At 42.8% G+C, this 144179-nt stretch overlaps 1 long non-coding RNA gene across 1 annotated transcript; it reads right to left on the bottom strand.

Moving 5' to 3' along the window:
* Window positions 1-61132: 61132 nt before the first annotated feature.
* On the bottom strand, window positions 61133-119872 carry LOC130272916 (uncharacterized). The gene is made up of 3 exons (XR_008843789.1): window positions 119735-119872; window positions 90393-90549; window positions 61133-61270 (listed from the first exon to the last, which is right to left on the bottom strand). It is a non-coding gene; the product is annotated as an uncharacterized LOC130272916 (long non-coding RNA).
* Between the last annotated feature and the right edge of the window lie 24307 nt (window positions 119873-144179).

Below are 144179 nucleotides of genomic sequence, written 5' to 3'. Positions count from 1 at the left end.
ACTGCTCCTATATACAAGAATATAACTACTATAATACTGCCTCCTATGTACAAGAATATAACTACTATAATACTGCTCCTATATACAAGACTATAACTACTATAATACTGCCTCCTATATATACACAAGAATATAACTACTATAATACTGCTTCTATATCCAAGAATATAACTACTATAATACTGCTCCTATGTACAAGAATATAACTACTAAAATACTGCTCCTATATACAAGAATATAACTACTATAATACTGCTCCTATATACAAGAATATAACTACTATAATACTGCTCCCTATATACAAGAATATAACTACTATAATACTGCTCCTATATACAAGAATATAACTACTATAATACTGCTCCTATATACAAGAATATAACTACTATAATACTGCTCCTATATACAAGAATATAACTACTATAATACTGCTCCTATAAACAAGAATATAACTACTATAATACTGCCTCCTATATACAAGAATGTTACTACTATAATACTGCTCCTATATACAAGAATATAACTACTATAATACTGTTTCCTATATACAAGAATATAACTACTATAATACTGCCTCCTATATACAAGAATATAACTACTATAATACTGCTCCTATATACAAGAATATAACTACTATAATACTGCCTCCTATATACAAGAATATAACTACTATAATACTTCTCCTATATACAAGACTATAACTACTATAATACTGCCTCCTATATACAAGAATATAACTACTATAATACTGCTCCTATATACAAGAATATAACTACTATAATACTGCCTCCTATATACAAGAATATAACTACTATAATACTGCTCCTATATACAAGAATATAACTACTATAATACTGCTCTTATATACAAGAATATAACTACTATAATACTGCCTCCTATATACAAGAATATAACTACTATAATACTGCTCCTATATACAAGAATATAACTACTATAATACTGCCTCCTATATACAAGAATATAACTACTATAATACTGCTCCTATATACAGGTATATAACTACTATAATACTGCCTCCTATATACAAGAATATAACTACTATAATACTGCTCCTATATACAAGAATATAACTACTATAATACTGCCTCCTATATACAAGAATATAACTACTATAATACTGCTCCTATATACAAGAATATAACTACTATAATACTGCTCCTATATACAAGAATATAACTACTATAATACTGCTCCTATGCACAAGAATGATATCGTCATTAGAAGGATAAGCTTTAGAATTATAAAATATATATTTTTTTTTATTAGCCCTATTTTAACATACTGATAGATCTTTGCTGATGTAGGACTTTTCTCATTAGCAGATCTTTTGTTTTTGTTTTTTTTTTTATTATCTTGGCAGACGATATCTTCGCAGCCAGATTGTAGAGACCTGGTGTAACACCTCCCCCCCCTCTAGTTTTACACTGATTCTCTTCACCGTGACATAATTTGCATCATATAAGCAGATTAACTTTACAAGCTCAGCTATTAATGGCGGTGACTTTCTATATTGACCTACGATAGAGAATAATTTAGTTAACGTAATTAAGTTAATTAATTGTCACACTCTGATGAATGGAGTATTAAGAGGAAATTAAAAGCAAATAGAAAATCAACATCTGTTTGGTTTCCTATCATATTGTGGTGGATTTTCTTAAGATAGAGCAAATTAGAACAGAGGAGGAGCGTGCGGTGTTCATAGAGGAAGGTATTAAAAATGTTTCTGCTAATTATTCCCCCGGTGGTCACCTTTCTTTACCGGCCTGATTTCATTTTGATAACTCTTTTTGGTGTTGCTAGGAGCATTGCCGCCTCCTTGTTGTCATCTTTGGCTCAGGCCTGCCGAGAACATGGGAGTATATCATCTACGTGTAAGGAAAATGAGGTCTCACATGGAGCTAAAAAGCAGTGGGACTCTATAAAGTCACAGGCAGATGAGAAAAAACTTAAAGGGGTACTCCAAAGGATAGGGGATAAGATGTCTGATCGCGGGGATCCCGCCGCTGGGGGCTCCCTGCTGCAACCAGCGTTCGTTTAGAGCACCAGAGGCTCGTGACGTCACAGTCATGCCCCGCTCGTGATGTCACAACCACGCCCCCTCAATACAAGTCTATGGGAGGGGGCGTCACGCCCCCTCCCATAGACTCGCATTGAGGGGGCGTGGCCATGACATAACGAGCAGGGGGTGACTGTGACATCATGAGCCTCCGCCTCACATCGCCAGTCATCAGGCAAGGAGCAAACTTCGCTCCGTGCACCGCATGTCTGGGGTGCCGCAGCTGAGATCGCGGAGGTCCTCATCGGCGGGACACCCCCCCCCCACAATCAGACATCTTGTCCCCTATCCTTTGGATAGGGGATAAGATGTCTCGGGGAGCAGTACACTCCTGTCCTATCAGACTGCAGCATAAAGAGAAGAAGGGGGTTACAGAGCAGCCTGCAGTGATTGGATGGAAAGACCCAGCACAGCAGACTCAGGGAGGAAGTGAATGCATGGGGCTCAGTGCTTGACTCGGACATGCCCGTTCTTGAGCAGTGGATGTCATAATGAGTGAGCAGCAGAACAGAGGGATTTGTGAGCCAAATACAGAAGCTAGACACATAAAAAAAGACATGTAAAGAATCTGCACAACCCAGCGAGTAACATATAGAAGCATTCTTTTTTTTCTCTGTGCTATGACAGGTACACTTTGTTTTTATTATTATTTTTTTATTTCCTTTTCCATCTTTCATTTTGAGTAATCTACAAAATGTTGCCTTCTTGCACACTATACTAGCGTCTTTACTATCAGGATGGCCAGCGGGAAGGATACAGTTAGGGTACGTTCACACGTAATCTAAGAAAGCTACTGTAATTAGGCACTGCTGCACGTCTAATGTAACATGCACTACTGCTCATATGGACACAGGTCTCATGGGGGTGCAAAACTGTTAATAGCCTTAACATTGTTCAATGGAAATCAAGTAGGGAAAGAAAAGTCACACTTACCCATATGTAGAAATCTTGGCTTCTTTATAAAAGTGCATAGGGGAAACATACAAACAGGATTGATACCTAACGGCAACAGCCGTTTCCTGCGTCACCACGCATTTCTTCATGCCGACGGACTAAAGAAGTGCATGGTGACGCAGCAAACATCTGTTAACGGGGAGACATACAAATGTACAACGAAATGGATACCTAACAGTAACAGCCGTTTCCTGTGTCACCAGATCTGTCTTTAGTGGCAACACAGGAAACGGTGGTTGCTGTTAGGTATCAATCCCGTAGTTCTTTTGTAGGTCTTCCCATTGCACTCTTTGTATCTCCATTGACGTATAAGAAGCTAAGATTTCTACATATGGGTGAGTGCCACTGTTCTTTTCCTACTTGATGACCATATTAGTGAATGTGACTGATGGACCCTTGAGTAGAACTTTACAGATTTGGTGATTTAAAGGGGTACTCTGCCCCTAGACATCTTATCCTCTATCCAAAGATGTCTGATCGCGGGGGTCCCATTGCTTGATAAAGGCTTTGGCCGAAACGCGTCATATTGTGTTTGCACCGTGTTTTTCAATAAACACATTTCACTTGGCAGAAGATTACAGTGAGTGCCGGGATTGTTCTTTCTACCAATGCTTGAGACCCACTCGATCTCAGCTGCGGCACCCCAGACATCCGATGCACGGAGCGAACTTCGCGCCGTGCCGGATGACTGGTGATGCGGGGTGGAGGCTCATGACTTCACGGCCGTGCCCCGCTCGTGACATCACGGCCACGCCCCCTCAATGCAAGACTATGGAAGGGGGCGTGACGTCCGTCACGCCCCCTCCCATAGACTTGCATTGAGGGGGTGTGGGTGTGACGTCACAAACGGGGCGTGGTCGTGACATCACTAGCCTCAGGCGCTGCAACCAACACTCTAAACGAACGCCAGGTGCAGCAGGCAGATCGCGGGGGTCCCTATCCTCAAGACCCCCGCCATCAGTCATCTTATTCCCTGTCCTTTGATGATGATGATGAGCAGTCCACATCTATCCAAGAGCGTGTGATGTTCTAAGTCCATTAGATGCTAAATTCAGCTAAAAGCTGTTTGAACTACATTCTCTTTTTTTATTATGTAGAAATTGATAAAATAATTGCTCGTCCTTAGAAAACCCCATGTATTTCTTTAAAGACTCTTGCGCTTATCGATGCGCTCAGGAGATACAGGCCATATGTTGTAAATCCTAATTGCTATGTATAGATAGATTTAATAATCCGTACAGAATATTCCATTTTCCCCACTCCGGCCTTTTTTTTTTTTTTGCAGCACCTTTACTCCTTTACTGCAAGGTCATCTCGAGAACATCCAGTTACACACTTAATTTCCTCAATATCTTGGATTTAAATTGAATTAACCTCATTTTGCTTGTATCTCGGATGCTCTTATGTTATCAGTTAAGGAGACCTTTTAACTCGCAATAGAAGCTTCGAGTCCATCCAAGGATGGAGGATTCTGGCTTGCAATACTAATAAATGAGGCTGGTTTAAGATCCTGTCATTATGATCACGAATGATCGCAAACAATTCGCTTATGACACTGATCGAAGTCGGACGTTAGGTTAGCTGGCTTATCCTATTGTGATAACAGAGATGGGTTCCCGTTGAGGTGCAGTGATCAGCCACAGTTTGGATTGCCTTAAAGAACAAGGGGATTGATACCTAATTGCAACAGCCCGAAGAAGTGCGTGGTGACGCGGGAAACTGCTGTTAGCCGGGAGACATACAAACGAACAACAGGATTCATACCTATTGGCAACAGATACCTAGCAGCAACAGCCGTATCTATCTCATATCTATCTCATCTATCTATCTATCTCATATCTATCTCATATCTATCTATCTATCTCATATCCATCTATCTCATATCTATCTATCTCATATCTATCTCATATCTATATATCTCATATCTATCTATCTCATATCTATATATCTCATATCTATCTATCTATCTCATATCAATCTATCTATCTAGCGGCAATGGTAGAAACAGCACAACCAAAGCAGTAATCAAAGTGCAGGGTGCAAACGGACCACAAAGTAGATCCAAAGCCACAAAAAGGTCCAACAGCACTCCAAAATTGTGTAAGCAAATGTGATTTATTAACCCATGTTCTGCTGGATGCAACATTTCGACAGCATCACGCATGCTTGAGAAAGACAGCGTGATGCTGTTGAAACGTTGCATCCACCAGAAAATGGGTTAATAAATCACGTTTGCTTGCACAATTTTGGAGTGCTGTTGGACCTTTTTGTGGCTTTGGATCACTCTATCTATCTCATATCTATATCTATCTATCTCATATCTATCTATCTCATATCTATCTATTTATCTAGACAAAGAATAAGTCAGCCAGCACTTTAGTTGATACCAAACTATTATATGGACCTGGCCTACAGGTGCACGCTACTAGGCTAGATATACAGGTACAGAAGAATACAGCAGCACACTGCCAGCACAAGGATATAGGTGAAACATGAACATGCAGATAAAACATGGAGAGCTATACAGCTATGGTGTAATAGATGCAAATGTGAGACTATGAGATAGTGAGGCACTTAGCTCGCAAATTTGTCTCCGCCGGCGGTCAAATAGCTTGGAGGCACAGAGGCATATACACAGTGTAGGGTCCGTCCCAATGAGGCCACCTTATCGCGGTGGGACGGTCCAAGCTATTTTACCGCCGGCGGAGACAAATTTGCGAGCTAAGTGCCTCACTATTTCATAGTTTCACATTTGCATCTATTACCCCATAGCTGTATAGCTCTCCATGTTTTATCTGCATGTTCATGTTTCACCTATATCCTTGTGCTGGCAGTGCGCTGCTGTATTCTTCTGTTGCTGTATATCTATTTATTTATCTATCTATCTCATATCTATCTCATATCTATCTCATCTATCTATTTCTCCTATCTATCTATCTATCTATCTCATATCTATCCATCATATCTATATATCTCCGATCTATCAATCTATCTCATATCTATCTATCTATCTCATATCTATTTATCTCATATCTATCTATCTATCTCATATCTATCTATCTATCTATCTATCTCATATCTATTTATCTCATATCTATCTGATATCTATCTATCTCATATCTATCTATCTCATATCTATCTCCTATCTATCTATCTCATATCTATCTCACATCTATCTATCTATCTCATATCTATCTATCTCATATCTATCTATCTATCTCATATCTATGTATCTCTTTTTTCGGCAGTGAAATAATGCAGCAATATTCCTTCACATCTCCCATCACTTGGTGTCTCCGGTTATATCTGAAGCTCATCTCTCCATCCTGCACTTATTATTTAGTCGGACATCATTAAGACTTCACATTTAGTCAGCGGCCCCTTCACTGTGTACTCGGGGATCAGCAGAGCGCCCCTTTGATTTCTCCTCCGGTGTATGGTACCTTTCGATTTTTCCCCTCGGGGTAGCCGGCAGCCATAGTCCTTATGTAAGCAGAATCCACCAGCCCGATGGACTAATAGGCATGTAAAATATACATGAGAGAATAGATTTTCCTTGTGTGGACAAAAAATGCACAGAGCCGTATTGTTTGTTTATACGTAATATCGAGTTCTACTCCGCTTCCTTTTTATTTATTTATTTTGGTACCTACAATAAAAGTAAAAATCAGAGCTTAAAACACAGTTAACAGTATTCTTTATTTAAGTTGCAATGCACTTTTTGCAGTCTCCTAAGTCAGTGTTTCCCAACCAGGGTGCTTCCAGCTGTGGCAAAACTACAACTCCCAGCATGCCCGGACAGCCTGTGGCTGTCCGGGCATGCTGGGAGTTGTAGTTTTGCAACAGCTGGAGGCACCCTAGTTGGGAACACTGTTTTAAAAGATGTGATCTTTGCCCCGATGTTCATTTTTAGCAGCATACAAAATGAGTGTTGTCTCAGCTTTTCCCAGGTTGCAGTGCGACCTGAGACATTACATCACTAGTCAGGTGTTGAAAGGGAGCCTGTCTGTGCTTCAATGGTGGGTGGAGCGACCGCTGGGTAGGTGGAAGTTTATACTCCACAGGGCTGCAGCTGTTCTGCAATGGGTGGGGTGACTGATGTGTGGGAGGGAGAAAAGCCTCCCCTTCACAAACAAGAGATCCTGGGACTTTTAGTTGGAGGGAAAGAACTCCAACAGGAATTAGCCATTTTACAAAAAGAAAGCAGCAGCGTTGAGTGGACTCGCAACCGCTTTTCCTCTAGAGCGGTGCATCACGAATCCCAACGAAGCGGGGGCCGCCACGCCTCCTCCATATAGCTCTATGGAGAAGCCGTTCGGCTATCCTATGCTCTCCCACAGAGCTGTATCGAGGGGGCGGGTGTTGTGATGCGCCACTCTGGGGGAGAGGCAGGGATCCGTACAGGGGATCCCGCCACGACGCCCCCCCCCGATTTAAAACTTATTCCCTAGCAGTTAGGGGATGTGTTTTTTAACACGTGACTTCTCCTTTAAGGTTGACAAAATAAAAAATTTAAGAAAATTAAAATTTATTTGTGAATCTGAATATCATAATTTAAACAAAAATAATCCAAACTATTGAAATAGTGTTAATGAATGAAACCACACGGTGAATAAAAAATGGTCACTTTCAACAGTCATTAGATTACATTAGTACAAAGTCAATATATATATATATATATATATATATATATATATATATATATATATATGTATGGGATGAGTATTTAACTCAGGGAGAGTTCACCACTCCTGGTGTGACAGAGCTTTCAAGGGCCACTAAGCACTCTGCAGGCATTCTGGGTAGGGGAATATGCAAATCAGCTCATTACATCACCTTTTCAGGTGATGTTCCCTGGTATCAGCTTAGCTCCAGTTACGGAATATTAAAAGCTAATCGGGATTAATGCCAAGCCAGAACACTCTCTCCAGAAGGAAAGAGCACCCATGGGTTCTCTTTCCTTCTGGAGAGAGTTCTGGCTTGGCATTAATCCTGATTAGCTTTTTATATTCCTTAACTGGAGCTAAGCTGATACCAGGGAACATCGCCTGAAAAGGTGATGTAATGAGCTGATTTGCATATTCCCCTATATATATATATATATATATATATATATATATATATATATAATATTTTTTTTTTTTTTTTTAAACGGGCAACTTTTTGAAACCTTTCTGTAAAAGTATATTATAGCCAAAAGTAACAAGTTGTAATATATTTCCTGTAGATTTTCCTTCTTTGAATTAAGTTTTTCTTTCATTATAGCCAAAAAAAAGAAAAAAAAAAACAGTTTCTTTCTGGTTTCCGAAAGGCTTCAATAGGCCTGATGCGGAATCGTTACGGCGCACGTGTCCAACACGAAAGTAGAAACTTTATTGAAAAATTCAATGTCACCTTTAAGTTGGTAGAGATAAGGAGAGGTCACCCGACAGTCATTAATAATGCAGCTGTATAGATTTTCTTTTCCTTGTTTCTGGGTTATCTCAACATTGCAACAGACCGAATGTCACATAGTCACAGACTCTCATTAGTATACTCTCCCATATGTTAACGAAATAGATTAGATAATAAGGAAATGCAAACGCACTTGTCCCTATTCTAAATGTTAAGCATCGAAAAGGCAACTTGGGATACAAGGCAGTGTGGGGGGGCTGAATAAACTCCATCTTGATATTAGCTTTTTGTAATATCTGCTCTTAAAGGGGTACTCCACTGCTCAGCGTTTGGAACAAACTGTTCCGAACGCTGGAGCCGGGAGCTCATGACATCATGCCCCGCCCCCTCAATGCAATTCTATGGTAGTGGGCGTGGTATCTCGAGGGGGCGTGGCTATGACGTCACAAGCTCACGGCTCCCAGCGTTCGGAACAGTTTGTGCCAAACGCTGAGCAGCGGAGTGCCCCTTTAAATATCTGGTCCCAAAACGACCTGTTAATCCCACCTTATTTAGTGACCTATTTCAAGAATCGGAATCTAAAGTTTTAAAAAGTCCATGTGGTTACATAGTTTGCAAGGTTGAACCTAGAACCCTAAGGATCTATTCAACATGGCAGAATTTCCGCTTGCGGAATTCCGCCTCAGATTAAAGCCCATAGACTTTTATGGGATTCCGCACTCCCATTCACACTTCTGAATTTCCGCAAGCGGAAATTCAGAAGTGTGAATGGGAGTGCGGAATCCCATAGAAGTCTATAAGCTTTAATTTGAGGTGGAATTCCGCAAACGGAAATTCAGAAGTGTGAATGGGAGTGCGGAATCCCATAAAAGTCTATGGGCTTTAATTTGAGGTGGAATTCCGCAAACGGAAATTCAGAAGTGTGAATGGGCGTGCGGAATCCCATTGAAGTCTATGGGCTTTAATTTGAGGTGGAATTCCGCAAGCGGAAATTCTGCCGTGTGAATAGACTCGAAGGCTGATGCCAATTGCGCCATGACAGAGCAAAAATTCCTTCCGGACTCCAATATGGCATCAGGATAAATCTCTGACGTTCTATCCCCAAAGATCTAGTATCCATAACCTGTAATATTATAGTTTTTTCAGAAAAACATCCAGGTACCCCTTGAGTCAGACATCCCAACATCATGGGGCAGAGAGCTCCATAGTCTCACTGCTCTTACAGTAAAGAATCTCTGTCTGTGATGATGGTGAATCCTTCTTTCCTCTAGACGTAGAGGATGGTTGTCATGGTTACCGGCCTAAGTATAAAAAGATCCCCAGAAAGATCTCTGTACTGTCCATTCGTATATTTGCACATTGTGATCAGATCCCCCTAAGACGTCTTTTCTCCAAACCTAATAACCCCAAGCTTGATACCCTGTCTTGGTTCTGTAATCCCCCCCCCCCCCCCCCCCAATACCATTACCGTATTTTTCGCCGTATAAGACGCACTTTTTCTTCCCCAAAACCGGGGGGGGGGGGGAAAGTTGGTGCGTCTTATAAGGCGAATATACCCCTATCGGGTCGGTCCCTGCGGCCATCAACGGCCGGGACCCGCGGCTAATACAGGACATCACCGATCGCGGTGATGCCCTGTTTTAACCCTTCAGATGCGGCGATCAAAGCTGAACGCCGCGTCTGAAGCGAAAATAGCACTAACCCGGCTGTTCAGTCGGGCTGTTCGGGACCGCCGCGGTGTCCCAAACAGCTTACAGGACACCGGGAGGGACCTTACCTGCCTCCTCAGGGTCTGCTCTATGCCAGGATTCTCTGCATGGCCGGCGCTCTCCTTCGTCGTCATCACGTCGTCGCGCACGCCGTCCCATCATCCAATAGGAGCGGCGTGCGTAGCGACGTCATGGCAGTGACGGAGAGCGAGGATACCCGGCAGCAGAGACGTTCCGGAGCGACGGGGACACCCCGGGGACGCTGCGACAGCGATGGAGGGCGACATCCAGGTCAGCGGTGACGGGTCCGAAGTGGCGGGGACATGTGGGTACTAACTCCTATACCAGTGGTCTTCAACCTGCAGACCTCCAGATGTTGCAAAACTACAACTCCCAGCATGCCCGGACAGCCAACGGCTGTCCGGGCATGCTGGGAGTTGTAGTTTTGCAATATCTGGAGGTCTGCAGGTTGAAGATCACTGTCCTATACTTTACATTGTATTTGGTTCAGAATCTTTATTTTCTAGATTTTTATCCTATAAAATTAGGTGCGTCTTATATGACGAAAAATACGGTAATTATCTTGGTTGTGGTCTTGTGGTTCACCGATGACCAACTGTTAAAGGGGTACTCCGGTGGAAATTATTATTTTTTTTTTCTTAATCAACTGGTGCTATAAAGGTTAACAGATTTGTAAATGACTTCTATTAAAAAAAGAATCTTAATCCTTCCAGTACTTTTTAGCTGCTGAATACTACAGAGGAAATTATTTTCTTTTTGGAACACAGAGCTCTCTGCTGACATCATGACCACAGTGCTCTCTGCTGACATCTCTGTCCATGTCAGGAACTGTCCAGAGCAGGAGAAAATCCCCATAGAAAACATATGCTGCTCTGGACAGTTCCTAAAATGGACAGAGGTGTCAGCAGAGAGCACTGTAGACAGACAGAAAAGAAATCCAAAAAGAAAAGAATTTCCTCTGTAGTATTCAGCAGCTAATTGGATTAAGATTTTTTAATAGAAATAATTTCCAAATCTGTTTAACTTTTTGGCACCAGTTGATTTAAAAACTTGGTGGAAAACTTTTATTTATTTATTTTTTCTTAAATCAACTGGTGCCAGAAAGTTAAACAGATTTGTAAATTACTTCTAGTAAAAAAAAATCTTAATCCTTCCAGTACTTATGAGCTGCTGAATACTACAGAGGAAATGGTTTTCTTTTGGAACACAGAGCTCTCTGCTGACCTCACGAGCACAGTGCTCTCTGCTGACAGCTGCTGTCCATTTTAAGAACTGTCCAGAGTAGGAGAAAATCCCCATAGCAAACATGCTGCTCTGGACAGTTCCTAAAATGGACAGAGATGTCAGCAGAGAGCACTGCGCTCATAATGTCAGCAGAGAGCACTGTGCTCGTGATGTCAGCAGAGAGCTTTGTGTTCCAAAAAGAAAATGATTTCCTCTGTAGTATTCAGCAGCTAATAAGTACTGGAAGGATAAAAAAATGTTTTAATAGAAATAATTTACAAATCTGCTTAGCTTTCTGGCACCTGTTGATTTAAAAATAAATGAATACGGTAAATAAAAGTTTTCCACCGGAGTACCCCTTTAATCAGACAACACGCTTATATTTGTTCTATGAGGAGACATATTGAAGTAATAAAATATTCTACCTGGTGGGGACCATGCAAATAGATGCTCTTGCTTTTCATTTCAATGGACAACCGTGTAATGCTTCACCCTACCTGTGAATTATTGCTGCACGAAAGGCAAGTATTTACAGAGCAGTGGTACCAACAGAGTGATGTACTTACAATCGTTCAATCTCCATGACACCTGTATTACAGGGTTGGCCTTATAAATTGGTACTGTTGGGTGGTTGAGGTCAACAACTATGAACAGTGTTATTTACTTGCCACAGATTACTATGATTATTACTCATGTTGGTTGTTTTCGCATTCATAGGTTGTCGCTGCCATTCATATCTAAACAAAGCAGATTGGAGCCAAAAGGGGCACAATATTTGGAAAAGCAACAGAGCCGCCATCATTTTAGTGAGCATGAGGATCTTGGTACCTGTACCCCCCCCCCCCCCCCCCCCTCCTAATTATTTTTTCGATGATATATCCGTAGAAATTAGACACAGTTCGCCCTATAGGACGCACCGGCGTATAAGACGCACCCAATTTATAGGTGCAAAATCTATAAAAAAAAAATAAAGATTTTGAACCCAATAGTGGTCTTCAACCTGCGGACCTCCAGTTGTTGCAAAACTACAACTCCCAGCATGCCCGGACAGCCGTTGGCTGTCCGGGCATGCTGGGAGTTGTAGTTTTGCAACATCTGGAGGTCCGCAGGTTGAAGACCACTGCATAGGAGGTAATACTCGCGTGTCCCCGCCGCTCCGGACCCGTCAACGCTGCCCTGGATGTCGCTCCATCGCTGTCGTCGTGTCCCCGTCGCTCCGGAACGTCTCTGCTGCCGGCCGAGTATCCTCGCTCTCCGTCGCCGCCATCACGTCGTTACGCACGCCGACGCACGTACGTGATGACGAGGAAGGAGAGCGCCGGCCATACAGGGGATCCCTGAACGGAGAAGACACCGAGGAGGCAGGTAAGGTCCCTCCCGGTGTCCTGTAAGCACTAACCCGGCTATTCAGTCGGGCTGTTCGGGACCGGCGCGGTGAAATCGTGGTGGTCCCGAACAGCCCGACTGAACAGCCGGGTTAGTGTCACTTTCGCTTCAGACGCGGCGTTCAGCTTTGATCGCCGCTTCTGAAGGGTTAATACAGGGCATCACCGCGATCGGTGATGTCCTGTATTAGCCGCAGGTCCCGGCCGTTGATGGCCTCAGGGACCGCCGTGATAGGGGTGTATTCGCCGTATAAGACGCACCGACTTTTTCCCCCCCAGTTTTGGGGAAGAAAAAGTGAGTCTTATACGGCGAAAAATACGATAGTTTTCTTTGTTCTGAACCCTCATGTATCAGCCAGGGAGAGTGACTACATAGAGCATCTACCACGTTGGGTGACCTATCATATCTATGCAAAAGAAAAAAATAAATAGAAATGGTTCCAGCTCTCGGCAAAAATGTACAGTTAAAAATTAAGACTTTAATATAACATTAAAAATAGTACCCCCCCCCCCCCCCCCCGACATGTCAGTAAAAATGAAATTCCAATGCATTCCAAGCTATTCAAGCTCTTAATCATGGCATATCTGTGCGTTACAGCCCAGTCATTTCTATAGGTATTGTGTAATGCTTTGTCTCTCCTGCGGGAGTGCTGTAGTCAAATTAAACTTGAGCTCCCTCACAATACAGCTGATCACTAGGATTTTCTGCACTGGGATTCTCTGGGATCTGCTTATAGTCTTGGGGTCCCTTGTAACAAGATGTGGTTGTCCAGAGTAGACGACCCCTTTTAAAGAAAATCTTTCATCAGTGTCACCTGCACTAACCTGTCGGTACAAACAGGTAGTGCAGGTGACACTGATGACAACAGTACTTACCTTGTCCTGTTCCGTGCTGTTGTTCTCCTGCAATCTTCTTCAATATCTTCAGCTCCGGGCCCGACTTGGAGCATGGACGGAGCTTGGTGACATCACCGCTGCTGTTCTCTGCTGGATCCCGCTGCTAGCAAACAGCAGCGGTGACGACACTAAGCTTCGCCCATGCTCCAAGTCGGGCCCGGAGCTGAAGATACCAAAGAGGATTGCCGGAGAACAACAGCACGGAATGGGACAAGGTAAGTACTGTTGTCATCACTGTCTCCTGCACTACCTGTTTGTACCGACAGGTTAGTGTAGGCGACACTGATGACCGATTTCCTTTAAGAGATAGACACGGGTCCTGACCACAATAAAAAGCCCATTGTTTGCCAGCAGTTTCTTTGTCTTCCTTTCCATAATGAGTGAGTAAAATAGTCACCGCCATGGCTATAATTTAATGAATGCTTTATAAACCACTTTTCTGTCTCGCTCCCATTTTTGAAGTTATTCCCTTCGATACCTTGGAGTCATTTAATGTAGTAAAATCTTGTTTTATGTTCTGTAACCTGCGGTGAACCTTGGCAAACTTTCCATTAGTTTGTGGCATTCTGCTTTCTACATAGAGAATGCTTGACCTTGACAACGAAACCCACTACATAAAGCGACGTTCCGCTAGATTAATGTGCCTTCCGGAGACTTTCAAGGTTAGAAACAGCATTTTTTTTTTTTCCAAAATCATGTATAAATTCATGGAAGCAAATCTTGTCACATCAGGCAAAAAAAAAAAATGGAGCCCAAGATTTATGGTATCAGGAATACCTTCAGAAGTTCTGTGATACTCGCTCTGAAGAGGAAGCATTTAGACGCTAACGTGGGGGGAGGAGTTGTAATCGTAGTAAAAACATAATACTTGAAAAATTATAAATTACAGTTAAAAGAAGCAATTTTTTATACATTTTTTTCATTCCAGCTTGTTTTGAAAAATAGCGAATTCCAGTTTATTTGCATAGTTTCCTATATACAATATGAACAGATAGCTATATTAACATATAAGTCCCACAATGAGAAAAGTTCCTCGGCACTGCTGCAGATTTAATCCACACATGGACATTGTAGACAGCTCAGTTAACAGGTGGTGCTCACTAGTTTGCGCAAAACTGGTCCGTAACAATAACACCTTGTAGAAGAATGAAAACCAGGGTACTCACCGGTCTCTTTCTTGCTTCGTACTCTTTATTAACATAAGTAGAAATTACATTAGTGCTAGCGGAATGGACAGCATGAAGCCGGGGGTGTTTCTCTGGGCCACAGTGCCGTTTCGCGTTCGATCAGTGCTTCGACTGGCCCTTTGGGCCAGTCGAAGCACTGATCGAGCACGAAACAGCACTGTGGCCCAGGGAAACACCGGAGACCGTTGAGTGCCTTAGCCTTAGTGGTCGCTATGGACAGCTCCTACCCCTCAGTTAACAGGTGGTGCTCACTAGTTTACACAGAACTGGTCTGTAACAATAACACCTTATAGAAGAATGAAAAACCAGGGTACTCACCGGTTTCTTTCTTGCTTTGTATTCTTTATTAACATAATTAGAAATTACTTTAGTGCTAGTGGGACGGGATGGACAGTATGTAGCCAGGGGTGTTTCTCTGGGCCACAGTGCCGTTTCGCCTTCGATCAGTGCTTCGACTGGCCCTTTGGGATCGAGCGCGAAACATCATTGTTGCCCAGAGAAACACCGGAGACCGGTGAATGCCTTAAAGGGGTTATCCACCATAAGGTGATTTTAGTATGTACCTGGCAGGCAGTAATGGACATGCTTAGGAAGGATCTGCTCTTGTCTTGGGGCTAAATGGCTATGTTGTGAGATTACCATAACACTGGACGCTATAGACACTATAGTGGACACTATAGACAACTCCTACCCCTCAGTTAACAGGTGGTTCTCACTAGTTTGTGCAGAACTGGTCTGTAACAATAACACCTTGTAGAAGAATGAAAAACCAGGCTACTCACCGGTCTCTTTCTTGCTTTATATTCTTTATTAACATATGTAGAAATTACATTAGTGCTAGCAGGACGAGACGGATAGCATGTAGCCAGGAGTGTTTGGGCCACAGTGCCATGTCGCGTTCGATCATCGCTTCGTCAGTCGAAGCACTGAACGAGCGCGAAACGGCACTGGGACCCAGAGAAACAAACACCAGAGACCGATGAGTGCCTTTGTTAGACTGCCTTAGCCTTAGTGAACACTATAGACAGCTCCTACCGCTCAGTTAACAGGTGGTGCTCACTAGTTTGCGCAAAACCGGTCCGTAACAATAACACCTTATAGAAGAATGAAAAACCAGGGTACTCACCGGTCTCTTTCTTGCTTCGTAGTCTTTATTAACATAAGTAGAAATTACATCAGTGCTAGTGGGACGAGACGGACCACATGTAGCAGGGGTGTTTCTCTGGGCCACAGTGCCGACACTTTGGCCCAGAGAAACACCGGAGACTGGTGAGTGCCTTAAATGGGTTATCCACCATAAGGTGATTTTAGTATGTACCTGGCAGACAGTAATGGACATGCTTAGGAAGGATCTGCGCTTGTCTTGGGGCTAAATGGCTATGTTGTGAGATTACCATAACACTGTGACTAGCTTTTTGTGAACTGGTATTTCCTGTTTGACTTTTTTCTTTTTTTTTTTTACTACAAATCCCTCAATTCTATTTTCCTCCCTCCCACACATCAGCCACCCCACCCATTGAAACATTAGTGAGCTGCATCCATTCAAAAAAACTGTGGTTTTCAATCAGGGTGCCTCTAGCTGTTGCATTAGTTGCAGATTGATCTCTCTCCCACCAAGCGATCGCTCCACCCATTGAAGCAGACAGGCTCCCTGTCATCAGCTGACTAGTGATGTCAGGTCTCGGCCGCATTGCAACCTGGGAAAGATCTAAGACAACAGTAATTTTGTACGCTGTTAAAAATAAATATTGTAGTGAAAATCACATAAGAATTGTGAGAAAACCATCACACACAGGTACAGACACTATATTATGAACTACACTAACTTTAGCCCCTGTAGCATAGTCAAATAAAAAAAAATCCTGGAATACCCCTTTAACCTTAGTGGACACTGTAGACAGCTCCTACCGCTCAGTTAACAGGTGGTGCTCACTAGTTTGCGCAGAACCGGTCCGTAACAATAACACCTTATGGAAGAATGAAAAACCAGGGTACTCACCGGTCTCTTTCTTGCTTTGTAGAAATTACATTAGTGCTAGCAGGACACGATGGACAGCATGTAGCAGGGGGTGTTTCTCTGGGCCACAGTGCCATTTTGCGTTTGATCACTGCTTCCCAGAGAATCACTGGAGACTGGTGAGTGCCTTACTTATTCATTCTTCTGTAACATGTTATTACTATACTAACATACTGTATATACTTTTATCTATTGAAACTCTCAATGCTGTAAAACCACACGGTGCTTGTCTGGGGCCAGTGAAAACACTGATCGAGCGTGAAACAGCACCGTGGCCCAGAGAAAGACCGGTGAGTGCCCTAGTTATTTAGACCGGTGAGTGCCCTCGTTATTTATTCTTCTATAACGTGTTATTGGTAACATACTATATATACTTTAATTCACTGAAATGTTTGATGCTGTAAAACCACATGGTGCTGGTCGAAAGAAGAGGTTTACCTTTTGATTCGAGTATAGCTTCATTCTTGCTCCCAGATAAGAATAAAATGCCTGTTACGTATCCTGGAGGTCACATATCATGCTTTCACCATGCCGAGATTTATTCTTCCTTTAGGAAATTATACATTTTCCTTTACTAACCTTGTAGGAGAGGACAGAAGCCCAGTTGACAGTATTGCGAGTAAAGTAATTCCATTTGTGGTCACTTTTCAGCTTCTATAGGGTTAGACACAGGCAAGCTGACCTTCCCAAAGGCTGAAAAAAAGCAGCTGCTTGTACTTGGATAACACAGTACAGTGGTGCTTGAAAGTTTGTGGACCCTTCAATTTTATTTTTTATATTTCTGCATATATTTTATCTAGAAGCAGATAAATAGAAGTAAATCAAACAAAACATTAGACTTTAGTGATTTATTTATAGAGGGAAATGTTCCACTATCACATATCTGAGTGACAAAAGTATGTGGACCTTTAGGATTAGCAGATAATTTAAGAGTAAAACTAAAGTCAGGTGTTTTCAATCAATGGAATGACAATAAGCAGGTGACCTGTTTTATTTAAAGAATAACAATATATCAAAAGTCCGATCTTCAAAACACGTTTGTAAAGGTGTATCAAGGCAGAAACAGGAGAACCTCAGAAGAAAAGTTGATGATGCCCATGAGGCTGGAAAAAGTTACTAAAACATCTCAAAAAAGAGTGTGGACTCCACCAGCATACAGTCAGACAGAATGTATAAAAATTTCTGAAATTCGAGACCATTATTAACGCCAAGAGCAAAACATATAATAGTCTGTAAGGTCAGAAAGGATCCCCAGGTAACCTCTAAGCAACTTAGTGCCTGTCTAATGTAAGACAGTCCACCATGAATAGGACAATGGTATGCATTGCAAGATTGGAAGGAAAAAGCCAACGCTCTACAAAAAGAACATTGCTGCCTGTCTGCAGTTTGCAAATCACAGGATAAGCCAGAAGATCACTTGGCCCAAGCCACAAAGTTTTGAGGACAGGTGAAACCAAAATACAGCTATTTGGTTTAAATGAGAAACATTCTATACGGAGAAGAGAATATAATGCATTCCAGCATAAAAACCTCATGCTCCCTGTAAAAAAAAAAATAATGGTGGTAGTATCCTAGTTTGGGTCTGTTTTTGCTGTACCTGGGTCAGGAGGACTCGCGGTCATGGATGGAAAAATGAATTCTGAATGAAAACTGCTTTCAGACAGACTTGATCCAGCATGCCTGACCCTTCTCGCTGAAGACATATGCCATCATGGAGGCCCCCATATGCAATGAATGTTGTGCCAATCCTGCCATAGATGGTGGGTCTCCGCCGTGATCCTCTTCCTGGTTGCTGGTGGTCGGCGAGTCATACTGCGCTCAGCCAATCACCGGCCGCAGTGAAGTCCAGACTCGGCCATAGGCTGAGCGGCAGTGTGAGAACGCTTCAGGACACAAAATTCTTCACTACACCGGCACCTGCTGCCGGGGCCGAAAACGTCACACTGCCGCTCAGCCCATCGCCGGCCTAGTTGGGACTTCACTGCGGCCGGTGATTGGCTGAGTGCAGTATGACTCGCCGACCACCGGCAACCAGGAAGAGGATCGTGGCGGAGAACGGAGCCGGTTACCGGAGGCACTGGGGGAGCGGAGGAAGATATGTACATCTTTATTTTTTTTACTGCCGGCAGTATGGAGGACAATTTTTATATTCTGGAGTTCTCCTTTAATTTATAGAAATGTTAATGGCGTGCCTATAAAAGAAAAACACTTGTCTTGTTGCAGCGGCTCAACTCTGCAGAATAAGGCTAAATTCACACTGCCGGTTGTCTCCGGCAGTGGGAAGCCCGTTATTTTAGGATTGAGAATAGTGAAAAATAGTGCTTGTGCCGTCTTTTTCTCTGGCTATTCTCTCTGAAAATAACGGCGCCTGATGGACCCCATTGACTATAATGGGGCCCATCGGGACCCGTTATTGGCCGTTATGACTGCCGTATTTGAGTTTGAAGGCCATATTTGATGGGGCATACTGGCAGTGTGAAAGGGGCCTAACAGGTAAAGTCTCTGTTCACTTGAGTGAATCAAAGCCGAAAGTCAATGCTTTGGTTTCATCTCAGTCGCACCAGTAATATGAGTAACAAGGATTTATCTTCCCGCCGTGAATCATTTTTTATCAGGTATTTTTTTTTCCTCTCCAGTTTGTGTAAAATAAATATTTTGTTTTCCTCATTTTTCTGACCTAGAAGATACAGATAAAATGGGCTCCAAGTGTCAAATATAATGCATTGCCTGCATTGAGAGGCCGTATAGTTCTATTGGGTAGAGAGAAAATCTAAATCATTTAGGTGGCAAGCTTATAAGTAAGATAACATCAGCAGTTTCCTCCTAGAAAATATATCTGCGGTAAATTAAAAGAAGTTGTATTTTATGAAAATGCGAGTGCTAGGGTTTAACTCTGCTGGCGTGTCACATCGGCCGCTGCAATCTCATCCATTATGGAGTTTATAGAGCTTGTAGCTTAATAGAAACTTGTTTTTAAAGTGATCCAGATGCTGTGGAGGAGGACAAAGTGAACACTTAGACAGTAGCTGAAGTTTATGGACTCTTTTACATGTAACTGAGCTTTAAATATATGTAATCGTGTTGCTTGCTAGAAATGTAGTCTAGAGGGGAGTTTCCCTTATAACAGCAGTTTGTTGTGTAGTCTGAATTGCCCTAAAATAGCAGTCTGTTGTGTTATCTGGAGTGCTCCCTATAAGGCTAGGCTAGATTTTTGCCCTGCGATTTTTGTGGCATAAAAACGCCAGAAAAAACATCAGAAAAACTGCCACAGTTTTTCCCTGCGTTTTTGCGTTTTTTCTGGCGTTTTTACCTTTGTGTGGAATTTGCAGTTTTTGGCCCCTTTGGCGTTTTTTTTTTTTTTCCAAAATAGTTTGGTACCAAAAAAAAATAAATAGGATGCAGTAGGGATGTAAAAATGTATTTAACTGAATGTTTATTTTTTTATAACAACATTTTTATAAAAATGTTTTATAAAGTGTGTGTGTTTTAACTTTTTTTTATTTTTTTCATTTTTTATGTAGTACTACAACTCCCAGCATGGAACACACTGTTCCATGCTGGGAGTAGTAGTACCTGTACTATAGACATATCGCCCCGGGTGTCAGTCTGACACCCAATGCGATCGTCCATTATATAGCAGAGAAGCGGAGCGGCTCTATACAGTGCTCCCATCTCTGCTCTATTCACATCACTGACCGTTCATATTTTCCGCCCAGAGCTGTGATTGGCTGGATGGTTGCAGCCAATCACAGCTCTGAGGAAAAGATGAATGAATGAGCGGCCGGAGTATAGTGCAGAGCAGGGATGCGAGCGATGTATACAGCCGCTCCATCTCTGCTATAGACAGGACGATCACAGCGGGTGTCAGTAGTGACACCCGCAGTGATGTGTCCTTAACTGCAGGTACTACTACTCCCAACATGGAGCACACTCTGCTCCATGCTGGGAGCTGTAGTAACTGCATTAATAGACAGATTGCAGCGAGTGTAACTTCTGACACCTGCTGCGATCTGTCTATTAATGCAGGTACTACAGCTCCCAGCATGGAGCAGAGTGTACTCCATGTTGGGAGTAGTAGCAGGAAAGATCACAGCGGTATAATGTATAATATCCTGTATAATGTATGGATGCAGTGGCCGGCGCTCTCCTATGGTCCCCTGCACGGCCGTATATATACACATTCCGATTTCTCACAGAGCTGTGATAGGCTGGAACCATCTGACCAATCACAGCTCTCTGCGGGAAATATGAATATGTGTATATATACGTCAGTGCAGGGACCATAGAAGAGCGGCCGCAGCATCTATACATTATACAGGAGGATCGCAACAGGCGATCTGTCTATTAGTACAGGTACTACTACTCCCATCATGGAACAGTGTGTTCCATGCTGGGAGTAGTAGTACTACCTAAAAAATGTAACGCACTACATTTTTATTATTGTCGGCTACATTTTTATTGCCCTGCCCGCACACATAAATTGATCCCTGTTTAAAAATTAATAAACATTTCGTAATAAAAAAGATAAATTTCGTTAGGTACAATTTTTTCCATCACTACTGTATCTTTTTTATTATTATTTTTTAATGGTACCCTACGAAATTTTAATAAAAAAGGTATCTCCATCACTTTTTTGGATCGCTAAAGTCCAAAAAAGAATAAAAACGCCACAATTTCAGGGAAAAAACTGCCAAACTAGGTTTTGTCGGGCGTTTTGAAAATCCAGCCTCTGAGCCCGAAATTGCTGAAAAACGCCAAAATGATAAAAAAATAAAAAATGCCAAACTGAAAAACGCCAAGTGAATCTGGCATTTTGCAGTTTACTATTGACTTGCAGCTAACATCTGGACACGGGAAAATTGGCGTTTTTGACTGCGTTTTTGCAAAAAAAAAAACTCTGTGGATTTCCAGCCTAACAGCAGTCTGTTGTGTAGTCTGGAGCACCCCCTATAACAGCAGTCTGTTGTGTAGTCTGGAGTGCCCTAAAATAGCAGTCTGGCTGTGTAGTCTGGAGCGCCCACTATAACAGCAGTCTGTTGTGTAGTCTGGAGTGCCCTAAAATAGCAGTCTGGCTGTGTAGTCTGGAGCGCCCACTATAACAGCAGTCTGTTGTGTAGTTTGGAGTGCGCCCTATAACAGCAGTCTGGTGTGTAGTCTGGAGCACCCCCCATAACAGCAGTCTGTTGTGTAGTTTGGAGTGCCCCCTATAACAGCAGTCTGGTGTGTAGTCTGGAGCACCTCCTATAACAGCAGTCTGGTGTGTAGTCTGGAGCACCTCCTATAACAGCAGTCTGTTGTGTAGTTTGGAGTGCCCCCTATAACAGCAGTCTGATGTGTAGTCTGGAGCACCTCCTATAACAGCAGTCTGGTTGTGTAGTCTGGAGCGCCCCCTATAACAACAGTCTGGTTGTGTAGTCTGGAGCACCTCCTATAACAGCAGTCTGGTGTGTAGTCTGGAGCACCTCCTATAACAGCAGTCTGGTGTGTAGTCTGGAGCACCTCCTATAACAGCAGTCTGGTGTGTAGTCTGGAGCACCTCCTATAACAGCAGTCTGGTGTGTAGTCTGGAGCACCTCCTATAACAGCAGTCTGGTGTGTAGTCTGGAGCACATCCTATAACAGCAGTCTGTTGTGTAGTCTGGAGCGCCCCCTATAACAGCAGTCTGTTGTGTAGTCTGGAGCGCCCCCTATAAAAGCAGTCTGGTTGTGTAGTCTGGAGCACCTCCTATAACAGCAGTCTGGTGTGTAGTCTGGAGCACCTCCTATAACAGCAGTCTGTTGTGTAGTCTGGAGCGCCCCCTATAACAGCAGTCTGGTTGTGTAGTCTGGACCATCCCCTATAACAGCAGTCTGGTGTGTAGTCTGGAGCACCTCCTATAACAGCAGTCTGGTTGTGTAGTCTGAAGCACATCCTGTAACAGCAGTCTGGTGTGTAGTCTTAAGCTCTCCCATAACAGCAATCTGGCTGTGTGGTCAGCAGTGCCCACTGTAACAGCAGGCTGTCTGTGTAGTCTGGAGCGCCCCCTATAACAGCAGTCTGGTTGTATAGTCTGGACTGCCCCTGTAACAGCCGTCTGGCTGTGTAGTCTGGAGCGCCCCCTAGAACAACAGTCTGGTTGTGTAGTCTGGAGTGCCCCCTATAACAGCAGTCTGGTGTGTAGTCTGGAGCACCTCCTATAACAGCAGTCTGGTGTGTAGTCTGGCGTGCCCCCTATAACAGCAGTCTGGTTGTGTAGTCTGGAGTTCCCCCCTATAACAGCAGTCTGGTTGTGTAGTCTGGAGTGCCCTATAACAACAGTCTGGTGTGTAGTCTGGAGCACCTCCTATAACAGCAGTCTGGTGTGTAGTCTGGAGCACCTCCTATAACAAGAGCCTGGTTGTTTAATCTCTAGTGCCCCCTAATACAGCAGGTTGGTTGTGTAGTCTTAAAGGAAATCTGTCATCAGAATCACCCGCACTAAACCTGTTACACAGGCTTGTAGTGCGGGTGATCCTGATTAAAACGCTTCTTACCTGGTTAAAAATGGTTAAGCGGTTCTTAAGATATGTATATTTTTAGTTTTCTGTTATTCCGTGGCTTGGGACTCAGTGGGAGGTCTTATCATCTCGGACTCGGCCACACGTCATTCTAGCTGGGCGGAGCTGCCGCCCGGATCATGAATATTCATGAACTTATCCTCCTGGTCTAATTCTTCTTTCTCGGTCTAAGTTCATGAATATTCATGATCCGGGCGGCAGCTCCGCCCAGCTATAATGACGTGTGTCCGCGTCCGAGATGATAAGACCTCCCACTGAGTCCCAAGCCAGGGAATAACAGAAAACTAAAAATATAGATATCTTAAGAACCGCTGAACCATTTTTAACCAGGTAAGGAGCGTTTTAATCAGGATCACCCGCACTACAAGCCTGTGTAACAGGTTTAGTGCGGGTGATTCTGATGACAGATTTCCTTTAAGCTCCCCCATAACAGCTGTGTGATCAGCAGTGCTCTCTGTAACAGCACTCTGGAACGCCCCCTATAACAGCAGTCTGGTTGTGTAGTCTGGAGTGCCCCCTATAACAGCAGTCTGGTGTGGAATCTCGAGTGCCCCCTAAAACAGCAGTCAAGCGGTGTAGTCTGGACCATCCCCTATAACAGCAGTCTGGTTGTGTAGTCTGGATCACCCCCTATAACAGCAGTCTGGTTGTGTAGTCTGGAGTGCCCCCTATAACAGCAGTCTGGTTGTGTAGTCTGGAACGCCCCCTATAACAGCAGTCTGGTTGTGTAGTCTGGACCGCCCCCTATAACAGCAGTCTGGTGTGGAATCTCGAGTGCCCCCTAAAACAGCAGTCAAGCGGTGTAGTCTGGACCATCCCCTATAACAGCAGTCTGGTTGTGTAGTCTGGATCACCCCCTATAACAGCAGTCTGGTTGTGTAGTCTGGAGTGCCCCCTATAACAGCAGTCTGGTTGTGTAGTCTGGAACGCCCCCTATAACAGCAGTCAAGCGGTGTAGTCTGGACCATCCCCTATAACAGCAGTCTGGTTGTGTAGTCTGGAGTGCCCCCTATAACAGCAGTCTGGTGTGGAATCTCGAGTGCCCCCTAAAACAGCAGTCAAGCGGTGTAGTCTGGACCATCCCCTATAACAGCAGTCTGGTTGTGTAGTCTGGATCACCCCCTATAACAGCAGTCTGGTTGTGTAGTCTGGAGTGCCCCCTATAACAGCAGTCTGGTTGTGTAGTCTGGAACGCCCCCTATAACAGCAGTCTGGTTGTGTAGTCTGGACCGCCCCCTATAACAGCAGTCTGGTGTGGAATCTCGAGTGCCCCCTAAAACAGCAGTCAAGCGGTGTAGTCTGGACCATCCCCTATAACAGCAGTCTGGTTGTGTAGTCTGGATCACCCCCTATAACAGCAGTCTGGTTGTGTAGTCTGGAGTGCCCCCTATAACAGCAGTCTGGTTGTGTAGTCTGGAGTGCCCCCTATAACAGCAGTCTGGTTGTGTAGTCTGGAGTGCCCCCTATAACAGCAGTCTGGTTGTGTAGTCTGGACCATCCCCTATAACAGCAGTCTGGTTGTGTAGTCTGGATCACCCCCTATAACAGCAGTCTGGTTGTGTAGTCTGGAGTGCCCCCTATAACAGCAGTCTGGTTGTGTAGTCTGGAGTGCCCCCTATAACAGCAGTCTGGTTGTGTAGTCTGGAGTGCCCCCTATAACAGCAGTCTGGTTGTGTAGTCTGGAGTGCCCCCTATAACAGCAGTCTGGTTGTGTAGTCTGGAGTGCCCCCTATAACAGCAGTCTGGTTGTGTAGTCTGGAGTGCCCCCTATAACAGCAGTCTGGTTGTGTAGTCTGGAACGCCCCCTATAACAGCAGTCTGTTGTGTAGTCTGGAGTGCCCCCTATAACAGCAGTCTGGTGTGGAATCTCGAGTGCCCCCTAAAACAGCAGTCAAGCGGTGTAGTCTGGACCATCCCCTATAACAGCAGTCTGGTTGTGTAGTCTGGAGTGCCCCCTATAACAGCAGTCTGGTTGTGTAGTCTGGAGTGCCCCCTATAACAGCAGTCTGGTTGTGTAGTCTGGAGCACCTCCTATAACAGCAGTCTGGTTGTGTAGTCTGGAGTGCCCCCTATAACAGCAGTCTGGTTGTGTAGTCTGGAGTGCCCCCTATAACAGCAGTCTGGTTGTGTAGTCTGGAGTGCCCCTATAACATCAATCCAGATGTGTAATCTCGAGTGCCCTGTATAGCAGCCATCTGGAGCGCCCCCTATAATAGCAGACTGGTTGTGTAAATCAGGATTGTTAATAAGAACTAAGAAATCCCAAGGATGAGGCAGGACATTGTAGAGAAACAATACGGTTGTGGTGGCATAATATGTTACAATAAACTTGACAGCACTTCAGTTCATATATAGAGTATTTTTTATTTAAAAAAATCGGCCATACAGTTGAGGCTTCCAATAGCCTCATAGGAATGATTGTAGCCAAAAAGAGACAGCTGCCTCCTAAAGCCTGAAGTCTACGTGACCCGAACTCACAAGAGAAGAAGACTGTCCAGATAAAATCATCTTTGATATTATTAACAGACAGAAGTTTCTGTACATTTTCTTGTGCCGTACACCATCTTGGCGGTGAATATTTCTGTAGAACTGTGATATTTTTATAGTGGAATGAAGTCGACTCTACATGGATAATGATATGTTGTGGAATGCCTCAAATAGAACTAACTAGTGACTATTACTGCATGGGGAGATGGACAGAAGAGGCCAAATCCTGTAGGTCAGGGGGGAGGCAGCTTATACTGGAGGACTTGGTGCGTGAGTGAACAGAGGATGCCTAAAATAGTTATGAGGCTTGGCAACTACAGCGCTACCCCTTAGGGCAGGGTCACATGGGGTGCATTTGCAGAATATTTGACTCTGCGGGTGCGCCAGTGGCAGTCACAGAGGGACTGCAGAGCAAGCTCCCAGCCACGGCCGGCAGCTCGCTCTGCAGTTCCTCTGTTACTGCCGTCGGCACATCCACAGCGTCAAATACGCTGCAAAGGCACCCCGTTTGACCCTGCCCTAACAGTGTCCTTTTTTTAATAAAGTCACATGTCATCAGGAGCTCACTCTGCAAGTCCCTCTTTGACTGCCGTCGGCACATCCGCAGCATCAAATACGCTGCGGATGCGCCCACTGTGACCCTGTCCTAACAGCGCCCTTTGTTGGCAGCACATCATCGTAATAAGTTGCACGTCATCGTAAAGTTGCACGTCATTGGGAGCTGGCTCTGCAGTCCCTCTGTGACTGCCGTCAGCGCCTCCCCAACATCAAATACACTGCGGGTGCCCCCCCATGACCCTGCCCTAACATTGCCCTTTGTAGAATAAAGTTGCACGTCATCTCAATAGTCTTTGTGGTTGTAGTTTCCATTTCCAGCTATGCAGCATAATACATTGAGATCCGTTCCCTCTGCACCGTACTGTAGGACCCGAGGCGAGAAGCAGACCGATATACTTCCATAAACTTCCTCTGTCAGGTTCTCACTTGTTAGGTGGGTGTTACTCTGCTGACAGTAACGCACGGTGACAAGTAACAATTTCCGTACACTGTATCTTCTCGTACTGTAAATAATAGGCTGTCTGCGCTGAGCTCCTCACAGCTGTCACCTTGTGTTTTCGGCTTGTTACTGACTTTAATGTGAGGTTGTTCTTTTCCATCACGTGAATCACAAAGCGGGAGGGGGACTGAACTTAGACATGTACTAGGTCATTGTCGCTAAAAATGCTTACAATGGCGGAGTTTTATTCTTACATTTTCTATTCTTACATTTATAATCAGGTAGTATATTATTGCTTAAGCTGTCCTGTATCGATTGCCTAGTAGGGATCGACCGATTATCGGTATGGCCGATATTATCGGCCGATAATCACGATTTTGGGCATTATCGGTATCGGCAATTATCTTGCCGATAAGCTGATAATGCCCCGCCCCCCGCACCGCCCCCACCGCACCGCGACCGCCACCCCCCTGACCCGCCGCACCGCACCCCTGACCCACCGCACCGCGTCGCACCCCCCACCTGGGCGGTAAACCGGTATTGATTTTTGCCCATACCGCTATACCGGTCGGGCCCCTCCCCCACCCTCCGAGTCAATAAAAAAATTAAACTTACCCGTAATGGGGGTGGTCCGGGCCATCCATCCTTCCTGTAGTGTCCGGGGGCGTTCCGGGTGAAGAGTGAACCGGTCCGGGCTGTCCTTCTTCTCCCACGGTCTTCTTCTCCACTCCGGGCAGGCTCCGGCCTAGTACGCTGCATAGACGCCGCTACGCCGTAACGTCAGGTGCGTCGCTGCGCACGGGCGTCACTGCGCAGCGGCGTCTATGCAGTGTACTAGGCCGGAGCCTGCCCGGAGTGGAGAAGATGACCGCCGGAGAAGAAGGACAGCCCGGACCGGACCACCCTCCACCCGGAACGCCCCCGGACACTACATGAACGATGGATGGATGGCCCGGACCACCCTGACAGGTAGGGGAGAGAAGCGGGTGGTGGCGGCGGCCTATGGCCCCGCAAAAGCCACTGCAGATCATTGATTTAAAGCGCCCGCTTTAAATCAATGATCTGCAGCGGTGTCGCAGGGGGTTAAATAGCCGATAACTTATACCGGAATATCGGTATAAGTTATCGGCTATCGGCCCTAACCTGCACCGATTATCGGTATCGGCCCTAAAAAAATATCGGTCGATCCCTATTGCCTAGTATAACACCAAATACCTTTAATGGACTTTCACAATTTTCCTTTTTTAGCCTATGCCGATAAACCTACCAAAGTAGGATTATATCCTAGTTTAGGTTCTTAAAGGGATTATCCAGTTTAGAAAAATGTACCCCCTATCCAAGTATAGCGGATAAGTGTCAAATCGTGGGGGACGGGTTCAGACGGCTGGGACTCGCCACGATCTCTTGTAAGGTGTTCCAGTTTTCCTTGTGCACACCCCCTCCATGCATCTTAATGGGAAAGCTGAAGCGCTGTACTCGTGTATCTCCAGCTCTCCCATAGAGATGCATGGAGACAGTGTGTCGACCACAGCTCCACGATCTGACACTTATCCTCTATCTTGTTGATAGGGGATACATATCCTTTTGTGGAAGTTGTGTAGTTCTTTCCTGTCTGACCACAGTGCTCTCCGCTGCCACCTCTGTCTGTGTCAGAAACTGTCCAGAACAGGAGCAGATCCCATAGCAAACCTATGCTGCTCTGGACAGTTCCTGACATGGACAGAGGTGGCAGCAGAGAGCACTGTGGTCAGACTGGAAAGAACTACACAACTTCCTCTGGAGCATACAGCAGCTGATATGTACTGGAAGGATTAAGGGTTTTAAATAGAAGTAATTTTCTAATCTGTATAACTTTTTGTCACCAGTTAATTTGAAAACATTTTATATTCCTCCGGAGTATCCCTTTAAATATTGTGAAATGCCGAACCTCCAGGTTGCAGCGTTTCACACCTCACTGCAATCCCTATTAGTTTAGTGCCTGTACGGATCATGGTTCACACTCCATGCTAGCACAAGGTTTAGAGTATCAACCAAACACTGCACAGAAATCTGCCGAAGAGAAGATAACACCCGGTTATGTGGTTGATTTCAGATTCAAGCATGTGCTTGTCCTCAAACACTGTGCAGTGAGTGTCTAACCAGGAGCAGCCCGTCCCGCTGGGATAAGAGAAGGCAAATATAGAGATAGCTAAACACAGCATGCAGATACTGAGGCAGTGTCCATGAATGTCATCTCCAAGGAGGCAAATTCAACGGAGATTTAACTGAACGAAGGACGGAAGCCACAATTTAATTTACTGAAAATGCGTTTATATGTCAAAGCTCAAGATTTAAAGAACACATTAATAATTAAGAGAAATGATCAAGAACAAGGGAACAAGAATATAACTACTATAATACTGCCACCTATATACAAGAATATAACTACTATAATACTGCTCCTATATACAAGAATATATCTACTATAATAATGCTCCTATATACAAGAATATAACTACCATAATACTGCTCCTATATACAAGAATATAACTACTATAATACTGCTCCTATATACAAGAATATAACTACTATAATACTGCTCCTATTTACAAGAATATAACTACTATAATACTGCTCCTATATACAAGAATATATCTACTATAATACTGCTCCTATACGCAAGAATATAACTACAATAATACTGCCCCTATGTACAAGAATATAACTACTATAATACTGCTCCTATATACAAGAATATAACTACTATAATGCTGCCTCCTATATACAAGAATATAACTACTATAATACTGCTCCTATATACAAGAATATAACTACTATAATACTGCTCCTATATACAAGAATATAACTACTATAATACTGCCTCCTATATACAAGAATATAACTACTATAATACTGCTTCTATATACAAGAATATAACTACTATAATACTGCTCCTATATACAAGAATATAACTACTATAATACTGCCTCCTATGTACAAGAATATAACTACTATAATACTGCCTCCTATGTACAAGAATATAACTACTATAATACTGCTCCTATATACAAGAATATAACTACTATAATACTGCCCCTATATACAAGAATATAACTACTATGCTACTGCTCCTATACACAAGAATATAACTACTATAATACTGCCTCATATATGCAAAAATATAACTACTATAATACTGCTCCTATACACAAGAATATAACTACTATAATTCTGCCTCCTATATACAAGAATATAACTACTATAATACTGCTCCTATATACAAGAATATAACTACTATAATACTGCTCCTATATACAAGAATATAACTACTATAATACTGCTCCTATATACAAGAATATAACTACTTTAATACTGCTCCTATATACAAGAATATAACTACTATAATACTACTCCTATATACAAGAATATAACTACTATAATACTGCTCCTATATACAAGAATATAACTACTATAATACTGCTGCTATATACAAGAATATAATTACTATAATACTGTCTCCTATATACAAGAATATAACTACTATAATACTGCTCCTATATACAAGAATATAACTACTATAATACTGCTCCTATATACAAGAATATAACTACTATAATACTGCCTCCTATATACAAGAATATCATTACTATAATACTGTCTCCTATATACAAGAATATAACTACTATAATACTGCTCCTATATACAAGAATATAACTACTATAATACTGCTCCTATATACAAGAATATAACTACTATAATACTGCTCCTATACACAAGAATATAACTACTATAATACTGCCTCCTATATACAAGAATATCATTACTATAATACTGTCTCCTATATACAAGAATATAACTACTATAATATTGCTCCTATATACAAGAATATAACTACTATAATACTGCTCCTATATACAAGAATATAACTACTATAATACTGCTCCTATATACAGGAATATAACTACTATAATACAGTCTTTTGGTCAGTCAGGTTTGATTCTTTCTAGCTGCTCCTATTGTTTCGCTCAGATAGTGATCACTAGAGGTTTTGCACGTGTCATAATTGTGTAAATGATAAATGTTTCATGTTTGTTAGAATACTGTAATGGATTAGATAACCATCTAGTGGAACATCCATTGTGAATGTAGTAAAATTAGGAGTAACATCCAGTAGTCTAATTAGGACTCTTGTTAGTTTATACACCAGTGTTTCCCAACCAGGGTGCCTCCAGCTGTTGCAAAACTACAACTCCCAGCAGCCTTTGGCTGTCCGGGCATGCTGGGAGTTGTAGTTTTTCAACTGCCGGAGGCACCCTGGTTAGGAAAAACTGTTCTACATACACAACATCATAGTGACTAATATATATATCTCCCTCTTACAAGAAGTAGTTCTAGATGTTGTGTATTAATGTTCTTGCCGTCCTCTTTCTGTCTGTATCCTCAGTAGTTGTAGATCAGAGCCTCCTCGCTTTCCTCCGGACCTGGCCAGTGTGGGTCACCTGACAATTATTATGCTATTTAGAAATGTTTTGTTGCTTACACACATTAAAGGGGTACTCCCCTGGAAAACATTTTTTATTAAATGAACTGGTGTCAGAAAGTTAAACAGATTTGTAAATCACTTCTATTTTAAAATCTTAATCCTTCCATTACTTATCAGCTGCTGTGTGCTCCACAGAAAGTTGTGTAGTTCTTTCCAGTCTGACCACAGTGCTCTCTGCTGACACCTCTGTCAATTTTAGGAACTGTCTGGAGCAGGAGAGGTTTACTATGGGGATTTGCTCCTACTCTGGACAGTTCCTAAAATGGACAGAGCTGTCAGCAGAGAGTGCTGTGGTCAGGCAGAAAGGAAATTCAAAAAGAAAAGAAGAACTTCCTCTTGAACATACAGCAGCTGCTAAGCACTGGAAGGATTAAGATTTTTAAATAGAAGTAATTTACAAATCTGTTTAAAGGGGTACTCCGCTCAGCGTTTGGAATAAACTGTTCCGAACGCTGGAGCCGGAGTCGGGAGCTCGTGACATCATAGCTCCGCCCCCTCATTATGTCACACCCCGCCCCCTCAATGCAAGGGGGCGGGGCAGCTGTCACGCCCCCTCCCATAGACTTGCATCGAGGGGGCGGGGCTATGACGTCACGAGCTCCCGGCTCCAGCGTTCGGAACAGTTTGTTCCAAACGCTGAGCAGCAGATTACCCCTTTAACTTTTTGGCACCAGTTGATTTAAAAAAAATGTAAATGTTTTCCAGTGGAGTACCCCTTTAAGAATCTCCCAGACATAGAGGTCGCCGTCATGATTCTGCCGTATTTTGGCCACATGCTGTATTATGTACGTAGCACAGCACCCTGGCTATCCTGGAGCAGGGAGCAGAAATAATACAGTATATTTTGGCCTTTTTGGGATATCTGCCAACTTAAAAATATCAAAATAAAAAAATAAATAAATCAGTATTAAGCGATAGCAATGACAGCAGTTTTTTTTATTTCTATCTGAAAACATAGGAATCTCCTCGCCCTCAGTCTATGTTCTAGACTGTGCTGTGACTTCCCGCTGAGGTGGAGGCAGAGAGATGATTTTATTTTTCTTCTCTGACCCATTTACAAAGTTGCTGCTAAAACCATTCATTGTGAAATAAGAAAATAAAACCTACGTAGGGAAGGAATCTTATACATTATGGCCCTTATTTACTAAGAGTGTTGTGTAGGTTTCTTTGTGGGTTTTAATTCCCTACAATTTAAATTCCACAGTATTTACTAAGGTTTCTCTACATTTTCCACTTTTGTGAAAATGTCGGGAACACTCCCCCTTTCCCCGGTGGCCACGCCCCTTTTCGGGTTTCCTTAGCAAAAAGGGAGAGTTAGTCGGGTTTTTTCCAATTCTGGCGCAAAATCTGGTGCAGACAGAATGTCTGGCGCACAACCCGACAAAACATGTCGGGTTTGCAATAGTAAATGAGGGCCTATATGTATATGCATAATGGGTATTTAGTTTTTGTATTTTTGAAACTTATTTTTGGCTATGATGATTATGTTTTCCCCCCTTATTTTTCACGTTATTTTTGAAGAGCTATTATATTTTATGGCTCGTAGATGAGGAAAATCACTGTGTGTAGGGGAGAGCCGGGAATATAGGGGTGCACATTAAAGGGGTTATCCAGAAAAAAACTTATATATATATCAACTGGTTCCAGAAAGTTAAACAGATTTGTAAATTACTTATATAAAAAAATCTTAATCCTTTTAGTACTTATGAGCTGCTTAAAGGGGTACTCCGCCCCTAGACATCTTATCCCCTATCCAAAGGATAGGGGATAAGATGTCAGTTCGCCGGGGTCCCGCTGCTCTGGAGCCCAGGGATCGCCACTGCGGCACCCCGCTACCATTACAGCACAGAGCTAGATCGCTCTGCACGTAATGACGGGCAATACAGGGGCCGGAGCATTGTTACATCACGGCTCCGCCCCTCGTGACGTCACGGCCCGCCCCCGTCAATACAAGTCTATGGGAGGGGACATGGCGGTTGTCCCGCCCCCTGCCATAGACTTGCATTAAGGGGACGGGCCGTGATGTCATGAGGGGCGGAGCCATGACGTCACGCTGCTCCGGCCCCTGTATCGCCCGTCATTACGCACAGAGCAAACTCGCTCTGTGCAGTAATGATAGCGCGGTAGCGCAGTGGCAATCCCCGGGGTCCCCATCAGCGGGACCGCGGCGATCTGACATCTTATCCCCTATCCTTTGGATAGGGGATAAGATGCCAGGGGCGGAGTACCCCTTTAAGTTGAGTTGTTCTTTTCTGTCTAAGTGCTCTCGGATGACACCTGTCTCGGGAACTGTCCAGAGTAGAAGCAAATCCCCATAGCAAATCTCTTCTACTCTGTGCAGTTCCCGAGACAAGCAGAGATGTCAGCAGAGAGCACTGTTGCCAGACAGAAAAGAACAACTCAACTTCAGCAGCTGATAATTATTGGAAGGATTAAGATTTCTAATAGAAGTAATTTACAAATCTGTTTAACTTTCTGGAGCCACCTGATATATAAAAAAAAAATTTTTTTTTCCTGGAATACCCCTTTAAAAAACAAACAAAAAAAAAAACAATTAGTGCATGAATAGTGCTGCTACCCACTCCTAGGGGGCCATACATCGAACACAGTTGCCTTATATAGGAGTGCCAGTTCCCATCTTCTCCTTTTTGGAATAAAAAAAAAAGAAAAGCATTCCATGAAAAGAAAGAAAGATAGAAATTCAATGTCACTCACCTATAAAAATATAAGCTTTATTGGTCCATTTAAATCTCGCTGGCTCACAGCTGGATGGCAATCACCCCGCGCAGCTTCGGCTGTGGCGGTTTTCTGTTCCCTATCCAGCTGTGAGCCAGCAAGTTTTAAATGGACCAATAAAGTTTGTTTTTTAAGTGAGTGCCATTGAATTGAATTTTTCCTCAAACATAACCATGTGAGATCACATGAACTATAAACAAATTCATTCTATTGGGAGAGCTCAGCTGCCAAAATTTTGCAGCGTGCACTGCGCAGCAGACTTACATTGACAGCAATGAAGTCTTATACGTCAATTAGATCTTTTTTATGTTTTGCTTTTATGTTTTACTACTTCTATACAAACCTAAAAAAATTTTGTCTGTGAATTCCGAAACCTGTAACATTGTTTTTTCTTCTGTGGGGCTTGTAAGGGCGTAGTTTTTGCTAGATGTTTTATAGTAGGACTTCCCATAGACTTTCATTAATGGGGCAGGCCGTGATGGCACGAGGGGGCGGGCCTGAACATGGAAGCCCACACACAGCGTCCAGGAACTCGATGTTCCGGTGTGAGGTGGAATTTTGCGGACGCTGGGGAGCGGAGTACACCTTTATCTGTCCATAGCAGTAGAGAGCAGTAAAGCAGGTTGTATACAATGATGGGTCTAGAAGGCGAATATAAAATCGGCTAATACAATAGTTGCAGAAGTGTATTTAGAACAACAGGGCGGTGATAAGGAGACCAGTAGAAAAGCTCTTCCCTGTCCGAAAACAGGTTGAAAGTGACCGGTAAACTTGAGCCTTTTTGGACTCTGTGCACACAAAGTGTTATGGACAGCATTTGTATCCAAAACCAAGTGTGGGTTCATCTTTCGTGTTGATGCGTAAGATTTGCCATAGTCATTTGTTTCTAAATTTTGTGGAGTTTTTTTTAATAAAAAGTTCTCATTATACATTTCGGTACAAGTCCTTTTTCGGAGATGGGGATCTAATCAGCAGACGCCTGGATCCGGAGAGCGTGTGTTTGACTACACAACAGGCTCTTGCGCTTTGTTTAATTACAGCTGAGCCAAACATAAAAAAGCGCCGAGGCCTCGCACAACCGCATTTCAAAGCTGCGGAGCGCCAGCCAAAATGCCTGCTGTGAACTTTACATTCGGTTCTCTTTTGTTAATCTCTTTCATGTTGTTATGGTACATGATGTAAAAGTAAAGATCACATTATGCCACTAGGAAATGAAGTAGCTCATTTTATTTTGGGAATATTCACTTTTTTTATTTTTTTTTTATTGGCCTGCACACACAATATTCCCCAGTTTTATTCTGTCAAGTCGTTCGTTTGAATGTTCTTTATTCCCATCTGATAAAGTGATAGCATGTTGCTGGGATATCCCAACATTTTATGATTGGTGGTGGTCTGTCCTCTGAGATCCCCTCCAATCCAGGAAATCCCTTTTCTCTTTCTTCTTCTTGTTCTTCATCAGAGCTTGTGAAGTGATAAGTCCAGGTACAGTTATTGATCCCCTGTGCGGTTTACATACAGTAGCAATGTTTTGGGCCGATGCCCTTTATCAGCCTGATGGTAAAATGTTGTATTCATGGAAGAGTACCATGCCACTTGTAGGGGTGCTGCCCACATGGATCACACACTACTGTTCCATGTCTAGTACTGTTAACCATCATTCTGGTAAAAGGGCATCTACCCAAAAGCTGGCTAATGTAAACAGGACAGTTGTTTATCTTTGTGATATTAACAATCCAAAAGACAGTGTGTTGACTGAACCACCCCCTGCGTTGCTGAGCCACATTACGGGAGTTGTTCTGCCTGACCACATAATTAGTCAGTGTTCCTCTTCTATCCTTGCTTGCTTTCTTCCCTCTTTCACCTTTTCATCTTTTCTTCCCTTTTTTCCATGTCATCCTCCTCTTCCAGCTCTTCTTCCTCCTCCTTTTTTTTTACCTCTGCTTCTTTTTCACTTTACTCTCTTGTTTTCTCTTCTTTATTCTCCTGTTGGTCTCCATTCTCCTCTTTTACTCTCTTGTATTCAGTTTTCTACTCTTCATCATTCCCATTGTTGTTTTTCCATTCTCCTCTTTTTTCGTCCCTTCCTCTACGTCCTCCCCTTCCTCTACGTCCTCCCCTTCCTCTACGTCCTCCCCTTCCTCTACGTCCTCCCCTTCCTCTACGTCCTCCCCTTCCTCTACGTCCTCCCCTTCCTCTACGTCCTCCCCTTCCTCTACGTCCTCCCCTTCCTCTACGTCCTCCCCTTCCTCTACGTCCTCCCCTTCCTCTACGTCCTCCCCTTCCTCTACGTCCTCCCCTTCCTCTACGTCCTCCCCTTCCTCTACGTCCTCCCCTTCCTCTACGTCCTCCCCTTCCTCTACGTCCTCCCCTTCCTCTACGTCCTCCCCTTCCTCTACGTCCTCTACGTCCTCCCCTTCCTCTACCGCCTCCCCTTCCTCTACCGCCTCCCCTTCCTCTACCGCCTCCCCTTCCTCTACCGCCTCCCCTTCCTCTACGTCCTCCCCTTCCTCTACGTCCTCCCCTTCCTCTACGTCCTCCCCTTCCTCTACGTCCTCCCTTTCCTCTACGTCCTCCCTTTCCTCTACTTCCTCTACGTCCTCCCCTTCCTCTACCGCCTCCCCTTCCTCTACCGCCTCCCCTTCCTCTACCGCCTCCCCTTCCTCTACGTCCTCCCCTTCCTCTACGTCCTCCCCTTCCTCTACGTCCTCCCCTTCCTCTACGTCCTCCCCTTCCTCTACGTCCTCCCCTTTCTCTACGTTCTCCGCTTCTTCTACGTCCTCCGCTTCCTCTACGTCCTCCCCTTCCTCTACGTCCTCCCCTTCCTCTACGTCCTCCCCTTCCTCTACGTCCTCCCCTTCCTCTACGTCCTCCCCTTCCTCTACGTCCTCCCCTTCCTCTACGTCCTCCCCTTCCTCTACGTCCTCCCCTTCCTCTACGTCCTCCCCTTCCTCTACGTCCTCCCCTTCCTCTACGTCCTCCCCTTCCTCTACGTCCTCCCCTTCCTCTACGTCCTCCCCTTCCTCTACGTCCTCCCCTTCCTCTACGTCCTCCCCTTCCTCTACGTCCTCCCCTTCCTCTACGTCCTCCCCTTCCTCTACGTCCTCCCCTTCCTCTACGTCCTCCCCTTCCTCTACGTCCTCCCCTTCCTCTACGTCCTCCCCTTCCTCTACGTCCTCCCCTTCCTCTACGTCCTCCCCTTCCTCTACGTCCTCCCCTTCCTCTACGTCCTCCCCTTCCTCTACGTCCTCCCCTTCCTCTACGTCCTCCCCTTCCTCTACGTCCTCCCCTTCCTCTACGTCCTCTCCGTCCTCCCCTTCCTCTCCGTCCTCCCCTTCCTCTCCGTCCTCCCCTTCCTCCGCGTTCTCATTTTACTCTATCCTCCTCCTCCTCTTGTAAGTCCTCCCTTTCCTCTACGTCCTGCCTTTCCTCTACATCCTCCCTTTCCTCTACGTCCTCCCCTTCCTCAGCGTTCTCCTCTTCCTCTACATTCTCCCCTCCCTCTACATTCTCCTCGTCTTCCTTGTTCTACTCTTTGTTCACACCTTTTGTCTTTGGTCTCCTCTTTGTTCTCCATTTCTTCTCTTCTTTCTTTTCTTCCTCTTCCTACTACTCTTCCTTCTTGTTCTCTTCTTATTTCTTGTGTTCCTCTTCTTCCTTGTTTTCCTCTTCATCCTCTGCCTCTTTTGTTCTCCCAGTTCCACTTCTTCCCCTAATTTCACTTGGACTTTTTCCTCTTGGATCTCTGGATTCCCTCATTTACCACTGAGGCAGCAGCATTAGGTTCAAAGGGTTCTTTTTGGTGCTACCATATGAGACACTCATGGTGATATTACATTTTTTGTACATTTTCTTTTCTGTTATCTTTTTGATTAAATGAAGCTGGATCCTATATAGTTTCCAGGAAACTTATTATTTTTTTTTTTTTTTAAGTAATCCTGTTATGCTTAGAGTGTAACACGCTGTTATAAATACTGTTAACAACACTGTTTTGATTTCTAAAATATATTTAGGCTTTTTTTTTTAAATTTTTTAGTCTTTTCTCTGTTGGTTGATTCGTCTATTAATTTTCCACTTTAATTCCTCTGTATCTTAGTTTGCGGAAGATTTTGTGTTTTGCTGGTGAGACTAATTTATCGGTGAGTGGGTTTAGTAAATTAGCTCACTTTGCATACCTGTATGGAGATTGCATTTAGAAATATGAATCCTATTTCCTAAGAAGCATCTGATTAGAAGGCTCGGAGTCGTATCAGCAAAACTGAAATGAAGGTCGGAGATGCTTTTAGTGAACTGCGCTTTATAAATTACATTAGTTTAATGCAACCGAATACGCTTAACATCTGGGTTTTTCTTAAAGGATTGATTATGGGTTTTATGGAGTTGGTGGATGTGCATCTAAAGACTCGAGAGGAACTCTATGTAAGATTAGTCATGGAGAAGTAAGGTGAAGGCTAAGCTAGAAGTTTCTGGAGTGTTTTTATACTACAGACTAGCTGAGTTCCCGGCGATGCCCGGTTTTTCCTACCTAATCCTTGTGGGGAAGAAAAAGCAACAAAGGAGGAAGTTTTTTTCCCCTCATATTCCAACACCGTATCCCGTCCTCATATCTCGTTCTCGTATCCTGTCCTCAGGTGGGGCTGAGTTGTGATGAACATATTGTAAACTGAAAATTGAAGGGGGCGTGGCTTTGTGGGAGAGACATGATTTGCAAGCCAGACTGATGCACAAAAAGAGTAGAAAACAAAAGGGGTGTGGCTTAAAGGGTAAGAGTGGTTTTGGAAGGATTTGGGGCATGGCATGTGGGGAGGGTATGGCTTGCAAGCCGGACTGATGCTGGAAGAATTAAGATTTTTAAGAATTAATTTATAAATCTGTTTAATTTTCTGGCACCAGTTGATTTAAAAGAAAAAAATTAAAAAAAAGTTTACCAGTGGAGTACCCTTTTAATTTAAGTAACATATGACCAAGTATTATCAGAATATCTCCAGCTATTTGGAAGTTATGCAGTGACCTATATTTCCCATAGACTTGCATGGGACGTGGGAACAAAAACCCCGAACCTCACAAATGGGGGTGGGTAAGGGTTAATTAACCTATCCTATAGTCTTAGTTGGCATATAAGTAACGTGTGTACCAAGTTTTATGAAGATATCTTTGAAGTGACCATACACACACATTAAGTTTTATATATATATATATATATATATATATATATATATATATATATAGGTTAATGTTTTTCAATGAGTGTGCCTCCAGCTGTTGCAATACTACAACTCCCAGCATGCCCGGACTGCCGTTTGTTCAAGTCGTTTTTATGTCATGGCATACCGGAATCCTCGCCATCACTTGATGCCTTGTTGAGCGCTGAGGTTATAATATGGATCACTGACTGACAGGAATGTGCGCACTGTATGTGATTAATGAACCATACAGGGAAATCGTGTAATATTCACGGTCTGGCTGGTTCTTTGGTCTATATGTATCAGTATATTTTTTTGGGGGTGTGGGAGGAAAATGATGCCAACACAGGATAAACGTTTTGGGGGGTTGGAGGATTTATCATTTGCGTAAAAATTAGTAAAATATTCCTTTTCATTTGTAATTTTTCTGATGGTGGGGGGGGGGGGGAATTGCACACATAACATTTAATAAATTGTGTGGATTTTTAAAAGGATGCACAACGGAAGAAAAGACAACATCCTTGGGAGTGGGGTATATTTGCACAATTTCTAAGCACAAAAAATTATCTATCTGCACACACTTCCTAAGCTACTTCTGCTCCAAGGGCAAAAAAACTAATTAATTAAAAAAATATATATATTTTTTTGGTGAGCGCAAACTACAATAAAAAAAAAAAAAAAAAACACAAAAATCATTCATAAATTAGATGCACGGCCTCCTCCTCCCTAATAGCACATAAATTAGATGCACGGCCTCCTCCTCCCTAATAGCACACCAACAAAGCCTATCCACCCCTACTGACTTAGTTTATATGGAATGTGTCGCCAAGATAATTAGGGCAGTGTTTCCCAATCAGGGTACCTCCATCTGTTGCAAAACTAGGACTCCCAGTCAGATACTGAAATGTGTTCTTTTTTCTAATTTAGTTTATATTTTCTGATTAATTATATACATTTTTTTTTTTTTAAGACAACAATAGACAAGAGCTGTCCCATTCATATGAGTGACCTGTGTATTCTACAGGGAAGGGGAGGCTGAGCTCTGAGCTTCATCTATTGTCTTTTCTATGTACTGCTGTCACCTCTCCTTAATATTCCGTACAGATCACTTTCCAGCAACCTTCTCCTTATCACAGAACGCAAAGTCTCCGCTTAGTTTTAGGCCTAGTGGCAACAATGAAAACTGCAAGATTTCGGGATTATTAAAAAAAAATTGAGATAAAAAAACACAAATCACCGAAGTTACTTAAAAATTATGTTTAACAATAATAACATTCTGATGACACATTCCCTCTAAGTGGTTATCCTAAGATTAAAAGTGATCTATACACCTGAGCTGAGAAATCTAGCTGATTGTTGGGGACCTGACCAGTGGGACCCCCACGGATCACGGTAATAAAAGTCAATCAGCCCCCCAAATGAATAGAGCAGCAGCATGCATGCTCGCCCACCTTTATGGTTATACTCTGTGGAACATTTGAACATTGCGGAAGTCCCATTGAAAGTGATTGGACTGGTGGCCACTCTGTTTACGTGGGGGAGTAATTAGCTCCAGTCTTGCAATCGGTGGGGGTCCCAGTGGCCATGGCCCCACCGATCATTTAGTTATCTATCTAGGGGATAGGGAATAATGTTTAAAGGGGTATTCCGGGTTTATAAATCTTATCCTCTATCCAAAGGATAGGGGATAAGATGTATGATCGCAGGGGTCTCGCCGCTGGGAACCCCTGCGATCTCAGTGCAGCCCCCGGTATTCAGCCGTCACGCCCCCTCCCATAGACATGAATGGAGGGGGCGGGACGAGACGAGACATGATGTGTCCGTCTTGGGTGCAGCGCCTGGCACAGAATGCCGCGGACTGCACAGAGATCACGGGGGTACCCAGCGGCAGGACCCCTGCAATCATAAATCTTATCCTTTGAATAGGGGATAAGACGTATAAACCCGGGATTCCCCTTTAATTTTGAAATAACCCCTTTTAAAAAAAACAAATTCCAGTCATTGTGTGGGCCATAGGGGGTCACCGGATCCACTGGATGCTCCAAAGAGGGCACCGGACACAACAGTCACCCTCCTATCCCCCCCATCGAAGTCCTCTCTACTACAATGTGTGTTGCTTCTTTTTCCCCCGTTTTCCAATCCATGGAATACGGAGTTAATTCTTTTCACCTGCAGACGCAGGAATAGTTGGCGTCAGGCGGGGACGAGCGCCTATAATAATCACCTGTGTAAACCTCACAGTTAATTACAGTGTTTGCGGAGAGGGGAATCTATTTCTCCGGAGACGCACTCTGACTAATGACTCGCCATTGGATCAGCAGGTCAAACTAATTCCTTCTGACTCGTAGCAGCCAGTAATCTGACAGGAGCGCCTGTCCCTCGGTGGCAGAAAAGCCTCATGTATTCCAGCCAGTGCTAATCAGATTTTATCTCCATACCCAAGGCCATTCCTCATGGCGTTCACTTTATCGCTTCATAAAGTATTTTGGACTCTTGCAGAAAGAAGCGAACAGTTGCTAATTGCGAGCTATGGCGGAACGGTTTACTCATTATGCCATTTGCTCGTGGGCATCAATAAGCAGGCTGTAGTTTTAAGTGGCCTCCATTACCTTAATAGGGGTTGTCACCCAGCTTTTCGCAGACCGTGCTTTGCCAGGTATACAGATATGTAGTGCTCCATTTTGCTTTCTTTCTTTGCCACACCTATTTGTCAGTCTGCTCTTTAAAGAAGCACCTGAGGGTTTTTTTAATTTTTTTCCCATATCATGAGCACTCATCATCACTTGTCCTACAACGCCATCTGTTTTATTGCAGCACAGCCACTTCTTTCAGTTTCATTACTGCAACTAGGTCATGTGATTACAAGTCTGACCCACAGAAATTGCAGTGTTTAATGTGTTAGAGGAAGTAGTCAGTCCTGTGTCAGCTGACTTCCTGTATACTACATGATGACATTATTACTTCAAATCATCAGATCACTTCTGCTAGCTCCCAGACCCCTCCCAGCCCTATCTGTATACTGATAATGATGATAAATCTGTGGGATCAGGATATATAGTAGTTATACACCTCCCCTCCAGCTCTATCTGTATACTGCTGCTGCTATCTCTATGGGATCAGGATATATAGTAGTTATACACCTCCCCTCCAGCTCTATCTGTATACTACTGCTACTATCTCTATGGTATCAGGTTATATAGTAGTTATACACCTCCCCTCCAGCTATAAATATATATATATATATATATATATATATATATATATATATATATATATATTGCAGCTACTGTCTCTATGGGATCAGGATATATAGTAGTTATACACCTCCCCTCCAGCTATATATGTATACTGCTGCTATCTCTATGGGATCAGGATATATATATACTAGTTACACTTCCTCTTCCAGCTCTATATGTATACTGCTGCTACTGTCTATATGGGATCAGTATGTATATTAGTTATACACCTCCCCTCCAGCTCTATCTGTATACTGCTGCTGCTATCTCTATGGGATCAGGTTATATAGTAGTTATACACCTCCTCTCCCAGCTGTATCTTTATACTGCTGCTATCTCTATGGGATCTGGATATATATACTAGTTATACACCTCCCTTCCTGCTCTATCTGTATACTGCTGCTGCTTTCTTTATGGGATCAGGATATAGAGGTTATACACCTCCTCTCCCAGCTCTCTCTGTATACTGCTGCTGCTATCTCTATGGGATCAGGATAAATAGTAGTTATACACCTCCCCTCCAGCTATATATGTATACTGCTGCTATCTCTATGGGATCAGGATATATATATATATATATATATATATATACTAGTTATACACCTCCTCTCCCAGCTCTATCTGTATACTGCTGCTGCTAGATCTATGGGCTCAGGATATATAGTGGATATACACCTCCCCTCCATCTCTATCTGTAAATTGCTGCTGCTGCTATCTCTATGGGTTCATAATATATAGTAGTTATCTACTTCCTGTAAGACTGTGTTCACAAGTTGAATTTGTGCTTTGATTTAACCCAAAATCACTGCAAAAATTGTGCTATCTACTGCAACTGCGCAAAACATTGTAAAAACTAAATTTTTACGACGACCTTGGAAAATCACAGCAAAAACAACCAAAATGCGATCATACAGCCTAAAGGCTCAATTGTGAAATCACTTTCTCCTTGTGACCACACTGAATAAGAAAATGCATCAAAACTGCACATAATGTGAACTGACTTAAACCCTCTTATTCTGATTCTCAGCAGTTCAGGCTCTTCGGTTGATGAAGCCTAACCAGGTGATTAGGTTGGTCTCATTATATGAATTGCAGTGATAAGACTCCACCCCCTCTCTCTGCAAAGGCAGAGGATTCATGGAAAATGCGGGCAGCATGATTTCTGTTCTGAAATAAGAACCAATAAAACAGGTAGACACGAGACCTACACAAGAACCTTGACATTATTCTCTAATAATAGCCTATGTCGCACTATATAAGCAAGAAAAATTAATAAATTCCCAGAGTGGTCCTTTAATTTTGGCATTCTATGTTCAGAATCCTATCGATCTGTGATATAATCTGGCAGCCAATGCGCAAGTCCTCTACAGCGCCACCATGGATAAAATTTAGCATTTACACGTTGCCCATTAAAATCCATGCAATGCTCTATGTAGGCAGCCTCCACTCGTTAAAGGGGTACTCCAGTGAACTACTTCCAGAAAGTTAATCAGATATGTAAATTACTTCTATTTAAAAATCTTAATCCTTCCAGTACTTGTGAGCTGCTGTATGCTCCACAGGAAGTTATTTTCTGTCTGACCACGGTGCTCTCTGCTGACACCTCTGTCCATGTCAGGAACTGTCCAGAGCAGGAGAGGTTTGCTATGGGGATTTGTTCCTACTCTGGACAGTTCCTGACATGGACAGCGGTGTCAGCAGAGAGCACTGTGGTCAGACAGGAAAGAAAAGAACTTCCTGTGGAGCATACAGCAGCTGATACGTACTGGAAGGATTAAGATTTTTTCAATAGAAGTAATTTACAAATGTTTTTAACTTTTTGGCACCAGTTGATTTTAAAAAATAGTTTTCACCCCTTTAATACAATGTTTTTCCAAACAACACATTGCCAGCTGTTGCGATACTACAACTCCCAGCATGCCCGGACAGCCTTTGGCTGTCCGGGCATGCTGGGAGTTGTAGTATCGCAACAGCTGGAGGCACCCTGGAAAACACTTCCTCAGCATAAGGATGTCCGCTATGTATTAACTCTTTTAGGGAATCGGGTTTCGACTACAGGTTTGAAAACCCCTTTAAAGACGTTTTACAGCATCAGTGCGTCAGATGTGATGATTTCTGGAAAGTTGGGTGATTTCAGATGATCAGTTATTTCTCCCCTGGTAATAAGTGATGACCCACTAAAAAGTGGTAATTCTAGAAGTGCCTGTGAATTCCTACAGTCCGTCCGGCAAAGGTTTTCATTCATATTGATGTTTGTACAAGTTCCTCTTCATAGAAATGATATTCCGGCTGACTCCGCGTGCCCTAAATATTCATGCGTTTCGCCATCCTTGGAAAGATGAAAGAATCCTCATTGTTAGATCCCAAAATAAATTGCCCCTAGAGGCCGGACCACTTTAATTATTTCCCCTCCTGTTTTTGTAGGTAGTTTATGTATTTTATGTATTGTTACTAAGTTACAGGGGGAAATCAAACGAACATACAGATTCCACATAGACAGAACATAGACGGATTTATATATACACAAAAAAGATATATATATATACCGTATTTATCGGGGTATACCACGCACCGGCCTATAAGTTCTTTACCCAAATATCCTTGGTAAAATGAGGGTGCGTGTGTGTGCATGTGTATACCCCGATACAGTGTTTCTGACCCCGCAGAAGCCCCCAGGAAAGGCAGGGGGAGAGAGGCCGTCGCTGCCCGCTTCTCTCCCCCTGCCTGTCCTGGGGTCTAAAGCCCTGCTGCTGCCGCTTCTCTCCCCCTGGCTATCTGCACCGCTGCCCGTTCCCTCCCCCTAGCTATCGGTGTCGCTGCCCCATTGCCGGTGCTGAGAGAAGCGGCGCCGGCAATGGGGCAGCGGTGCCGATAGCCAGGGGGGAGAAGCGGCACCGGCAATGGGGCAGCGGCGCCGACAGACGGGGAGAGAAGGGGCAGCGGCACCCATTGCCGACGCCGCTGCCCTGTTGCCTCCCCCATCCCCGGTTGTATAATTACCTGTTGCCGGGGTCGGGTCTGCGCTGCTTCAGGCCTCCGGTGTGCGTCCCCTGCATCGTTGCTATGCACTGCACGGCGCGGCGCAATGACGAGTGACGTCATTGCGTCTCGCAGCGCATAGCAACGACGCAGGGGACACACACCGGAGGCCTGAAGCAGCGCGGACCCGACCCCGGCAACAGGTAATGATACAACCGGGGATGAGGGAGGCAACAGGGCAGCGGCGCCGGCAATGGGTGCCGCTGCCCCTTCTCATCCCCTGTCTGTCGGCGCCGCTGCCCCATTGCCGGCGCCGCTTCTCCCCCCTGGCTATCGGCACCGGCAATGGGGCAGCAACACCGATAGACAGGGGGAGAGAAGGGGCAGCGGTGCAGATAGCCAGCGGGAGAGAAGGGCCGACAGCAGGGCTCTAGACCCCAGGACAGGCAGGGGCAGAGAAGCCGGCAGCACTGGCTGTCTCTGCACCTGCAAAGCCGCTGCAGTTCATTGATTTATAGCGCCCGCTTTAAATCATTGAACTGCAGCGGCTTATCGGCGTATAACACGCAGGTAGACTTTAGGCTAAAAATTTTAGCCTAAAAAGTGCGTGTTATACGCCGATAAATACGGTACATATATATATATATAGTCACACACACACATATATATATATATATATATATATATATATATATATATATTTATTTATTTATAGTTACACACACATATATATTTATATATTTATAGTTACACATACATATATATATATTTATAGTTACACACATATATATACAGTAGTCCCTCAAGTTACGATATTAATCGGTTCAAGGACGACCATTGTATGTTGAAACCATTGTATGTTGAGACCAGAACTCTATGGAAACCTGGGAATTGGTTCTGAAGCCCCAAAATGTCATCCAAAAATAGGGAAAAGTGAGGATTAAAGAAAAATAAGTAGATAACTAATATAGATAAAGCAAATCCTTATATAGAAAAGTAAGAAAGATCTGCTGGGAGCTGTCTATTTCAGTGTTTTCCAACCAGGGTGCCTCCAGCTGTTGCAAAACTACAACTCACAGCATGCCCGGACAGCCTTTGGCTGTCCGGGCATGCTAGGAGTTGTAGTTTTGCAATAGCTGGAGGTGCTTTCGTTGGGAAACACTGGTCTATGTAGTGGACAGGAGCTTCTTCGGGGTCCTGTACAGTACATGCAATATCCTAAAAAAGTAATATGGAGCCGTCCTTACTTGGTGTCCAAAGGGGGCAGCTAACCATGGCATGGGTTAAAAGTAGTACAGAACATGTAATACCTCCCTTTACTGTAGGGGACGCTACCAGACACCAGTCAGTGCATGCACTTCAGTAATACAGGGGTTTTATCAGTGAATTCCCATTCTGATTGGTCAGTTCTTTCAGCCACTGATATGTTTTGCACATTCCATAGCATTGTATGTTGTCTGGTTTCAAGTTACAATGGTCCAAAAAAGACCATTGTATGTTGAAAATATTGTATGTTGAGGCCATTGTAAGTTGAGGGATCACTGTATATATTGTTTGTATATATACCGTATTGATCAGCGTATAACACGCATCTTAAATTCAGGGCAAAAAGCCTGCCTGCGTGTTATATCCCGATAAATGTTCTGGTCACTGATTTAAAGTGGCAGCTGCGTCGGTTGCTTGTTAAAAAATCAGTGGCCTTTAAAACAGTGACCAGCGGGGGCTCCTGCGGGCCCGGACACTTCTCCTGATTTTAATATTTTTTATAATCCCTTACCTGGCCGCATTCTGGCAGGCTCAGGTAATGCGGCGGGTCTTGTGGGCTGTGTGGATAGTATGACGAGTGACGTCCGCTGCTGGCGTCTCTGCTGCTGCGGGTGACTGTTCTAAAATGGCCGCGGCCGGGCTGCTAAACTTAAACAAGCAGCCGGCACTGCGGTCACACTGACCAGCGGCGGCTCCAGAGAATGAAGAGTGACGTCCCTGACGCCGTGCAGAGGAGCCGGCAGGAGACGTCACTCGTCATACTATCCATCCACGAGCGTGGCCAGGTATGGAAATATGACAAATAGAAAAAGCAGCGGGAGAGGGGTGAACAATGAGCAATTGGGGGGGGGGGGGGAATAATGAGCAAGGGGGAGGATGATGAGGCGGGGGGGGGGATTATGAGCATGGGGGGAAATGATATAGCGGGGGAATTATGAGCAAGGGGGGAAATAATATAGCTGGGGGATTATGAGCAGGGGGGAAGAATGATTCGCTGGCGGGGAATCACAGGGCAAAGAAGGCACACAGGGGATCGGGGGGGGGGGGTATATGTGGCATAGGGGCTGATAAAAGGGGAGGAATGATGTGCCACAATTAAGGGGGGGGGGGGAAACTGGGGAATGGGGGGAATCAAAGTTAGGGGGATTATGAGCAGGGGGGAAGAATGATTAGCTGGCAGGGAATCACAGGGCAAAGGAGGCACACGGGATCGGGGGGTAAATGTGGCACAGGGGCTGATAAAGGGGAGGAATGATGTGGCACAGGTAAGGGGGGGGGGGGAACTGAGGAACTGGTAATGATGAGGCATATAGTTCAGAGCTTCCAAGTCATTTATTTTACATTTTTTCCCCTCAAATTTTCCTGTGAAAATAAGGGTGCGTGCTATATGCCGATAAATACGGTATATAGTTACACACATATATATATATATATATATATATATATATATATATATGTGTGTGTGTCTATATAGATATATATTTTTATATGTGTGTGTGTATGTATATATATATATATATATATATATATATATTATATTACTATTTACACTGTTGTCTTTGACTGTTCTTAGATGTGAGCAACAACCAACTCGACTTAATTTACTAATAGTTGCTATGTATATGTGTGTATGTGTGTGTGTATATATATATATATATATATATATATATATATATATATAAATATATAAAAATGTATGTGAATATGCAGGGTGACATTAAACTACAATATTCAAGGCCAGGTTCTCACTGTGTTACAGCATGTGTACGCATCCTTTTCTTAGTGTGATGCAGACAGACAGCTGTGATGTACTGCAATGTGCACCATTCATTTCATTGGCCAGAACCTAGACACCTAGTGACTACATTCAAGCCACTTACAGCTGGTATAAGCTCATTTCATGTGGCACAGTAGCGCAGCAGACCATGCTATTGGTTCCTGTTGAATTAACATATACCAGCGGGAGGCAACCTGAATAAAAATACTAGGTCACTACTTCTGAGCCCAATGGAATGAAAGGGACTTGTTGCAGTATTCGACAGTATATGTACGCATCCCTTTTTTGGCAGAATGCCAACAGATATCTGTGACATACTGCATAAAAGCAATGTGAACCTAGCCAATATGGACACTAATATAACTTTTATAATACTTCTCCTATGCACTGCCTCCTATGTTCAAGAATATAACTACTATAATACTGCTCCTATGTTCAAGAATATAACTACTATAATACTGCCTCCTATATACAAGAATATAACTACTATAATACTGCTCCTATATACAAGAATATAACTACTATAATACTGTCTCCTATATACAAGAATATAACTACTATAATACTGCCTCCTATATACAAGAATATAACTACTATAATACTGCTCCTATATACAAGAATATAACTACTATAATACTGCTCCTATATACAAGAATATAACTACTATAATACTGCCCAATATATACAAGAATATACCGTAACTACTATAATACTGCCTCCTATGTACAAGAATATAACTACTATAATACTGCTCCTATATACAAGAATATAACTACTATAATACTGCCCCTATATACAAGAATATAACTACTATAATACCTCTCCCATATACAAGAATATAACTACTATAATACTGCCCCTATATATAAGAATATAACTACTATAATACCTCTCCCATATACAAGAATATAACTACTATAATACTGCTGCTATATACAAGAATATAACTACTATAATACTGCTTCTATATACAAGAATATAACTACTATAATACTGCCCCTATATACAAGAATATAACTACTATAATACCTCGCCCATATACAAGAATATAACTACTATAATACTGCCCCTATATACAAGAATATAACTACTATAATACTGCTCCTATATACAAGAATATAACTACTATAATACTGCCCCTATATACAAGAATATAACTACTACCTCTCCTATATACAAGAATATAACTACTATAATACTGCCCCTATATACAAGAATATAACTACTATAATACTGCTCCTATATACAAGAATATAACTACTATAATACTGCCTCCTATATACAAGAATATAACTACTATAATACTGCTCCTATATACAAGAATATAACTACTATAATACTGCCCCTATATACAAGAATATAACTACTACCTCTCCTATATACAAGAATATAACTACTATAATACTGCCCCTATATACAAGAATATACCGTAACTACTATAATACTGCCTCCTATGTACAAGAATATACCGTAACTACTATAATACTGCCTCCTATGTACAAGAATATAACTACTATAATACTGCTCCTATATACAAGAATATAACTACTATAATACTGCCCCCCTATATGCAAGAATATAACTACTATAATACTGCCCCCCTATATACAAGAATATAACTACTATAATGCTGCTCCTATATACAAGAATATAACTACTATAATACTGCTCCTATATACAAGAATATAACTACTATAATACTGCTCCTATATACAAGAATATAACTACTATAATACTGCTCCTATATACAAGAATATAACTACTATAATAATGCTCCTATATACAAGAATATAACTACTATAATACTGCTCCTATATACAATAATATAACTACTATAATACTGCTCCTATATACAAGAATATAACTACTATAATACTGCTCCTATATACAAGAATATAACTACTATAATACTGCTCCTATATACAAGAATATAACTACTATAATACTGCTCCTATATACAAGAATATAACTACTATAATACTGCCTCCTATATACAAGAATATAACTACTATAATACTGCTCCTATATACAATAATATAACTACTATAATACTGCTCCTATATATAAGAATATAACTTCTATAATACTGCTCCTATATACAAGAATATAACTACTATAATACTGCTCCTATGTACAAGAATATAACTACTAGAATACTTCTCCTATGTACAAGAATATAACTACTATAATACTGGCTCCTATATACAAGAATATAACTACTATAATACTGCTCCTATATACAAGAATATAACTACTATAATACTGCCTCCTATATACAAGAATATAACTACTATAATACTGCTCCTATATACAAGAATATAACTACTATAATACTGCTCCTATATATAAGAATATAACTTCTATAATACTGCTCCTATATACAAGAATATAACTACTATAATACTGCTCCTATGTACAAGAATATAACTACTATAATACTTCTCCTATATACAAGAATATAACTACTATAATACTGCTCCTATATACAAGAATATAACTACTATAATACTGCTCCTATATACAAGAATATAACTACTATAATACTGCCCAATATATACAAGAATATACCGTAACTACTATAATACTGCCTCCTATGTACAAGAATATAACTACTATAATACTGCTCCTATATACAAGAATATAACTACTATAATACTGCCCCTATATACAAGAATATAACTACTATAATACCTCTCCCATATACAAGAATATAACTACTATAATACTGCCCCTATATATAAGAATATAACTACTATAATACCTCTCCCATATACAAGAATATAACTACTATAATACTGCTGCTATATACAAGAATATAACTACTATAATACTGCTTCTATATACAAGAATATAACTACTATAATACTGCCCCTATATACAAGAATATAACTACTATAATACCTCGCCCATATACAAGAATATAACTACTATAATACTGCCCCTATATACAAGAATATAACTACTATAATACTGCTCCTATATACAAGAATATAACTACTATAATACTGCCCCTATATACAAGAATATAACTACTACCTCTCCTATATACAAGAATATAACTACTATAATACTGCCCCTATATACAAGAATATAACTACTATAATACTGCTCCTATATACAAGAATATAACTACTATAATACTGCCTCCTATATACAAGAATATAACTACTATAATACTGCTCCTATATACAAGAATATAACTACTATAATACTGCCCCTATATACAAGAATATAACTACTACCTCTCCTATATACAAGAATATAACTACTATAATACTGCCCCTATATACAAGAATATACCGTAACTACTATAATACTGCCTCCTATGTACAAGAATATACCGTAACTACTATAATACTGCCTCCTATGTACAAGAATATAACTACTATAATACTGCTCCTATATACAAGAATATAACTACTACAATACTGCCCCCCTATATGCAAGAATATAACTACTATAATACTGCCCCCCTATATACAAGAATATAACTACTATAATGCTGCTCCTATATACAAGAATATAACTACTATAATACTGCTCCTATATACAAGAATATAACTACTATAATACTGCTCCTATATACAAGAATATAACTACTATAATACTGCTCCTATATACAAGAATATAACTACTATAATAATGCTCCTATATACAAGAATATAACTACTATAATACTGCTCCTATATACAATAATATAACTACTATAATACTGCTCCTATATACAAGAATATAACTACTATAATACTGCTCCTATATACAAGAATATAACTACTATAATACTGCTCCTATATACAAGAATATAACTACTATAATACTGCTCCTATATACAAGAATATAACTACTATAATACTGCCTCCTATATACAAGAATATAACTACTATAATACTGCTCCTATATACAATAATATAACTACTATAATACTGCTCCTATATATAAGAATATAACTTCTATAATACTGCTCCTATATACAAGAATATAACTACTATAATACTGCTCCTATGTACAAGAATATAACTACTAGAATACTTCTCCTATATACAAGAATATAACTACTATAATACTGGCTCCTATATACAAGAATATAACTACTATAATACTGCTCCTATATACAAGAATATAACTACTATAATACTGCCTCCTATATACAAGAATATAACTACTATAATACTGCCTCCTATATACAAGAATATAACTACTATAATACTGCTCCTATATACAATAATATAACTACTATAATACTGCTCCTATATATAAGAATATAACTTCTATAATACTGCTCCTATATACAAGAATATAACTACTATAATACTGCTCCTATGTACAAGAATATAACTACTATAATACTTCTCCTATATACAAGAATATAACTACTATAATACTGCTCCTATATACAAGAATATAACTACTATAATACTGCTCCTATATACAAGAATATAACTACTATAATACTGCCTCCTATGTACAATAATGTAATGATTATTTTTTATACTTTTCCCCACTTTCTCGCTCTCTATGGTAATTACAAATACTAACTGACTAATCGGGAGTGTCGCTCCTCCATTCCTGGTATTTGTAGTCGGATTAATAAGGCGTTTCCTGTACGGTCGTCTCCAGACGTATCACTAAGCGATTAGTCCAGAATGATGTTGGGGACGGTATATTAATTGTCCATTGGAAAGGACTAAGAATCCCAAAATAAGTGTCTTTAGGACAGATAATGGCTTCTTCTCAATCGCTTTACTCGCTGCAATGAAAAGTGAAAAGAGAAACAAGGAAGTGAGGGGCCGCGGGGGCTTAATGTAGCGCGTAACACGCATTCTGAACTTTATTTAATGAACCGAATGCTGAAAGCTATAAAGTAAATGCTCCATTTAAAGAATTATGGGGAAACCATAGAACATTAAAATTTTAATTAATTTTGATCAGGAGCAATGAAATTGCCCACTTTACCTAAGACTTTTTTTTTTCATAAAATGCACAAAATTTTGCATAAATCGGAGGCGGCTATTTTGTGAGCTAAAATTGTAACTTTATTTTTAAAGTTTGTGGATACAGTCAATGAATTGGCTTTTTTTGCAATTTAAATTAGTTGTATTATTTTTTTTTTATTTTTACATGGATTTTAAATTTGTTTTCCTTTTTATTTGATTTATAGACGATATTGTAATTGAAATATTAATTTCAAGTTTAATGTTATTAAAATAACAGTATATTGTTAGTTAAATTTAAAAAAATTATTATTGAGATATTTATGTGTTTTTCCTTTATTCTTGAATGGGACTGTAACTGAAAAATCTGCGATGCCTGTCAATCTACTGGATACTATTTTACTGATTTTCCCTGGTTTAAAATGGCATAATGGAAAATAAATTAATAAATAATAAAAAATAAAAAAAATACACGAAAGTATAATTTATTATTTTGTATTTTATAATTTTTTTTTGTTTATTTTTATTCATTTCTTTTTTTCCCTATTTGCTCTTATGCCATTTTAACCAGTTGCTACAAAGAGAAGAGAAGTATTATCATGGAATCAAGTATTGATCTTTTAAGCTCTTTCTATTCCGTACCATCCAAAGTTAATTATACATTTTTTGTATTACTTTACATTTTCTTCTACCCTTTTAATATCATTTTTTTTTTGGATTAAATATTGGGGTATTTTTATTATTTTTTGAAACAGCTATACTTGAATAAGAAAATCTTTAAAATACCGTAGCATTTAATTTTTTTTATTTATGATAATTGTTTGTTTTTGTTTTTTTTTAACTTACGGTATTTAATTTAAAACCTTTTTTAGTAATTTTTTTAAATATATATATATTTTTTTATGGAGCTGTTAAATCGGGACAAAGCAGTAAAACAGCATTGTTCAAAGTTCTCTAAAAATGTGTCCCTGCCGATGTGGAAGGTGAAATGGATGGCGATGCATTAAGAAGTATTATCATGGAAGCGAGTGATGATTTTTGAAGCCCTTTTCTCTCTTCCTATACCAGCCGGCCCAGTGTTGGGAAATGGAATGCAGCTGATAACAAAAATCACACTTAATAGAAATCCTGAGTGTCACACAGCACTGCTCGGAGTAACTAACTGCTTTCTTATTAAAGCATTGCTCTATATATAAAAATAAGAAAATATTACATTGATCCTCTACTGCCACCTACAGGTGCGAGCCAACATTGCAGGCTGCATTTCAATGAGCACTGAACGTGTTTTCATTTTCTCAGCGTCTAAGCCAACACTGGAAATGAAAAATTTTAGTTTATCTAAATATGTACGATTTGTCGTAGGATTTTAGTCTTTAAGTGCAACATTTATAAGCCTATATATATATATATATATATATATATATAAATACACATACGTAGGAGGATTGATGGAAGGGAATTTAGGCTGACATGTACCGGGTGGTCCCAGTGGGGATACTTTCTTGATGGCTGCTTCAGAATTCGTCACGAAGCAAATGTCAAACTTGTCGAGGCTGCCGCTATGAAAATGATCCATGTCGCTCGGTCTATTTTCCTAGGGAAACAAACAGCTGTCTTATTGCTGTGTTCCTCCAGTGACGGGATCTGCCATTTATCATGGGGGATGAATATCTGCCTATTAATAGCCACCACTGGAGAGACTGCGCCGTTCTACCTTTTTAAATATTGCAGACCGCAGCTGTGGACCCGCTGAATATTAGCGTCATGTGATTCTATATAGCACATATTTTATCATCTTGTACCCTGTGGAATTTTCTATAGTATGTAGATTATGCAGTATGAATTCCATCTTTTTTACATATTGCATATATAGTGAGGTTAAGGTGGTACTCCATCGGGTGTAAAAAAAAATAAAATGTTGCAAAAGCTGATAACATTGCTTACCTGTCTGCCCTAGTTCTGAAGCCACCAAAAATCAATTTGTGTCTGTTCCTATGTCAGATAATTACTGTGCTTCCTGGTTGAGCGGTTGCTCTGCACTAAAGTTCCCAGAATGCTTTGATTTTCCTCATCATCACAGCCCTCCCCACCCTGTCTACTCCTCTCCCACAGTACTCCTGCCAGTTCCCTGCCCAGAACTGCAGCAGAACAATGCTCTATATGGCAGCATTTCTTTCCACACAGCAAGTTATCAAAAGCTGCTGTATTCATTTCCTGTCTGCTCCTCTGCCTGCATGCAATAAAGACTCCTCATTATCCCTAAATGTCTGAATAAAGATATATGTGTATATGATGGACATAGTGATTTAGGCTGTAGAGGCTGGTTAGAGGTTATGCCATCGCTCAGAGGACGGGGCATAAGTTTAGAAACAAGATCCAGCTGTGCCTTCTGAGACAGCAGATGCGTCGTTTCAATAGAGAGGGAGGAGCTGTGGAGCTTCTGAGACAACACCACACCGACAATGAGATTAATTCACAACAGGAGATAGGGAGGAGGCAGGGAGATACAGAGATAACACCGCACTGACAACGAGAGGACTACACAACTTCCTGTCTGGAGAGTGGTAAGGGGCCAGGGAGCTGCTGAGACAACACCACATTGGCAGTGAGAGAACTATACAACTTCCTGCCATGAGAGAGGGAGGAGCTGGGAGCTGCTGAGACAGCACCACAGTGAAAACGAAAGGACTACACAACTTCCTGTCAGGGATGAATCATGCAAAAAAATGCTGAAGCCAGTACAATTTTTGATAACACTTTATTAGTAAGTTTTATATATCTTGGGGTGATAGTCTTATTTAAATGCAACTTCCTGAAACCGGAATACCCCTTTAATTTTAGGTCTGTATTTATGGATGTAAAATTAAACTGCGTGCAATTCAATGAGAAAATAGAGCAGACTCTTTGTGTGAACATAGCCCGACGGTTATCTATTGGGGACCCGATGACTATCCTCTTTGTATCTGCATTCTGATTGGTTGCATCGAGCATTGTTGCTTCTCTTCCTCCCGGACAGTCGGGGTTACTGTACACGAGGTCCTTTATGCTCTTAAAAAAAAATAAGAATAAGTAAACCTGAGACTGGCGGCTCCATATTTTAGCTCCTGAGAGCCGGCGTTCATTAAAGTTTTCCTTCTAATTGTCTATGAAGTGCCCCTATAAATCTTCCTTAAATTAGCGGTGAGTACAGAGGGAAGTGTCGGCGGCGCATCCTTGTATGCAATGTGATTTATTGATCCGTCAGACTGATATTAACGTCTGCAACACTCCGTGAGTTGACCACTGACATTAACAGAGTTCCTTGTTCTACATAAAAGTCTTGCTGCTTTTTTTTTTCTTTCATTTTTCCTTCAGTGATTTCAAGATTAACCCTTACTGCTGCCGTCCAAATTGTCAGCATTAGAGATGAGCTGATTTTAATGACATTACTTTGTTGACATTACTTAATGACATTACATTGTTTTACTTCCGATTTTATAGAATGCATCAGATCAGTATTATAGTAGTTATATCAGATCAGGAAAATCGTGTTGTATGACACTGTAAAGCAGTAGTCTCCAAGCTGCGGCCCTCCAGATGTTGCAAAAACTACAACTCCCAACATGCCCGGACAGCCTATGGCTGTCCGGGCATGCTGGGAGTTGTAGTTTTGCAACATCTGGAGGGCCGAAGTTTCAAAACCACTTTTGTAAGGCAGTGTTTCCCAACCAGGGTGCCTCCAGCTGTTGCAAAACTACAATTCCCAGCATGCTGGGAGTTGTAGTTTTGCAACAGCAAGCACCCTGGTTGGGAAACACTGCTGTAAGACCTCTAGAACTGTATCCAACCCTGCTCAGGCTCATTACATTGTATCTGGGATTTGAATGGGCACTCACATTAAAACAAATTTTTGCTATTGCACTCCTTATGGTAAATAAAAAATCTTTCTAATGTACTTCAAAAAAATGAAGTTTTCTATGTTCTATTTGTGTTTAAAAAAGCTGCCACTAGGTGTCTCCCTACTTGTTCAGAGCACATTTCTCCCCATCTCTTGCACAGACTTTGGACTCCTGCTGACGTGGCAGAAGTCCAAAATCAGGAAATCCTGAGGAGGGGGGGTGCAGCCTTAGCCAATCATAACTCATCTCGCACTGAACTGCTCTGGGCTGTGTGTAGCAGAGTGAGGGAGGAAGTTCTCCCCTGTATGGCTTCAGATGATGTCACGCCTGCTGGGGAACGCCCCCTTCCTAGTCTGTGAATCTGACTGAGACTGAGCAGAAAATACAGAGCAATATCAAGGTAGAAAAGTAATAAATAATAAAAATAAAGGCAGGAGGTGGTTTATCATGATGGGGCAGTGAACTGGGAGGATTATATAAAATTTAACAAGATCATGACAGGTACTCTTTATAAAAGAGGAACATTTCACAAGTCGGGGAATGTCAAACATTTTGATCAGCTGAGACCTCCACCGATCAAAAGAATTGTAGCAATCTCCATCCAGCTTCTTTGGAGAGCTCCGAGACATATAATGGGGCCTTCAGACAGAGATCGCATTAAGACGGGGTGGGGGGGGTGCCATCATATGCTTCTCCCTATTCATTCTTCTGAGACCCCAACCAATTAAATCTTTTGACATTTGTCCCAGTGGTTGGACCCCCTGCGATCAGCTACTCATCCTCTATCCTGTGGATAGGAGAGAACTTGATCTTCATCAGACAACCCCTTTAAAAACAAGGATCCAAAGTGACCTGAGCTCAGCGTTCTCAGCCCTTCTCAGTGCTGATTGCTGTTAGGGGTTAGGATTAAGCGTTAAGGTAATGATTAGGGGTAAGGATTAAAGGGGTACTCCAGTGAAAACCTTTTTTCTTCTAAATCAACTGGTGGCAGAAAGTTAAACATATTTGTAAATTACTTCTATTAAAAAATCTTAATCCTTCCAGTACTTATTAGCTGCTGAATGCTACAGAGGAAATTCCTTTCTTTTTGGAACACTGATGACATCACGAGCACAGTGCTCTCTGCTGACATCTCTGTCCATTTTAGCAGATGTATGCTAAGGGCAGCATGGTGGCTCAGTGGTTAGCACTGCTGCCTTACAGTGCTGGGGACTTGGGTTCAAATCCCACTGAGGACAACAATAAATAAAGTGTTATTATTATTATAATAACGTCAGCAGAGAGAACTGTGGTCGTGATGTCATCAGAGAGCATTCCAAAAAAAAAAGAATTTCCTCTGTAGGATTCAGCAGCTAATAAGTACAGGAAGGATTAAGATTTTTTAATAGAAGTAATTTACAAATCTGTTTAACTTTCTGCCACCAGTTGATTTAAAAGAAAAAAGGTTTTCACCGGTGTACCCCTTTAAGGTTAGTGGCTAGGATTAAGGGGGTACTCCGCTGATAGACATCTTATCCCCTATCCAAAGGATAAGGGATAAGATGTCTGATCGCGGGGGCCCATCGCTAAGGACCCCCGCAATCTCCCCTGCAGCAGCCCGTAGCTAAGGTTTCTCTGAGGCTGATGCTGAGCAGTGATGTCACGTCCGCCCGCCTTCAATTCAAGTCTATGCAAGGGCGTGTCACCCGCTCCCATAGACTTGTATTTAGGGGCAGGGCATGACATCCCGAGGGGGCGGGTTGTGAAGTCACAATGCCCCATCCCCTGCACCGCCCAGCATCAGCCTTGGAGAAAACTTAGCTCCGGGCTGCTACAGGGGGGATTGTCCTCAGCAGCAGGCCCCCGTGATCAGACATCTTATCCGCTATCCTTTGGATAGGGGATAAGATGTCTAACAGCGGAGTACCCCTATAAGGTTAGGGGTTTGGTTTAGGGATAGCGGTTTAGATTAGAGGTTAGGGTTAGAGTGTGAGAGGGAGCCGGCTGTAAAGCAGAAAAGTGTGTCCCTGTTCCGAGGGTCACATTCTGCTACAGGGACACAGTTCTCTTCATTACACTATAACCCTAACCTCTAACCTTTGTTCTCACTTCTAAAATGTTTACGACCGATTTGTTTCGAATAAATTCACTCATCTCTTCTTAGATTACAACTATAAAAGAAAAATTTACAGGCAAAAACTTTCAGCTAGTAGGGTGGTGGATTGACTCAGAGGATGACGCCCAAAGTGTTTCGTTTGTTTAGTTCTTTGAAGGGAACCTGACATCAGATTTTACCATATATTATGCATGGCAAAGCGTTAAAATGTTCTTCCTTACCATGCTGGGGAGACGTTACTGCCGGCAGCAATGTTAAAGTTATGAAGTTTGAAAAGTGGCCCTGCCAGCCTGTAAGTAGTTCCCTGGGTAGGAGCTATACTCACCTAGTGTCTCCTGCTCGGGCGGTAATCACGCCCAGTATGATTGACAGCCCACGACAATGCTCTGCTCCCTTAGCAGACAGAGTAGAGCGATGATGTGGGCCATGTCTGTGCTCTCAGTCAGGCTCAATGGAGCGTCATTGCAGCCCAAGCAGGCAGCACTAGAAGTTTCGGCTCCTACTTGAAACTACTTGCAGGTTGGCAGGGACACCTTTCAAACTTCATATCTTCACTATCTCTGCCGGCAAGAACATCTCCCGGAGAAGGAACAAGATTTTACCATATATAATGTGTTGCCACGCCTTAACCCGTTTATGCAAAATCAGGTACATGTACCTGGTGATTAGCGGTGACGTCCCGCAACATCAGGTACATGTACCTGATGGAAAGGCTGTGCTGCACAGTCGAGCCTCCCTGAAGCCAGCAAGGGACCAATCGCAGCGGTCCCCGGCCAGCGATCGCTGCTATTGGTCCGTCATTACATACAGACCAATAGCAGGGATCTGGCGGGGGTCTTCTCCTTCCTCCTCCTCCTCCATCGCTTCACACAGTGAAGCGATCGGTGGTGAGGGGAACCCCGTCGGGGGAGGCCATCCACAGCATGCGCTCCGATCCGGAGTTAACCCTGTAGACATTGTAGTCACTGTGACCGCAGTGTCTATTAGGGTAATTGAGGGAGGGAGCTCCCTCTGTCACCGATCGGCGCTCTGCAAAGTGAAAGCAGAGCGCGGGTGGTTGCCATGGAAACCAGAGGACTGACAGTGGCCTCCGTTTTCATGGCAACATGAGTGATCAGTCCCTACCTAAGGTTCAAAATGAAATTTCTTTTTAACATTGCTGTAGGGTTACACAGTAGTTTTATTATGGGCAGTGTGGTGGCTCGGTGATTTGCACTCTTGCCTTACAGCGCTGGGGTCCTGGGTTCAAATCAAGGACAACATCTGCAATGAGTTTGTATGTTTTCCCCGCATACTCCGGTTTCCTCCCACACTCAAAAAAATTAATTATTGTTGTTATTATTTATTTTATTATTAGGAGTACCAATATGTATCATTAAGATAGCCAAGAGTTTTGACAAAAGTAACAACCTCGGCTTTGTTACTGCTTAAATTTTGGAGGTTCTATGGATTCTGTTGCTTGGATCCAACCTCAGGCCATATGACCCGTCATTCTCACTCTGCCACATCCTTGCTGAATCCTTTGGAGATTCAAGTCTTCTTCTCCGGATGGTCTATTTACTGCCTTAAACTTAACCAATCCTGAGATAACGTATGGCTTTACAGGTAATTGGAAAATTGACAACACTGTCGAGAAAATATGCGCAGCGGGACAAAAATGTGATTGTGTTCCGTATAGGAGGCGTCTGCAGAATGGGATTTATTGTCGTAACAAATGATAAAGCAAAAAGGATCTCGTACAAAAGTAAAATGATGGCTCCACTTCTGTCTCATGATTTACACTCCTAGAAAGAGAACGACAAGATGCAATCAGGACAATGTAGATGTCAGGTGACTGATCCATGTAGATAGCGGCATAGTATTTATGAGCAACTCGTGTCACTAATCATGTTACATATATATATATGGACCATGATCAGTGCCCTGCTATCTGGCATATAACATCTGGCTTATTGGTGTGTTTTCTTATGTGACTGTCATACGGCTCCTTATGTACAAGAATATAACTACTATAATACTGCTCCCATATACAAGAATAGAACTACTATAATACTGCTCCTATATACAACAATATAACTACTATAATATAGCTCCTATATACAAGAATATAACTACTATAATACTGCCCCTATATACAAGAATATAACTACTATAATACTGATCCTATATACAAGAATATAACTAGTATAATACTGATCCTATATACAAGAATATAACTACTATAATACTGTTCCTATGTACAAGAATATAACTACTATAATACTGCCCCTATATACAAGAATATAACTACTACAATACTGCTCCTATATACATGAATATAACTACTATAATACTGCTCCTATATACAAGAATATAACTACTGTAATACTGCCCCTATATACAAGAATATAACTACTAGAATACTGCCTCCTATATATAAGAATATAACTACTATAATACTGACTCCTATATATAAGAATATAACTACTATAATACTGCTTCTATATACAAGAATATAACTACTATAATACTGCTCCTATATACAAGAATATAACTACTATAATACTGCTCCTATATACAAGAATATAACTACTATAATACTGCTATATACAAGAATATAACTACTATAATACTGCTCCTATATACAAGAATATAACCACTATAATACTGTTCCTATGTACAAGAATATAACTACTACAATACTGCTCCTATATACATGAATATAACTACTACAATACTGCTCCTATATACAAGAATATAACTACTGTAATACTGCCCCTATATACAAGAATATAACTACTGTAATACTGCTCCTATATACAAGAATATAACTACTATAATACTGCTCCTATATACAAGAATATAACTACTATAATACTGCTCCTATATACAAGAATATAACTACTATAATACTGCTCCTATATACAAGAATATAACTACTATAATACTGCTCCTATATACAAGAATATAACTACTATAATACTGCTCCTATATACAAGAATATAACTACTATAATACTGCTCCTATATACAAGAATATAACTACTATAATACTGCTTCTATGTATAATAATATATCTACACTGCTCAAAAAAAAATAAAGGGAACACTAAGATAACACATACTAGATCTGAATGAACTAATCGTATGAAATACTTTCCTCTTTACATAGTTGAATGCGCTGACAACAAAATCACACAAAAATGATCAATGGAAATCAAATTTATCAACCCCTGGAGGTCTGGATATGGAGTCACACTCAAAATCACAGTGGAAAACCCCACTACAGGCTGATCCAACTTTATGTAATGTCCTTAAAACAAGTCACAATGAGGCTCAGTAGTGTGTGTGGCCTTCACGTGCCCGTATGACCTCCCTACAACGCCTGGGCATGCTCCTGATGAGGTGGAGGATGGTCTCCTGAGGGATGTCCTCCCAGACCTGGACTAAAGCATCCGCCAACTCCTGGACAGTCTGTGGTGGATGGAGCGAGATGTCCCAGATGTTCTCAATCGGATTCAGGGGAACGGGCGGGCCAGTCCATAGCATCAATGCCTTCCTCTTGCAGGAACTGCTGACACACTCCAGCCACATGAGGTCTGGCATAGTCTTGTATTGGGAGGAACCCTGGGCCAAACGCACCAGTATATTGTCTCACAAAGGATCTCATATCGGTACCTAATGGCAGTCAGGCTACCTCTGGAAAGCACATGGAGGGCTGTGCGGCCCCCCAAAGAAATGCCCCCCCCCACACCATTACTGACCCACCGCCAAACTGGTCATGCTGGAGGATGTTGCAGGCAGCAGAACGTTCTCCGGGGCGTCTCCAGACTCTGTCACATGTGCTCAGTGTGAATCTGCATTCATCTGTGAAGAGCACAGGGTGCCAGTGGAGAATTTGCCAATCTTGGTGTTCTCTGGCAAATGCAAAACGTCCTGCACGGTGTTGGGCTGTAAACACAACCCCCACCTGTGGTTGTCAGGCCCTCATACCACCCTCATGGAGTCTGTTTCTGACCAGTTGAGAGGACACATGCACATTTGTGGCCGGCTGGAGGTCATTTTGTAGGGCTCTGGCAGTGCTCCTCCTGCTCCTCCTTGAACAAAGGCGGAGGTAGCGGTCCTGCTGCTGGGTTGTTGCCCTCCTACGGCCTCGTCCACGTCTCCTGATGTACTGGCCTGTCTCCTGGTAGCGCCTCCATGCTCTGGAAACTATGCTGACAGACACAGCAAACCTTCTTGCCACAGCTTGCATTGATGTGCCATCCTGGATGAGCTGCACTACCTGAGCCACTTGTGTGGGTTGTAGACTCCGTCTCATACTACCACTAGAGTGAAAGCACCGCCAGCATTCAAAAGTGACCAAAACATCAGCCAGGAAGCATAGGAACTGAGAAGTGGTCTGTGTTCACCATCTGCAGAACCACTCCTTTATTGGGGGGTGTCTTGCTAATTGCCTATAATTTCCACCTGTTGTCTGTTCCATGTAAAATTGATTGTCAATCAGTGTTCTTCCTGAGTGGACAGTGGGATCTCACACAAGTGTCAGTGACTTGGAGTTACATTGTGTTGTTTGTGTTTCCTTTATTTTTTCGAGCAGTGTATTATTATACTGCCGATGATCTACAAACCACACATTTGTGTTTGTTAGTAGATGACGTGTGAGGGGCGTTACTATGTAGATATATTACCGTTCATTGATTTTGAGAGTTCACCTACAATATGTAATTTCGTGTGTGTTTTCCTAACGCCTAAACGTGTCTTCATATTTATTTTGTAGGAAGACGAAACAGAAAAGCCCGAGACGGAACTTGAACAGCAAGTCCCAGATATGGTGTGAAAAAAAAAGATAATGGAATCTTGTAAAAATTTTTGAAAAATGTTTTTAAAAACAAAAAGAATACATGTTGCATTAAAGAAAAACTAAGAAAAAAAAGTGTACTTTTTGCAGAAAAATCAGTCCCTGGTTACCCTAAAGCTGTTAAAAAAATGTTTTTATAATTATTATTTTTTTTTTTTTCGAAGTTAAAGGGGTGCGTCGGTGGAAAACCTTTTAATTTTTTAATTTTTATTTTTTTAAATCAACTGGTGCCAGAAAATTAAACAGATTTGTAAATGACTTCTATTAAAATATCTTAATCTTTCCAGTACTTATTAACTGCTGAATACTACAGAGGAAATTATTTTCTTTTTGGAAAACAGAGCTCTCTGCTGACATCACGAACACAGTGCTCTCTGCTGACATCTCTGTCCATTTTAAGAACTGTCCAGAGTAGGAGAAAATCCCCATAGCAAACATAAGCTGCTCTGGACAGTTCCTAAAATGGACAGAGATGTTAGCAGAGAGCACTGTGCTCGTGATGTCAGCAGAGAGCTCTGTGTTCCAAAAAGAAAATAATTTCCTCTGTAGTATTCAGCAGTTAATAAGTACTGGAAGGATTAAGGATTAAGACATTTTTTAATAGAAGTAATTAACAAATCTGTTTAACTTTGTGGCACCAGTTTATATATAAAAAAAAAAAAAAAAAAGTTTTCCACTGGAGTACCCCTTTAAGTTTCATGTAGACTTTTAGGCTGTATTATGGCTCTGTATGATAAGGCTTTTGAGGTATATGGAGATACAATATGGCATCCGTTTCTTATGGGGGCAAAGGGAGGGGGGTTGTAGTATTTTGTATTTAAAGAAAAAAGGTTAAAAAAAAATTATAATAATAAAATTCACACTACATTGGATACTGTATTACCAAGGCCATTTTCTGTCAAATTAAATACATATGTGATCTAGCGCACTACGGAGGTATAGAGAGACATGGAGTGTGTCTCTATACCAGTGTTTAGGACCAGGGTGCCTCCTGCTGTTGCAAAACTACAACATGCTGGGTGTTTTAGTTTTGCAACAGCTGGAGGCACCCTTGTTGGGATACACTGCCCTATGGAAATTCTAGCCGGCCAGGAACAACTGCTATTCCACCGTCTTTTTGCCTGAACATTTTGTGCAAATTAGAGAAACACTCCGAAAAAATAGTTTTTTTTTTTTTTTGCTTAAATAGTGCAGCAGCAGAGAATAATGTAGATGTTCTTGTGTATGCCTTGTGCTTACCCGTTGTGGTGTAGGCGTAGGTTAGGATCTATACTGGGTGCAATTCCATCACTGAAATGATTTCCTAATTTTGCCTACATTTCCCATGAATCCTCTGTGCTTTGCAGAGAGAGGGGGTGGAGTCTGATCACTGCACCTGATCATCTGATAGGCTGCTGGTGCTGGAGATCACCCAGGTGAACTGATTAGACATTCTTATAATATCTCAACAAAAGTTAGATTTTATTTCCATCATTTACACTTTCAAAATAACAGAAAACAAAAAAATGGTGTCTGCAAAAGTTTGGGCACCCTGCAGAGTTAATATCTTGTACTGCCCCCTTTGGCAAGTATCACAGCTTGTAAACGCTTTTTGTAACCAGCCAAGAGTCTTTTAATTCTTGTTTGAGGTATCTTTGCCCATTCTTCCTTACAAAAGTCTTCCAGTTCTTTGAGATTTCTGGGCTGTCTGTCACGCACTGCTCTTTTAAGGTCTATCCATAGATTTTCAATTATGTTGAGGTCAGGAGATTGTGAAGGCCATGGCAAAACCTTCAGTTTACGCCTGTTTAGGATCATTATCCATTTGTAGAAGCCATCCTCTCTTTAACTTCTGCTTTTTCACAGATGGCATCAAGCTAGCATCCAAAATTTGCTGAAATTTTATTGAATCCCTTTTTCCTTCTACTCTTGAGATGTTCTCTGTGCCACTGGCTGCAATACAACCCCAAAGCATGATTGATCCACCCCCCATGCTTAACAGTTGGACAGAGGTTCTTTTCATTAAATTCTGTTCCCCTTCTTCTCCAAACGTACCTTTGCTCATTCCGGCCAAAAAGTTCAATTTTAACGTCATCGGGCCACAGAAATTGTTTCCAAGATGCATCAGGCTTGTCTATATGTTCATTTGCAAAGTTCAAACACTAATTTTTGTGGTGAGGACGTAGAAGAGGTTTTCTTCTGATGACTTTTCCATGAAGACCTTGTTTGTACAAGTATCTCTTTATAGTGGAATACTGTACCACAACTCCAATGTCTGCCAGATCTTTCTGGAGGGATTGTGCAGTCAAACGTGGGTTTTGAATTGTTTTTCTCACAATCCTGCAAGCTGTTCTGTCTGATATTTTTCTTGGTCTTCCAGATCTTGCTTTAACTTCCACTGTTCCTGATGACTGCCATTTCTTAATTACATTCCGAACAGAGGATATTGACATCTGAAAACGTTTTGCTATCTTCTTATAGCCTTCTCCAGCTTTGTGAGCGTCAACTATTTTCAGTTTCAGATTTCTAGACAACTGCTTAGAAGAACCCATGGTGCTGATTGTTGGGGCAAGGTCAGATGAGTCTGGGCATTTAAAACCTTTGAGATTGACATCACCTGGTCTCCCCAAATGATGATTGAGAACAATCCATGACACTGGCAGTTCTCAGCTTTGTAAAGGGGGCAGTGCATGCTATAAATTCTGCTGGGTCCCCAAACTTGTGCAGACGCCATTTTTTTTGTTTTCTGTTATTTTGAAAGTGTAAATGATGGAAATAAAATCTAACTTTTGTTGACATATTATAAGAATGTCTAATCTGTAATTTGATGCCTTTTGGAGATTTTTCCATCTTTCCTTGGCTTCTTTATGCACATTTATAAAAAATTTTACCTGGGGAGCCCAAACTTTTGATCCCCACTGTATATATATATATATATATATATATATATGTATTTATAATATTATATATATATATATGTGTGTGTGTGTGTATAATATTTTATATATATATATATGTGTGTATTTATAATACAACATATACACACATATATATATATATATATTATACATATACATGTATATATAATATATATATATATATATATATATATATATATATATTATAAATATACTATAATAGTAGCAGTATACATGTAGAGCTGGAGAGAAAGGGTCTGAGAGCTGCCTCGAGAGTCTAATAGGTGATGATGTCATCCTGTAGTACACAGAAAGTCAGCTGACCCAGGACTGACTTTCGAGTCATGAAACACATGGATGCTGTACGACTTGGTGAGTCATGGTGAGTGTGCATGATATGGGCCAAAAAAATAAAATAAAAATGGAGTGCTTCTTTAATTTTATTGATTAAAAAAAAAAAACTTTATGACCGTTTGTATTAGATAAATATTAGTTGTTCTAGAAGATGATAGAATGTTGTGGTTATCTGTGACTCCGCCCACGTAACTCAGTATTTTTGGAGTTTATTTTGTATTGTAACGTGATATAGTGTGTTTTATGCATGCTGCTCCTTTTTTTTTTTTTGTCTGCTAATTAGTTTTTTTACTTTTATTTTCTTCTTTTTTAGTCTATGGGTTTGTTATATTGTTCCCGTTATTGTACATTTTATGCCATTTTATGCCCCAAAACAAGAACAATACAATAAACAATATTTTTCTTTAGGGTCGTTTTTTTGCGTGTTGTTTTTTTTTTATACAAACAATATAGATGAATTATTTAGTGATTTGATACACATGGTACGTTGGGGGGCAGGGTTGTTATTGATCCGGTCGATTCCCATAAGGTCCGCAGCAATTCAAATAGTAAATTAAAACAAAGGCTTTGTATATAAATATGTAATCTCGTATAAGAACGAGGAATTGATACAAAAACAAACCAATCAATATATAATTACCGACGTCAAGTATCTGCCTATTGCAACACATGATATAGTATCACGTTGTTGAATGGAAACCTACTGACCCAAAGAGAAGTATAGGCATTGGTGCAGCAAACAACCCTAACATTTTTAAAATTCAATTGCTAAGTCAGTGTTGCCTTACCAGAGTGCCTCCAGCTGTTGCAAAACTGCAACTCTCAGCATGCCCGGACAGCCGTTGGCTGTCCGGGCATGCTGGGAGTTGTAGTTTTGCAATAGGTTTTGGGTAAACATCAAAAACCTGATGCTCACCTAGCCCCGATCCCCAGTAGGTCTGCCGCAGATCCCGTTCTCCTCCGTGCGTTCCCGGTATCTTCTCTGTGCTCCCGACAACCAGCTGATTCCAGGACCTTTCCTGCTCAGTTAGTCAAAGGCCGCAGCAGTATCACATGTCAGACCAGTGATTGGCTGAGCAGGAAGGTCCTGTATGTCCCGTAAGACACTGGACTGCATGCAGGAGAACGGGATCTGCAGCAGACCTACATGGGACCAGGGTGAGGTGAGCATCAGGTTCTTAGACGTTTAGTCCGCTCGGAGGGGGAGATGGGACATTGGGGGATGTGACATGTGGGGGGGATGTGACATTGGGGGATGTGACATGTGGGGGGGATGTGACAAGGGGGACATATGGGGAGATGTGACATTGGGGGATGTGACATTGGGGGGATGGGACATTGGGGGGATGGGACATTGGGGAGATGTGACATTGGGGGATGGGACATTGGGGGGATGTGACAAGGGGGACATGTGACATGTGGGGGAGATGTGACATTGGGGGATGTGACATTGGGGGGATGGGACATTGGGGAGATGTGACATTGGGGGATGGGACATTGGGGGGATGTGACAAGGGGGACATGTGACATGTGGGGGAGATGTGACATTGGGGAATGTGACATTGGGGGGGAATGCTGGGAGTTGTAGTTTTGCAACAGCTGTAGGCACTCTGGTTGGGATCCCCCGTAGGTCTGCTGCAGATCCCGTTCTTCTCTGTGCAGTCACGGTATCTTTTCTCCCGACAAGCAGCTGTTTCCAGGACCTTTCCCATTCAGCCAGTCAAAGGCTGCAGCAGTTTCATGTGTTAGGCCAGTGATTGGCTGAGCAGGAAGGTCCTGTACTTCCCTTAAGACACTGGACTGCATGGAGGAGAACGGGATCTGCAGCAGGGGGAAGATGTGAGGTGGGATGGGGAATGTGACAAGGGGGTGGTTGTGACATTTGAGAGATGTGACATTGGGGGGATTTGATAAGGGGGAGAAGTGACAGGTGGGGTATGACACGGGGGGGGATGTGACATTGAGGGATTGACATGGAGTAGGGGTGTGGGAATGGGAAACAACGTAAAATGGGGGGGATCTAAAATTGGGAGATAGAAATTAAATGGGGGAGATTAGACATGAAATAGGGGGATTTCACAATCTGTTTATTATATCGCATATTGAAATCGTGAAATTTTCCCCAAATTCACACTAAAGTCCCCAACACAAATTCACCACAACATTTAGTGAAATTTAGTATTAGTGGATATGTAGTTAATGGCGGCCATTAAGAAGGATGACTTGGAACTGCTAGAACAGGCTCTTCTTTGGGGGTTTTGGAAAGTAGTCCTTAGCGGCGGGGCCCCCTCTGTGACCCCCTCTAACAGTCATATGCCCTTACAGGGCAGTAAGTGGCAGAAGTAGGATATTGTTCTATAATGCTCACTCACTGGAGCTATATATATATATATATATATATATATATATATATATATATATATATATATATATATAAACAGAACATCTCCAAGCACATAGAGGAAGACGTCCAGCACCCACAATCCTATGCAATAATATGTTAAGACTTTATACCTATCAAGACATGTGCAAGTTCTTACAAAGTGTCCCAATTCCACAGAGAGCATTTCACAAACTGCTGATCCACTGGGATTTTCACACACAATCATCACTAGGGTTTACAGAGAATGTTGTCCGAAAAATAGAAAATATCCTGGTAGTGACAGTTGTGTGGAGAAAAATGCCTTTATGATGTCAGAGGGGAATGGGCAGACTGGTTCAAGGCGACAGGCAACAGTAGCTCAAAGAACCACTGGTCACAACCAAGGCCTGAAGAATACCCTGTCTGAATGCACTACACATCTAACCTTGAAGCAGATGGGCTACAAAAGCAGAAGACCACACCAGGGGCCACTCCTGTCAGCTAAGGACAGGAAACTGAGGCTACAATTCACACAGGCACCAAAACTGGACAAGAAGAACTTCCAAGACCAGAAGAACGTTGTTTGGTCTGATGAGTCTTGGTCTGCGACATTCAGATGGGTCAGAATTTGGTGTAAACATGAAAGCATGGGTCCATCCTGCCTTGTATCAGCGGGTCAGGCTGGTGGTGGTGTAAAGGTGGGGGGGACATTTTCTTGGCACACTTTGGGCCTCTTAGTACCAATTAGTCCTGGTATAAACACCACAGCCTACTTGTGACGTGACATACATAAAGATAACCAGGAGTGTGTGATGAGGGACAGCCATGGGTGCGTCCCTTGTGCTGCAAGACAGAGAAAGGAAGAGGATACCTACTGATCCACCTGGGCCCGGGACACACATTCTCCTGTCATAACAAGCTGCGAACATTCATGACCAGCAATCACCCAGTGGACAGCACAGACCTGCTCAGGAAGAAGAGAAGGAGAGGGAGCCCGCTTATGCAGTCCTGTCCATGAGTCATCTCTTGTCCATGACTCATGGACAAGTGTGATGCTGCTGGACTTTTTAGTGTCCCAGTAGGTATGGGGACCCCTAGTGGTTTTTCAGGGTCCGTTTTCTTTATTGAATAGTCAAAAAAATAATTAAACAACCATATTACTACAGTTACTTAATGTTCATTATTAACAACATGTAAATTCCGGCTGACCCTACCAGTATGAAGAAGGTGCTTAAAACATAACTTTTAATGTTTCTCTAAAAGCTTAAAGGGGCGCTCCACTGGAAAACATATTATTTTAAATCAACTGGTGCCAGCAAGTTAAACAGATTTGTAAATTACTTCTATTAAAAAATCCCAATCCTTCCAGTACTTATCAGTTGCTATATACTACAGATGAAGTCTTTTCTTTTTCAATTTCTTTTCACTCTGCTGACACCTGTCCATTTTAGGAACTGTCCAGAGTAGGAGCAAATCCCCATAGCAAACCTCTCCTGCTCTGGACAGTCCCTGACACGGACAGAGATGTCAGCAGAGAGCACTGTGGTCAGACAGAAAGAAAATTAAAAAAAGAAAATAATTTTCCGCTGTAGTATACAGCAGCTCATAAGTACTGGAAGGATTGTGATTTTTTTTAAGTCATTTACAAATCTGATTAACTTTCTGGCACCAGTGGATTTAAAAAAAAAAAATGTTTTCCAGTGAAGTACCCCTTAAAACAAAAGAGTTCAGTGTTCTTATTAGGTGCTGAAGTACAAATAAAGCAAATCTTATTTAGCTGCTAAAAGTTCAATATTAATCATTTCAATATTAATCAATCTGGAGTGCACTATGTCATGTATGCACATCTATGTCACATATACACATCACAGATCCCCAAACATAAAGTATCAATTACGCATACGGGAGAATGTGTGTGTGTCCCGGGCCCAGGCAGATTGTTACGTATCCTTCTCCTTTCTCTGTCTTGCAGCACAAGGTTCGTACCCATGGCTGTCCCTAACACTCCCGGTTATTTTTATGTATGTCACAGGTAGGCTGTCATGTTTTATATCAGGCTCAATTGGTACTAAGGGGCCCAAAGTGTGCCAAGAAAATGCCCCGCCCCCAGCCATTACACCCCCACCAGCCTGAACTGCTGATACAAGGGATAAGAATTAGACAGTTATATGTCCCACTGCAAGGGGCTTAAATGGAGTAAGGGCCCCACAATGTCTGAGTTAGTTAATTATATATATATCTATATATACACGGTATTTTTTGCCGTATAAGATGCACTTTTTCTTCCCCAAAACTGGGGGGGAAAAGTTGGTGCGTCTTATACGGCGAATACACCCACCTATCGGGTCGGTCCCTGCAGCCATCAAAGGCCGGGACCCGCGGCTAATACAAGACATCACTGATCAGGGTGATGCCCTGTATTAACCCTTCAGACGCAGGGATCAAAGCTGACCGCCGCGTCTGAAGCGAAAGTGACACTAACCCGGCACTAATCTCAGTCGGGCTGTTCGGGACCGCCGCAGTGAAATCGCGGCGTCCCGAACAGCTTACAGGACACCGGGAGGGACCTTACCTGCCTCATCGGTGTCTGCTCCGGGCCGGGATTCCCTGCATGGCCGGCGCTCTCCTTCGTCATCATCACGTCGTCGCGCACGCCGTCCCGTCATCCAATAGGGGCGGCGTGCGTAGCGACGTGATCACGGCGACTGAGAGCGTGGATCCCAGGGAAGAAGACGTCCGGAGTGTCGGGGACACCACGGGGACGTGGTGACAGCGATAGAGGGCGACATCCAGGGCAGCGGTGACGGGTCTGGAGCGGCGGAGACACGTGAGTATTACCTCCTACCAGTGGTCTTCAACCTGCGGACCTGTAGATTTTGCAAAACTACAACTCCCAGCATTCGCTGTCCGGGCATGCGGGGAGTTGTAGTTTTGCAACATCTGGAGGTCCGCAGGTTGAAGATCACTGTTGGGTTCAGAATCTTTTTTTTATAGATTTTGCACCTTTAAAATTGGGTGCGTCTTATATGCCGGTGCGTCCTATAGGGAGAAAAATACGGTAAATATAATATATATATATATATATATATATATATAATTATTTTATTATTATAAAAATAAATTTGAATAATGGGGCAAAAAAATTTGGCATTAACACAATCCGTAACCCGTATCGGAGCCGTCCGCCATCACCGTTCCATACGTTAAGCATTTCTCCTTTTGTCATTATTGCCCCGGTTCTCTCCAAGCTTTCGAGTGACATTTACCTTTAAAAATGTGCAGTCGTCTGCATCCTAGAATTTTCCTTCTCTTATCCCGCGATTGAAAGTTTAGGAGAAAAAAAAAAAAAAGTCTATTGATGCGCAGGTTCATTGCACCAGTGCCTCTAATGTGAGATTGAAAGAAAGCCAAATGATTTTTGTTTAGCCTTCACTAAAGCTATATGCTCAAGTAGATAAGAGAAATCCCAATTAATCGGGGGCGCTTTTTTTTTTTTCCTCCTTCTTCTTCCTCCCCCTCCCCCCCTTCCCCCCCTTTATATTTGTCTGTGTAAAATCTCCGGAGAGACATAGCAGCTCGCTTGTTCATTCTACATCTGCCTGGAAAAAAACTAATTCTCCCTGACATTAGACTGAATAGGTTTCACTCTGTGCAAAGTGAAGGTTGATTACAATCCAACTCAATTGCACATGACCTAAAGAAAACTATTTTTACATAGCAATGAGCGCGAAAGATCCGACGCCTATCAGACTGTTTTGCAATCATAGCAGGTAATAAACATTTCCCACATTGAACACAATGAGGTGGGGGGGGGGGGGGGGGACTTAATGGAAACAAGTGCAATGGAAAAAAAGAAAATTACAAAAAATTTCAACAATAGCCCAATTGCAATTTGTTTTAAAATGGGGCCGTTCATTTTCTAGTTCTTTAAAAAAAAAAAAAAAAAAATTTTTTAAGTTAGAGCAACCTTTTAAACCAGCCAAACAATAAAAAAAAAAAAATTTCCTTAAGGGTTTTAAATTTGGGAATAGCCTTGCGAAATTTATTGTTTTGATGAGATATTCTTTGCCTGCAGTCAAAAACGAGAATCAGATCATTGCTCTCTCTGCGTGACACCTATGGTTTCTTCTGCACATTCGATATCATTAGGCTGGTAATAACACACAGCCCCATCAGCACATTAATATCTGAAAGGCTATTGTATTTTTACAAAAAAAAAAAAGTTTAATTTTTTTTTTCTTTTTTTGCTTATTTATACCTACAGTGTAATAAAAAGCCAAGATCTAATGAATGCAATAAATAATTTAATAAATTAATAATTAAATAAATAATGTCGCAAAATGTCTATTTTATTTTTATTTTTTGCTCATTTACTCCTAAGGTGTAATAAAAAGCCAAGATCTAATGAATGCAATAAATAAATAGTTAAGTAAATAAATAAATTTAATAATTAAATAAAGAAATAAAGTGCCGCAAAATGTATTTTATTTAATTTTTTTGCTCATTTACTCGTAAGGTGTAATAAAAAGCCAAGATCTAATGAATGCAATAAATAAATAAATAATTAATAACTAAATAAATATATACCGTACATAAATAAATAAAGTGTCGCAAAATTTATTTTTTGCTCATTTACTACTGAGGTGTAATAAATAGCCAAGATCTAATGAATGCAATAAATAAATAATTAATAACGAAATAAATATATACATAAATAAAAATAAAAAAGTGTTGCAAAATGTACCGGTATATATATTTTTTTATTTCTTTTTTGCTCATTTACTCCTGAGGTGTAATAAATAGCCAAGATCTAATGAATGCAATAAATAATTAATCAAATAAATAAATTGTCCTAAAATGTATTTTTTTTTTTGCTCATTTACACCTACGGTGTAATACAAAAGTAAAGTGTCACAAAATGTATCAATCTGCTTCCGATGTCTATTAAACAGAAAAGGGATCTCTAGCGCTGATGCAGGAGAACGTGAAAGGGCATTGATTCCAAGCCGCAGCCAAAAAAAATCTTAAAAAAAATAAAATGGAAAAGCTTTTTGTCTCTTAAATGCCAGAGCCAAGAGGAAACACCCCGGCCCCCGTAGTCTATAGAACGCATTTACTTGCTAATTACAACCCTCATTTGCGCTGCGTGAAAGTCGATGCAGGGAATTATAGAAGTGCTGATATCGGTGATGCAGGAAAATGGTAAAATAAAGCGGCTGATGTATGAGCCGTTAAGTAGTTATTTCCTGTTTAATGGAGACTTTGGAAGTAGAAAGAGGAATAGTCGATGGAAGGGAGGAGAGGACTGGAATGTAAAGCGAGGAGTATGTGTAACCTACCTGCAAGACGAAAGCAGCGACACGCATTGGTATCAAAACTGTTGCTGAAAATGGGGTTCTCCTAGAATAAAATGGCCATCATTTCCTGATCAGTGGGGATACCCCCCCCCCCCTCAATACTGAGAATAAAGGGGCTGCAGTGCTTTGGTCTTGTGTTGCTACACAGAGGAGCTCCTCACCACCGGCTGTGCAGGAAACGGCAGCACCGCTCCATTAAAGTCAATGGGACTATGTCGCAGCTCCCTGCCGGCAGACCCCTACCGATCCAAAAGGGATGCCGGGAAGGGAGCACTCGAGACACTCAAGTACAGTTGGCCATACATGTTAGAAATTCAGTTCTCTCAAACTGACGCCCTCCAGGTGTTGCCAAACTTCAACTCCCGGCATGCCCGGACAGCCTACGGCTGTCCGGGCATGCCGGGAGTTGAAGTTTTGCAATACCTGGATGGCCACAGAATGAGACCACTGCATTAGTTGTCAAACAAAACACTTTTAATAGGGGAGTAAGTTGCTACCATTCCTCTGGCCGTAGCTTTTTTTTTCTCCAGACATTAGAAGGTTCGAGCAGCTGAAATCCAACATGGCCCACTGTTCCCTCCGCCAACATCTGCCATTAGGAAAGAGTCGGGGGTTTTCTTACACATTAGATAGCGGTATCAGCTGACATATAGTGTCAGTGTATAGCCATCATTTGTGTAGATATAGGATGGTACAGACTTAAATGGGGCTCTACTGAGGAGGACCAGAGGGGCCCATTAGCGGAGTTGGCATATGGCAATGATTCACACAATGACTCACCGTTGGCTATGCTGGAGTTGCAGTTTTGCAACATCTGGAGGCAGGGCTGGTGCAAGGATTTTTGCAACCCTAGGCAAAAGCTAATTTTGCCACCCCTTGACTCTGCCCATTGGCTCCTCCCTTTGACACCCCCCCCCCCCACCTTACTACTGGGGTGACACACTGTAACAAGCCCCTCCTCATGTAATTAGCTTACTACTGGGGTGACACACTGTAACAAACCTGCTCCTCATGCTGCTGGCTGAGTGAGTGGTTTGAGTAACTTTCTTGCAGCAGGCAGAATGGCGCCCCCCATCAAGAGGGTGCTCTAGGCAGAGCCGGCCCTGTCAGGAGGGACGCTGGTTGGGAAACACCGGCCTTCATGTTTGAAAAATACTACACCACTTCTGCTAGGGCTCAAAAAAAAAAAAGTGGTGACGTGAGAAGATGTGCCCATGCCCACCAACTGTGGCAAGATGGATATGGGGGCGGAATGCCATAATTGGTTGCTGAGGTCACCTGATGTGATACTATTATCAATACAAAAGTGTAGGGGATCGAAACAAAAGACGACTGGGACCCCTCATTTATCTGCAGAGGACATGAAGTGTTCCCTTAAGTTATGATATTATTGGGTTCCAGGACGAACATTGGATGTTGAGACCAATTACTCTAAAGTCTCAAAAATGTCAACTCAAGATGAGAAAACCACGAAGATGAAAGAAAAATTACAAGATACCAATATAAATAAAGCCGGTACTTATATATAGGAGTTAGAAAGACTGTGCATGCTCTTCAAAGATACAGGGGTTTTACCGATGAAGTGCCCACTCCGATTGGTCAGCCATTCACACGAGCCACTAATCCGGGCTGTTTCTGGCATTGTTTGGTGAGTCTGGTTACAAATTACAGTCATCCAGGAAAGACCATTGTATGTAGAAAATATTGTAACTTGAGGAACCACTGTAAGTGCTTTGGATTTGCCCCTTTAGATCAGTGGTCCCCAACCCTGTCCTCTAGCTCCACCAACATTCTGAGCTTTTTCTCTTACTCCATTGGAATAGAACAGGGAAAAATTCTAATCCTCGACTGTAGGTGGCCTTAAGGACTGGGTTGGGGACCTCTGCTTTAGATGGTTAATTTTTGAGTCAGAAAAAAACTAATTTTGCAGTCCGGCTCATCACCTTCTTATTTCCGGTGTGACTTTTCAGCTAGCTTGAACCAATGCACAGTCACTACCTCCAATAATGGACTGATCCAATGAATTGCCCCAGCTGTCTCTTAGCTAACTGTGGACCAACCCAATGCACAGTCACTACCTACAAGAATGGACTGATCCAATTAATTGCCCCAACTGTCTCTTAGCCAACTGTGGACTGAACCAATGCACAGTCATTACCTACAATAATGGACTGATCCAATGAACTGTCCCAGCTGTCTCTTAGCTAACTGTGGACCAGACCAATGCACAGTCACTACCTACAATAATGGACTGAACCAATGCACATTCGCTACCTACAATAATGGACTGATCAAATGAACTGTCCCAGCTGTCTCTTAGCTAACTGTGGACCGAACCAATGCACAGTCAACACCTCCAATGATGGACTGAACCAATGCACAGTCACTACCCCCAATAATGGTCTGAACCAATGCACAGTCACTGCCTACAATAATGGACTGAACCAATGCATAGTCACTACCTACAATAATGGACTGAACCAATGCAGAGTCACTACCTACAATAATGGACTGAACCAATGCACATTCGCTACCTACAATAATGAACTGATCCAATGAACTGTCCCAACTGTCTCTTAGCTAACTGTGGATCGAATCAATGCACAGTCAACACCTACCATAATGGACTGAACCAATGCACAGAAACTGCCTACAATAATGGACTGAACCAATGCACAGTAACTGCCTACAATAATGGACTGAACCAATGCATAGTCACTATCTACAATAAAGGTTCAATCCAACATATTAGCACAAAAGCCGATGCAAAGCACTGAACAGTATTAGCAATCAATAGATTGCTATAATTGTCCCTTATGGTGGCTCAAAAAAATGTAAATTACATAGTAAAAAAAAAGCAGTCCTCAAGCTCCACCAATATTCTGAGCCTACAATAATGGACTGAACTCGGCATTCTTTTAGAGCGTCGGGTGCAGTACCGAAGGCTCGTGACGTCACGGCCATGCCCTCTCAATGCAAGTCTATGGGAGGGGGCGTGACGGCCGTCACGCCCCCTCCCCCCCTCCCATAGACTTGCATGGAGGGAGCATGGCCGTGCACCGGATGTCCGGGGTGCCGCAACAGAGATCGCATGGGTTCCCAGCGATCAGACATCTTATCCTTGTGTAGGGAATAAGATGTCTAGGGGCAGAGTACCTCTTTAAATGGATCAGACTTGGATCAGTCGGAGGTTTTTAATCAGTAACGTTTTGCAGCTTTTATTGTTTTTTGTTTTTTTTCCTTCTTTTTTTGTATTCAGCGTTATTAATCTGCTGCATTACGTACAGCATGTACATTGTGCGAATGGCAGGGAATCGGCGCCTTTCCGTACGGTTAATGGCATTACTACTGGGCGGTAAATGAAAGCTTATGGGATAGATCTGGGAGTCTGAATGTCAGCATACAATTAGAAATGTCAGTGCACTTCATGCATATTAGCCCTCCTCTCCGTACAATCAAATAGTTAATTCCATGTGGGGGAGGATGCGGGCAGCGGAGAGTAGTTGCTGGGATACAAGGAGAGAACATGAACACCTACAGAAGGCTTAACCGCGGAGGAGAGGATCGTCACGTATAGATCTTAATGATTAAGACGTTTATCGTTTTAACAAAAAGAAAACAAACTTTCTCATTTCGGAAATTACATTTTAGATTTATTTTTTGGTTCCAGTTAGATACAGAAGTAAAGAGCCCTCCCCCAACTGATGATCAGGAAAACAATGTTTTTTTAGTATCTGATTATAAAAAATTATACTTGTAAAAATATATTTTTTTTTTTTTACTTTTTGCATTGGCCGATAAGGAAAATTAAAATGTATCTGATTTTGACAACCATTTTCTGTTGGCAGTTAGGCTGGGGGTGGGCATTATCCTGCTGAAAGAGGCCACTGCCATTAGGGGTCCGTTACCATTAAAGGGGTACTCCGCTGCTAGACATGTTATCGCCTATCGAAAGGATAGGGGATAAGATGTCTGATCGCGGGGGTCCCGTTGCTGGGGCCCCCCACGATCTCCCGCAGCACCCGGCGTTCTAAACAAATGCCGGGTTCCTGCGGCAGTGGTTGTGACGTCAAGGTCACGCCCCCTCGCGATGTCACGCCACCTTCATTCATGTCTATGGGAGGGGGCGTGTCAGCTGACATGCCCCTTCCCAAAACATGAATGGAGGGGGCGTGGTGTGACAGAAGAAGGGGGCGTGGCCGTGACGCCACATAACCGTCTCCAGCTCTGAGCGTTCTGAACAAACGCTGGAGCACCGGAGTACCCCTTTAAGGGGGACTTGGTCTGTACTATCGTTAGGTGGGTGGCACTTGTCATAGTAACATCCACAGATGCCAGGACACAACGTCTCCAATAGAACATCACCTCTGCCTTGTCTTCTTCCCATAATGCATTCTGATGCCATCTCTTACTCAGGTAAATGACGCACACGCACCCGGCCGTCCACATGACGGAGAACGTCATCCATTAGACTAGGTGCCTTCTTCCATTGCTCCCTGCTCCAGTTCGGATGCTCACATGGACACTGTAGACACTTTTGTTGGTGGACTGCTCTGCTTGTTCTGTGGGACCAGTCAGCGAGTTGTGTTCACGCCTTCACCATAGCCCTGAGGGACTTTTTCAGCAGTTTTTTCTTTAGTAGCTCTGTGAGTTTGGAGATGGGCTAGCCTTCATCCCCACAAGTCAATAAGCCTTGTTGTCTGTTTTTGGGAATACCACACAAGACAGGATGTTCTAAGGTCCTCTGACCCCTTTATACAGGGTCAGAACTACTACTGTAGCAGCCAAAGCAGTTGCTACGGGTACATGGCATCAGGTAAGTAAGCAGTTAGTAGGTACTATGCACACCAGGCCTGTATTGTCCTGATAAGGGTCAGTGTCGGTGTAGGGACCCTTTTTCAGCTGTATGTGCATTGTTTAGACGCACATACAGGTGAAAGATGTCATTGGGCAAGAAGCCATGGGCCCTACCATGGGAACCAGTGGGACCATTGGTCCCAGGCGACACTTTATAGGGGCACTTTTTTTTTGTGCCCCCTAGGTCCATGGCCGGGCCGGCCCTGCCACTGCACCACTGCTGCTCACTGTTCTAAAGTGGCAACGGCACCAGCGCAGCCCTAGCTGCTCAATAGCGCAGCGGCCACTTTAACACAGTGAGCCTGCGGCCGGCCTGGGTCTGATGAGGGACATCGCGCATGTGACCTTCACAGTGACATCACTCGTCAGGCCGCCCCCGGAGAGGAAAAGCGCTGCGCAGGCCAGAAGTGTATGTCTGTCTGTGTGTGTGTCTCTGTGTGTAGGGGGGGGGGGGGGGGACAATGTTACCTAATGTGGGGAAAGTATGCTACCTAATGTGGGGAAACTATGCTACACAATGTAGGAAAACTGCTACCTAATGTTGGGAAATGTTACGCCGAGCGCTCCGAGTCCCTGCTCCTCCCCGAAGCGCTCGCGGCGTTTCTCTCCTTGCAGCGCCCCGGTCAGACCCGCTGACCGGGAGCGCTGCACTGACATTGCCGGCGGAGATGCGATTCGCACAGCGGGACGCGCCCGCTCGCGAATCGCATCCCAGGTCACTTACCTGTCCCAGTCCCCGGCTGTCATGCTCTGGCGCGCGCAGCTCCGCTCTCTAGGGCGCGCGCGCGTGCCAGCGCTCTGAGATTTAAAGGGCCAGTGCACCAATGATGGTGCCTGGTCCAATCACCCTGATTAGCTTGCACCTGTCCCTTGCCCTACTTATACCTCACTTCCCCTGCACTCCCTTGCCGGATCTTGTTGCCTTGTGCCTTGAGAAAGCTTTACTGTGTTACCCATACTGTGTTCCAGACCTCCTGCTATTCCACCATTGATTACGAACCTTGCTGCCTGTCCCGACCTTCTGCTACGTCTGACCTTGCTCTTGTCTACTCCCTTGTACCGCGCTTATCTCAGCAGTCAGAGAGGTTGAGCCGTTGCCAGTGGATACGACCTGGTTGCTACCGCCGCTGCAAGACCATCCCGCTTTGCGGCGGGCTCTGGTGAATACCAGTAGCAACTTAGAACCGGTCCACTGACACGGTCCACGCCAATCCCTCTCTGGCACAGAGGATCCACCTCCAGCCTGCCGAATCGTGACAGTAGATCCGGCCATGGATCCCGCTGAGGTCCCGCTACCAGTCGTCGCTGACCTCACCATGCTGGTCGACAAGCAATCCCGACAGATCGCCCAACAAGATCACCAGCTGTCGTACTTGACCACCATGACTCAGCAACTTCAGTCACAGCTACAGCAGCTTCAGTCACAGCTACAGCAACTTCAGTCACAGCTACAGCAGCAACAACCATCTTCTCCGCCAGCTCCTGCACCTCTTCCGCAGCGAGTGGCCACTCCTAACCTCTGCTTGTCCCTGCCGGACGAATTTGATGGGGACTCTAGACTCTGCCGAGGTTTCCTGTCACAATGTTCCCTACATTTGGAGATGTTGTCGGACCAATTTCCTACAGAACGGTCGAAGGTGGCTTTCGTGGTTAGTCTCCTGTCTGGGAAGGCTTTGGCTTGGGCCACACCGCTCTGGGACTGCGATGACCCTGTCACCACCACTGTACACTCCTTCTTCTCTGAGGTTCGCAGTGTCTTCGAGGAACCAGCCCGAGCTTCTTCTGCCGAGACTGCCCTGCTGAACCTGGTCCAGGGTAATTCTTCAGTAGGCGAGTACGCTATCCGATTTCGTACTCTCGCTTCCGAATTATCTTGGAACAACGAGGCTCTCTGCGCGACCTTTAAAAAAGGCCTATCCAGTAACATCAAAGATGTGCTGGCCGCACGAGAGATTCCGGCCAACCTGCATGAACTTATCCATTTGGCCACCCGCATTGACATGCGTTTTTCGGAAAGACATCAGGAACTCCGCCAGGAAAAAGACCTTAATCCCTGGGCACCTCTCTCACGGTATCCCTTGCAATCTACCCCTGTGCCTCCCGCCGAGGAGCCTATGCAAGTAGATCGGTCTCGCCTGACTATTGAAGAGAGGTCTCGCCGTAGGGATAAAAATCTATGTCTTTACTGCGCTAGTACCGAACATTTCTTGGTGGATTGCCCTATTCGTCCTCCACGTCTGGAAAATGCACGCACGCAACCTGCTCATGTGGGCCTGGCGTCTCTGGGTACGGAGTCTGCTTCTCCATCTCTCTCTGTGCCCGTACGGATTTCTCCTTCTGCCAACTCTTCCTTCTCTGCTGTGGCCGTCTTGGACTCTGGATCTTCTGGAAATTTTATTCTGGCCTCTTTGCTTGATAGGTACTGCATCCTGGTGACCCGTCTCATCAAGCCGCTCTACATTTCTTCGGTCAACGGGGTCAAGCTGCACTGCACTGTGCGTTATCGCACAGTGCCCCTGCTTATGAACATTGGACCGCATCTCGAGGAAATTGAATTTTTGGTCTTGCCCAGCTGTACCTCTGAAATCCTCCTCGGTCTGCCATGGCTCCAGCACCATTCTCCCACCCTTGACTGGACCACCGGGGAGATCAAGAATTGGGGTCCTGCCTGCCGCAAGGAGTGCCTCACGTCAGCTCCCAGCCCCGTCTGTCGGTCCTCAGTGTCTCCTCCTGTGCCTGCTCTCCCCAGGGCCTGTCAGGACTGTGCCGTGCCTCCTCATAGTCCCCGTCCTGGTGACACTCTGCTCCGTGCCAAGCCTCCCCCTCTGCCCCCCCCCCATTCCCACTCCTTCTGACCGGTCTGCCATTCATGAGTATACCCAGGACTCCACTGTCCCCCAGAAGGAGACTCTACAATCGCTCCCAATGTCCTCGTCCCAGGTGGAGCGATATCCCGACAAAAAGAGGGGGAGACCTAAGGGGGGGGGGGTACTGTTACGCCGAGCGCTCCGGGTCCCTGCTCCTCCCCGAAGCGCTCGTGGCGTTTCTCTCCTTGCAGCGCCCCGGTCAGACCCGCTGACCGGGAGGGCTGCACTGACATTGCCGGCGGAGATGCGATTCGCATAGCGGGACGCGCCCGCTCGTGAATCGCATCCCAGGTCACTTACCTGTCCCGGTCCCCGGCTGTCATGCTCTGGCGCGCGCGGCTCCGCTCTCTAGGGCGCGCGCGCGCCAGCGCTCTGAGATTTAAAGGGCCAGTGCACCAATGATGGTGCCTGTTCCAATCACCCTGATTAGCTTGCACCTGTTCCTTGCCCTACTTATACCTCACTTCCCCTGCACTCCCTTGCCGGATCTTGTTGCCTTGTGCCTTGAGAAAGCTTTACTGTGTCACCCATACTGTGTTCCAGACCTCCTGCTATTCCACCATTGACTACGAACCTTGCCGCCTGTCCCGACCTTCTGCTACGTCTGACCTTGCTCTTGTCTACTCCCTTGTACCGCGCTTATCTCAGCAGTCAGAGAGGTTGAGCCGTTGCCAGTGGATACGACCTGGTTGCTACCGCCGCTGCAAGACCATCCCGCTTTGCGGCGGGCTCTGGTGAATACCAGTAGCAACTTAGAACCGGTCCACTGACACGGTCCACGCCAATCCCTCTCTGGCACAGAGGATCCACCTCCAGCCTGCCGAATCGTGACAGGAAACTTCTACCCAATGTGGGGAAACTATGCTACCTAATGTGGAGAAACTCTTACCTAATATGGGGAAACTATGCTACCTAATGTGGAGAAACTGTTTCCTAATGTAGGGAATCTATGCTACCTAATGTGGGGGAACTGCTGCCTACCTAAAGTTTTATTTTTTTGGGGGGGGGGGGGGAGCAGCATTTCACTCTTGGACTCAGACAGCACAATGTCTTAGGGGGATAAGATGTCTAGATGCGGAGTACCCCTTTAAAATTTCAGTACTTTTTCTGCTTTCTAAGTCTGTGGCGTCCAGTATTAAGCATCAGTCTTAGATCATTTTCAAAATTATATGTTTTTCCTTTAAGAATATGTAAGATATTAGCTGTTTTTATTTTTATGGTTCTTTTTTTTTTTTATCCTCTTGGCTGGAATACATAATTTAGCCATCAGCAAGAGCCGGCATTAGCGTGAGCCCACACACGTACATTACCTCCGTATTTACATAAACGCACCTTTCACCAGGCGCCAACCAAATGGAAGTCAAGTGTGTTTTAAAAGCCTGGCGTATTTTTATGTGTGAATTTTTCCTCTTCTTTGAAACCTATTATGTTACGAGCTATGGAATTAAACCAACGGAATAAGAAGGAAATGGGGGGTTGTAGGCGTCGCTGTAATATACTGCAGGATTCTTAAGACTTTTTACGAATTTTACTTGGTAAAGTTGTGCCCAGCGCTAATGGAGAGAAGTGAGAAGAGGAGAACATTAGCATATTGTACCTGATTAAAAATAAAGATTTAGCTTCTAACATATTCCAGCCATCCCGAGGCGTTCAGTATTGTCGTGGAGGGAACACGAGAGGACGGGGAGATAGTTTCTGCTCTCAGATGCTGATTTAGATTTTTTATATAGGTCACTATTTATTGAATTAGATTTGCATAATGCTAATGAAATCCAATACTTAATGTCGTTGCCTGAAACCTCCCCGATCCACGTCCTTGGTCACCACCCGATGTCAAAGTGAGCTCCAGGACATAGGGGGAGAGTTATCAAATCCTGTCCAGAGGAAAAGTTGCTGAGTTGCCCATAGCAACCAATCAGATCGCTTCTTTCACTTTTCCTAGGCCTTTTCAAAAAGGAAAGAAGCGATCTGATTGGTTGTTATGGGCAACTCAGCAACTTTTCCTCTGGACAAGTTTTGATAAATCTCCCCCATAGAGTAAGCAGCCTTAAAGGGGTAGTCCAGTCCTAAGGATAGGGAATAAGTTTCAGATCACCCCCCGCAATCTCCTGTATGGGGCCCCGGCTCGCTGGTCAGATAGCGGGTGTCGACCACCGCACCCGCTATGGAAGAGCCGGAGATTGCCGAAGGCAGCGCTCTGGCTCTGCCATAGAGTTGTATTGAGGGGACCTGTCAGCCGCCGCTTCGTGCGGTGGTCAACACGCTCCCTTCCCGGTGGCTGCCGGGGCCCCATACAGGAGATCGCGGGGGGCCCCAGCGGTCGCCCCTGCCCTGTGATCTGAAACTTATCCCCTTTCCTTAGCATAGCGGATACGTTTTTCAGCACTGGATATCTCCTTTAAAAGGGGTACTCCAGTGGAAAACATTTTTGTGAGGTTCTGGGTTTTTGTTCTAAGTCCCATGCAAGTCTATGGGAAATATAGGTCACTTCATAACTTCCAAATGGCTGGAGATATTTCGATAATACTTGGTCACATGTTACTTAAAATATAGGATAGTTATATTAAAGGGGTACTCCACTGGAAAACATTTTTTTTTTTTTAATCAACTAGTGCCAGAAAGTTAAACAGATTTGTAAATTACTTCTATTAAAAAATCTTTACCCTTCCAGTACTTATTACCAGCTGCATGCTACAGAGGAAATTATTTTCTTTTTGAATTTCTTTTTTGTCTTGGCCACAGTGCTCTCTGCTGACATCTCTGTCCGTGTCAGGAACTGTCCAGAGTAGGAGAAAATCCCTATAGCAAACCTATGCTGCTCTGGACAGTTCCTGACACGGACAGAGGTGCCAGCAGAGAGCACTGTGGACAGCACAAAAAATTAATTCAAAAAGAAAAGAATTTCCTCTGTAGCATACAGCTGCTAATAAGTACTGAAAGGATTAATATTTTTAAATAGAAGTAATTTACAAATCTGTTTAACTTTCTGGCACCAGTTCATTAAAAAAAAAAAGTTTACTCCGGAGTACCCCTTTAAGTCTTAGTGTGGTGGGGCCCAGAGGAGATGGAGCCCAATAGCAAGGAACATAAGTCGATGGTGTGGTCTGCTATTATTCTGGAGTTTTGTGTGGTAAGTGGAGTGTGATGTATAGTGTGGACAGAGATAGTGGATAGAGAAAGTTTGTGACGCCAGGAGTGTGGTATAAACTGGTGTGTGAAGATGTTGGTGGTAGTAGTCCTGCAGATTAAGTTCACTTGCCACAACTCCAAAGGAAGTATCCCCCGGTATCCAAGCATCTAAATGCAGAGACATTAGATAACCACTTATAACGTTTACTGAATAAAATTTCAGGATCACAATACAGAGAGAACAGTTCTGGAGACAAGGTTACACTGATGCAACGGAACGTAGTGAGAAGCCACAGTCACAGTTTACTGGACATACTGGGACTTGCAGTACTGGTGGAGACAACCTGGACTGACTTGATTCAGGACTTTACACTGACTGGTGGCAGGAGATGACAGACACTAGACAGCTTTTTAACAGGCGGAGTTCCTTTTGGCATGATTACCGCCACAGTCTTCATGGGGGCTGACCATGGAAACTTGGAAAGGTCCCTCTACCCCACCTAAGTATCATCGGGGGAAACCTGGACACCACTCCTGGAGAGTATCAGGTAGAACGGCCCCGGACGGGTGTCCATCACATAGATGGATGTGGCCCAGAGGATTACTCACACCCTTATCCAGTTGACTATTGGGCCCTTCAGATTTATGCTATTGTCCTGAAAGCACCCTTAGATGATGATTTGACTTGATCTTGGCAGCAGGATCCATGTGAAAGGTGGACAACACTTGCGGCCTACTCCCATGAGGCACTAGAGCAGGAGACTGTAGATGGGGATCTCTTATCTCTGGCTGAAGCCAGACAACTCTTATTTAGGGCTCCTCCCTGTCTTATGAGACTAGGGGGGGCTAAACCAGATTGGATGAGGTCTGTTGCTGTGGCTACTCACTAGTTCTTACAGACAAAAAAATCCCTTTAACTCTTACAGAGCTGTTTAAGGCACAGTATCAATAAATGCTGGATAACACAAATAAAGACATTTTTACCTCAGAACACACTTAAACTCAGATAGCTCAGGTAGTAAAGGTGTTCTGCTCTGGCACACCACATTTTGTTTTAGATATGATTTATTTCAGGGATCTGGCCAGGGGTCTCATTTTTTAAGAGCATCTGGTCTGGAGCCTGGTCTTAAAGGGGTAATCCATTGGAAAACATTTTTTTTTTTTTTTTTAAATCAACTTGTTTCAGAAAGTTAAACAGATTTGTAAATGACTTCTTTTTGAAAATCTTAATCCTTCCAGTACTTATCAGCTGCTGTATGCTTTTTGAATTACTTATCAGTCTGACCACAGTGCTCTCTGCTAACACCTCTGTCCATTTTAGGAACTGTCCAAAGCAGGATATGTTTGCTATGGGGATTTGCTCCTACTCCTCTCAGCAGAGAGCACTGTGGTCAGACAGAAAGGAAATTCAAAAAGAAAAGAACTTCCTGTGGAGCATATAGCAGCTGATAAGTACTGGAAGGATTAAGATTTTTTAATAGAAGTAATTTACAAATCTGTTTAACTTTCTGGCACCAGTTGATTTAAAAAAAATAAATAAATAAATGTTTTCCAGTGGAGTACTCCATTAAGTCAGATTCATTTGGTCGGGGATCTGATTTATTTACATAGAGAGGCTGGTCTGGAGCTTCAATGAATTAACATAAGCGTATAACGTCCTCGCAACGGCTGATTTGAAATCATAAGACATCAGCGCTGGGTATCTATCGGACAATGGAGGAGGGTGGCAGCAGAAGGCATCTCACATAGCTGCAGTCTATTTCGCAAGCGGAAATTCAGAAGTGTGAATGGGAGTTGCGGAATCCCATAGAAGTCTATGGGCTTTAATTTGAGATGGAATTCCGCAAGCAAATTCTGCCGTGTGAATAGACCCTAACTATTCTGGGTTTTCCCTTGGACTGCCCATGACCGATCATCCTCAGTGCTTTGGAATAGAATACTAGAAGCACAATGTTAGAACACAGGTGTGACGATTCGGCTGGCTGGAGGTGGATCCTCTGTGCCAGAGAGGGATTGGCGTGGACCGTGCTAGTGGACCGGTTCTAAGTTACTACTGGTATTCACCAGAGCCCGCCGCAAAGCGGGATGGTCTTGCAGCGGCGGTAGCAACCAGGTCGTATCCACCAGCAACGGCTCAACCTCTCTGACTGCTGAAGATAGGCGCGGTACAAGGGAGTAGACAAGAGCAAGGTCGGACGTAGCAGAAGGTCAGGGCAGGCAGCAAGGATCGTAGTCAGGGGCAACGGCAGGAGGTCTGGAACACAGGCTAGGAACACACAAGGAAACGCTTTCACTGGCACAATGGCAACAAGATCCGGCAAGGAAGGGAAGGGGAAGTGAGGTTATATAGGGAAGTGCACAGGTGAAGGTACTGATTAAAACCTCATGCGCCAATCAGTGGCGCACCGGCCCTTTAACCCCTTAAGGACCAAGGACGTACCGGTACGTCCTTGGTCCTGCTCTTCTGATATAACGCGGGGTTACACAGTAACCCCGCGTCATATCATGGCGGGCCCGGCGTCATAGTGAAGCCGGGACCCGCCTCTAATAGCGTGCAGCGCCGATCGCGGCGCCGCGCGCTATTAACCCTTTAGCCGCGCGCTCAGAGCTGAGCCGCGCGGCTAAAAGTGAAAGTGAAAGTTCCCGACTAGCTCAGTCGGGCTGTTCGGGATAGCCGCGGCTAATCGCGGCATCCCGAACAGCTGACAGGACAGCGGGAGGGCCCCTACCTGCCTCCGCGCTGTCCGATCGCCGAATGACTGCTCAGTGCCTGAGATCCAGGCATGAGCAGTCATGTGGCAGAATCGTTGATCACTGGTTTCTTATGAGAAACCAGTGATCAACATAGAAGATCAGTGTGTGCAGTGTTATAGGTCCATATGGGATAACAATGATCAGTGTGTGCAGTGTTATAGGTTCCTATGGGACCTATAACACTGCAAAAAACAAGTGAAAAAAAAAAGTAAATAAAGATCATTTAACCCCTCCCCTATTAAAAGTTTGAATCACCCCCCTTTTCCAATAAAAAAAAAAACACAGTGTAAATAAAAATAAAAATAAACATATGTGGTATCACCGCGTGCATAAATGTCCGAATTATAAAAATATATCATTAATTAAACCGCTCGGTCAATGGCGTGCACACAAAAAAATTCCAAAGTCCAAAATAGTGCATTTTTGGTCACTTTTTATATCATTTAAAAATGAATAAAAAGTGATCAATAAGTCCTATCAATGCAAAAATGGTACCGTTAAAAACTTCAGATCACGGCGCAAAAAATGAGCCCTCATACCGCCCCATACACGGAAAAATAAAAAAGTTATAGGGGTCAGAAGATGACAATTTTAAACGTATTAATTTTCCTGCATGTAGTTATGATTTTTTCCAGAAGTCCAACAAAATCGAACCTATATAAGTAGGGGATCATTTTAATCGTATGGACCTACAGAATACATATCAGGTGTCATTTTTACCGAAAAATGTACTACGTAGAAACGGAAGCCCCCAAAAATTACAAAACAGCGTTTTTTTTCAATTTTGTCGCACAATGATTTTTTTTCCCGCTTCACCATAGATTTTTGGGCAAAATGACTGACGTCATTACAAAGTAGAATTGGTGGCGCAAAAAATAAGCCATCATATGGATTTTTAGGTGTAAATTTGAAAGAGTTATGATTTTTTAAAGGCAAGGAGCAAAAAACGAAAATGCAAAAACGGAAAAATCTCCGGTCCTTAAGGGGTTAAATCGCAAAGACCCGGTACGCGCGCGCCCTAAGGAGCGGGGCCGCGCGCGCCGGGACAGCACAGACGGGGAACGGGTCTGGTAAGCGAGTCGGGATGCGCATCGCGAGCGGGCGCGTCCCACATCGCGAATCGCATCCCGGCTGGGAACATAGGAGAACGCCGTGAGCGCTCCGGGGAGGAGCGAGGACCCGGAGCGCTCAGCGTAACAACAGGAAGGACTGTTGGGTATAACCAGGGCTCAAGTCCTTGCAGGGATGCGTGGAAACTGAGTTCCTGCACTTTTTCCAGAGCAGGAACATTGTTTCCATTAGCAGGACCTGCGATTGAGTGGAAATCTTGGGTGAGTTCCCACACTTTTCCCCCCCAGGACTTCTCCCCTGGGTATAACCACATATAGTAATGCAGAATTACAAGTAAATCGGATGCAGTAGAAGACTGGAGATAATGCCCATGGATACGGTAATGGCCGCCATTAGTAGTTGTCATCCAGCATCTGTTACCTGAGCTAAAGACCACAATAATTCTTAAGTCCTTGTATTCGTCTTTATATCCATTCTATTGCTCATCTTAGCTGAGGTCACGAATACTTGACACAGTCTGTGACTAGTGAAAGGATCTACATCCCGGGGCGCATTGATCCATTGTGTTGTGATAACACTACAGAAAAGGAAAAAACGGAAGAGGTTTTATATAACTGGAGTCAAGCGTGATATCTAAATTATAAACCATATAATGGCTGTCACACATGTATGTTGGCCAAGAATACATTTTTGGAGCCCTTTATTTATTTATTTATTTATTTATTTTTAGCATTTTTCGTGCACACTATGTTATTTTTGATCCGTATCACACACCTTCCTGGATACAGTGTTTAACCCCTTCCCGACCTATGACATACCTGTACGTCATGGGTGGCAAGGTGTTCCCGACCCATGACATACAGGTACGTCATGGACATTACTGCCGCTACTCGCGGCATCCCGCAGCGCCCGGAAAGATGGTGGCTATCACTGATAGCCAGCCATCTTACCGTGCGACCACGGGGGGTTTCGTCCCCCACCCCCCCCAGCGATTGCTGCTATCAGCTGGTCAAATCTGACTGGCTGATAGCAGCGTTTCGCTATCAGAATACTTAGCAGCGCGGTGTGTGAGTCCCGATCACGGGGATCTGTACACACACCGCTCTGCTAAGTGTCCCTGACCCGTCCCCCGGCGTCACTTACCCGTCCGAGCGGTGTCCCGAGCGGTCCCGGCGTCCTCCAGGCGGTCCCGGCGGCGCTGCGTCCCGGAGGTGAGTTTCCGGCAGCAGTGCGGCATCTTCATTGGCAGCAGTGAGATCGCCGTAAAGCGATCTCACTGCTGCCTCTGAGAGTTTCAAAACTGCAACTCCCAGCATGCCCAGACAGCCTTTGGCTTTCTGGGCATGCTGGGAGTTGTAGTTTTGCAACATCTGGAGGTCCACAGTTTGGAGACCACTGTATAATGGTCTCCAATCTGTGCTCTTCCAGATGTTGCAAAACTACAAATCTCAGCATGCTCAGTCTGTCCAGGCATGCTGGGAGTTGTAGTTCTCTAACATCTGAAAGAGCACAGATTGGAGACCATTATACAGTGGTCTCCAAACTGTGGACCTCCAGATGTTGCAAAACTACAACTCCCAGCATGCCCAGAATGCCCAAGCATGCTGGAAGTTGTAGTTCGGCAACATCTGATCCTTCAGATATTGCCGAACTACAACTTCCAGCATGCCTTGGCAGTCTGGGCATGCTGGGAGTTGTAGTTTTGCAACAACTGGAGGCACACTAGTTGGGAAACATTGTCCGTTTCCTACCTCAGTGCCTCCAGCTGTTGCAATTGTTGCAAAACTATAACTCCCAGCATGCACTGACAGACCATGCATGCTGGGAGTTGTAGTTTTGCAACAGCTGGAGGCACACTGGTTTGGAAACACTAAGTTTGGTTGCAAAACACTTGAAAGTTTATTACTTAACTTAGTGTTTCCAAACCAGTGTTCCTCCAGCTGTTGCAAAACTACAACTCCCAGCATGCACGGACAGCCAAAGGGCATGCTCGGAGTTTGCAACAGCTGGATGTTTGCCCCCTCCCCTCTCCCATTGTGAATGTACAGGGTACACTCACATGGGCGGAGGTTTACAGTGAGTGCTGCAAGTTTGAGATGGCGCAAATTTTGCGCTGCAGCTCAAACTTCCAGCGGCAAACTTGCTGTGAACCTCTGCCCATGTGACTGTACCCTAAAAACACTACACTACACTAACACTAACCTAAAATAAAAAGTAAATAACACTACATATGCACATACCCCTACACAGCCCCCCTCCCCCCAAAAAATGAAAAACGTCTGGTACGCTACTATTTCCAAAACGGAGCCTCCAGCTGTTGCAAAATAATAACTCCCAGTATTGCCGGACAGCCATTGACTGTCCAGGCATGCTGGGAGTTTTGCAACAGCTGGAGGCACCCTGTTTGGGAATCATTGGCATAGAGTACCCCTATGTCCACCCCTATGCAAATCCCTAATTCAGGCCTCAAATGCGCATGGCGCTCTCTCACTTTGGAGCCCTGTTGTATTTCAGGGCAACAGTTTTGGGACACATATGGGGTATCGCCGTACTCGGGAGAAATTGCCTTACAAATTTTGGGGGGCTTTTTCTTCTTTAACCCCTTATGAAAAGGTGAAGTTGGGGTCTACACCAGCATGTTAGTGTAAAAAAATAAATTTTTTACACTGACATGCTGGTGTTGCCCTATACTTTTCATTTTCACAAGAGGTAAAAGGGAAAAAAGACCCTCTAAATTTGTAACGCAATTTCTCCTGACTACGGAGATACCCCATATGTGGGCGCAAAGTACTCTGGGGGCGCACAACAAGGCCCAGAAGGGAGAGTGCACCATGTACATTTGAGGCGATTTGCACAGGGGTGGCTGATTGTTACAGCAGTTCTGACAAACGCAAAACAATAAATATCCACATGTGACCCCATTTTGGAAACTACACCCCTCACGGAATGTAATAAGGGGTGCAGTGAGCATTTACACCCCACTGGTGTATGACAGATTTTTGGAACAGTGGTCTGTGAAAATGAAAAATAAAATTTTTGATTTGCACAGTCCACTGTTTCAAATATCTGTCAAACGCCAGTGGGGTGTAAATGCTCACTGCACCCCTTATTACATTCCGTGAGGGGTGTAGTTTCCAAAATGGGGTCACATATGGATATTTATTGTTTTGCGTTTGTCAGAACTGCTGTAACAATCAGCCACCCCTGTGCAAATCGCCTCAAATGTACATGGTGCACTCCCCCTTATTAAATTCCATGAGGGGTATAGTTTCCAAAATGGGGTCACATGTGGGGGGGTCCACTGTTCTGGCACCATAGGGGCTTCCTAAATGGGACATGCCCCCCAAAAACCCTTTCAGAAAAACTCACTCTCCAAAATCCCATTGTCGCTCCTTCCCTTCTGAGCCCTCTACTGCGCCCGCCGTACACTTGACATACGCATATGAGGTATTTCGTTACTCAAGAGAAATTGGGTTACAAATTTTAGGGTGATTTCTCTCCTTTTACCCCTTGTAAAAATTCAAAAATTGGGTCTACAAGAAAATGCGAGTGTAAAAAATGAAGATTTAGAATTTTCTCCTTCACTTTGCTGCTATTCCTGTGAAACACCTAAAGGGTTAAAACACTTACTGAATGTCATTTTGAATACTTTGGGGGGAGCAGTTTTTATAATGGGGTCATTTATGGGGGATTTCTAATATGAAGATCCTTAACCCCTTAAGGACCAAGGACGTACCGGTACGTCCTTGGTCCTGCTCTTCTGATATAACGCGGGGTTACACAGTAACCCCGCGTCATATCATGGCGGGCCCGGCGTCATAGTGAAGCCGGGACCCGCCTCTAATAGCGCGCAGCGCCGATCGCGGCGCCGCGCGCTATTAACCCTTTAGCCGCGCGCTCAAAGCTGAGCCGCGCGGCTAAAAGTGAAAGTGAAAGTTCCCGGCTAGCTCAGTCGGGCTGTTCGGGATAGCCGCGGCTAATCGCGGCATCCCGAACAGCTGACAGGACAGCGGGAGGGCCCCTTCCTGCCTCCTCGCTGTCCGATCGCCGAATGACTGCTCAGTGCCTGAGATCCAGACATGAGCAGTCATGCGGCAGAATCGTTGATCACTGGTTTCTTATGAGAAACCAGTGATCAGCATAGGAGATCAGTGTGTGCAGTGTTATAGGTCCCTATGGGATAACAATGATCAGTATAAGAGATCAGTGTGTGCAGTGTTATAGGTCCCTATGAGATAACAATGATCAGTATAAGAGATCAGTGTGTGCAGTGTTATAGGTCCCTATGGGACCTATAACACTGCAAAAAAAAAGTGAAAAAAAAAGTGAATAAAGATCATTTAACTCCTCCCCTATTAAAAGTTTGAATCACCCCCCTTTTCCAATAAAAAAAAAAAACACAGTGTAAATAAAAATAAAAATAAACATATGTGGTATCACCGCGTGCGGAAATGTCCGAATTATAAAAATATATCGTTAATTAAACCGCTCGGTCAATGGCGTGCGCGCAAAAAAATTCCAAAGTCCAAAATAGTGCATTTTTGGTCACTTTTTATATAATTTAAAAATGAATAAAAAGTGATCAATAAGTCCTATCAATGCAAAAATGGTACCGTTAAAAACTTCAGATCACGGCGCAAAAAATGAGCGCTCATACCGCCCCATACACAGAAAAATAAAAAAGTTATAGGGGTCAGAAGATGACAATTTTAAACGTATTAATTTTCCTGCATGTAGTTATGATTTTTTCCAGAAGTCCGACAAAATCAAACCTATATAAGTAGGGTATCATTTTAATCGTATGGACCTACATAATACATATCAGGTGTAATTTTTACCGAAAAATGTACTACGTAGAAACGGAAGCCCCCAAAAGTTACAAAACAGCGTTTTTTTTTTCAATTTTGTCGCACAATGATTTTTTTTCCCGCTTCACCATAGATTTTTGGGCAAAATGACTGACGTCATTACAAAGTAGAATTGGGGGCGCAAAAAATAAGCCATCATATGGATTTTTAGGTGTAAATTTGAAAGAGTTATGATTTTTTAAAGGCAAGGAGCAAAAAACGAAAATGCAAAAACGGAAAAACCTCCGGTCCTTAAGGGGTTAAAATCCACTTCCAACCTGAACTGGGCCCTGAAAAATTACGATTTTGAAAATCTTGAGAAAAATGAAGCCCTCTGGTGTATTCCAAAAGTAAAAACTTGTCAATTTTTTAATGCAAACACAAAGTAGACATATTGTATATGTGAATCAATTTGTAATTTATTTGGAATATCCATTTTCCTTTCAAGCAGAGACTTTCAAAGTTAAAAAAATGCTAAATTTTCAAAATTTTCATGAAATTTTTAGATTTTTTACCAAGAAAGGATACAAATATCAGTGAAATTTTACCGATAACATAAAGTAGAATATGTCACGAAAAAACAGTCTCAGAATCAGAATGATAAGTAAAAGCATTCCAAAGTTATTAATGTTTAAAGTGACAGTGGTCAGATTTTCAAAAAATGCCCAGGTCATGAAGGTGAAAATGGGCTGGGTCATGAAGGGGTTAAGGGGAACTCCGGTGGCAACAAGTGGAAAACAAATGTTTTCAAATCAGCTGGTGACAGAAAGTTAAACAGATTTGTAAATTACTTCTATTTTAAAATCTTAATCCTTCCAGTACTTATCAGCTGCTGTATGCTCCAGGGGAAGTTGTGTAGTTCTTTCCAGTCTGACCACAGTGCTCTCTGCAGCCACCTCTGTTCATATCAGGAACTGTCCAGATTAGAAGCAAATCCTCATAGAAAACCTCTCCTGCTCTGGACAGTTCCTGACATGGACAGAGGTGTCAGCAGAGAGCACTGTGGTCAGACTGGAAAGACCTTCACAAATGTTTCTGTAGCATATCTGTAGCATACAGCAGCTAATAAGTACTGCGGGCAGCGCAGGAGATCGGCGGCATTAACTCGTGCCGATACAGCCAGCATTGACTCCATAGATGTAGACAGGGGCAGTGAAAAATAAAATAGTAAAAGGTTGTTCAATACATGTATGAAGTGTAAAAAAAAAAAGCCCCTTTCCCAATAAAACCTTGTATCGTCATCAAAAAAGATCAAAAACACAAATCATATACATAATAGGTATTGCCACGTCCGTAATGACGTGTATTATAAAACTATAATGTAAATTAAACGAAAGCGCAACATTCGGCAATTTTGGTACAAATAGCGGAATAAAAAAGATCAAACGGTAACATGTATCGCAAAAATGATACCAATAAAAATACAGCTCATCCCGCAAAAAACATAAGCCCTCAATGGCGTCAGACAAAAAATAAAAAAGTTACGGCTGTTGGAAAATGAATGGCAGGAAAAGAATTTTGCTCAGAAAAGGAAAAAGAACACAGAAATCTATATAAAATAAGTATCGCCATAATCGTACTGACCCCACAGAATAAATATAACATCACTTTTACCGCACAGTGTACACTATAAAAAAAAAAAAAAGCCAGAAATTTTCCAGTTTTTCACAATATTTTGGCGTTTTTCACAAAAAAGGCTGCATGTGTCAACAAAAATGCACCATGTAAAGTACAATATGTCCCGAAAAAACTATCTCAGAATCGCTCTGCTCAGAAAAAGCGTTCTAAAGTTATTACCATTTAAAGAGACCCAGTAAAATAAAAAATAAAAAGAGCCTAGTCATTAATGTAAAAAATGGGGCCATCCTTAAAGGGGTACTCGCTGATCAGCATTTGGAAAAAACTGTTCCGAACGCTGGAGCCAGTCCCGGGGGCTCGTGACGTCACACCCCGCCCCCTCAATGCAAGTCTATGGGAGGGGGTTTGGCAGCCACCACGCCCCCTCCCATAGACTTGCATTGAGGGGGTGTGATGTCATGAGGGGGTGGGGTTATGACATCACGAGCTTCCGCCGCCGGCATTCCAATAGGACTATATACTGTATGAGAATAGATGGCATAAAGAGTTTGTTTTTCCCATTGAGTCCAAATGATGCAAAGGTTGGTATCTACCTACCATCCACCATGTTATCAAATAATAACATTCCCCCCCTCCAAAGAAAAAATAAAAAATAAAAAATAAATATATATATATATATATATATAAGATTCTGGTTGTCCAAGAATTTTTCGAGAATAAATGATTCCATCTTGCGATGTGGTTTCCTGATTAGTTGACCATGAAAGGTGAGTCGGCTGGAACCACAGGGAATCTTTATGGCAATGACCACCTGTATGCCAATAAATAGTCAGTAAGCCTCCTCAAGGTTTGGTTTTTGAAAGTCTTGGCCGCTTTCTTCCAAAAAGTGCTCCACATCTTTTCACCTTTTCCCTACTTCACTCTAATGGAGCTGAGCTTCAAAACCAAGCACAACCCATTGGCAGCCATCATTGGTGAGCTGCTGTTTTTGGATGAAAGCTGCCAAGATTTTTCAGTTGTGCACAACCCATTGGTAAAAAATGGGACGGCATTCTGGAAGACCTGGAAAAAACCTGGGAAAACTTATACTGGATATAGAAGTAGGAGGTGGGGATGAGGGGTAATGGTAGCCATAGGTTCATTGTAAAATGGAGACATTACTAAGAAATGCCTTTTTTTTTTTTTTACCACAGAACCCTTATTTTACCCCATTGAGCCTCAGGGAAGAGAGATAGGCAGGGGCAATATGAGAGCCTTGATGGTGAAGGTTGGAGTCTTGAACTTAATTCTTGGAGACATTAGTGGGAACTGGTAGAGGGATCGTATTGTTGTCCTCAAAGTAGCTTCTTATCTGTGACCATCTAACTAATAGGAAATAGCTGGTATCGAGGAATTCACGGGAGTCATTGTGTAGTCACAAGATGGAACTGAGGTCAAAATGACCGTCATGAACATATAAGGAAAGAACAAGGAATGAAGTCCTGGAGTCAAGGTATTCTAAATAGATGAGGTCAGAACAATGGGCTTGAAGGTCGTACCCAGCCACAGTACTGGAGTGGTGAGTATCATATAAGTCCTAGAAGAACGTATGGACATCATAGCCGGAGCAGAAGGCCTATTCAACCAAGGGTTCTTGCTCTAGTTGCCCAACAATTGTTCTATATTATGGTCGTCCATTCCTATGGATCGGTATAACATTTATCTTCCTTATTGTTGTCAGGAATGTGGACACATGCCGAGCTTCTTTTTTCTTCTTCTTCAAAAATAGAGGTCCCAACAGAGAACCCCCAAAATTACTTGTGGACCTGGCCAGTGCAAAAAGTTGGTCAAAGTGGAAAAACCCTTTATGATAAGTCCGCATCAAAGTGACACCTAGATTATAGACATGGAGGATATGAGTAAAAATACTATTGTTTCCCAATATAGATGTTTAACAAGTGGGTGGGTGGGGTATGGGGGGGCGGGGTTCTTACTAGAAGGTTATAACATAGAAGAAACGGTATCAAATTTAGATGCAATATTAAGGACTTACATGTGAAGCTATAGGGGGTATGAGGTAGAGGTCACATGGTAGTAGGGGGCCCAGACATGTAAGGCTGAGTAAATGAATAGATTGTGGTCAATGTGAACCATAAGTGCCCATTGATTGGGGCTCATTCATGTGACCATCTCCCACCCCTCCCCATTAATGCTTAGCAAAGCCCTAATAAAGCACAATAATAGGGCCCATGTATAACCCAGCATGATATGTTCTAAACACTTCTGTGCTATTTTCCGTTCAGCAATGTTCCTGTGAAGTCAGTCCTCGCGTCGGTGGGGTATGATTTATCAACGACGCTGTTTTCCTTGACATTGTCACAGTGAAAGAATGGTTTCTATTGGAATTGTTTCTTGTTAACCTGGGAAGCCCTTTCATTTCCATTACAAAATGCAATTATGAAGAATTGATGATTAACCCTTTTTAATAGGGCACATAATATGACATATAATTACGCTTAAACACTGTTTAATATGACGGATAATTCTCAGAGAATGAAAGAATCTGCAAAAATGCTGCAACGCCATACAACACAATACAGCTCTATACAATACAACACAATACAACATTATACAACACAACGCGATACAATACAATACAACCCAATACAATACTACGAGATACAATACAATACAATAAAAAACAATAGAAAGCAATACAATACAATACGATACAATACAATGCAATACAATTCAACGCAATACAATAAAATACAACGCAATACAATACAGAACAACACAATACAATACAATACAACGCGATACAATACAATACAACGCAATACAATACAGAACACCACAATACAATGCAACACAATACAATGCGATACAATACAATACAGCGCGATACAACGCAATACGACACTAAACAATACAACATAATACAACACTATACAATACAGCGCAATACAGTACAATACAACCCAATACAATACAACATTATACAATACAACCCAATACAATATAATGCGGTACATTACAATACAACATGATACAATACAATACAACGCAATACAATACATTGCGATACAATACAATGCAATACAATACAACGCAATTGTGGTAGCCTAGGGGGTATGTAGGGTAATTGGAGTGTTGCGGTTCTGTATAATAAAGGGCGCTGTTAACCCTTGTCACTCGTGACGCCAGGGTGAGGGTTAAAACTCTGTAGTGATGCTGGGCCTATCGCCACCCTTCCCAAGAGCGATAGGTGAGTGTAAAATAAATGGATTGTCCACAGCAGTGCTGAACTTAAAATTTGCAGGAACTTTACTGAAGATTTTCTGTATATGCAGTATCGGTAACAGTCCGGATAACAGAGTCTTTATAGACAGCACAGCAGTGATTGACAGTTGGATTAGGTCCAGAGATCTAGCGCAGATAGCGGGGAATTGTAAGAACTATCCGTCTCTAGCGCAGGCTTAGGCCACAAGGCTTTGGCCTAGTAATTTGTCTTATAAGCTGCAGAGGTCCTACCTCATCCAGAATCAGCAACCCAAGAGCAATGATGCTGCTTGCTTGGAAGCGCAGGAACAAGAGGGAGATTAATGGCTGCAGGGAGTGCAGTGAGATAATACAATGTATAAGATAACGTGTGGTGAGGGGCAGGGGGGAGGGGGAGGTGACTGGCTGTTGTATGAGAGGTTTGTGCAGGCTTGTAGCTCACAGTACTGAACTTCCGGTGGAAGGACCAGAGCCCTTCAGCATTAGTCCTAAAAGCTGTACACTTACTATGAAAAGCATAGGATGCTGCTTGCAGACCTGGCATAGAAGAGTGACCCCTAGTGGCCAAAAGTATAAAATGAAAAAATTGGTATAAATATTAATATTTTTTAATGAAGATATATTACAATATGTCTTCATTAATGATTATGAACAACATATTAAAAGTTTTTGTTGATGACAGGTACTCTTTAAATGGGAGAACACTTGGGACGACTGATGTAGAAAAGGACTTAGGAGTCTTAGTTAATAGTAAATTTAGCTGTAGTGACCAGTGTTGGCAGCTGCTGCCAAGGCAAATAAAATAATGGGGGGCATCAATAGGGGCATAGATGCCCACGACAAGGAAATAATTCTACTGCTGTACAAATCACTAGTCAGACCACACATAGAATACTGTGTACAGTACTGGTCAGACCGCACATAGAATACTGTGTACAGTACTGGTCAGACCACACATAGAATACTGTGTACAGTACTGGTCAGAACACACATAGAATACTGTGTACAGTACTGGTCAGACCACACATAGAATACTGTGTACAGTACTGGTCAGACCACACATAGAATACTGTGTACAGTACTGGTCAGACCACATATGGAATACTGTGTACAGTACTGGTCAGACCACACATAGAAAACTGTGTACAGTACTGGTTAGATCACACATAGAATACTGTGTACAGTACTGGTCAGACCACACATAGAATACTGTGTACAGTACTGGTCAGACCGCACATAGAATACTGTGTACAGTACTGGTCAGACCACACATAGAATACTGTGTACAGTACTAGTCAGAACACACATAGAATACTGTGTACAGTACTGGTCAGACCACACATAGAATACTGTGTACAGTACTGGTCAGATCACACATAGAATACTGTGTACAGTACTGGTCAGACCACACACAGAATACTGTGTACAGTACTGGTCAGACCACACATAGAATACTGTGTACAGTACTGGTCAGATCACACATAGAATACTGTGTACAGTACTGGTCAGACCACACATAGAAAACTGTGTACAGTAATGGTCAGACCACACATAGAATACTGTGTACAGTACTGGTCAGAACACACATTGAATACTGTGTACAGTACTGGTCAGACCACACATAGAATACTGTGTACAGTACTGGTCAGAACACACATTGAATACTGTGTACAGTACAGGTCAGACCACACATAGAATACTGTGTACAATACTGGTCAGACCACACATAGAATAGTGTGTACAGTACTGGTCAGACCACACATAGAATACTGTGTACAGTACTAGTCAGACCACACATAGAATACTGTGTACAGTACTGGTCAGACCACACATAGAATACTGTGTACACTACTGGTCAGACCACACATAGAATACTGTGTACAGTACTGGTCAGACCACACATAGAATACTGTGTACAGTACTGGTCAGACCACACATAGAATACTGTGTACAGTACTGGTCAGACCACACATGGAATACTGTGTACAGTACTGGTCAGACCACACATAGAATACTGTGTACAGTACTGGTCAGACCACACATGGAATACTGTGTACACTACTGGTCAGACTACACATAGAATACTGTGTACAGTACTGGTCAGACCACACATAGAATACTGTGTACAGTACTGGTCAGACCACACATGGAATACTGTGTACAGTACTGGTCAGACCACACATGGAATACTGTGTACAGTACTGGTCAGACCACACATAGAATACTGTGTACAGTACTGGTCAGACCACACATGGAATACTGTGTACAGTAATGGTCAGACCACACATAGAATACTGTGTACAGTACTGGTCAGAACACACATTGAATACTGTGTACAGTACTGGTCAGACCACACATAGAATACTGTGTACAGTACTGGTCAGAACACACATTGAATACTGTGTACAGTACTGGTCAGACCACACATAGAATACTGTGTACAATACTGGTCAGACCACACATAGAATAGTGTGTACAGTACTGGTCAGACCACACATAGAATACTGTGTACAGTACTAGTCAGACCACACATAGAATACTGTGTACAGTACTGGTCAGACCACACATAGAATACTGTGTACACTACTGGTCAGACCACACATAGAATACTGTGTACAGTACTGGTCAGACCACACATAGAATACTGTGTACAGTACTGGTCAGACCACACATAGAATACTGTGTACAGTACTGGTCAGACCACACATGGAATACTGTGTACAGTACTGGTCAGACCACACATAGAATACTGTGTACAGTACTGGTCAGACCACACATAGAATACTGTGTACACTACTGGTCAGACTACACATAGAATTCTGTGTACAGTACTGGTCAGACCACACATAGAATACTGTGTACAGTACTGGTCAGACCACACATGGAATACTGTGTACAGTACTGGTCAGACCACACATGGAATACTGTGTACAGTACTGGTCAGACCACACATAGAATACTGTGTACAGTACTGGTCAGACCACACATGGAATACTGTGTACAGTACTGGTCAGACCACACATAGAATACTGTGTACAGTACTGGTCAGACCACACATAGAATACTGTGTACAGTACTGGTCAGACCACACATAGAATACTGTGTACAGTACTGGTCAGACCACACATAGAATACTGTGTACAGTACTGGTCAGACCACACATGGAATACTGTGTACAGTACTGGTCAGACCACACGTAGAATACTGTGTACAGTACGGGGCACCAGTGTACAAGAAAGATATAGTGGAGCTGGAGAGGGTTCAAAGACGGGCAACCAGGGTAATACAGGGAATGGGAGGACTACAGTACCCAGAAAGATTATCAGTATTAGGGTTATTTAGTTTAGAAAAAAGAAGACTTAGGGGCGACCTAATACAGTGGTCCCTCAACATATGATATTAATTGGTTCCAGGAGAACCATCATATGTTGAAACCATCATATGTCGAGTACATATGTCTATGTAAAAATAGTAATTGGTTCTGGGGCCTCGGAACCATTGTATGTTGAATACATATCTCTATGGGAAACTGCTAATTGGTTCTGGGATGACCATTGTATGTGGAGTGTATGGGGAGTGTTTAACAAACCAGGGTGCCTCCAGCTGTTGCACAACTACAACTCCCAGCATGCATGTACAGCCATTGACTGTCTGGGAATGCTGAAAGTTATAGTTTTGCAACAGCTGGAGGCACATTGATAGGGAAATATTGATGTATGGGGTGTATAGTGTGTCTATGTATTGTATGTGATGTGTGACATCGCATACAGTACTGTACAGTTCTTTAAATACCTTCAGGGGGGACAGAATGTCCTCCATTACCATCCTGCCGACTACAGCACTATAGGAAAGGAAGGGGAGCAGCTCATTGGATGCCTGCAGCAAGATGCACAAGGCTATTGGCTATGGCTGCGCTGGGGGGGGGGCGGGGCTTACACAGAGCTCACAGTGGAAGCCTGCGTGAGTTAGCAGGACAGCATGTGAGTAACAGGAGGCAGAACGGGGCTCATTAAACAACTATATGTCAGTTGGTGAAGTTGTCAGCGCTGTCAGATAGCTGTTTGTACGATGGCCCCGACACACAGCAGCATCATATGTCGATGCTGCCTTCAACATATGATGGGCTCTGAGAGGCCATCATATGTTGAAATGATCATATGTCGGGGCCATCATAATTCGGGGGGTCACTGTAACTATGTATAAATATATCAGGGGACAGTACAGAGATCTCTCCGTGATCTATTTATACCCAGGACTGTATCTATAACAAGGGGGCATCCTCTACATCTAGAGGAAAGAAGGTTTCTACACCAGCACAGACGGGGTTCTTTACTGTAAGAGCAGTGAGACTGTGGAATTCTCTCGCGGAGGAGGTGGTCATGGGGAACTCTGTAAAAGAATTTAAAACGGGTCTAGATGCATTTTTGGAGAATAATAACATTGCTGGTTATGAATATTAGATCTATAGGGACAGAACGTTGATCCAGGGATTTATTCTGATGCCATATTTGGAGTCAGGAAGGAATTTTTACCTCTAGTATGAGGGTTTTTTGCCTCCTCTGGATCAACTCAGTACGGACTCATTAGGGTTATAGGTTGAACTTGATGGACTCCGGTCTTTTTTCAACCTTATGAACTATGTTACTATGTTACAATACAATACAACACAATACAATACAAAACAATATAATGCAACACAATACAATTGTCACGATTCGGCAGGCAGGAGGTGGATCCTCTGTGTCAGAGAGGGATTGGCGTGGACCGTGTCTAAGTTGCTACTGGTTTTCACCAGAGCCCGCCGAAAAGCGGGATGGTCTTGCAGCGGCGGTAGCAACCAGGTCGTATCCACCGGCAACGGCTCAACCTCTCTGACTGCTGAGATAGGCGCGGTACAAGGGATAAGGCAAGAGCAAGGTCGGACGTAGCAGAAGGTCAGGGCAGGCAGCAAGGATCGTAGTCAGGGGCAACGGCAGGAGGTCTGGAACACAGGCTAGGAACACACAAGGGAACGCTTTCACTGGCACAATGGCAACAAGATCCGGCCAGGGAGTGCAGGGGAAGTGAGGTATAAGTAGGGAGTGCACAGGTGGAAACTAATCAAGCTAATTGGGCCAGGCACCAATCATTGGTGCACTGGCCCTTTAAGTCTCAGAGAGCTGGCGCGCGCGCGCCCTAGAGAGCGGAGCCGCGCGCGCCAGCACATGACAGCAGGGGACCGGGACGGGTAAGTGACTTGGGATGCGATTCGCGAGCGGGCGCGTCCCGCTGTGCGAATCGCATCCCCGACGGCCATGTCAGTGCAGCGCTCCCGGTCAGCGGGAATGACCGGGGCGCTGCAGGGAGAGAGGCGCCGAGAGCGCTCCGGGGAGGAGCGGGGACCCGGAGCGCTCGGCGTAACAGTACCCCCCCCCTTGGGTCTCCCCCTCTTTTTGGGACCTGAAAATTCTTTAATCCGGAAGACGTCTGAGGACCCAGAGACCGGAGTAGCTTCCTCTAGGCATTTAATTTCAAAGGGTCCAAGGTAACGTGGTCCCAGATAAAAACTGGGGACACGGAAGCGGATATACTTGGCGGAGAGCCACACAAAAACAGGAGGAGCTCTTCTCTTTTTTCCGGCAAGCTTCTTCACCCGGGATGAGGCTAGTAAGAGGAATTTTAGAGTCTTTTTCCAGATGGTGGCGAAGCCCCGGGAAACCACATCAACAGCGGGCACACAAGAAGGCGTGGGGGTGGGGAGGGAGGGAAGAGGGTCAAGCTTGGCACGGGGCAGAGTGTTAACAGGACGGGGGCTGTGAGGAGGAGACACAGCATAGTCCAGATAGGCCTTGGGGAGACCAGGTAAAGGGGGAGACACAGAGGTTTGACTGACGGGACTGGGAGCAGACGTGAGGCATTTTCTGTGGCAAGAAGCACCCCAGCTCTTGATCTCCCCGGTGGTCCAGACAAGGGTAGAGGAGTGGCGTTGGAGCCATGGCAGACCGAGGAGGACTTCAGAGGAGCATTTGGGCAAAACAAAAAGTTCCATGCTCAAGAGCAGGGGTTCTGTGCGGTAACGCACAGTGCAGTATAGAAGTAAATCTTCTTTCTTTCTGCGGCGAGTCCTCTCTTCAGGGGTCAGGCGAGACCGATCCACTTGCATAGCCTCCTCGGCGGGAGGCACAGGGGTGGATTGCAAAGGATACTGTGAGAGAGGTGCTCCGAGCGGTGTGGCACATGGCAGGGCCTTGCCAGGCAGGAGACCACGGCAGAGTCTAGAGTCCCCATCAAATTTGTCCGGCAGGGACAAGCAGGGGTTAGGAGCGGCCGGTCGCTGCGGAGGAGTTGCAGGAGCCGGCGGAGGAGATGGTTGTTGCTGTTGCAGCTGCTGTATCTGTGACTGAAGTTGCTGTGTCACGGTGGTCAAGTATGCCAGCTGAGGGTTTTTTGCCTCCTCTGGATCAACTCAGTACGGACTCATTAGGGTTATAGGTTGAACTTGATGGACTCCGGTCTTTTTTCAACCTTATGAACTATGTTACTATGTTACAATACAATACAACACAATACAATACAAAACAATATAATGCAACACAATACAATTGTCACGATTCGGCAGGCAGGAGGTGGATCCTCTGTGTCAGAGAGGGATTGGCGTGGACCGTGTTGGTGGACCGGTTCTAAGTTGCTACTGGTTTTCACCAGAGCCCGCCGCAAAGCGGGATGGTCTTGCAGCGGCGGTAGCAACCAGGTCGTATCCACCGGCAACGGCTCAACCTCTCTGACTGCTGAGATAGGCGCGGTACAAGGGATAAGGCAAGAGCAAGGTCGGACGTAGCAGAAGGTCAGGGCAGGCAGCAAGGATCGTAGTCAGGGGCAACGGCAGGAGGTCTGGAACACAGGCTAGGAACACACAAGGAAAGGCTTTCTCTGGCACAATGGCAACAAGATCCGGCCAGGGAGTGCAGGGGAAGTGAGGTATAAGTAGGGAGTGCACAGGTGGAAACTAATCAAGCTAATTGGGCCAGGCACCAATCATTGGTGCACTGGCCCTTTAAGTCTCAGAGAGCTGGCACGCGCGCACCCTAGAGAGCGGAGCCGCGCGCGCCAGCACATGACAGCAGGGGACCGGGACGGGTAAGTGACTTGGGATGCGATTCGCGAGCGGACGCGTCCCGCTGTGCGAATCGCATCCCCGACGGCCATGTCAGTGCAGCGCTCCCGGTCAGCGGGAATGACCGGGGCGCTGCAGGGAGAGAGGCGCCGAGAGCGCTCCGGGGAGGAGCGGGCACCCGGAGCGCTCGGCGTAACAACAATGCAATACAATGCAACACAATGCCATACAACACAATACAACGCCATACAATACAATACAACACAATACAATATAACACAATACAATACAACACAATACAATATAGCACAACGCAATACAATACAATACAACTCAATACAATACAACGCCATACAACACAATACAATGCGATTCAATACAATACAACGCAATACAATACAATACAATACAACTCAATTCAATACAATGCCATACAACACAATACAATACAATGCAATACAATACAACACAACACAATATAATACCACACAACTCAATACAATACAACCCAACGCCATACAACACAATACAATGCGATTCAATACAATACAACGCGATACAATATAATACAACACAATACAATACAATACAATAAAATGTAATACAATACAGACATTAATAGGTCATTGAAGGCAGAGAAGAGCGTCGGGTGATTAAATAATACATTTATGGGCCTGTATGAGAATGTATAGTGCGTTGTATACACAGGAGTATACACAGAGAAGATGGGGCCTTATAGAAATTTATAACGATACACCTTTTATGTTCCTGGAATTGTAAGGTAATGTGTTATGCATTGTCTGTTATGTATTTCTGGTGCCACTAGATGGCTCTGTAGCTGAGAGGTTCTGAAGTAGTATAAAAATGTAAATTATTTTGTCTTGTTTGTCTCATATGTAAAAAAAATCTCTCTGGTGCCTTGTTCAGTCTCCATTTTGTTTGACCAGAAAAGGACACAAACCAGTGCTGTCGCATCGTATTAATTATCAACAATAATTAAGTACAAGACATAACATAATGAATGTCCAAAGCTTGTTCAGGGGCATGACCTGTGTCATAGGGAACATTGAATGGACGCCAAACCGGGTCTTGTTCAAATCGGGTCTTCACAATACTCTAGAACGGTGTTTCCTAACCAGGATGTTCCCAGCTGTTGCAAAACTACGACTCCCAGCATGCCCGGACAGCCAAAGGCTGTCCGGGCATGCTGGGAGTCGTAGTTTTGCAACAGTGCAGCAGCTGGTTTTGCCTAGGCTGGCAAAAATCCTTGCACCAGCCCTGGCTGTAAAGCATTGTTTTTTAACCAGGGTGCCTCCAGGGTGCTAGAGGCACCCTGGTTAAAAAACAATGCTTTACAGCCAGGGCTGGTGCAAGGATTTTTGCTAGCCTAGGCGAAAGTAAATTTTTCCACCGCCTTTACCCCCCCAATTGGCTCCGCCCTTTGACACGTCCCACCTTACTACTGGGGTGACACACTGTAACAAACCTCCTCCTCATGTAATCACCTTACTACTGGGGTGACACACTGTAACAAACCCCCTCCTCATGTAATCACCTTACTACTGGGGTGACACACTGTAACAAACCTCCTCCTCATGTAATCTCCTTACTACTGGGGTGACACACTGTAACAAACCTCCTCCTCATGTAATCTCCTTACTACTGGGGTGACACACTGTAACAAACCTCCTCCTCATGTAATCACCTTACCACTGGGGTGACACACTGTAACAAACCTCCTCCTCATGTAATCTCCTTACTACTGGGGTGACACACTGTAACAAACCTCCTCCTCATGTAATCTCCTTACTACTGGGGTGACACACTGTAACAAACCTCCTCCTCATGTAATCTCCTTACTACTGGGGTGACACACTGTAACAAACCTCCTCCTCATGTAATCACCTTACCACTGGGGTGACACACTGTAACAAACCTCCTCCTCATGTAATCTCCTTACTACTGGGGTGACACACTGTAACAAACCTCCTCCTCATGTAATCTCCTTACTACTGGGGTGACACACTGTAACAAACCCCCTCCTCATGTAATCACCTTACTACTGGGGTGACACACTGTAACAAACCTCCTCCTCATGTAATCTCCTTACTACTGGGGTGACACACTGTAACAAACCTCCTCCTCATGTAATCTCCTTACTACTGGGGTGACACACTGTAACAAACCTCCTCCTCATGTAATCTCCTTACTACTGGGGTGACACACTGCAACAAACCTCCTCCTCATGTAATCTCCTTACTACTGGGGTGACACACTGTAACAAACCTCCTCCTCATGTAATCTCCTTACTACTGGGGTGGCACACTGTAACAAACCCCCTCCTTATGTAATCACCTTACTACTGGGGTGACACACTGTAACAAACCTCCTCCTCATGTAATCACCTTACCACTGGGGTGACACACTGTAACAAACCTCCTCCTCATGTAATTTCCTTACTACTGGGGTGACACACTGTAACAAACCTCCTCCTCATGTAATCTCCTTACTACTGGGGTGACACACTGTAACAAACCTCCTCCTCATGTAATCTCCTTACTACTGGGGTGACACACTGTAACAAACCTCCTCCTCATGTAATCACCTTACCACTGGGGTGACACACTGTAACAAACCTCCTCCTCATGTAATCTCCTTACTACTGGGGTGACACACTGTAACAAACCTCCTCCTCATGTAATCTCCTTACTACTGGGGTGACACACTGTAACAAACCCCCTCCTCATGTAATCACCTTACTACTGGGGTGACACACTGTAACAAACCTCCTCCTCATGTAATCTCCTTACTACTGGGGTGACACACTGTAACAAACCTCCTCCTCATGTAATCTCCTTACTACTGGGGTGACACACTGTAACAAACCTCCTCCTCATGTAATCTCCTTACTACTGGGGTGACACACTGCAACAAACCTCCTCCTCATGTAATCTCCTTACTACTGGGGTGACACACTGTAACAAACCTCCTCCTCATGTAATCTCCTTACTACTGGGGTGGCACACTGTAACTAACCCCCTCCTCATGTAATCACCTTACTACTGGGGTGACACACTGTAACAAACCTCCTCCTCATGTAATCTCCTTACTACTGGGGTGACACACTGTAACAAACCTCCTCCTCATGTAATCCCCTTACTACTGGGGTGACACACTGTAACAAACCTCCTCCTCATGTAATCTCCTTACTACTGGAACAACACACTGTAACAAACCTCCTCCTCATGTAATCTCCTTACTACTGGAACAACACACTGTAACAAACCTCCTCCTCATGTAATCTCCTTACTACTGGGGTGACCCACTGTAACAAACCTCCTCATGTTATCTCCTTACTACTGGGGTGACACACTGTAACAAACCTCCTCCTCATGTTATCTCCTTACTACTGGGGTGACACACTGTAACAAACCCCCTCCTCACGCGACGGTGGTTCTGGCTGGGCGGGTTCTTTGGATAAGCGGCGGCTAGTGATGAGCGGCATAGGCCATATTCGAATTTGCGATATCTCACGAATATATGGATGAATATTTGTCCTATGTTCACAAAATTCTCATATTCGTTATGTTCGCAATCTTTTTCTTGCAAAACATCGTAATGAAATTTGCATAGTGCGAATGCGCAATTATATCTTTCACCGAAAAGAAGGGAGGGATCAGTGCCGATATTCGCGAATATTTGTATATTCGCATATACGAAATATTCGCGCTCCACACCAACTCACACAGTAAATAATATTGGAGCCTTCTTTGGACCACAAGCATGAAGCAGGGAGGGATGATCACATTTTTTTTACACAGTACAGATCATTGTTGTGATGTTTACTGTGAAGAAAAAAAAAAGAACGAATATTCGTGATTACGAATATATAGCGCTATATTCTAAATATTCACAAAAAAGTGCCGATATTTGCAGCAAAAATTCACATTTCGAATATTCGCGATCAACACTAGTGGCGGCTGCTTCAGATGCTGGCTGGTGGCTAACTTTCTTGCAGTGGGCAGAGCAGAGCCCCCATAAAGAGTGCGCTTTAGCCAGCTGCCTATTTTGCCTATAGGCAGAACCGGCCCTGTCTACAACCTGGAAAGAGGGAGAGTTCTGTTCAGGTAACTTTCATTTATTGAGAAAAAAAAACACCTATTTTGCTCCGTGGGGCTTTTTGGCTCTTCTACTCTAGATGAGGTCAGAGAACAAGGGCATTTTATATCTCAATGTGTGATCCTCTTATTCGCCATCAGAAGATTACTCTCTTCTCCCCAATGGAAATATAAGCATTCATGTGTATGGGGAGCCAGGAGGAACAGAGTACCTGACAGCTATTGAAGATTTATGGGCACCATAAAGGGGTATTCCTGCTGATTGGGGGAATAGAAAAAAGCACATACTTACCTAGCTCTGGTCCTCTGATCTCTCTTCTTCCTACTTCCGAGATGAGAATTTTGTTTTGCAACAGCTGGAGGCACCCTGGTTGAGAAACACTGCCCTAGCCAGTTGCAGGCTATGCATCAATACCTAACTGGGTCTGCTGGGTACAGTGTATAGGCCAACTATGGGGTGCCCGGCCCACCGAATTAAGTTAGCCGTAATGCACTCAGTAGGCATTGTCGCTCACTGAGCATGTACATGTGATGTCCCAGTACGGGATATAGTCCCGTACAGTACTTAGGCCCTGTCAGGTTGAGTCCCTCTGTGTCCTAGGGGCTCTCCTGCAGTGTCTCCCCCCCCATAGTAATATATATTATGTATAGTGTTATGTGTGTTATTGATAAAGGACCTTTAAGGACCTTTGAGTTAGTCACATGATAATGTGTTCACATGATGTGTTTGTTACCCAGAGAGCACCAGCTAACCAGGTGACCTACAGCTTGACCTATGGGCTTCTGGCTCAGCCCCCCTTTATAAGAGGGGCAGCCATTACAATCTCTCTCTTGATTCTGAGGCACAGTAAAGACCAGATGCCTCAGAGTCAGTGTCCAGCACATCTGGAGGCCTCAAGCCACCTACAGCCACATGTCAGTAAGCCAAGTCTATTATTGTCAGCGTGGCTGTCCTAAAGTCTTCCAAAGTCACTACAAATCCCAGAAAACTGCGAGGTCCTTCTGTGTCACTGGCCACCTCTCTGGGATCCTGGCATAACAGTAAAGACTATTTCCATCCTCTACCTCAGCAAAAGCTACCGTTAACCCTAACCTGGTCTTGGACTATTATTGTCCTGCCTAACCTTGGGATAGCGGTACTACCATTCGGGTGGTTACCGGGAAAACCACGCCCTGGCGTCACGAACATTTAGGGGTTAATAACATCTGCCCCTGGGCTACAACATCTGCCCCATACACCTCTCTTCGCACCCTGAGACACCACATACATATTACTGCTGGCGTTCATTTGTCAAGATCCAACTGGGAGGTTATTGTTGTGTCCTGCAGTACCTACCTGTGACAGCTGTACGTGTCTGGCTACATTTGGGCGACTCTTATAGGGAGTCAATCTTATACCCACCCATCTGAGCACCATACCGTCTACCTGTCATCTGTCCTTCAGTCTACCCATCCCATATGCATTACCGCTGGCGTCCATTTTCCTGGATCCCACTGGGGAGGCGGTGGATGCGCCCTGCAGTACCTACACGTGGTGACAGCTGTACGTGTCTGGTTACCATATTCAATCGTATACCCACCTCACCCATCTGAGCACCATACTGTCTACCTGTCGTCTGTCCTTCAGTCTGCCCATCCCGTATGCATCCGCCATATCCAATTAAAATCCTCCCGCCACCTCCTCATTAGAACAATGCCGTTCTCTTTTGTACATCAAGTGATAACAAGGACGATAGATCTCTGTAGTTAAGCAAAGTAAAAAATTTTTTAAAAAAGTGCTAATTGAGATCTGGTTTATTATATTTTTTTTTACCTTTGATTCCGTTGCGCTAATTGCATCTTTCTACCAACGATAAAGAAATGACAGGAAGTCAAGGCTCTTCATTAAATCCAGCGCTTGCATCATCATTAGGATCCTTAATATTCTATTTGACTAGAAGTATGGAAGAAGGTGAAATATAGGACAGCGCCCGGGCACAGGGGGGGAGGGGGAAGGGATTTATGGAATGATAAGGAGTGGTGTCAGCGTATGGAACATGGCGGGGACACTGGGGTCAATCAGGGAAATAATGGCACCTCGGCTCTATACCGCTGTGTGAGATGAAGTTGGGATTTCCCTCCACACTCGTCTCTAAGTCCGGATACTTGTAGGAATTATAAGTGTGTGCACCGGGAGATAAGTCATAATTGGAAAGTATGAGAGAACTTTGATCGCCTGGCGAGCGGCCATCTTGGAGAACTTTACAATTTAACTAATAGCGTAATGAGACCGCGGTTTCCCGTAATTTTATCTGACGCTAAGCCATGATACAAGATCAGTAAGGGAGCATGCACACCACTTTTTTGCTATACAGTTCCCGTATACGGTTTCAAGGTAAAAACCGCATGGAACCGTATAGAAAACCGTATTCATTGACTTAACATTGTAAACCGTATGTCAAACGCATCATCCGGTTTAGTCCGTTTTGCGTCTTATACAGTTTTGTCCGTCTTTTTTACCCGTACCCAAAACTGTACACTACCAAGTTTTTGGGTCCGGGTGAAAAGCCGTATTAAACCGTAAACGTTTTTTTATAACATGGGAGTCAATTGGAACCGTACAGAACTGTATGTGCGTACGGTTCTATCCGTTTTGCATCATACGGATTTTGACTTTTTTTTTTTTCTTGGAATTTCAATCAAACAAGGGAAACTTTATTCATAATGAAGTGAAAAGTTAAAAAAGTTTTTCTCTTAAAAAACAGATGCAACCGGACATCATTTTTCAAACCGTATACGGATTAAAATTTGCACACATGTTTTCATACAATTTAGTCCGGTTTTGAGGAATCTGTTTTTCATCAAAAAATCTGATAAGGGAACTGTATTGCAAAAAGGTGGTGTGCATGCACCCTAACACTATGTTGGGGTCTGTATTTGGGTTTTGTTTATAGCAGAGGCCGGGACACAGTAGTGGATCGGATCCAAAAATGCAAAGTGACGCCATTGACAGACATATTAGATAGAATGTCTCAAAAAGACATTTGTTCATCAAGTTCAACATAGGATGAGATAGGACTTGGGTGACGGGAAGGGGTGCGAGCAAATGTTAATGTTTGTTCTCTTCTATTTATCCAGAGTAGGGTACAAAAAAAAAAAGAGTATTTTTTGAAGCCATCACCTGTAACTCCAGGATCCAGCTCCATAATTCACAGATTCACTATTTTACTGATTCACAGCTCTTACAGTAAAGAACCTGCTTCTGAAATATCTATTTAACTAATTCATGACTCTTACAGTAAAGAACCAGCTGAGGTATGTATTTAATAGATTCATAGCTCCTACAGTAAAGAATCAGTTCCTAAAGTATATATTTAATAGATTCACAGCTTTTACAGCAAAGATCCAGCTCCTAAATTAATTATTTCACAGATTCATAACTCTTACAGTAAATAAGTAACTCCTGAGGTGTCTATTCCACAGGTTTACTGCTGTTACAGTAAATGTACAACTCCTGAATGATCTATTTCACAGACCCAGAGCTCTTACCATAAAGAACCAGCTCCTAAGGTGACTTTTCCACCGATTCACCACTCTTACAGTAAAGAAGCAGCTCCCTGGGTGTCTATTTCACAAGTTCACCCCTCTTACAGTAAAGATCCTGTTCTTGAACTACCTATTCCACTGATTCACAGCTCTTACAGTAAAAAATCTGCTCCTGAGGTATCTATTCCACAGGATCACCACCCTTACAGTAAAGTTCCAGCTCCTAACTTATCTATTCTGCAGATTCACCGCTCTTACAGTAAAGATCCAGCTCTTGAATGATCTATTCCGCAGATTCACCGCTCTTACAGTAAAGATCCAGCTCTTGAATTATCTATTCCGCAGATTCACCGCTCTTACAGTAAAGATCCAGCTCCTGAATTATCTATTCCGCAGATTCACCGCTCTTACAGTAGAGATCCAGCTCTTGAATTATCTATTCCGCAGATTCACCGCTCTTACAGTAAAGATCCAGCTCTTGAATTATCTATTCCGCAGATTCACCGCTCTTACAGTAAAGATCCAGCTCCTGAATTATCTATTCCGCAGATTCACCGCTCTTACAGTAAAGATCCTGCTCCTGAATTCTCTATTCCACAGGTTCACTGCTCTTACAGTAAATATCCTGCTCCTGAATGATCTATACCACAGATTCACTGCTCTTACAGTAAAGAACCAGCTCCAAAGGTGAATATTCCACAAACTGACCACTCTTACAATAAAGAATCAGTTCCCGATGTGACTAATCCAGACAAATTAGAGGAAGAGATCCAGTGCAGGATAAATGAAGTGAAATAAGCCCCTTTTATTCCATTAAAATCTCCGTACAGGGTGCGACACGTTTTGTGTCTGTTATGCCGCCCTTATTCATAGAATACATAGATTTTGTTTTCTTAAACAGGACGTCTTTTCCCCTCCTGTCAGGCCCAAAGTGGCAGGAATAAGTTTTCTGTGTGAGAACATGTCTGCATGGGGGACACTTTCCTGCACCCACTTATCTGCAGGTTGTTACTCCCCCTAGGACATATGATTCTGCAGGTTATTACTCCCCCCAGGACATATGATGCTGCAGATTATTACTCCCCCCCAGGACATATGATGCTGCAGGTTATTACTCCCCCCAGGACATATGATGCTGCAGGTTATTACTCCCCCCAGGACATATAATGCTGCAGGTTATTACTCCCTTTAGAACATATGATGCTGCAGGTTATTACTCCCCCTACGACATATGATGCTGCAGGTTATTACTCCCTCTAGAACATATGATGCTGAAGGTTATTACTCCCCCTAGGACATATGATTCTGCAGGTTATTACTCCCCCCAGGACATATGATGCTGCAGATTATTACTCCCTCTAGAACATATGATTCTGCAGGTTATTAATCCCCCCAGGACATATGATGCTGCAGGTTATTACTCCCCCCTAGGACATATGATGCTGCAGGTTATTACTCCCCCCAGGACATATGATGCTGCAGGTTATTACTCCCCCTAGGACATATGATGCTGCAGGTTTTTACTCCCCCCAGGACATATGATGCTGCAGGTTATTACTCCCCCCAGGACATATGATGCTGCAGGTTATTACTCCCCCCAGGACATATAATGCTGCAGGTTATTACTCCCTTTAGAACATATGATGCTGCAGGTTATTACTCCCCCTACGACATATGATGCTGCAGGTTATTACTCCTCCTAGGACATATGATGCTGCAGGTTATTACTCCCCCCTAGGACATATGATGCTGCAGGTTATTACTCCCCTAGGACATATGATGCTGCAGGTTATTACTTCCCCTAGGACATATGATGCTGCAGGTTATTACTCCCCTAGGACATATGATGCTGCAGGTTATTACTCCCCCTAGGACATATGATGCTGCAGGTTATTACTCCCCCCAGGACATATAATGCTGCAGGTTATTGCTCCCCCTAGGACATATGATGCTGCAGGTTATTACTCCCCCTAGGACATATGATGCTGCAGGTTATTACTCCCCTAGGACATATGATGCTGCAGGTTATTACTCCCCCTAGGACATATGATGCTCCAGGTTATTACTCCCCCCAGGACATATAATGCTGCATGTTATTGCTCCCCCTAGGACATATGATGCTGCAGGTTATTACTCCCCCTAGGACATATGATGCTGCAGGTTATCACTCCCCATAGGACATATGATGCTGCAGGTTATTACTCCTCCTAGGACATATGATGCTGCAGGTTATTACTCCCCCTAGGACATATGATGCTGCAGGTTATTACTCTCCCTACGACATATGATGCTGCAGGTTATTACTCCCCCTATGACATATGATGCTGCAGGTTATTACTCCCCCTAGGACATATGATGCTGCAGGTTATTACTCCCCCCTAGAACATATGATGCTGCAGGTTATTACTCCCCCTACGACATATGATGCTGCAGGTTATTACTCCCCCTACGACATATGATGCTGCAGGTTATTACTCCCCCTACGACATATGATGCTGCAGGTTATTACTCTCCCTACGACATATGATGCTGCAGGTTATTACTCCCCCTACGACATATGATGCTGCAGGTTATTACTCCCCCTAGGACATATGATGCTGCAGGTTATTACTCCCCCCTAGAACATATGATGCTGCAGGTTATTACTCCCCCTACGACATATGATGCTGCAGGTTATTACTCCCCCTACGACATATGATGCTGCAGGTTATTACTCCCCCTACGACATATGATGCTGCAGGTTATTACTCCCCCCCCTAGGACATATGATGCTGCAGGTTATTACTCCCCCCTAGGACATATGATGCTGCAAGTTATTACTCCCCCCAGGACATATGATGCTGCAGGTTATTACTCCCCCTAGGACATATGATGCTGCAGGTTTTTACTCCCCCCAGGACATATGATGCTGCAGGTTATTACTCCCCCCAGGACATATGATGCTGCAGGTTATTACTCCCCCCAGGACATATAATGCTGCAGGTTATTACTCCCTTTAGAACATATGATGCTGCAGGTTATTACTCCCCCTACGACATATGATGCTGCTGGTTATTACTCCCCCTACGACATATGATGCTGCAGGTTATTACTCCTCCTAGGACATATGATGCTGCAGGTTATTACTCCCCCCTAGGACATATGATGCTGCAGGTTATTACTCCCCTAGGACATATGATGCTGCAGGTTATTACTTCCCCTAGGACATATGATGCTGCAGGTTATTACTCCCCTAGGACATATGATGCTGCAGGTTATTACTCCCCCTAGGACATATGATGCTGCAGGTTATTACTCCCCCCAGGACATATAATGCTGCAGGTTATTGCTCCCCCTAGGACATATGATGCTGCAGGTTATTACTCCCCCTAGGACATATGATGCTGCAGGTTATTACTCACCCAGGACATATGATGCTCCAGGTTATTACTCCCCCCAGGACATATGATGCTGCAGGTTATTACTCCCCATAGGACATATGATGCTGCAGGTTATTACTCCTCCTAGGACATATGATGCTGCAGGTTATTACTCCCCCTAGGACATATGATGCTGCAGGTTATTACTCTCCCTACGACATATGATGCTGCAGGTTATTACTCCCCCTATGACATATGATGCTGCAGGTTATTACTCCCCCTAGGACATATGATGCTGCAGGTTATTACTCCCCCCTAGAACATATGATGCTGCAGGTTATTACTCCCCCTACGACATATGATGCTGCAGGTTATTACTCCCCCTACGACATATGATGCTGCAGGTTATTACTCCCCCTACGACATATGATGCTGCAGGTTATTACTCTCCCTACGACATATGATGCTGCAGGTTATTACTCCCCCTACGACATATGATGCTGCAGGTTATTACTCCCCCTAGGACATATGATGCTGCAGGTTATTACTCCCCCCTAGAACATATGATGCTGCAGGTTATTACTCCCCCTACGACATATGATGCTGCAGGTTATTACTCCCCCTACGACATATGATGCTGCAGGTTATTACTCCCCCTACGACATATGATGCTGCAGGTTATTACTCCCCCCCCCTAGGACATATGATGCTGCAGGTTATTACTCTCCCTACGACATATGATGCTGCAGGTTATTGCTCCCCCCTAGGACATATGATGCTGCAGGTTATTACTCCCCCCTAGGACATATGATGCTGCAGGTTATTACTCCCCCTACGACATATAATGCTGCAGGTTATTACTCCCCCTACGACATATTACTCCCCCCTAGGACATATAATGTTGCAGGTTATTACTCCCCCCAGGGCATATAATGCTGCAGGTTATTACTCCCCCTACGACATATGATACTGCAGGTTATTACTCCCCCTACGACATATGATGCTGCAGGTTATTACTCCCCCCTAGGACATATGATGCTGCAGGTTATTACTCCCCCCTAGGACATATGATTCTGCAGGTTATTACTCCCCCTATGACATATAATGCTGCTGGTTATTACTCCCCCTACGACATATGATGCTGCAGGTTATTACTCCCCCTAGGACATATGATGCTGCAGGTTATTACTCCCTCTACGACATATGATGCTGCAGGTTATTACTCCCCCTAGGACATATGATGCTGCAGGTTATTACTCCCCCCCTAGGACATATAATGCTGCAGGTTATTACTACCCCCAGGACATATAATGCTGCAGGTTATTACTACCCCTACGGCATATGTTGATGCAGGTTATTACTTCCCCCAGGACAAATGATGCTGCAAGTTATTACTTCCCGTAGAACAGTGGTCTTCAACCTGCGGACCTCCAGATGTTGCAAAACTACAACTCGCAGCATGACCGGACAGCTGTTGGCTGTCCGGGCATGCTGGGAATTGTAGTTTTGCAACATCTGGAGGTCCACAGGTTGAAGACCACTGCCCTAGAACATATGATGCTGCAGGTTATTAGTATCTAGATGCAGAACTGTTCATTTATCCACACTTAAAATATTCCATGCACTTTGCCACACTGCAGCTGTTGCAAAACTACAACTCCCAGCATGCCCGGACAGCCAACGGCTGTCCGGGCATGCTGGGAGTTGTAGTTTTGCAACAGCTGGAGGCACAGTGGTTGTAGAACACTGCTCTACTAAATCAGTCGAATAAAAATATGTCCAGTACTGTGGACCATAGGAAACAATATTATAGCGGTTATATTGTTGTACAATAATATAGTAGCTAAACATTTGTATTTACTGTAGAATACAATACTCATCGGGTACTTTACATGCACTTGCCATAAACACACTATATATATATATATATATATATATATTTATATATCTGTGTCCACTGTTTGTTTGATTTATATCTTACTTGGTTGATTTCTTCATCTCAATTAAATAACAAAGTCTTCTCTGAAATGGGGCTTATTCATTGAGCCTTGAATGTCTTATGTAAATCGCTCTCCAAGTCATGGGGAGATTGAGGCCATCCATTATCAGTCGCGGAGCGCTGCTCTAAAGGACACACGGAATAAATGATAACAATTACTGTTTGTTACATTGTTTACCTTCCATGCTGCACCGAATCCTGTGCTTTATTCTAAATAACAGGGTCATCTGCTCGGAGCAAAGCCGAGACTACAAAAGGAAAAAGACCACGCTTTTCTTCTTAAAATTAATGGTAATACTGAATATATGAGCGTGATGTATATTACTGTATGAGCCAGAATACGGCAAGGACATCTGATAATATATTATGTCAGCCTCCTATATACAAGAATATAACTACTATAATACTGCCTCCTATATACAAAAATATAACTACTATAATACTGCCTCCTATATACAAAAATATAACTACTATAATACTGCCTCCTATATACAAGAATATATCTACTATAATACTGCTCCTATATACAGGAATATAACTACTATAATACTGCCTCCTATATACAAGAATATAACTACTATAATACTGCTCCTATCTACAAGAATATAACTACTATAATACTGCTCCTATATACAATAATATAACTACTATAATACTGCCTCCTATATACAAGAATATAACTACTATAATACTGCCTCCTATATACAAGAATATAACTACTATAATACTGCTCCTATGTACAAGAATATAACTACTATAATACTGCTCCTATATACAAGAATATAACTACTATAATACTGCTCCTATATACAAGAATATAACTACTATAATACTGTTCCTATATACAAGAATATGACTACTATAATACTGCTCCTATATACAGGAATTTAACTACTATAATACTGCCCCTATATACAAGAATATAACTACTATAATACTGCTCCTATATACAAGAATATAACTAGTATAATACTGCTCCTATATATAAGAATATAACTACTCTAATACTGCCTCCTATATACAAGAATATAACTACTATAATACTGTCCCTATATACAAGAATATAACTGCTATAATACTGCTCCTATATACAGGAATTTAACTACTTTAATACTGCTCCTATATACAGGAATATAACTACTATAATACTGCTCCTATATACAAGAATATAACTACTATAATACTGCACCTATATACAAGAGTATAACTACTATAATACTGCTCCTATATACAAGAATATAACTACTATAATACTGCTCCTATATACATGAATTTAACTACTTTAATACTGCTCCTATATACAGGAATATAACTACTATAATACTGCTCCTATATACAAGAATATAACTACTATAATACTGCACCTATATACAAGAATATAACTACTATAATACTGCCTCCTATATACAGAATATAACTACTATAATACTGCTCCTATATACAGGAATATAACTACTATAATACTGCTCCTATATACAAGAATATAACTACTTTCCTCATCGTCCCTACAGCAGCACAGAAGGGATATATCCGATCCCACTCACATACCAGGACCGTCCCCTAGAACAATATGCTAATTAACAATTAATTAGTGTAAAGGGGCGGACCGGACCCCTATAAAGTAACCCCCTTTTCCATACCACACTGTGTTTTTTCCTTTCCTCCACGTCAAGGATCGTCCATCCGTCCGTCCAGTTTTCAGCCTTGCGGGGTCCTGGCTGCTACGATTGAAGCCATTGCGGGGTCTCTGGCAGTACCTGTGGGTATGTACAGAATATATCGGGTAAATCCCTGATGTTGTTATAGTCGGTGCGGGGTCCCGGCGTATATTATGTGTATACATATACTTATATGGTAGCCGGTGCGGGGTCCCGGCGTATATGGGTATGTATACTTATGTGGTAGCCGGTGCGGGGTCCCGGCATATATATATATATGTATGTACGTATACTTATGTGGTAGCCGGTGCGGGGTCCCGGCGTATATGTATATGTATACTTATGTGGTAGCCGGTGCGGGGTCCCGGCATATATATATATGTATGTACGTATACTTATGTGGTAGCCGGTGCGGGGTCCCGGCGTATATGTATATGTATACTTATGTGGTAGCAGCCCTTATGTATCTGTGTAGAGACGATACGGCAGTTTGTAGGCTTGCAGGGCCGGTGCGGGGTCCCGGCAGCGGTGTGAGTATGCTGTACCGGTGCGGGGTCCCGGCAGTTGTATCTTGCAGGGCCAGGCGGGGTCCCGAAAAATTAGCCTTGCAGAACCACTGTGCTTCTGATGGTCTGTACTTACCTACAGCACGGTGCTTCAGCTCCTGCTGTTCTTCCTCTGCCGGCGTTCTGCGCTGATGGCATGGTCCATGCGCGCGTCCTCCAGCGGTTGTTGTTATGCTGGAGGAGCGCGCGCTTCTGACGTCAGCGGTCGGGCTGACACTGCGGGGGGCCGGCGGGAAGACCTTATTAGACCGGGAACTCGGCGGTGCCTGGTCTCTTTAGCTGGGCAGCCGGGTTCTGGGTCTAATAAGGTAAGATATGGTGTCGGAAGTGCTTACAACATCCCTTACTGTGCTCAGCCTGATGCTAGTATGTGCATGTTTTCCAGATGTCTTCAGAAGCTAGTTCGAGGAAAAAGCTATCTAAGGTTAAGCACAGGCTCTGTGTTACATGTGAGCAACCTCTCCCTGATGAATGCCCTTATGAGGACTGTGATGCATGTGCCAAAAATAAGGAGGCCGCAGCTGCTGCAGAAACAAAAAGGTTACTGAAGATTTTTATCTATTTAAGAAGGAGGCTGCCGAAGGGTTGATAAAAAAAGTTAAACGCTGTGTAGAATCCGGCAAACATGAGCGATCCGGGCAGAATAAAGAAGCTTTATTCTATTTTCCAAAGAAAAGATCAAGGAGCCTGCCAGGTCACCAAATCCTAAAAAGCATAATGGAAAAAGAGTGGGACAAGCCGGATAAGCGGTTGGACCTAGGATCACGTTTCAAGATGATGTACAGATTAGATCCATCAGCATCTGAGTCTTGGGACCAGCCTGCAGTGGTAGATCCAGCGGTAGCTAGGCTATCAAAAAAATATTTTTTCCCTGCAGATGAATCAGCGCTACTCAGAGACCCGCTTGACAGAAAGGCAGACACCTTTCTCAAAAGATCGCATCTTAATCTTGCCTCCCTGGGCAAAGCAGCACTCTCTTCAGTCCCGGTTTCCAGGGCTCTCAGGCTCTGGCTCAGCAACCTATCTCAGGATATAGAATCGGGTGTCTCTAGACATGATCTGTCTAATCAACTGTCCTCCTTAAAGTCGGCAGCGGATTATCTGTGCGATTTTTCCATTGACGTGCTAAAAATTGCTGCAAAAACAATGGCGGTTGCAAACTCGACACGAAGAGCAATCTGGCTGAAGCCATGGACAGGAGATGCCTCATCAAAGGGTCATTTTTGTACCTTGCCCTTTGAACCGGGTAAGCTTATTGGGAAGAGACTGGACAAAGTCCTGGAACAAAAAAAGAAAGATAAGGAACTGGATGTTCTTCAGTCCTTTCGGAAACCATATAGAAACTTCCGTTCTCAAAGGAACAAAGGAAGCTACCAGAGACGCCCTTTCCAGCGAAGGGACAGAAAGTTCCAGTCCAGGTATCAGGAAAAAAAGAAGAAGCAGTCAGGTCCTGCTGATCAAAAAAGGGAATTCTGACGCCAGACACCTCAGCCCAGTGGGCGCAAGGCTGTCAGCATTCCTTCCAGAATGGCAGTCAGTGACCTCCGACCCCTGGGTGTTAAGAATTATTCAGGAAGGTTATGCGTTGGAGTTTTTACACCGTCCAAGAGACCGGTTTCTCCTAAACTTGGACAAAGATTTCAGAGTCCGAGCACTCCTGTTGGAGTTCCTGAAAAAAGGAGCACTAGAGCCTGTTCCCCCTGGAGAGGAATTCCAGGGAGTGTACTCCCACGTTTTCCCAGTGCCGAAACCAGATCTGAAATGGCGGTTAATTATAGATCTCAGATACTTGAACAAGTATTTGAAAAAAGTAAAGTTCAAGATGGACAGTATAAGATCCCTGTACAGCATTGCCAGTCCGGAGGATGTCATGGTATGTCTGGACCTGAAAGACGCCTACCTCCATGTGCCCATCAGGTTGGAGGACAGGAGGTTCTTGCGTGTAGCAGTACAGGGGAAACAAGAGGTTCACCATTTTCAGTTCAGGGCTCTGCCCTTTGGATTATCACCTGCACCGAGAATCTTTACGAAACTCGTTATTGTCCTGGTAGCGGCCCTACGCCTCCAACAGATAAGGATTGTGCCCTACCTCGACGATTGGTTAATCATCGCCAACAATACAGAAGTAATAAAACACCATCTTCATCTATGTCTCAGTTTGCTCCAGAAGGTGGGTTTTATGGTAAACCTCCAGAAGTCCAAGTTGATTCCTTCTTCCCGTATCCAGTTCTTGGGGCTCCTGGTAGATCTACATCAAATGAAGATCTTTCTACCAGAGGAAAAGATTATACGTATAAAGGAGAGAATAATGAAGCTCCAGCGTCACCCAAGGATTTCCATCAGAAGGGCTATGAGCGTCCTAGGGTCTTTGACAGCTTCCATAGAAGCAGTGCCTTGGGCAAGAGCCCATCTAAGAGATTTCCAGCAAGAGATTCTAAAAGTCTGGAACAAAAATTTGAACTCCCTAAATCGTTTCATGAAGGTATCTCCTGCTGTCCTGAAGGACCTGCTGTGGTGGACCATCAAGTCAAATTTAATACGGGGGAAAAGTTTCATAACCGAACACCAAGTCACCATTACTACGGATGCGTCTGTCCGAGGTTGGGGTGCTCATCTAGGAGAACTATGGACTCAAGGTTCCTGGTCATTGAGGATGAGGTCAAAATCCTCCAACTTTCGGGAATTAAAGGCTATCCATCTTGCCCTGCTCCACTTCGAGCCTTATGTTTGCAGGAGATCTGTTCTGGTGCGAACAGACAACGCCACCGCGGCATATTACTTAAACAAGCAGGGAGGCACTCGATGTGCCACGCTTCAACACCTATGTGCCCTGATCATGCGGTGGGCGGAGCAGGTGGTAGTGGGCCTGAAGGCCATACACATAAAAGGTACGGTGAACCTCCAAGCAGATCTTCTGAGCCGACAGACTCTCCTACCAACAGAATGGTCAATCAACATGAAATACCTCGAGCCAATTTTCCTCAGATGGGGAATACCGGAGATCGACTTAATGGCGACCAAGCAGAACAGCAGATTGCAGAGGTTCGGGTCATTGAATGCCTGGGATCATCCGGAAGTGTTAGATGCCTTCTCGATCCCTTGGAAGAACAGGTTCCTTTACCTATTTCCTCCCTTACCTCTGATTCCCAGAGTCTTGGGGAAAATCCTGAGGGAAGAGCCGTCTGTCATCTTGATAGCACCATTTTGGCCACGCAGGGTGTGGTTTCCTCTGCTGCTTCAGCTTGCTCAAGGGAAATTTGTCAAGTTTCCGGAGGCCACAGACCTCCTGATACAGAGAGGTTTTCTGCACCCTCAACCAGGCAGGTTACACCTCACTGCCTGGTTTCTGAAAGGGAGAGGCTAATTGGGCAAGGCCTCTCTGAAGAAGTGGTAAGCACATTGTTATCCTCTAGAAGACCATCTACCAACTTCGTGTACTCTAAGTTGTGGAAAAAATTCCTGAATTGGCTCTCCTCTTCTACACTGCAGTTTTCAGTTGAAGCAATTCTTCAGTTCTTACAGGAAGGATTTGAGAAAGGGCTAAAACCCAATACACTTAGAGTGCATATGACCTCAATTAATGCCATGTCTGATGGAAAGTTTGCAAATCATCCGCTCATTTCCAGATTCTTTAAGGCATTGAGAAAATTGAGACCGGCTGTAAGGCCTCCGGTCGCACTTTGGGACTTAACTCTAGTCTTGAATGCTCTCACAGAAGCCCCCTTTGAGCCTATTGCAGAGGTAGAGTTAAAATGGCTCACTATGAAGTTGCTGTTCCTTGTGGCCATCACATCAGCCAAGAGGGTAGGGGAGCTACAAGCACTCTCCTCTAAGGAACCTTTTTTGAAGATTCTGCCAGAAGGGGTGAGACTTCGTACGGTTCCTTCTTTTCTACCAAAGGTCGCCTCAGTGGCGAACATCAATAGAGAAGTGTTTCTGCCGGTGTTTTATCCAAACCCTGCCTCAGAAGAACAGAAGAAGTTTCATCTCCTAGATGTAAAGCGTGCCTTATCATGCTATATAAATCTTGTCCATCACTTCCGAAGAGAAGAGAATTTGTTTGTTCTTCCGACAGGTGCAAAAAGGGGTTGTAAGGCCTCAAAAGATTCATTGGCCAGATGGATCCGTACTACAATTGTAGAAACCTATCTGAAGAATGGAAAAGAACCACCTCATCCTTTAAGAGCCCATTCAACTAGAGCTACGTCTACGTCATGGGCAGAAAGGGAACAAGTACCCTTACTTGAAATCTGCAATGCGGCATCTTGGTCATCTACATCGACCTTCGCCCGGCATTATAGGTTGGACCTGCAGACCCAGAACCCAGCCTTTAGCTCCGGAGTTCTGTCTGCTGTTGAAAGACCATAAACCCTCCCTTTGTTATCTTTGGTAGATCCCTTCTGTGCTGCTGTAGGGACGATGAGGAAAGTCGGTATTTACTTACCGTAATAGTTCTTTCCTCGAGTCCCGAAGGCAGCTCAACACCCTCCCTAAAATAAAATTTTGTTGCATTACGTTTGTCTTGATTATTTACACAGTGTGGTATGGAAAAGGGGGTTACTTTATAGGGGTCCGGTCCGCCCCTTTACACTAATTAATTGTTAATTAGCATATTGTTCTAGGGGACGGTCCTGGTATGTGAGTGGGATCGGATATATCCCTTCTGTGCTGCCTTCGGGACTCGAGGAAAGAACTATTACGGTAAGTAAATACCGACTATAATACTGCCTCCTATATACAAGAATATAACTAGTATAATACTGCTCCTATATACAAGAATATAACTACTGTAATACTGCCTCCTATATACAAGAATATAACTACTATAATACTGCTTCTATATACAAGAATATAGCTACTATAATACTGCCTCCTATATACAGGAATATAACTACTATAATACTGCTCCTATGTACAAGAATATAACTACTATAATACTGCCTCCTATATACAAGAATATAACTACTATAATACTGCTCCTATATACAAGAATATAACTACTATAATACTGTTCCTATATACAAGAATATGACTACTATAATACTGCCTCCTATATACAGGAATATGACTACTATAATACTGCTCCTATATACAAGAATATAACTACTATAATACTGCCTCCTCTATACAAGAATATAACTACTATAATACTGCTCCTATATACAAGAATATAACCACTATAATACTGCTCCTATATACAAGAATATAACTACTATAATACTGCCTCCTATATACAAGAATGTATCTACTATAATACTGCTCCTATATACAAGAATATAACTACTATAATACTGCTCCTATATACAAGAATATAACTACTATAATACTGCTCCTATATACAAGAATATAACTACTATAATACTGCTCCTATATACAAGAATAACTACTATAATACTGCCTCCTATATACAAGAATATAACTACTATAATACTGCTCCTATATACAAGAATATAACCACTATAATACTGCTCCTATATACAAGAATATAACTACTATAATACTGCCTCCTATATACAAGAATATAACTATTATAATACTGCTCCTATATACAAGAATATAACTACTATAATACTGTTCCTATATACAAGAATATGACTACTATAATACTGCCTCCTATATACAAGAATATAACTACTACAATACTGCTCCTATATACAGGAATATGACTACTATAATACTGCTCCTATATACAAGAATATAACTACTATAATACTGCCTCCTCTATACAAGAATATAACTACTATAATACTGCTCCTATATACAAGAATATAACTACTATAATACTGCTCCTATATACAAGAATAACTACTATAATACTGCCTCCTATATACAAGAATATAACTACTATAATACTGCTCCTATATACAAGAATATAACCACTATAATACTACTCCTATATACAAGAATATAACTACTATAATACTGCCTCCTATATACAAGAATATAACTACTATAATACTGCTCCTATATACAAGAATATAACTACTATAATACTGCTCCTATATACAAGAATATAACTACTATAATACTGCCTCCTATATACAAGAATATAACTATTATAATACTGCTCCTATATACAAGAATATAACTACTATAATACTGTTCCTATATACAAGAATATGACTACTATAATACTGCCTCCTATATACAAGAATATAACTACTACAATACTGCTCCTATATACAGGAATATGACTACTATAATACTGCTCCTATATACAAGAATATAACTACTATAATACTGCCTCCTCTATACAAGAATATAACTACTATAATACTGCTCCTATATACAAGAATATAACCACTATAATACTGCTCATATATACAAGAATATAACTACTATAATACTGCCTCCTATATACAAGAATGTATCTACTATAATACTGCTCCTATATACAAGAATATAACTACTATAATACTGCTCCTATATACAAGAATATAACTACTATAATACTTCCTCCTATATACAAGAATATAACTACTATAATACTGCTCCTATATACAAGAATATAACTAATATAATACTGCTCCAATATACAAGAATATAACTACTATAATACTGCCTCCTATATACAAGAATATAACTACTATAATACTGCTCCTATATACAAGAATATAACTACTATAATACTGCTCCTATATACAAGAATATAACTACTATAATACTGCCTCCTATATACAAGAATATAACTACTATAATACTGCTCCTATATACAGGAATATAACTACTATAATACTGCTCCTATATACAAGAATATAACTACTATAATACTGCTCCTGTATACAAGAATATAACTACTATAATACTGCCTCCTATATACAAGAATATAACTACTATAATACTGCTCCTATATACAAGAATATAACTACTATAATACTGCTCCTATATACAAGAATATAACTACTATAATACTGCTCCTATATACAAGAATATAACTACTATAATACTGCTCCTATATACAAGAATATAACTACTATAATACTGCTCCTATATACAAGAATATAACTACTATAATACTGCCTCCTATATACAAGAATATAACTACTATAATACTGCTCCTATATACAAGAATATAACTACTATAATACTGCTCCTATATACAAGAATATAACTACTATAATACTGCTCCTATATACAAGACTATAACTACTATAATACTGCTCCTGTGTACTAGAATATAAAGAACAATATACTTCCCCCTATGGATAAGTGTGTGGGAACAAGTAGGATTTGCGGTATAATATTATGCCATATATAAATCTGCTATTAACATTGGTATTTGGTTGTTTTTGATTCATAGTCCAGACACATCTCTGTTCCTATTTAATTGGAATGACTTAATTATCGGATACAATTATAGCTCAGTTATTAGAGGCAGAAGAGTTTTATGTGCAGCAGAAAGTCTTTAGGATACGACCAAAGTTTCATTTAATCAGATTTCTAACCTAATTTGGACATTTTCCTAGATTATGGCGGCTCAGTGGTTAAAGGGGTATTCCGGTCAAAGGATAGGGGATAAGGTGTCTTTTCACGGAAGGGGCGCCGCTGGGACCCCCCGCCATCACGGGGATAGTGACATCATGCCACGCCACGCTCCCTCCATTCATGTCTATGGGAGGGGGCGTGACGCCCCCTCCCATAGACATGCATGGAGGGAGCGTGGAATGACGTCACTTGGAATCCTTAATTTAGCCCCTTCACTGCCCTTGACCACCAGTGATACAGACATTTACCCTATTCACTGCCTTAGACTAACATGGATGCTGACATTAACCCCTTTCTAGCTCTATACAACCAGAAGTGAAGTCACTAGCTTAAAAGGGTACTTGTAAATTACTTCTATTAAACAATCTTAATCCTTCCAGTACTTATTAGCTGCTGAATACTACAGAGGAAATTCTTTTCTTTTTGGAACACAGAGCTCTCTGCTGTCATCACGAGCACAGTGCTCTCTGCTGACATCTCTGTCCATTTTAAGAACTGTCCAGAGTAGGAGAAAATCCCCATAACAAACATATGTGTGGTAACCACGAGCGAAACCCGCGACCGCCACTACGCTGGGGTTAGCTACTTGGTTCTTTGGGGGGGGGGGGGGGGTAATGAACCCATGGTCGGATGGTATTAACCCTTAATGTCACGTGACGCCACTGTAGTCTTGGTATCTCCCGGGGTACTACAGCTCCGGGGAACTCCGTCTCCCCACAGGCTAGCAAGGAAAGAATTGACTCCACACTAGGTTGCAGTTTAACGGAGGCTTTACTATCTTGAAGATAGGTGTACGATCTCCACAGCGCTCAACCAGAGTCTCCCAAAGGGTTAACAGACAGTCTCTAGAGGACCACACAGCTTGCAGTGCCTGGACTTGATATTGCATATATGCTTGGCTCTTACGGCCGGACTAGGAGTTTTAGGTCTGCGCTATATTAGGCTTGAGATTAAAGTCACTTACTGAAGTGTCGGTAGATTTGTTTCGCCGGAAGATAATGAATTGTCCTTTAGGAAATCTCTGATCAAGGCTGAAGTAAAGGCTGGATATTAGTTGGGGTTACTTCATGCTTTTCTTATCTCTCTCTCATCTTTGCTCTCACTCCTCTGCGGATTCTCTCTGCTATTCCGGAGCTTCACCTCCTCTGAACTTGCTCGGACCTCCACTCTGTACTCTGAACTCCACACCACTCTTCTCAACTCCTCTCCTCCTCTACTCTCCTACTCCACTCCAGAACCCCTTATAAGGGAAGGCTAAACTAAAGCCCATTGGCCAGGCAGCTGTGGATCATAGAGTTGTCTGTACCCCCTTTAGGATTTACAGTAAAGTTACATACAAGTAAGAACATAATATAACACCTTACTCAAAAGTTTAGTCTAGCCCTCAGTCCTCCATTCTCACATACCCTGACTAAGCATGAGGTTGCTAGGTAACATACTTAAAGCTACAGACACCTAATAACGGATTGCTAAGTTATAACAGTGCAAATACACATTAGAAATGGTTGAGTCCCTGCAGGGGAGCCCCCAGGACACTGGAGGTCTCAATCTGACAGGGCCTAAAATACCTTGACACAATGTACCTGTACTGGGAAACCACATATGCTGCTCTGTACAGTTCCTAAAATGGACAGAGATGTCAGCAGAGAGAACTGTGCTCGTGATGTCACCAGAGAGCTCTGTGTTCCAAAAATAAAATCATTTCCTCTGTAGTATTCAGCAGCTAATAAGTACTGGAAGGATTAAGATTTTTTAATAGAAGTAATTTACAAATTTGTTTAACTTTCTGGCACCAGTTGATTAAAAAAAAAAAAAGTGTTCTCCACCGGAGTACCCCTTTATGGGATGCTAAAATGAACCCCTTCAGAGCCCTATATTCAGAATGCAGACAATAATCTTGTCCACCAGTAATAGTCCTTACTAGAACTATTTGTCTGAATGCTATTTGGCTCAGTGTAGCTCAGTGTTGTGTGGTTCTTAAAGGAGAACTTCAGGAAATACTAACCTATCCTCTATAATGTGTATAAGTAGCTGATAGCGCTGGGACCCCCATCATCTCCAGAATGGGACCCCGACTCTCTCAATGAATAGCGAGTGCTGCAGACGGCACGCACTCCATTCATTTCTAGGGAAGCACTAATGATGCCGGGAGCTGTACTCGGGTCTCTTTGCCACTGTCATAGAAATGAATGGATCGCGTGCCGTCTGCAGCACTCGCTCTTCACTGAGAGCCGGCGCCCATTCTAGAGATCGCAGGGGGTCCCACCCCCCCCATGATCAGCTACTTATTCCCTATTCTGTGGATAAGGGATCAGTTTGTTTTGGCTGGAGTTCTCCTTTAAAATTCATTCATTTATTTTGTTATTTCTTTTCCATCCTGTTAAAAACAATGTAGTGATAACACCGCACTCTATGCCAAATACTCAGCTCTGCTACATACATCTATTTTTTTGCTCTCTTTAATGTCTTGAACGTTATCTCTCGATTTCTTGTAAATAACTAGAACACAGATACCCCCTCCTTCCCGTGTATCCTGGTTATAAAGATCTGATATATCAATATTATGCATCTTTATTCCATCTTCAGTCGCACGATTCCCTTATTTATAAAGTAATTTCGGACACGGTTTCTCAGAATCGCCTTCTTGGATGCGGCGGCTTATTAACTTACCTTTAATAATTTCGAGTATAAAACCATTTATTGCCACTTCGGCTCAATCATTTGTATTTGCTGCCTTGTTACGATGCGGCTCTTTATACTATCTATTGTTGGATTATAGACACAATGTATCATTTTATCTTAATCGTTGCTGTGATATCTTCTCAGCGCAGAAGAGGAATTGACAAGTAGATCTCTCCCGGCGTCGTGCCATGAAACAGTCTGGATGAGTCTCCTACACATCACATGTCCCTTCATCATAGTAATTCAGTGTCATCATTCTTGTATTTTCTACATATTTGCCAACTCTTAGTAACCTATAGGAGACCTCAAGAAAGAGCAGATAGATAGATATGAGATAGATATGAGATAGATAGATAGATAGATAGATATGAGATAGATAGATATGAGATAGATAGATAGATATGAGATAGATAGATATGAGATAGATAGATATGAGATAGATAGATAGATATGAGATAGATAGATATGAGATAGATAGATAGATAGATAGATATGACATAGATAGATAGATATGAGATAGATAGATAGATATGAGATACATAGATAGATAGATACATAGATAGATAAATATATATGAGATAGATATGAGATAGATAGATAGATATTAGATAGATAGATAGAAATGAGATAGATAGATATGAGATAGATAGATAGATAGATAGATATGAGATAGATAGATAGATAGATAGATAGATAGATAGATAGATATGATAGATAGATAGATATGAGATAGATATGAGATAGATAGATATGAGATAGATAGATATGAGATAGATAGATAGATAGATAGATATGATAGATAGATAGATATGAGATAGATATGAGATAGATAGATATGAGATAGATAATACAACCAAAGAATAAATTGTCCAGCACTATTGATTCCAAACTATTGTAAAAACCTGGCTTACAGGTGCAGGCTGCTGGGCTAAATATACAGCAACAGGAGAATACAGCAACACACTGCCAGCACAAAGATATAGATGAAACATGAGTATATAGATAAAACATGAGTATATAGATAGAGCATGAAAAGCTATACAGCTGTAGTGCAATAAATGAAAATGTGAAACTATGAAATTATGAGGTACTTAGCTTGCAAATTTGGCGCCAAATAGCGTGGACGGTCCCACCACTCATGTTTCATCTATATCTTTGTGCTGGCAGTGTGCTGCTGTATTCTCCTGTTGCTGTATATTTAGCCCAGCAGCCTGCACCTGTAAGCCAGGTCTATACAATAGTTTGGAATCAATAGTGCTGCCCAATTTATCCTTTGGTTGTATTACACATACGGGGGAGTGGCTACCTCCATGTTGGCTCCTGCACCCCACCCACCTCTATTAGGTGTACATAAGGTGCCTTGGATGTTTCAGATCCTGCAATGCCTGCTGTACTGTTTACACAGAGGCATATTCATAGTGTAGGGTCCGTCCCAGAATGAAGTCACCTTACCGTGGTGGGACGGTCCACGCTATTTGGCGGCCAAATTTGCAAGCTAAGTACCTCATATTTTCATAGTTTCATATCTTCATTTATTGCATTACAGCTGTATAGCTTTTCATGTTCTATCTATATACTGATGTTTTATCTATATACTCATGTTTTATCTATATCTTTGTGCTAGCAGTGTGCTGCTGTATTCTCCTGTTGCTAGATAGATAAATAGATATGAGATAGATAGATAGATAGATAGATATGAGATAGATAGATATGAGATAGATAGATAGATATGAGAGATATGAGAAAGATAGATATGACATACATAGATAGATATGAGATAGATAGATTTGAGATAGATATGAGATAGATAGATAGATATGAGATAGATAGTTATGAGATAGATATGAGATAGATAGATATGAGATAGATAGTTATGAGATAGATAGATAGATAGATAGATGGATAGATATACAGCAACAGGAGAATACAGCAGCACACTGCTAGCACAAAGATATAGATGAAACAAGAGTATATAGATAAAACATGAGTATATAGATAGAACATGAAAAGCTATACAGCTGTAGTGCAATAAATGAAAATATGAAACTATGAAATTATGAGGTACTTAGCTTGCAAATTTGGCCGCCAAATAGCGTGGACCGTCCCACCATGGTAAGGTGACCTCATTCTGGGACGGACCCTACACTATGAATATGCCTCTGTGTGAACAGTACAGCAGGCATTGCAAGGTCTGAAACATCCAAGGCACCTAATATACACCTAATAGAGGTGGGTGGGGTGCAAGAGCCAACATGGAGGTAGCCACTCCCCCGTATGTGTAATACAACCAAAGAATAAGTTGGCCAGCACTATTGATTCCAAAGTATTGTAAAGACCTGGCTTACAGGTGCAGGCTGCTGGGCTAAATATACAGCAACAGGAGAATACAGCAGCACACTGCTAGCACAAAGATATAGATGAAACATGAGTATATAGATATAATAGTTTCATATTTTCATTTATTGCACTACAGCTGTATAGCTTTTCATGTTCTATCTATATACTCATGTTTTATCTATATACTCATGTTTCATCTATATCTTTGTGCTAGCAGTGTGCTGCTGTATTCTCCTGTTGCTGTATATTTAGCCCAGCAGCCTGCACCTGTAAGCCAGGTCTTTGCAATAGTTTGGATTAATAGTGCTGGCCAACTTATTCTTTGGTTGTATTACACATACGGGGGAGTGGCTACCTCCATGTTGGCTCCTGCACCCCACCCACCTCTATTAGGTGTATATAAGGTGCCTTGGATGTTTCAGACCTTGCAATGCCTGCTGTACTGTTCACACAGAGGCATATTCATAGTGTAGGGTCCGTCCCAGAATGAGGTCACCTTACCGTGGTGGGACGGTCCACTCTATTTGGCGCCAAATTTGCAAGCTAAGTACCTCATAATTTCATAGTTTCATATTTTAATTTATTGCACTACCGCTGTATAGCTTTTCATGTTCTATCTATATACTCATGTTTTATCTATATACTCATGTTTCATCTATATCTTTGTGCTAGCAGTGTGCTGCTGTATTCTCCTGTTGCTGTATATTTAGCCCAGCAGCCTGCACCTGTAAGCCAGGTCGATATGATATAGATAGATAGATATGAGATCGATAGAGATAGATAGATAGCAACAGGAGAATACAGCAGCAGACTGCTAGCACAAAGATATAAATAAAACATGAGTATATAGATACAACATGAAATTCTATACAGCTATGGTGAAAGAAACGGAAATATAGAATTATGAAGTTATGAAATAGTGAGGTACTTAGCTTGCAATTTGGTGGCCAAATAGCTTGGACCGTCCCACCACAGTAAGGTGACCTCATTGGGACGGACCCTACACTATGAATATGCCTCTGTGGGAACAGTTCAGCAGGCATTGCAGGATCTGAAACATCCAAGACACTTTATATACACCTGATAGAGGTGGGTGGGGTGCAAGAGCCAACATGGAGGTAGCCACTCCCCCGTGTGTGTAATACAACCAAAGGATAAGTTAGCCAGCACTATTGATTCCAAACTATTATATGGACCTGGCCTACAGGTGCAATCTGCTGGGTAAAATATACACCATGCAGCCTTTCTCAAGCACAAAGCAAAGTCACCAACACAGTGGTATATATATATATATATATATATATATATATATATATATATATATATTCAAATGAGCTCACCACACCCCTTATACAGGTAGTGTGTCCTGCAACCAGCTCCGACTCCAGTTAAGAAGTCTCAGAACTGATTGGGATTTTATGGCTTAAAATCCCAATCAGTTCTGAGACTTCTTAACTGGAGTCTGAGCTGGTTGCAGGACACACTACCTGTATAGGGGGTGTGGTGAGCTCATTTGAATATTTTTTACCCAGGTGCCCGCGGAGTGCAAATGGCCTACTTAAATCTCCGTCTCATGTCAGGAGTGGGGTCCTCTCCCCGAGGAAAATACTGATCCCGTATATATATATATACATATATATATATATATATATATATATATGTAGTCATGGCTGTAAATGTTAGCACCCCTGACATTTTTCAAGAAAAGGTTTGCAGTAACACGTGCTTTGCTATATATATGTTTATTCCCTTTGTGTGTATTGGAACTAAACCAAAAAAGGGAGGAGAAAAAAAAAAATTGGACATAATGTCAACGAACTCCAAAAATGGGCTGGACAAAATTATTGGCACCCTTTCAAAATAGTGGAAAAATAAGATCGTTTCAAGCATGTGATGCTCCTTTAAACTCACCTGGGGCAAGTATCAGGTGTGGGCAATATAAAAATCACACCTGAAAGCAGATAAAAAGGAGAGAAGTTCACTTAGTCTTTGCATTGTGTGTCTGTGTGTGCCACACTAATCATGGACAACAGAAAAAGGAGAAGAGAACGGTCTGAGGACTTGAGAACCAAAATTGTGGAAAAATATCAACAATCTCAAGGTTACAAGTCCATCTCCAGAGATCTAGCTTTCGCTTTGTCCACAGTGCGCAACATTATCAAGATGTTTGCAACCCATGGCACTGTAGCTAATCTCCCTCGACCTGGATGGAAGAGAAAAATTTATGAAAGGTGTCAACGCAGGATAGTCCGGATGGTGGATAAGCAGCCCCAAACAAGTTTCAAAGATATTCAAGCTGTCCTGCAGGCTCAGGAAGCATCAGTGTCAGCGTGAACTATCCATCGACATTTCAATGAAATGAAACGCTATGGAGGAGACCCAGGAGGACCCCACTATGGAGGAGACCCAGGAGAACCCCACTATGGAGGAGACCCAGGAGGACCCTACTATGGAGGAGACCAAGGAGGACCCCACTGCTGACACAGAGACATAAAAAAGCAAGACTACATTTTGACAAAATGAACTTGAGTAAGCCAAAATCCTTCTGAGAAAATGTCTTGTGGACAGATGAGACCAAGATAGAGCTTTTTGGGAAAGCACATCATTCTACTGTTTACAGAAAACGGAATGAGGCCTACAAAGAAAAGTGCACAACTGAATACCCGAGGGCAGTAAGGGGCCAATCAGACCAAAATTAACTAAACCCCAGGGCCTTAGCCCGGGGTAAAAAAAAACCCTCAAATGCAACCCCCCTAAAACTTTACTTTTATTCAATATTCATTAAAATGAAAAATCCCTATGTAAAAATAAGTTAAAACTGATAACCTGATGATCAAGTATGTAACACGCTTAATATATAGGGAGAACACTTCTCCGCTTGCTAATAATGCAGCCCTGCAGTTGCCGCTGTAAATTTATCAATCAGGTATCGCTTAAAAAAAAATCACACTATTGCCGCCTCTACATGTTTCGCCATATCACCGGCTTTTTCAAGAGGCAATGGTGGCAATGGCTGCTCCAAAATGGCGATGGGGGTATTTGTAACCCCCCTTAGTGATGTCATAATTGTTGGCCCAATATCACTCTCCAATGATAAAGCTTATTACATATGCCATCAGTCCACTTACCAATCCGGTATCGGTGGCAATTATAGTCACCTGTGCTTTCAATATACTCACCAATCCGGTGCCTGTGTAAGATCTCGTTTGCGCTCATGACGAGTCCACGTCACGCGCTGTCATAGTGCGGCGCCGCTGTAAGATGCCCGTGTCATCTCCGTGCGCCGCGCATGTCAGTTCCATGGAACTTCTATCGCGGCGGGTGTCTTTATAGCTACTACACATGTGTTGGGACTTCAAATGTACATCTGGAAAGGGACTGTGCATGTATGTACACTTAGAAAATAATTTCACTTGCACATATATATGTATAAATGTTGGTCTGTTACATTGATTTACAGCTCAATAGTAATATTGTGGTCATATGTATTACGGACCATGAGATTTACTCCGGATTAGGAGTAACAGACAGGTAAGTGCTATTAATAATAGTGTATACAAAAATATTGAATTATATTTAGAAATATAAATATAATAAAGGCGAAAATAGCCCCATCATAAAATGTGAATAGTATTATGCCAAATGAGGTCAGATAACCAAATAAGACATACAGATGATAGGTGATATGGGAATAAATGATAACTATGATTATCAGAAATAACAAACCAAATACTAAAAAGAAAAAAAATGTGCAAGAAGAAAATAAAATAGAGTATGATCAAGGAGAGGGTATTATTTGTTGGACCATAATATCCTTATCGGAATGATAAAGGTAATATCAATAGTTCGCTCTAGCCGCCAATACAAAATATATAGCAATTGGGAAAATGAAACAATGAATGCACTTTACTGAAGACATCAATTTAGAGAAAAGCTGCAAAAGAAAAACCTTCATTTAGGCCCAAAGGTGCCTGGCTACATAGTCGCCAGATCCATCTAGCTTCCTCTTGTAACAACCTGGTATCAATATTCCCTTTCCGTGGACCAAGTTTCAATTGGCATAGCCCCATAAATTTAAGGTCCTCTAGTCTACCGTTATGGACAGCAAGAATATGTCTCGCCAATGGAGTTTCCTTGTTTGTCCTAATATTGCTTAGGTGTTGTGAGATCCTCCTGCGGAATTCTTGGGTCGTTTTTCCCACGTAAATTTTGGGGCATGTACATCTGACAACATACACCACATTACGAGAACCACAATTGATAAACTGTCGTATTAGATAAACCCGGTGGTCAACAGGATTAACTATCTCTTTGGCTTTTAATACATGTTGACAAAAACTACAGTGACCGCAACAAAATGTGCCCACTGTCCTGCTCGTTAGCCACGTGTCTCCCCTACCTTCAGTTTTCAGATGGCTATGTACCAATTGGTCCTTAAGGCTAGGGCCTTTGCGGAATGTAACGCTGGGTTTGTCGCCAATAACTGGCAACAAGTCAGTATCTCTCGCCAAGAGATGCCAATGGCGTCTCAAAATCGACATTACTTGGTCAGTATGACCATCATAAGTCCCGATGCATCTAACTTTTTTTGTTGTTGTTGATGCATCCAACATCTTGGTCCCAGTCAGTAGGTTGTTTCTCTCAGAGTTACATGCCCTATGAAATGCTTGTTTAACATATTTACGGGGATAACCCCTCTCTCTAAATCTCCTGAATAGATTAGAGCTTTCCCTCTGAAAGTTTCCTTCCTCTGAACAATTCCTCCTGGCCCTGAGATACTGGCCGACCGGGATGCTCTTTTTAAGAGACCCCGGGTGCCAGCTATCCCAGTGCAGGAGAGAATTGGTGGAAGTGGGCTTGCGAAAAATATCCGTTTGTATCCGATTCTGTTCATCAATATATATTCTTAGGTCCAAGAAATTGATGGCTCTACCTCCAATCTCCGAGGTGAATGTCATCCCGATCTTATTATCGTTTAGCTTGTCGGTAAATTCCTGAAATAGCTTACATGGTCCGTCCCACAAATCAGGACGTCGTCAATGTACCGTCCGTAAAATAAAATGTGCTCAGTGTAAAAACTCAAATCATCCGAAAAAACAAATGTGCTCTCCCACCACCCTAAAAACTAATTTGCATAATTTGGTGCACAAGAAGCCCCCATAGCTGTGCCTTGTGTCTGGTGATAGAAAGTGCCATTAAAAAGAAAATAATTATGTGTAAGAATAAATTTGAGTAGTGTCAAAACAAATTTATTGTGACCGTGAAATAGTGTACTTTTAGTGCTTAAGTACCTGGAGACCGCTTCCACACCTAACTCATGTCTTATGTTACTGTAGAAAGTCTCTACATCTAGACTCGTTAGTATGGTGGTATCGGTGACCATAATATCTGTCAATTTAAGGACAGTGTCCTTGGTGTCTCGCAGGTAGGAAGGGAGTGTAGTGACGAAAGGTGAAAGACCGTGATCAAGATAGAGGCTACCACCATGTGTAAGACAGTCGTTCCCAGAAACAATAGGTCTCCCCCTAATAGGAATAGTGGATTTATGCATCTTAGGAAGTGCGTAAAAAGTAGCAATAGTGGGACGGGGATTGTAAATAAATTTAAACTCATCCTCGGAGATGAGGCCATTCTCTTTGGCGCTAGTTAACAAATCCTTATACTCTTGCAGGTAAACCAATGTTGGGTCAGACCGTAGTTTTTCATACTTAGTGTCATCTGACAACAGAGCCATCACCATATTGACATATTCTTCCTTGTCCATAACGACGACATTACCGCCCTTATCACTGGGCTTAATGACAATCCTGTCATTATCCCTCCAAGTGGACAGAGCTGTCTGTTCCTCCTTCCCTAGATTGGAACTGATCCTACCCCTATCGGGGTGGATCTTGCTAATCTCTTGTGTAACAATATCAACAAAAATTTTGATATTTGGATATTGGGAGAAACAGGGAGTATTTTTGGACTTAGGTCTTAATTCCGTTATGGGTGCCTCGAAAATAGGTTAATTCCCTTCGCTTTCCAACAGGAGCTCGTGATGCGTATGCCTCACAGTCTTATCCTGTTGTAACTGTGCTCTAGAGTCATGTTCTCTTTGTGCGTGCCACTTATGTAGCGCTAACTTGCGTGCGAATAAATTAACGCCCTTTACCCAAGTGAAATGGTCAAACTTGGGCACGGGGGTGAAGGACAGTCCCTTACTAAGTAGGGATTTTTCTGCCTCATTCAGTTCATATTTAGAGATGTTGAAGATCTGAAGGGCCTCACTTGACTCATGAGCATCACCACTGTCTGTAGATCCATTCCCAGTTGTTAAAATAATGTTGGAGGTGGAAACAGCGAAGTTAGTGTCCCTAAAAAAGATGATGTTGGTAAAGTATTCATCTGTGAGGATGACACCTGAGGTGTCAATGTCATAGTGTTTCCCTGGGTATTTATTGGGCCAGCCCGTGTAGTAGCCATGCCCTGCATCCCAGTAGCCGTATGCCCATTTGTGGGCATTGTCAAATTGTTCAGCACCGATGTAGCACCCACAAATGAGGAGGTAGAGGCAGAAGGTGTGCCAATATGTGGTGGAATTGTGGCTTGTGGACCAACGGGAACATTTGGTACATTCACCATCTGAGGACCACTCAGTCCCTGTGTGGAACATCTTATGTTGTTAGGTGGTATCACTCTTGTTTGAACAGTAGTGTATTGTAGAGGAGGTCGTTTGGCTTGAGACTGCTTAAACCTATGGGTCTTGCTTTTTCTTTTTTGATAGGGTCGTTGTGTGCTATTAGTATCTGATAGAAATCCTTCTGCATCAGGTGTTTCTGATTCAGAGATATCAGTGGCTCTATTATTTGGTTGAGTAGGGTAATTACCTCTGCTGTGTGAATGTGAATTCTTATAGCCCCTATAGGTGTAATCTTGATCTGGGGCAAAATCTGTGAAGTCCCTAATGTACTTTTGAATTGCTCCAAGTGATTCTGTAGCTTTTTTTCTACAAAGAAAAGAACACAGTACCTACAGTGAAATATGGTGGAGGTCAATGATGTTTTGGGGTTGTTTTGCTGCCTCTGGCACTGGGTGCCTTGAATGTGTACAAGGCATCATGAAATCATCTGAGGGTTACCAATGGATTTTGGGTCGCACTGTACAGCCAGTGTCAGAAAGCTGGGTTTGCATCTGTGATCTTGGGTCTTTCAGCAGGACAATGACCCCAAACATAGGTCAAAAAGCCCCCAGAAATGGATGGCAACAAAGCGCTGGAGAGTTCTGAAGTGGCAGCAATGAGTCCAGATCTAAATCCCATTGATCACCTGTGGAGAGATCTTAAAATTGCTGTTGGGAAAAGGCACCTTCCAATAAGAGAGATCTGGAGCAGTTTGTAAAGGAAGAGTGGCCCAACATTCCGGCTGAGAGGTGTAAGAAGCTTATTGATGCTTATAGGAAGCCACTGATTTCAGTTATATTTTCCAAAGGGTGTGCAACCAAATATTAAGTTAAGGGTGCCAATAATTCTGTCCAGCCCGTTTTTGGAGTTTGGTGTCACATTATGTCCAATTGGCTTTTTTTCCCCTCCTTTTTTGATTTAGTTCCAATGCACACAAAGGGAATAAACATGTGTAGAGCATAACATGTGTTACTGCAATTCTTTTCTGTGAGAAATACTTAAAGGGGTACTTCGGCGCTAAGACATTTTATCCCCTATCCAAAGGATAGGGGATAAGATGCCCGATCGCGGGGGTCCCGCAGCTGGGGACCCCCGTGATCTTGCATGCAGCACCCCATTATAATCAGTCCCCGGAGCATGTTCGCTCCGGGTCTGATTACTGGTGATCACGGGGGCCGGAGCATTGTGACGTTACTGCCCCGCCCCTGTGTGATGTCACGCTCCGCCCCCTCAATGCAAGCCTATGGGAGGGGTCGTGACAGCTGAAGCTTGAATTAGAAAACACCAAACGCCACAAATGGTAAAAAAGCCTGTAGATTTAGAGACTCAAAAATGAACTCTTCTGCTGATATTAATTCTAATGCTTCCAGTAATGTGAATATGCATTCTGCCTGTGATGTTGCATCCAATTGTGATAAAAATGACAATGGTTCTTTAGGTACAAATCTGCATCCTCTAACAGACTGACCCGACATGGCGGGCACCGCCACAGAAGGTCCAATAAAAAACAGAGGTCAAAAAAACCAGAGCCACCCAACCGAAATTGTCTTCCAAGAAAAAAATTGAGAATATGAATACAGTAAAAACACTTAACTCTAACCAATTGGAATTATTATCTAAAGGTCTTAGCTTCTGTCCATCGGACAGGACTGACTGGTTCCAGCTTGAGCTTGATCTGGTACAGTACTTCCGACGGCTGAAGCTTAAAATATGTTTTTTTCTTAACCCTGTTGTTGACAGACAATTTGTTCCTTAAAATGGAGTGCCAGCTGATAGTTTTGATTTTGATTTAACCTCTATGAGTAACTTTCAGCCGAATGTTTTGGACACCTATTGTCAACTTGTGAATAATGAGAATGAATCCATACGTATGACTTATGATCAATCTACACATCCTAATTTGAGTAAAGATAAAATTTCGGCACTTAATGACCTCACCCATGACCACAACCTGGTGGTGAAGCCCACAGAAAAGGGCAGAGCCATTGTGGTCATGGATCGAGGTCAATACATTAGAAAGGCCAATAGACTTAGCTTACAATAGCTTAGTGATAACCAGACTTACTGGGTATTAAATACTGACCCAACCAAAACTATTTCTAATAAAATCCAATCTGTTCTGGAAGATGCTATACAGTACATATGGGTTGATTGACAAAAAATTACATGATTTTTTACTTGTTCAATATCCAGTTACTCCACTATTGTACCCACTTCCTAAAATACACAAGTCGCTGGAGAACCCTCCCGGAAGGCCTCTAGTCTCCGGGAAGGGATCAATTACCAGCAACTTGTCTATTTTTGTTGACCAATTGTTACATCCATTTGCTGTAAAAAGTAGATCATATTTGCGTGACACCTCAGATTTTTTACAAAAAATTGCTGAAATCTCTGTACCTGAGGATACAATTGCAGCATTGTTGGATAAGACCAGCCTGTACTCCTCCACATAATGGGAGTGTGCAGGCGGTCAGATCCATGATTGAGGGCAGTTTTTCTGCTGAAAAAAAAAACTAATTTCATCATTTCATTACTGGATCTGGTTCTACGCAACAATTATTTTTTATTTAATGACAATTATTATTTACAGGTAGTGGACACGGCCATGGGCACAAACGTGGTGCCCACGCACGTGTTCATGGCCGTGCTTGAGGAACAACACATCTATGTATCCCACAACTTCAGCCATGTGCTGGGGTGGTGGAGATACATAGATGATGTGTTCCTCATCTGGACTGGTACTGAGGCTGAACTTCATCAATTTCATACTTACCTTAATGCCATCAAATCACATATTCAATTTACTTTGACGTTTTCACACTCGGCTGTACAATTTTTTTGATACAGTTGTTTCTGTCAACATTGGGCATTTAATAGCAGACCCAAACATTAAACCCACAGATTCAAATTCTGTGTTACATTACGAGAGTTGCCATCCACGTCCGATGGTGCACTCGCTCCCGGCAAGCCAAATGCTGCTGGCAAGACGCATCATCACCGCGGAGGATAAAATTGAACCAGCTCTTGATAAGATGGTA

This window comes from Hyla sarda, chromosome 5, assembly GCF_029499605.1.
Source record: "Hyla sarda isolate aHylSar1 chromosome 5, aHylSar1.hap1, whole genome shotgun sequence".
NCBI lineage: Eukaryota > Metazoa > Chordata > Amphibia > Anura > Hylidae > Hyla > Hyla sarda.
Note: the sequence above shows the minus strand (reverse complement) of the source record. Positions and strands in the feature narration are given on the sequence as shown.